Source organism: Misgurnus anguillicaudatus, chromosome 21 (genome assembly GCF_027580225.2).
Source record: "Misgurnus anguillicaudatus chromosome 21, ASM2758022v2, whole genome shotgun sequence".
In the NCBI taxonomy this organism is placed as follows: Eukaryota; Metazoa; Chordata; class Actinopteri; order Cypriniformes; family Cobitidae; genus Misgurnus; species Misgurnus anguillicaudatus.
Genome location: NC_073357.2, coordinates 61,410,943 through 61,555,121, shown reverse-complemented (window position 1 = coordinate 61,555,121; position 144,179 = coordinate 61,410,943). Strand labels below are relative to the sequence as shown.

The window sequence follows — 144,179 nt, the reverse complement described above, 5'->3', positions numbered from 1 at the left end:
GTCCCTTAACATACTCGAAAACTCTTGAAACTTGGCACACATGTCAGAGTCCCGTACCACTAGGCTCATGCAAAGGCTGAAACACGGGCGTGGCACAGGGGCTCTGTAGCGCCCCCTGTAATGCAAAATAAAACATTGGTGCACAGATCGGGCAAACATGTACGCACATGTACGAAAGTTGGTACGCATATAGATCTCATCGACCCGAACAACTTTCGCCCTCAAACCTATTAGCTCCGCCCAACAGGAAGTCGACCATTATGGATTGTTTCAAAAACGCATGCGGTGAACTTTTAAATACTCCTCCTAGGGGATTCATGTGAATGACACCAAACGTGGTGATCATGATGTCGAGACATTGTACTTGCTAAATTGCTTAGGGATTTTTGATATCTCGAACGGTCCTGCCATGGCGAGGCGACAAAGTTGTGGCGAAATCAGAGAAACAGGAAGTGTCTAATATCTAAGACAAAAAATTTCTTATTGTAATGCCAAGCGAGGCATTTGTTCGTCTGAAGATTCCGATCGCATCGATGTGCCTATTGTGAGTCTCAGGTATAGCGCCACCACCAGGCGCCAGGAAGTGTGTTAGTCATGATTTTTTAAATACTTCTTTTCGGGAATTCATACGATTGACACCAAACGTGGTGAACATGATGCTGAGACATTGGACTTGCTAAATTGCGAAGGGATTTTTGATATCTCAAACGGTGTTGCCATGGCGAGGCGACAAATTTATGGCGAATTCAGAGAAACAGGAAGTGTCTAATATCTAAAGCAAAAAATGTCTTATTGGAATGAAACGCAGTGTGTATGTTCGGCCAAGGATTCCGATCGCATCGATGTGCCTATTGTGAGTCTCGGGTATAGCGCCTCCAACAGGCACCAGGAAGTGTGGCAGTCACAAAAGGTGGATTTTTTGACAGTTGCATGTGGTGAACTTTTAAATACTCCTCCTAGGATTTTCATGCGATTGACCCCAAAAGTGGTCAACATGATTCCGAGACATTGTAGATGATAAATTGCGAAGGGATTTTTGATATCTCGAACGCTGTTCCCATGGCAACGCGTCAAACTTTACTTTCATTTTCAGGCATATTTAAGCCCTTGGCATGCACTTTGGGTGCCTTAACATGCTCAAAAACACCGGAAATTTGGCACAGACCTCAAAGTCGTCGGCCATTAGGAACGGGCAAACGCTGGAACACGGGTGTGGCAGTAGGGCTCTGTAGCGCCCCCTGTAATGCAAAAAAATATTGGTGCACAAATCGGGCAAACATGTACGGACATGTACGAAAGTTGGTACGTATGTAGATCTCATCGACCCGAACAACTTTCACAATCAAACCTATTAGCTCCGCCCCACAGGAAGTCAGCCATTTTGGATGGTTTCAAAAATGCATAAGGTGAACTTTTGAATACTCCTTCTAGGGGATTCATGGGATTGACACCAAACGTGGTGATCATGATGTCGAGACATTGTACTTGCTAAATTGCGAAGGGATTTTTGATATCTCGAATGGTTCTGCCATGGCGAGGCGACAAATTCATGGCGAAATCAGAGAAACAGGAATTATCTAATATCTAAGGTAAAAAATGTCTTATTATGATGACACACGGGGTGTTTGTTCGTCTGAAGATTCTGATCGCATCGATGTGCCTATTGTGAGTCTCGGGTATAGCGCCACCACCAGGCGCCAGGAAGTGTTGCAGTCACAAAGGTTGATTTTTTTGACAGTTCCATGTGATGTTCTTTTAAATACTCCTCCTAGAATGTTTATGTGATTGACACCAAAAGTGGTCAACATGATGCTGAGACATTGTAGATGCTAAATTGCGAAGGAATTTTTGACATCTCGAACGCTGTTGCCCTAGCAACGCTTCAAACTTTACTTTAATTTCAGACATGTTTAAGGCTCTTTGCGTGCTTAGATTAACTTTAAATTTGGCACACACATGAGAGTTGTCGGCTGTTAAGTGTTGACAAAAGGTCAGATAAAGGCGTGTCTATTTAGTGGCTCACTAGCGCCCCGTTTGTCTAAAATGTGGGGTTTCTTTTACCTACAGTACCCAAATTGGTCAGTAGCAACATGAAATAGTCCACTGATATTTACCCACTTGATGCACGTGCCCACTTTGCGTCGTTTTCTCGGAGGCACCGTGTAGCGGTAAAAAAACGTGCGAGGGCCCGCCATTGCTGCTTGCAGCTATATTTATTATTATTTTTATTTTTATTATTATTTTTTTTTAACACTTTTGGGCACTTTGGGTGCCTAAACATACTCGAAAAGTCTTGAAATTTGGCACAGACGTCAGAGTCGTCGTCCATCAGGTCCGGGCAAAGGCTGGACCACGGGCGTGGCAAGGGAGCTCTGTAGCGCCCCCTGTAATGCAAAAACAAACATTGGGGCACAGATCGGGCAAAAATGTACGCACATGTACGAGAGTTGGTACGCATATAGATCTCATCGACCCGAACAACTTTCGCCCTCTAACATTGAAGCTCCTCCCAACAGGAAGTCAGCTATTTTGGATTGTTTAAAAAATGCATGCGTTGAACTTTTAAACACTCCTCCTAGAGGATGCATGCGATTGACACCAAAAGTTGTGAACATGATGTCGAGACATTGGACTTGCTAAATTGCGAAGGGATTTTTGATATCTCGAACGGTTCTGCCATGGCGAGCCGACAAATTTATGGCAAAATCAGAGAAACAGGAAGTGTCTAATATCTAAGGCAAAAAATGTCTTATTGTGATGCCATGCGGGGTGTTTGTTCGTCTGAAGATTCCGATCGCATCGATGTGCCTATTGTGACTCCCGGGTATAGCGCCACCACCAGGCGCCAGGAAGTGTGTCAGTCACAAAGGTGGATTTTTTTTAGAGTTCCATCCAATGTTCTTTTAAATACTCCTTCTAGAATATTCAGGCAAGTGACACTAAAAGTGGTCAACATGATGCTGAGACATTGTAGATGATAAGTTGCGAAGGGATTTTTGATATCTCGAACGGTGCTCCCATGGCAACACGTCAAACTTTACTTTCATTTTAAAGGCATATTTAAGCCTTTCGGTTGCATGCAGTGAACTTTTAAATACTCCTTCTAGGGAAATAATGTGATTGACACCAGAAGTGGTCAACATAATGGCGAGACATTGTAGATGCTAAATTGCGAAGGGATTTTTGATATCTCAAACTGTGTTGCCATGGCAACGTGTCAAACTTTTCTTTCATTTTTACACATATTTAAGACTGACAGTTACATGCTGTGAACCTTTAAATACTCCTCGTATAGGATCCATGCGATTGACACCAGAAGTGGTCAACATGATGCTGAGACATTGTGGACGCTAAATTGCGAAGGAATTTTTTGACATCTCGAACGCTATTCCCATGGCAACGCGTCAAACTTTACTTTTATTTCTGGCATAAGGCTCTTGGCATGGGTAGATTAACTTTAAATTTGGCACACACATCAGAGTTGTCGGCTGTTAAGTGTTGACAAAAACGTCAGATAAAGGCGCGTCTATTTAGTGTCTCACTAGCGCCCGCGTTTGTCTAAAATGTGGGGTTTCTTTTACGTACAGTACCTAAATGGGTCAGTAACAACATGAAATAGTCCACTGATATTCACCCACTTGATGCACATGCCCACCGTGGATCGTTTTCTCGGAGGCACCGTGTAGCGGTAAAAAAACGTGCGAGGGCCCGCCATCGCTGCTTGCAGCTATATTTAGGGCCCGAGCACACCAGGGTGTGAGGACCCTATTGTTTTTGCTCCGTTTATTATTATTCTTATTCTTATTATTCTTTTTCTTCTCCGAAATGGATCGCATTTTTGAGGGGCGAAACATGCTCGAAAACTCATGAAATTTTGCACACATGTCAAAAGTGGTGAAAATTTACATGTGGCATAGGCCCCAGAAGTGGGCGTGTAGAAATGGCTCGATAGCGCCACCTGCAAAATTTCAAGAGAACAGCCCCCCGCTACGAAAAACGTACAGATACGAAATTTGGTAGGATCATCTATCACCCCAAGACCTACAAAAAAGTCTCTTGGAGCGAAGCTCTAAACCCCACAGGAAGTCGGCCATTTTTAATTTTTGCCTTGATTTTTGTGCAAATTTGGTCATTTCCAGGCTTCATACTTTAATTAACTCCTCCTACAGATTTAATCAGATCATCGTCATATTTGGTCAATCTCATCTTAAGGCCTTTGCGATGTTAAATTGCTGAGATCTTGACTTTTCGTCGGAGTGTGTGTCCATGACGTCCTGACAAATTTCAGCATTTTCGCCATGAAACAGGAAGTGGCTCTAACTCAGGCATACAATGTCCAATCTGCCCCACGCTTCACATGTTTGATAAGGGTCTTGACCTGAACACATTTCAATGCCAATATTCAACTTTACTCATAGCGCCACCTAGAGGTAGGAGGAAATACCATGTTTTACGCTCTGATTTACTGCTCTTAGAGATTTAATCAAATCATCATCATATTTGGTCTGACTGATTTTAAGCCTGTTGCGGTGATAAATTGCAAAGATCTTGACTTTTCGTTGAAGGGCGTGTCCGTGGCAGCCTGGCAAAGTGTGATGTTTCACCATGAAACAGGAAGCTGTTGTAATTCAGACATACATAGTCCGATCTGCCCCCAACTTCACACGTTTCATAAGGGTCCCGGCCTGAACACATCAACATGGCATAATTCAGTATCAGTCACAGCGCCACCTAGAGGCAGCAGTAAAAACCACCTTTTATGCTGTGACGTACTGCTCTTAGAGATTTAACCATATCAACATCATATTTCATCAGTCTAATCTCAAGACCTTGTGTGATGATAAAAAGCAACGACCTTGACTTTTCGCTAAAGGGCGTGTCCGTTGCGGCCTCGCAAAGTATCGCTAAATGAATCCCATTTTTGACAGCCTAAACGAGCTCAAAAAGTCATGAAACGTTGCACACATGTCAAAAGTGGCGAATATTTTCATGTGATATAGGCTTCAGAACTTGGGGTGTTAAAATGGCTCTATAGCGCCACCTACAAAAATTCAATAGAGCAGCCCCCCGCTACGTTAATCGCACAGATACGAAATGCGGTAGGATCATGTATCACCCCAAGACCTACAAAAAAGTCTCTTGGAGCCAAGCTCTAAACCCCACAAGAAGTTGACCATTTTTAATTTGTAATTTGAGTGCAAATTTTGTCATTTCTGGCCTTCATACTTTAACAAACTCCTCCTAGAAATTTAATCAGATAATCATCATATTTGGTGAGTGTCATCTAAAGGGCTTTGCAATGCTAAATTGCAGAGATCTTGACATTTTAATGGAGGGTGTGTATGTGGCGGCTTGCCAAATTTCTGTGTTTCTCAATGAAACAGGAAGTTGTTCTAACTCAGGTTTAAAATGTCCAATCTGACCCACGCTTCACAAGTTTGATAATTGTCCTGTCCTGAACACATCAACATGGCAAACTTCAGTAAGTTATAGTGCCACCTGCTGGAAGCAGGAAATGACATGTTTTACACTGTGATTTACTGCTCATTGAAATGTATTCAGATCATCATCATATTTGGTCAGTCTGAACTTAGGGACTTCACAATGATAAATTGTGAAGATCTTGACATTTCGTTAAAGGGGCGTGTCCATTGTGGACTGTCAAAGTTTGATTTTTCGCCATGAGAAAGCTGTTGTAACTCAGACATGCAATGTCCGACCTGTCACAGACATCATACGTTTGACAAGGGTCCTGGCCTCAACACATCAATGTTACAACAATCAATTACAATCATAGCGCCACCTGCTCCTTAGTGGCACTTCAAAGTTCCTTTGAATATCCACCTATATTTATCCACGGAAATTTCAATCCCCCTGGTTCATTGCTTTACTAAGGCCATAGAGTGGCGGTGCACATGAGTGCGAGGGCCCTTCCATCACTGCTTGCAGTTTTAATTAGGGCCCGAGCACCGAGGAGCAGGCCAGAATGGCCTGCACCGAAAGGTGCGAAGCCCTATTGTTTTTGCTCGGATTATTATTTTTATTATTATTTTTTTTATTTTTTTCAACACTTTTGGGCATTTTGGGGGCCTTAACATACTTGAAAACTCTTGAAATTTGGCACAGACGTCAGAGTCGTCCGTCATCGCCGAAAGCCAAAGGCTGGAACACGGACGTGGCACGGGGGCTCTGTAGCGCCCCCTGTAATTCAAAAACAAACAGTAGTGCACAGATTGGGCAAAAATGTACGCACATGTATGAAAGTTGGTAAACATATAGATCTCATCAACCCGAACAACTTTCACACTCTAACCTATTAGCTCCGCCCAACAGGAAGTCGGCCATTTTGGATTGTTTAAAAAATGCATGCAGTGAACTTTTGAATACTCCTCCGAGGGGATACATGGGATTGACACCAATCGTGGTGATCATGATGTCAAGATATTGTACTTGCTAAATTGCGAAGGGATTTTTGATATCTCGAAGGGTTCTGTCATGGCAAGGCGACAAATTCATGGCGAAATCAGAGAAACAGGAAGTGTTTAATATCTAAGGTAAAAAGGGTCTTATTGTGATGACACGCATTGTGTTTGTTCGTCTGAAGATTCTGATCGCATCGATGTGCCTATTGTGACTCCCGGGTATAGCGCCACCACCAGGCGCCAGGAAGTGTGTCAGTCACAAAGGTGGATTTTTTTGACAGTTCCATCCGATGTTCTTTTAAATACTCCTTCCAGGATTTTCATGCGATTGACAGGAGAAGCAGTCAGCATGATGCCGAGACATTGTAGATGATAAATTGCGAAGGGATTTTTGATATCTCAAACGCTGTTCCCATGGCAACCTGTCAAACTTTACTTTCATTTTTAAGGCATATTTAAACCTTACAGCTGTATGCGGTAAACTTTTAAATACTCCTCCTGAGGAAATAATGTTATTGACACCAGAAGTGGTCAACATGATGCCGAGACATTGTAGATGATAAATTGCGAAGGAATTTTTGACATTTCAAAAGCTGTTCCCATGGCAACACGTCAAACTTTACTTTAATTTCAGGCATGTTTAAGGCTCTTGGCGTGCTTAGTTGAACTTTAAATTTGGCACACACATCAGAGTTTTCGGCTGTTAAGTGTTGACAAAAAAGTCAGACAAAGGCATGTCTCTTAAGTGGCTCACTAGTGCCCCTGTTTGTCTAAAATGTGGGGTTTCTTTTACCTACAGTCCCCAAATGGCTCAGAAACAACATTAAATAGCCCGCTGATATTTTACCCACTTGATGCCCTTGCCCGCCGTGCATCGTTTTCTCGGACGCACCGTGTAGCGGTAAAAAACCGTGCGAGGGCCCGCCATTGCTGCTTGCAGCTATATTTTTTATTATTTTTTTTTTTTTCAACACTTGACCTAATTTGGGTCCCTTAACATACTCGAAAACTCTTGAAACTTGGCACACATGTCAGAGTCCCGTACCACTAGGCTCATGCAAAGGCTGAAACACGGGCGTGGCACAGGGGCTCTGTAGCGCCCCCTGTAATGCAAAATAAAACATTGGTGCACAGATCGGGCAAACATGTACGCACATGTACGAAAGTTGGTACGCATATAGATCTCATCGACCCGAACAACTTTCGCCCTCAAACCTATTAGCTCCGCCCAACAGGAAGTCGACCATTATGGATTGTTTCAAAAACGCATGCGGTGAACTTTTAAATACTCCTCCTAGGGGATTCATGCGAATGACACCAAACGTGGTGATCATGATGTCGAGACATTGTACTTGCTAAATTGCTTAGGGATTTTTGATATCTCGAACGGTCCTGCCATGGCGAGGCGACAAAGTTGTGGCGAAATCAGAGAAACAGGAAGTGTCTAATATCTAAGACAAAAAATTTCTTATTGTAATGCCAAGCGAGGCATTTGTTCGTCTGAAGATTCCGATCGCATCGATGTGCCTATTGTGAGTCTCAGGTATAGCGCCACCACCAGGCGCCAGGAAGTGTGTTAGTCATGATTTTTTAAATACTTCTTTTCGGGAATTCATACGATTGACACCAAACGTGGTGAACATGATGCTGAGACATTGGACTTGCTAAATTGCGAAGGGATTTTTGATATCTCAAACGGTGTTGCCATGGCGAGGCGACAAATTTATGGCGAATTCAGAGAAACAGGAAGTGTCTAATATCTAAAGCAAAAAATGTCTTATTGGAATGAAACGCAGTGTGTATGTTCGGCCAAGGATTCCGATCGCATCGATGTGCCTATTGTGAGTCTCGGGTATAGCGCCTCCAACAGGCACCAGGAAGTGTGGCAGTCACAAAAGGTGGATTTTTTGACAGTTGCATGTGGTGAACTTTTAAATACTCCTCCTAGGATTTTCATGCGATTGACCCCAAAAGTGGTCAACATGATTCCGAGACATTGTAGATGATAAATTGCGAAGGGATTTTTGATATCTCGAACGCTGTTCCCATGGCAACGCGTCAAACTTTACTTTCATTTTCAGGCATATTTAAGCCCTTGGCATGCACTTTGGGTGCCTTAACATGCTCAAAAACACCGGAAATTTGGCACAGACCTCAAAGTCGTCGGCCATTAGGAACGGGCAAACGCTGGAACACGGGTGTGGCAGTAGGGCTCTGTAGCGCCCCCTGTAATGCAAAAAAATATTGGTGCACAAATCGGGCAAACATGTACGGACATGTACGAAAGTTGGTACGTATGTAGATCTCATCGACCCGAACAACTTTCACAATCAAACCTATTAGCTCCGCCCCACAGGAAGTCAGCCATTTTGGATGGTTTCAAAAATGCATAAGGTGAACTTTTGAAAACTCCTTCTAGGGGATTCATGGGATTGACACCAAACGTGGTGATCATGATGTCGAGACATTGTACTTGCTAAATTGCGAAGGGATTTTTGATATCTCGAATGGTTCTGCCATGGCGAGGCGACAAATTCATGGCGAAATCAGAGAAACAGGAATTATCTAATATCTAAGGTAAAAAATGTCTTATTATGATGACACACGGGGTGTTTGTTCGTCTGAAGATTCTGATCGCATCGATGTGCCTATTGTGAGTCTCGGGTATAGCGCCACCACCAGGCGCCAGGAAGTGTTGCAGTCACAAAGGTTGATTTTTTTGACAGTTCCATGTGATGTTCTTTTAAATACTCCTCCTAGAATGTTTATGTGATTGACACCAAAAGTGGTCAACATGATGCTGAGACATTGTAGATGCTAAATTGCGAAGGAATTTTTGACATCTCGAACGCTGTTGCCCTGGCAACGCTTCAAACTTTACTTTAATTTCAGACATGTTTAAGGCTCTTTGCGTGCTTAGATTAACTTTAAATTTGGCACACACATGAGAGTTGTCGGCTGTTAAGTGTTGACAAAAGGTCAGATAAAGGCGTGTCTATTTAGTGGCTCACTAGCGCCCCGTTTGTCTAAAATGTGGGGTTTCTTTTACCTACAGTACCCAAATTGGTCAGTAGCAACATGAAATAGTCCACTGATATTTACCCACTTGATGCACGTGCCCACTTTGCGTCGTTTTCTCGGAGGCACCGTGTAGCGGTAAAAAAACGTGCGAGGGCCCGCCATTGCTGCTTGCAGCTATATTTATTATTTATTTTTTTATTAGGGCCCGAGCACCGAGGAGCAGGCCAGAATGGCCTGCACCGAAAGGTGCGAAGCCCTATTGTTTTTGCTCGGATTATTATTTTTATTATTATTATTATTATTATTATTTTTTTTTTACGTTTCGGGGCAATTTGGGGGCCTTAACATACTCAAAAACTCTTGAAATTTTGCACAGACATCAGAGTCGTCGGCCATCAGGCCGGACCACGGGCGTGGCAAGGGAGCTCTGTAGCGCCCCCTGTAATTCAAAAACAAACATTGGGGCACAGATCAGGCAAAAATGTACGCACATGTACGAGAGTTGGTACACATATAGAAATCATCGACCCGAACAACTTTCGCCCTTAAACCTATTAGCTCCGCCCAACAGGAAGTCGGCCATTTTTGTTTTTTTCAAAAACGCATGTGATGAACTTTTAAATACTCCTCCTAGGGGATTTATGCGATTGACACCAAACGCGGTGAACATGATGTCGAGACATTGTACTTGCTAAATTGCGAAGGGATTTTTGATATCTCGAACGGTTCTGCCATGGCGAAGCGACAAAGTCATGGCGAAATCAGAGAAACAGGAAGTGTCTAATATCTAAGGCAAAAAATGTCTTATTGTAATGATACGCAGGACGTTTGTTCGTCTGAAGAATCCGAACGCATTGATGTGCCTATTGTGAGTCTCGGGTATAGCGCCACCACCAGGCGCCAGGAAGTGTGTCAGTCACAAAGGTGGATTTTTTTTGACAGTTCCATGCGATGTTCTTTTAAATACTCCTCCTAGGATTTTCATGCGATTGACACCAAAAGTGGTCAACATGATGCCGAGGCATAGTAGATGATAAATTGCGAAGGGATTTTTGATATCTCAAACGCTGTTCCCATGGCAACGCGTCAAATTTTACTTTTATTCCAGGCATATTTAGGGCTCTTGCCATGTTTAGATTAACCTAAAGCTTGGCACACACATTAGAGTTGTCGGCTGTTAAGTGTGCACAAAAAGGTCAGATAAAGGCGTGTCTCTTTAGTGGCTCACTAGCGCCCCCGTTTGTCTAAAATGTGGGGTTCTTTTACCTACAGTCCCCAAATGGGTCAGTAACAACATTATATAGCCCACTGATATTTACCCACTTGATGCACTTGCCCACCGTGCATCGTTTCCTCCGAGGCATCGTATAGCGGGAAAATAACGTGCGAGGGCCCGCCATCGCTGCTTGCAGCTATATTTTTTAGGGCCCGAGCACCGAGGAGCAGGCCAGAATGGCCTGCACCGAAAGGTGCGAAGCCCTATTGGTTTTGCTCGAATTTATTATTTTTAGGGCCCGAGCACCGAGGAGCAGGCCAGAATGGCCTGCACCGAAAGGTGCGAAGCCCTATTGGTTTTGCTCGAATTTATTATTATTTTTTTTTTTATTATTTTTATTTTTTTTAACACTTTTGGGCATTTTGGGTGCCTTAACATACTCGAAAACTCTTGAAATTTGGCACAGACGTCAGAGTCGTCCGTCATTGCAAACGGGCAAAGGCTGGAACACGGGCGTGGCACGGGGGCTCTGTAGCGCCCCCTGTAATGCAAAATAAAACATTGATGCACAGATCGTGCAAACATGTACGCACATGTACGAGAGTTGGTACGCATATAGATCTCATCGACCCGAACAACTTTCGCCCTCTAACATTTAAGCTCCGCCCAACAGGAAGTCAGCTATTTTGGATTGTTTAAAAAATGCATGCGTTGAACTTTTGAATACTCCTCCTAGAGGATGCATGCGATTGACACCAAAAGTGGTGAACATGATGTCGAGACATTGGACTTGCTAAATTGCGAAGGGATTTTTGATATCTCGAACGGTTCTGCCATGGCGAGCCGACAAAGTTGTGGCGAAATCAGAGAAACAGGAAGTGTCTAATATCTAAAGCAAAAAATGTCTTATTGTAATGACACGCGGGGTGTTTGTTCGTCTGAAGATTCCGATCGCATCGATGTGCCTATTGTGAGTCTCGGGTATAGCGCCACCACCAGGCGCCAGGAAGTGTGTCAGTCACAAAGCTGGATTTTTTTGAAAGTTCCATGCAATGTTCTTTTAAATACTCCTTCTAGGATTTTCATGCGATTGACACCAAAAGTGGTCACCATGATGCCGAGACATTGTAGATGATAAATTGCGAAGGGATTTTTGATATCTCAAACGCTGTTCCCATGGCAACGCGTCAAACTTTACTTTCATTTTAAAGGCATATTTAAGCCTTTCAGTTCCATACAGTTAACTTTTAAATACTCCTTCTAGGATTTTCATGCGATTGACACCAAAAGTGGTCACCATGATGCCGAGACATTGTAGATGATAAATTGCGAAGGGATTTTTGATATCTCAAACGCTGTTCCCATGGCAACGCGTCAAACTTTACTTTCATTTTAAAGACATATTTAAGCCTTTCAGTTCCATACAGTTAACTTTTAAATACTCCTTCTAGGATTTTCATGCGATTTACACGAGAAGTGGTCAACATGATGCCGAGACATTGTAGATGATAAATTGCGAAGGGATTTTTGATATCTCAAACGCTGTTCCCATGGCAACCTGTCAAACTTTACTTTCATTTTAAAGGCATATTTAAGCCTTTCATACAGTTAACTTTTAAATACTCCTTCTAGGATTTTCATGCGATTGACACGAGAAGTGGTCAACATGATGCCGAGACATTGTAGATGATAAATTGCGAAGGGATTATGATATCTCAAACGCTGTTGCCATGGCAATGCATCAAACTTTACTTTCATTTTTACACATATTTAAGGCTGACAGTTACATGCTGTGAACCTTTAAATACTCCTCGTATGGGATTCATGCGATTGACACCAGAAGTGGTCAACATGATGCCGAGACATTGTAGATGATAAATTGCGAAGGAATTTTAGACATCTCGAACGCTGTTCCCTTTGCAACGCGTCAAACTTTACTTTAATTTCAGGCATGTTTAAGGCTCTTGGCGTGCTTAGTTGAACTTTAAATTTGGCACACACATCCAGAGATGTATAAAGTACTAGGGACCCAGACTTGAGTAAAAGTACAAGTGCTCTATCAAAAAAGTGAGCACACCACTTAAGTGGAAGTACTGAAGTATTAAACATGTTTTGTACTTAAGTATTGCAAGTAGTTTATTTTAAAATATACTACTCAAGTACTGAAAGTAAAAGTACAAGTATTGTGTAATGTAGTTATTAAAGAAAACAGTCAAAAGTTTGAATATAATATTGTTTATATTATTTCAAATGTTTAAGCTAAAGGACACTCACAATTGCTTTGGCTGTAGCAGGAGTACAAGGACAGGAATGTTCAGATTAATTTAACTAATATGGCAATAGAGAATTCAGAATTAATAAAATATTAGTCGATGTAATGGTAATAGGTAAAGGTACAAGATGTTTCAATGTATTTAGGTTTCCTTCTTTCGCGCACACTCGCCCTTTCTCGCGAATTCTCTCTCTCTATCGGTCTCTCTCGTGCACTTTGGTTCTCTCTTCACTTCACATTTGTCCACAACCGCGGCTCATATTTGTGAGTGAGAGGGAGGGAGGGGTCCGCTCTTCACTATCTCCTATTGGTTTAGACCACAATCTGTGTGTGTTTCTAATGTGTATCACCGCTCCGGCAGTGATAATGTAGGTTTGGAATGATTCGTAACATTTGAGTGTAACGAGTAACTATGCAGCACATAAAAAATGTATTGGAGTAAAAGTATTAAACTCATCGAAAATATGTACTGAAGTAAAAGTGGAAGTAGGAGAAAAAAATAATACTTCAGTAGAGTACAGATACTGCCTTTTAGTACTTAAGTACAGTAGTGAAGTAGTTCTACTTCGTTACTATACATCTCTGCACACATCAGAGTTTTCGGCTGTTAAGTGTTGACAAAAAGGTCAGACATAGGCGTGTCTCTTAAGTGGCTCACTAGTGCACCTGTTTGTCTAAAATGTGGGGTTTCTTTTACCTACAGTCCCCAAATGGCTCAGAAACAACATTAAATAGCCCACTGATATTTTACCCACTTGATGCCCTTGCCCACCGTGCATCGTTTTCTCGGACGCACCGTGTAGCGGTAAAAAAACGTGCGAGGGCCCGCCATTGCTGCTTGCAGCTATATTTTTTTTTTTATTTTTATTTTTTTTTTTTAACACTTTTGGGCATTTTGGGTGCCTTAACATACTCGAAAACTCTTGAAATTTGGCACAGCCGTCAGAGTCGTCCGTCATTGCGAACGGGCAAAGGCTGGAACACGGGCGTGGCACAGGGGCTCTGTAGCGCCCCCTGTAATGCAAGAAAAAACATTGGTGCACAGATCGTGCAAACATGTACGCACATGTACGAGAGTTGGTACGCATATAGATCTCATCGACCCGAACAACTTTCGCCCTCTAACATTTTAGCTCCGCCCAACAGGAAGTCAGCCATTTTGGATTGTTTAAAAAATGCATGCGGTGAACTTTTAAATACTCCTTCTAGGGGATTCATGGGATTGACACCAAACGTGGTGATCATGATGTCAAGACATTGGACTTGCTAAATTGCGAAGGGATTTTTGATATCTCGAACGGTTCTGCCATGGCGAGGCGACAAAGTCATGGCGAATTCAGAAAAACAGGAAGTGTCTAATATCTAAGGCAAAAAATGTCTTATTGTGATGCCATGCGGTGTGTTTGTTCGTCTGAAGATTCCGATCGCATCGATGTGCCTATTGTGAGTCTCAGGTATAGCGCCACCACCAGGCGCCAGGAAGTGTGTCAGTCATGAACTTTTAAATACTTCTCCTAGGGAATTCATACGATTGACACCAAACGTGGTGAAGATGATGCTGAGACATTGGACTTGCTAAATTGCGAAGGGATTTTTGATATCTCGAACGGTGTTGCCATGGCGAGGCGACAAATTTATGGCGAATTCAGAGAAACAGGAAGTGTCAAATATCTAAAGCAAAAAATGTCTTATTGGGATGAAACACATTATGTATGTTTGGCCAAGGATTCCGATCGCATCGATGTGCCTATTGTGAGTTTCGGGTATAGCGCCACCAACAGGCACCAGGAAGTGTGGCAGTCACAAAAGGTGGATTTTTGACAGTTCCATGCGATGTTCTTTTAAATACTCCTCCTAGGATTTTCATGCGATTGACACCAAAAGTGGTCAACATGATGCTGAGGCATTGTAGATGATAAATTGCGAAGGGATTTTTGATATCTCGAATGCTGCTCCCATGGCAACACGTAAAATTTTACTTTCATTTTCAGGCATATTTAAGCACTTGGCATGCACTTTGGGTGCCTTAACATGCTCGAAAACACCGGGAATTTGGCACAGACCTCAAAGTCATTGGCCATTAGGACCGGGCAAACGCTGGAACACGGGCGTGGCAGTAGTGCTCTGTAGCGCCCCCTATAATGCAAAAAAATTATTGGTGCACAAATCGTGCAAACATGTACGCACATGTACGAGAGTTGGTACGTATATAGATCCCATCGACCCGAACAGCTTTCACAATCAAACCTATTAACTCCGCCCAACAGGAAGTCGGCCATTTTGGATGGTTTCAAAAATGCATACGATGAACTTTTGAATACTCCTTCTAGGGGATTCATGGGATTGACACCAAATGTGGTGATCATGATGCCAAGACATTGTACTTGCTAAATTGCGAAGGGATTTTTGATATCCCGAACAGTTCTGCCATGGCGAGGCAACAAATTCATGGCGAAATCAGAGAAACAGGAAGTGTCTAATATCTAAGGTAAAAAATGTCTTATTATGATGACACACGGGTTGTTTGTTCGTCTAAAGATTCTGATTGCATCGATGTGCCTATTGTGAGTCTCGGGTATAGCGCCACCACCAGGCGCCAGGAAGTGTTGCAGTCACAAAGGTTGATTTTTTGACAGTTCCATGTGATGTTCTTTTAAATACTCCTCCAAGGATTTTCATGCGATTGACACCAAAAGTGGTCAACATGATGCTGAGACATTGTAGATGATAAAATGCGAAGGGATTTTTGATATCTCGAACGCTGTTCCCATGGCAACACCCCAAACTTTACTTTTATTTCAGGCATATTTAGGGCTCTTGGCGTGCTTAGATTAACCTAAAAGTTAACACACATCAGAGTTGTCGGCTGTTAAGTGTTGACAAAAAGGTCAGACATAGGCGTGTCTCTTAAGTGGCTCACTAGTGCCCCTGTTTGTCTAAAATGTGGGGTTTCTTTTACCTACAGTCCCCAAATGGGTCAGTAACAACATAAAATAGTCCACTGATATTTACCCACTTGATGCACTTGCCCACCGTGCATCGTTTTCTCTGAGGCACCGTGTAGCGGTAAATAAACGTGCGAGGGCCCGCCATCGCTGCTTGCAGCTATATTTTTTTTTTTTTTTTTTTTTTTTTTTTTTTTTTTAACACTTTTGGGCATTTTGGGGGCCTTAACATACTCGAAAACTCTTGAAATTTGGCACAGATGTTAGAGTCGTCCGTCATTGCGAACTGACAAAGGCTGGAACACGGGCGTGGCACAGGGGCTCTGTAGCGCCCCCTGTAATGAAAAAAAAACATTGATGCACAGATCGTGCAAACATGTACGCACATGTACGAGAGTTGGTACACATATAGATCTCATCGACCCGAACAACTTTCGCCCTCTAACATTTTGGCTCCGCCCAACAGGAAGTCAGCTATTTTGGATTGTTTAAAAAATGCATGCGTTGAACTTTTGAATACTCCTCCTAGAGGAATCATGCGATTGACACCAAACGTGGTGATCATGATGTCGAGACATTGGACTTGCTAAATTGCGAAGGGATTTTTGATATCTCGAACGGTTCTGCCATGGCGAGCCGACAAAGTTGTGGCGAAATCAGAGAAACAGGAAGTGTCTAATATCTAAGGCAAAAAATGTCTTATTGTAATGACACGCGGGGTGTTTGTTCGTCTGAAGATTCCGATCGCATCGATGTGCCTATTGTGACTCCCGGGTATAGCGCCACCAGCAGGCGCCAGGAAGTGTGTCAGTCACAAAGCTGGATTTTTTTGACAGTTCCATGCAATGTTCTTTTAAATACTCCTTCTAGGATTTTCATATGATTGACACCAAAAGTGGTCACCGTGATGCCGAGACATTGTAGATGATAAATTGCGAAGGGATTTTTGATATCTCAAACGCTGTTCCCATGGCAACCTGTCAAACTTTACTTTCATTTTAAAGGCATATTTAAGCCTTTCAGTTGCATACAGTTAACTTTTAAATACTCCTTCTAGGATTTTCATGCGATTGACACGAGAAGTGGTCAACATGATGCAGAGACATTGTAGATGATAAATTGCGAAGGAATTTTTGATATCTCGAACGCTGTTCCCATGGCAATGCATCAAACTTTACTTTCATTTTGACACATATTTAAGGCTGACAGTTACATGCTTTGAACCTTTAAATACTCCTCGTATGGGATTCATGCGATTGACACCAAAAGTGGTCAACATGATGCCGAGACATTGTAGATGATAAATTGCGAAGGAATTTTTGACATCTCGAACGCTGTTTCCATGGAAACGCGTCAAACTTTACTTTAATTTCAGGCATGTTTAAGGCTCTTGGCGTGCTTAGTTGAACTTTAAATTTGGCACACACATCAGAGTTCTCGGCTGTTAAGTGTTGACAAAAAGGTCAGACATAGGCGTGTCTCTTAAGTGGCTCACTAGTGCCCCTGTTTGTCTAAAATGTGGGGTTTCTTTTACCTACAGTCCCCAAATGGCTCAGAAACAACATTAAATAGCCCACTGATATTTTACCCACTTGATGCCCTTGCCCACCGTGCATCGTTTTCTCGGACGCACCGTGTAGCGGTAAAAAAACGTGCGAGGGCCCGCCATCGCTGCTTGCAGCTATATTTAGGGCCCGAGCACCGAGGAGCAGGCCAGAATGGCCTGCACCGAAAGGTGCGAAACCCTATTGGTTTTGCTCGAATTTATTATTTTTTTTTTTTTTTTTTTTTTTTTTTTAACACTTTTGGGCATTTTGGGTGCCTTAACATACTCGAAAACTCTTGAAATTTGGCACAGACGTCAGAGTCGTCCGTCATTGCGAACGGACAAAGGCTGGAACACGGGCGTGGCACGGGGGCTCTGTAGCGCCCCCTGTAATGCAAAAAAAAACATTGATGCACAGATCGTGCAAACATGTACGCACATGTACGAGAGTTGGTACGCATATAGATCTCATCGACCCGAACAACTTTCGCCCTCTAACATTTAAGCTCCGCCCAACAGGAAGTCAGCTATTTTGGATCGTTTAAAAAATGCATGCGTTGAACTTTTGAATACTCCTCCTAGAGGAATCATGCGATTGACACCAAAAGTGGTGAACATGATGTCCAGACATAGGACTTGCTAAATTGCGAAGGGATTTTTGATATCTCGAACGGTTCTGCCATGGCGAGCCGACAAAGTTGTGGCGAAATCAGAGAAACAGGAAGTGTCTAATATCTAAGGCAAAAAATGTCTTATTGTAATGACACGCGGGGTGTTTGTTCATCTGAAGATTCCGATCGCATCGATGTGCCTATTGTGACTCCCGGGTATAGCGCCACCAGCAGGCGCCAGGAAGTGTGTCAGTCACAAAGCTGGATTTTTTTGAAAGTTCCATGCAATGTTCTTTTAAATACTCCTTCTAGGATTTTCATACGATTGACACCAAAAGTGGTCACCATGATGCCGAGACATTGTAGATGATAAATTGCGAAGGGATTTTTGATATCTCAAACGGTATTCCCATGGCAACGCGTCAAACTTTACTTTCATTTTAAAGGCATATTTAAGCCTTTCAGTTTTATACAGTTAACTTTTAAATACTCCTTCTAGGATTTTCATGCGATTGACACGAGAAGTGGTCAACATGATGCCGAGACACTGTAGATGATAAATTGCGAAGGGATTTTTGATATCTCAAACGCTGTTCCCATGGCAACCTGTCAAACTTTACTTTCATTTTAAAGGCATATTTAAGCCTTTCAGTTGCATACAGTTAACTTTTAAATACTCCTTCTAGGATTTTCATGCGATTGACACGAGAAGTGGGCAACATGATGCCGAGACATTGTAGATGATAAATTGCGAAGGGATTTTTGATATCTCAAACGCTGTTCCCATGGCAACGCGTCAAACTTTACTTTCATTTTAAAGGCATATTTAAGCCTTTCAGTTGCATACAGTTAACTTTTAAATACTCCTTCTAGGATTTTCATGCGATTGATACGAGAAGTGGGCAACATGATGCCGAGACATTGTAGATGAAAAATTGCGAAGGGATTTTTGATATCTCAAACGCTGTTCCCAGGGCAATGCATCAAACTTTACTTTCATTTTTACACATATTTAAGGCTGACAGTTACATGCTGTGAACCTTTAAATACTCCTCGTATGGGATTCATGCGATTGACACCAGAAGTGGTCAACATGATGCCGAGACATTGTAGATGATAAATTGCGAAGGAATTTTAGACATCTCGAACGCTGTTCCCATGGCAACGTGTCAAACTTTACTTTAATTTCAGGCATGTTTAAGGCTCTTGGCGTGCTTAGTTGAACTTTAAATTTGGCACACACATCCAGAGATGTATAAAGTACTAGGGACCCAGACTTGAGTAAAAGTACAAGTGCTCTATCAAAAAAGTGAGCACACCACTTAAGTGGAAGTACTGAAGTATTAAACATGTTTTGTACTTAAGTATTGCAAGTAGTTTATTTTAAAATATACTACTCAAGTACTGAAAGTAAAAGTACAAGTATTGTGTAATGTAGTTATTAAAGAAAACAGTCAAAAGTTTGAATATAATATTGTTTATATTATTTCAAATGTTTAAGCTAAAGGACACTCACAATTGCTTTGGCTGTAGCAGGAGTACAAGGACAGGAATGTTCAGATTAATTTAACTAATATGGCAATAGAGAATTCAGAATTAATAAAATATTAGTCGATGTAATGGTAATAGGTAAAGGTACAAGATGTTTCAATGTATTTAGGTTTCCTTCTTTCGCGCACACTCGCCCTTTCTCGCGAATTCTCTCTCTCTATCGGTCTGTCTCGTGCACTTTGGTTCTCTCTTCACTTCACATTTGTCCACAACCGCGGCTCATATTTGTGAGTGAGAGGGAGGGAGGGGTCCGCTCTTCACTATCTCCTATTGGTTTAGACCACAATCTGTGTGTGTTTCTAATGTGTATCACCGCTCCGGCAGTGATAATGTAGGTTTGGAATGATTCGTAACATTTGAGTGTAACGAGTAACTATGCAGCACATAAAAAATGTATTGGAGTAAAAGTATTAAACTCATCGAAAATATGTACCGAAGTAAAAGTGGAAGTAGGAGAAAAAAATAATACTTCAGTAGAGTACAGATACTGCCTATTAGTACTTAAGTACAGTAGTGAAGTAGTTCTACTTCGTTACTATACATCTCTGCACACATCAGAGTTTTCGGCTGTTAAGTGTTGAGAAAAAGGTCAGACATAGGCGTGTCTCTTAAGTGGCTCACTAGTGCACCTGTTTGTCTAAAATGTGGGGTTTCTTTTACCTACAGTCCCCAAATGGCTCAGAAACAACATTAAATAGCCCACTGATATTTTACCCACTTGATGCCCTTGCCCACCGTGCATCGTTTTCTCGGACGCACCGTGTAGCGGTAAAAAAACGTGCGAGGGCCCGCCATTGCTGCTTGCAGCTATATTTTATTATTATTATTTTTATTTTTTTTAACACTTTTGGGCATTTTGGGTGCCTTAACATACTCGAAAACTCTTGAAATTTGGCACAGACGTCAGAGTCGTCCGTCATTGCAAACGGGCAAAGGCTGGAACACGGGCGTGGCACGGGGGCTCTGTAGCGCCCCCTGTAATGCAAAATAAAACATTGATGCACAGATCGTGCAAACATGTACGCACATGTACGAGAGTTGGTACGCATATAGATCTCATCGACCCGAACAACTTTCGCCCTCTAACATTTAAGCTCCGCCCAACAGGAAGTCGGCTATTTTGGATTGTTTAAAAAATGCATGCGTTGAACTTTTGAATACTCCTCCTAGAGGATGCATGCGATTGACACCAAAAGTGGTGAACATGATGTCGAGACATTGGACTTGCTAAATTGCGAAGGGATTTTTGATATCTCGAACGGTTCTGCCATGGCGAGCCGACAAAGTTGTGGCGAAATCAGAGAAACAGGAAGTGTCTAATATCTAAAGCAAAAAATGTCTTATTGTAATGACACGCGGGGTGTTTGTTCGTCTGAAGATTCCGATCGCATCGATGTGCCTATTGTGAGTCTCGGGTATAGCGCCACCAGCAGGCGCCAGGAAGTGTGTCAGTCACAAAGCTGGATTTTTTTGAAAGTTCCATGCAATGTTCTTTTAAATACTCCTTCTAGGATTTTCATGCGATTGACACCAAAAGTGGTCACCATGATGCCGAGACATTGTAGATGATAAATTGCGAAGGGATTTTTGATATCTCAAACGCTGTTTCCATGGCAATGCGTCAAACTTTACTTTCATTTTAAAGGCATATTTAAGCCTTTCAGTTCCATACAGTTAACTTTTAAATACTCCTTCTAGGATTTTCATGCGATATACACCAAAAGTGGTCAACATGATGCCGAGACATTGTAGATGATAAATTGCGAAGGGATTTTTGATATCTCAAACGCTGTTCCCATGGCAATGCGTCAAACTTTACTTTCATTTTAAAGGCATATTTAAGCCTTTCAGTTCCATACAGTTAACTTTTAAATACTCCTTCTAGGATTTTCATGCGATTTACACGAGAAGTGGTCAACATGATGCCGAGACATTGTAGATGATAAATTGCGAAGGGATTTTTGATATCTCAAACGCTGTTCCCATGGCAACCTGTCAAACTTTACTTTCATTTTAAAGGCATATTTGAGCCTTTCATACAGTTAACTTTTAAATACTCCTTCTAGGATTTTCATGCGATTTACACGAGAAGTGGTAAACATGATGCCGAGGCATTGTAGATGATAAATTGCGAAGGGATTATGATATCTCAAACGCTGTTCCCATGGCAATGCATCAAACTTTACTTTCATTTTGACACATATTTAAGGCTGACAGTTACATGCTTTGAACCTTTAAATACTCCTCGTATGGGATTCATGCGATTGACACCAGAAGTGGTCAACATGATGCCGAGACATTGTAGATGATAAATTGCGAAGGAATTTTAGACATCTCGAACGCTGTTCTCATGGCAACGCGTCAAACTTTACTTTAATTTCAGGCATGTTTAAGGCTCTTGGCGTGCTTAGTTGAACTTTAAATTTGGCACACACATCCAGAGATGTATAAAGTACTAGGGACCCAGACCTGAGTAAAAGTACAAGTGCTTTATCAAAAAAGTGAGCACACCACTTAAGTGGAAGTACTGAAGTATTAAACATGTTTTGTACTTAAGTATTGCAAGTAGTTTATTTTAAAATATACTACTCAAGTACTGAAAGTAAAAGTACAAGTATTGTGTAATGTAGTTATTAAAGAAAACAGTCAAAAGTTTGAATATAATATTGTTTATATTATTTCAAATGTTTAAGCTAAAGGACACTCACAATTGCTTTGGCTGTAGCAGGAGTACAAGGACAGTAATGTTCAGATTAATTTAACTAATATGGCAATAGAGAATTCAGAATTAATAAAATATTAGTCGATGTAATGGTAATAGGTAAAGGTACAAGATGTTTCAATGTATTTAGGTTTCCTTCTTTCGCGCACACTCGCCCTTTCTCGCGAATTCTCTCTCTCTATCGGTCTCTCTCATGCACTTTGGTTCTCTCTTCACTTCACATTTGTCCACAACCGCGGCTCATATTTGTGAGTGAGAGGGAGGGAGGGGTCCGCTCTTCACTATCTCCTATTAATTTAGACCACAATCTGTGTGTGTTTCTAATGTGTATCACCGCTCCGGCAGTGATAATGTAGGTTTGGAATGATTCATAACATTTGAGTGTAACGAGTAACTATGCAGCACATAAAAAATGTATTGGAGTAAAAGTATTAAACTCATCGAAAATATGTACTGAAGTAAAAGTGGAAGTAGGAGAAAAAAATAATACTTCAGTAGAGTACAGATACTGCCTATTAGTACTTAAGTACAGTAGTGAAGTAGTTCTACTTCGTTACTATACATCTCTGCACACATCAGAGTTTTCGGCTGTTAAGTGTTGACAAAAAGGTCAGACATAGGCGTGTCTCTTAAGTGGCTCACTAGTGCACCTGTTTGTCTAAAATGTGGGGTTTCTTTTACCTACAGTCCCCAAATGGCTCAGAAACAACATTAAATAGCCCACTGATATTTTACACACTTGATGCCCTTGCCCACCGTGCATCGTTTTCTCGGACGCACCGTGTAGCGGTAAAAAAACGTGCGAGGGCCCGCCATTGCTGCTTGCAGCTATATTTTTTTTTTTTTTTAACACTTTTGGACTTTTTGGGTGCCTTATCATACTCGAAAACTCTTGAAATTTGGCACAGACGTCAGAGTCGTCCGTCATCGCAGAAATCCAAAGGCTGGAACACGGGCGTGGCACGGGGGCTCTGTAGCGCCCCCTGTAATGCAAAAAAAACCATTGATGCACAGATCGTGCAAACATGTACGCACATGTACGAGAGTTGGTACGCATATAGATCTCATCGACCCGAACAACTTTCGCCCTCTAACATTTAAGCTCCGCCCAACAGGAAGTCAGCTATTTTGGATCGTTTAAAAAATGCATGCGTTGAACTTTTGAATACTCCTCCTAGAGGAATCATGCGATTGACACCAAAAGTGGTGAACATGATGTCGAGACATTGGACTTGCTAAATTGCGAAGGGATTTTTATTATCTCGAACGGTTCTGCCATGGCGAGCCGACAAAGTTGTGGCGAAATCAGAGAAACAGGAAGTGTCTAATATCTAAGGCAAAAAATGTCTTATTATAATGACACGCGGGGTGTTTGTTCGTCTGAAGATTCCGATCGCATCGATGTGCCTATTGTGACTCCCGGGTATAGCGCCACCAGCAGGCACCAGGAAGTGTGTCAGTCACAAAGCTGGATTTTTTTGAAAGTTCCATGCAATGTTCTTTTAAATACTCCTTCTAGGATTTTCATATGATTGACACCAAAAGTGGTCACCATGATGCCGAGACATTGTAGATGATAAATTGCGAAGGGATTTTTGATATCTCAAACGGTATTCCCATGGCAACGCGTCAAACTTTACTTTCATTTTAAAGGCATATTTAAGCCTTTCAGTTTTATACAGTTAACTTTTAAATACTCCTTCTAGGATTTTCATGCGATTTACACCAGAAGTGGTCAACATGATGCCGAGACATTGTAGATGATAAATTGCGAAGGAATTTTTGATATCTCGAACGCTGTTCCCATGGCAATGCATCAAACTTTACTTTCATTTTTACACATATTTAAGGCTGACAGTTACATGCTGTGAACCTTTAAATACTCCTCGTATGGGATTCATGCGATTGACACCAAAAGTGGTCAACATGATGCCGAGACATTGTAGATGATAAATTGCGAAGAAATTTTTGACATCTCGAACGCTGTTTCCATGGCAACGCGTCAAAGTTTACTTTAATTTCAGGCATGTTTAAGGCTCTTGGCGTGCTTAGTTGAACTTTATATTTGGCACACACATCAGAGTTTTCGGCTGTTAAGTGTTGACAAAAAGGTCAGACATAGGCGTGTCTCTTAAGTGGCTCACTAGTGCCCCTGTTTGTCTAAAATGTGGGGTTTCCTTTACCTACAGTACCCAAATGGCTCAGAAACAACATTAAATAGCCCACTAATATTTTACCCACTTGATGCCCTTGCCCACCGTGCATCGTTTTCTCGGACGCACCGTGTAGCGGTAAAAAAACGTGCGAGGGCCCGCCATCGCTGCTTGCAGCTATATTTATTATTATTTTTTTTCTTTTTCTTCTCCGACTTCAGCGGGACTTTAGAGGGCCTAAACATACTCGAAAACTCATGAAATTTTGCACAGATGTCAAGAGTGATGAAAATTGACATGTGGTGTAGGCTTTAGAATTAGGCGTGGGAAAATGGCTCTATAGCGCCACCTACAAATTTTCAACGAAGCAGCCCTCGGACTGTGTTTGACGTACAATTACGAAATTCGGTACGCTTCTGTAGCATGACAAGACCTACAAAAAAGTCTCTTGGAGTGAAGCGGTAGACCAAACAGGAAGTCAGCTATTCGGAGTTATTTTTGTGATTTGGGCGCAGTTTTTGTCATTTCCAGGCGTCATACTTTAACTAACTCCTCCTACAGTTTTCGTCGGATCATCTTCATATTTGGTGAGTGTCATCTTAAGGGCTTTGTGATGCTAAATTGTGAAGGATTTGACTCTACGTAAAAATTTGTGTCGGTTCTGGCCCGACAAATTTTGATGTTTTCCCATGAAACAGGAAGTTGCTGGAACTCATGCATACAATGTCCGATCTGTCCCAAATTTCACATGATTGCTAAGAGTCCTGACCTGAACACATCTACATAACAATTTTCATTTATAGCCATAGCGCCACCAGCTGGCAACCTGAAGGAACATGTTTTAGCGCCACTTTCAAATATTGAATGAAGCAGCCCTTGGACTGTGTTTAACTTACATGTACGAATTTCGGTATGCTCATGTATTATTACAAGCCCTACAAAAAAGTCTCTTGGAGCAACGCCCTTAACCAAACAGGAAGTCAGCTATTTTGAATTATTTCTCAGATTTTGGCTCAGTTTGTCTCATTTCCAGCAGCCATACTTTAACTAACTCCTCCTACAGTTTTCGTTGGATCATCATCATATTTGGCAAGTCTCATCTTAAGGCCTTTGTGATGCTAAATTGCGAAGGATTTGATTCCATGTTAAAATTTGTGTCTGTTTCGGCCAGCCAAAGTTTGATGTTTCGCTATGAAACAGGTTGCTGGAACTCAGGCATACAGTGTCCGATCTGTCCCAAACTTCACATGATTGCTAAGAGTGCTTACCTGAACACATCTACATGTCAATAGTCACTTATGGTTATAGCGCCACCAGCTGGCAACAGGAAGTGACATGTTTACAATGATTATGCAATGTCCCATCTGTCCCAAACTTCACATGATTAAAAAGAGTCCTGGACTGAACACATCTACATGTCAATAGTCACTTATAGTCATAGCGCCACCAGCTGGCAACAGGAAGTGACATGTTTACAATGATCATGCAATGTCCAATCTGTCCCAAACTTCACATGATTAAAAAGAGTCCTGGACTGAACACATCTACATGTCAATAGTCACTTATAGTCATAGCGCCACCAGCTGGCAACAGGAAGTGACATGTTTACAATGATCATGCAATGTCCAATCTGTCCCAAACTTCACATGATTAAAAAGAGTCCTGGACTGAACACATCTACATGTCAATAGTCACTTATAGTCATAGCGCCACCAGCTGGCAACAGGAAGAGACATGTTTACAGTGATAATGCAATATCCAAACTGACACAAACATCACAAGATTGAAAAGAGTCCTGGAGTGAACACATCTACGTGCCAATATTTACATTTAGTCACTCATACTCACACACACTCGCTCTCTCACTCTCTCTCTCTCTCTCTCTCTCTCTCTCTCTCATGGTATCTTACACGATGCTACCTCGCTGTCATTTGTAATTAGCAACAGGAAATGTGGCACATTATACTACACTTTTAAATGGTTCACCTATGTTTACATGCTTAAATGCCTATTTACTAGTGTTCCCTTTAATTCTTATGCCACGGCGTGGCGGTGTCATGTGTGCGAGGGCCCTTCCATCACTGCTTGCAGTTTTAATCAAAAATTGCTATTGGAGGATTAGGCCTTAAGGAATACAGCTCATTTCAGTACAATATAAGGATTACATGTAGGCTAACATATAATTGCTTAATAAAACACAGACAAACAGAGGAACACTGCTTTTTGCCAAACAATGAATATAGGCTACCATACAAAGGCTGGTAAAAACTTTTAACAGTCATGTTTAAATGTACTAAATTATATTTAGATAACTATGTTTAAGTCTACATTAATGTTATGTTGTAGTTTAGGTAGCTGTTTGTAATAAAACTGTAGATAGCATAGGAATAGCCTAGCAATCTATTATGTATATGGACTGTAAGCATAGCAACGTTAGCTTGCCTTGTCATTGCTGGTGTTGATATGGAAGCTTTCTAAAAGTCGCTTTACTTCTGGGGTTCAAGCAACATGTGATACCGATAGAAACTTTTGGTTGCTTTTACTAAGTGCTCTCATTCGCAGAATAATTTTAGAGTGTGCGGCAGTACCTGACCTGATTGCGGCCTTTTTAGCCAATGCTTATACAGCCGCGGACTTCCCAGAAGCGGCTCTTTAAGATCACGTGTATATTTGACGCACAGTGCGTCCAAAACGCAGTTTAAATACAAAATTAGAGAAAAAATGAACATGCTGCATACAGCACCGGAAACAGACATACCATTTTACCCACAGCTTTTTCCTGTGTGGATGTGCTGGTCGCGCGGCATTGGTCAAAAATAAAAACTTTAAATAACAAAGTCTAATTTTGAAATGCATTGTTGTAACGTGCATTACTAAGACTGTAGCGAGTACAATATTACCAAAATTTTATTAGTAATGCGTTATATTACTGCGTTACAGCAAAAACGAATATATTACTGTAATTTTGTAATGCGTTACTCCCAACACTGGTAACCATATTTTGTATGTAGTGAGAGCAGTAGGGTGTCAAAATACAAAAATACAAAAAAATACAAAAAAGAGGAGGAAAATAAAGAATAAACTAATCAAGTTAGTTTCTTTCTCTGATTGCATAAAACATTTTGCTGCTCAAATAATAAACAAAAACACTTCAAACCAAATAAAGAACACAATTATGTAAATCCACTCAACACAAACCAAATAAAGCAAAATAAGACAAATTCAATAAAAAAAACCATCACCCACAATAACTACACTGAATTCTTGAGCAGTTGTAATGTAAAGCAGATAAAAGAACTAATACTCGAAAAACAAAATCAAAATACTAAATCAATTAAAAAAACAAATCCTTGTAAAACTACTATACTAATACTAATAATAATAAAAAAATAAAGCAAAAAAAGACACAATTTCAATTCATCTAACTTACACACACATACAACCAACGAATAAACACAAACCAAAGAGATTATACCACAATTAATCTGCTCCGTAAATGAGCAGCATTAATACAAAAAAATAATAATTATATATATATATATATATATATATATATATATATATATATATATATATATATATATATATATATATATATATATAACAAAAACAAAAAATGAAATAAAGAACCAAACAAACACACGATTTCAGTTAAACTCTCTCACACACATACTAAAATACAATCGGCAAATAAACAAAAATCTAAAGGATTGCGTCACCAATTAATCTGCTCCGTAAGTGAGCAGCATCAATGTACAGGAAGCAACCAAAATACAATAATCCCAGATTACTAAATAACTAAATGAGTTAATAAACCATCCATAAAATTGCGCCAGCGAAGTGGCGAACACCATGCCACCCCGAAATCAAGTTACGGGTTTATAGTGGCTCCAACATGGGCATCGTACAGGCATTAACAATGTTCAATGCACTTGCGAGCGCTCGATACAACCACGAGCGTTCACTGCAAATCCGCGTCTCATACGGGGAACGCCGGTTTAACTGCAGCAGTGATTTATAATCACACCAGAAGGGTAGGGAAAAATAAAATTAGGCTACCTTTTGCGTGTATAACACTCACATACTCACAAACGATGCCTGGATATACCCGCCTAATCTAAAATAACACCAAACAAGCACATTAATCACACCTGTGAATTAAATAAACTTCCCCACGAACACCCGTATTCTAAATGTATTATTCCCTCCCGTCTATACCCTCCAATTTAACCAAACCGGAGATACATGCCCTACAGCAACAGGTCACATCGGTAATGTCATGAAGAAAGCGAACTAACCTGTGCCTATATAGCTACGTGATTACCTGATGTACGTAACCACGCACCTGGTGCAATTGGTCCGCTCTTTTAAAGGGCTACACCAACTATTATTAAAGGGGCAATCCCACTACATGTGAAATGCAATATTCTGCAGTATTGTACAGTAAAAAAAGCTTCCCTGAAAAGGCATAACATAAATATAACAAAAATGTATCTTAATAATCACTGTCCAAACGTTCTCATGAACAGCAACAGCATTTAAGTGCTACATGCAAATCTGCAAAAACTCATATTACAGAACAAGCATTGATGCTTAATAACAAATAAGTAAAAGCTTAACAATTTTAATTTCATTTAGGGACGATTCATCGCGATTAATTTATAGCAGAACAAAAGTTTTTGTTTACATCATATAATGTGTGTGAACTGTGTATAATTATAATAATTATGTTTATATAAATATGCACACATGCATGTATAATTTTAAGAAAAAAAATGTATATTTTAAGAATTTATATATTAATTATACATAAATATACAAATGTATATACACATGTAAAAATTTCTTAAATATATTGTGTGTGCATTTATCTATACAGTTATAGTTCACACACATATGATATAAACAAAAACTTTTATTCTGCTATAGATTAATCGCAATTAACTACTTTCATTACAGAATTACAACAGGACAGCACACTTCTCTAGACATCATTACTGTCCAAACGTTTTCATGAACAGCAACATGCAAATCTGCAAAATCTCATGTGTCAATACATTACAAAACAGGGATTGATGCTTATTAATAAAGAAGTAAGTGTGACATTTCTTACATCAATTACAACAACAAACATTGATTGGCAACAGCTATCTCATGTTTTAACTTCTTTTTAAGATTCACTTTTAAGATTAACATTTATGTGTGAATGAGAAACTATTGATTGCTATTAGCAGAAAAGTGAAAAGTAACTTCATCTACATCCATTGTGAAACAATCACCAGACAACACACAGTCAAATTCTGTTCGAAATTCAGGGTATGTGCTGTAGGTGCATGGTAATTCCCAGAGGTGGGGGACTCGAGTCACATGACTTGATTCGAGTCTGACTTGAGTCACAATTTTCAGGACATGCGACCTGCTTGATTAAAATATGAAAATTGTCAGGAAACACAAAGTCGGAGTCTCTTGCGAATTCAGTAATTTATTAGGAGAGAAGATAGAGAGGTCGAAAAATCACTGCACAGTTCACGGCACCTCAACTAGTCCACAAACACACACAAGGAAAATCCAACGACGTAATCCTCTCGCAGATGGAATGAGAGTCTCAGCCGGGAAACCGGAATACAGGTGTACTGCTTAAAGGCGAAGCGAACCTGAAGAGCCGGAGAACCGAAGCAAATCCCACGACGTAATCCACTCGCGGATGAACAGGAGTCTTAAGCAGGAACCCGGAAATACAGGTGTACCGCTTGAAGGCGAAGCGAACCTGTAGAACCGGGGAACAGGATCAACGTGCATACAAACTAGTCCAGAGCCGAAACACAGGCTGTCAAACTCCAGCGCAGAGCAGACCCTCAGACGCCGGTGACTGAACCTGAAGCGAGAGTAGATAAAGGTGAAGCAGAAATAATAGAGCCGTTGGAACCATGGACAGCGAGCGTGGCAGAGATCAACTAACAATGAGCGCGTGACAAAGACAGGACAAAAGGGCTATAAATAGAAAGGCAGAAACGAGACACAGCTGGAGGATAATTACTGAAACAAGAGGGAGGAGTGAGTGCACACGAGAGGATCCATCACCAACAGGTAAATAAACACACACACCCACTACTGATCATCCCGGATTCGTGACAGTACCCTCCCCCCAAGACCGGCACCGGACGGACTCGGAGGAGACCCACCTTGTCGCCGACGGAAATCTCGATCAGACCAGGGTCCAGTATATCCCGAGCCGGAACCCAACACCTCTCCTCAGGACCGTATCCCTCCCAGTCCACTAAATACTGATAACCTCTGCCTCTGCGACGAGCATCTAGTAACCTCTTAACCGTATAAGCAGGAGCACCGTCCACTAGACGCGGGGCGGGGGGCTTAGGGACAGAGGCAGAACAATTATTATGGGCAAAAATCACAGGCTTAACCCTGGATACATGAAAAACAGGGTGAACCCGACCAAGACTGGGTGGTAACTTAAGCTTCACCGCTACCGGACTAACGACCTTAACAATAGTGTATGGGCCAATGAAACGCGGAGCCAGCTTACGAGAAGACTCACGGAGAGACAAATCCTTGGTGGAAAGCCATACTTTCTGTCCACACACGTAATGAGGTGGAGGTCGCCGATGGCGGTCAGCCGCAGCCTTGGTCCGTCTGGAAGTCTGTAATAAAAGTGTTTTAGCTCTCTTCCAGGTGCGTTTACATCTACGAACGAAAGCTAAAGCAGACGGAACCGCTGCATCGGGTTCTTGTGATGGGAAAAGTGGGGGTTGATAGCCGATCGATAACTCAAACGGGGATAATCTAGTAGAAGCGACGGGAAGAGAATTATGCGAGTACTCGACCCACGGGAGCTGTTGACACCAGGAATTCGGATATTGAGACGACAGACAGCGGAGCGTTCGACCGAGATCCTGATTAGCCCGTTCACATTGCCCATTGGTCTGCGGATGATAACCAGAAGACAAGCTGGCTGTAGCGCCGATCTGTCTACAAAACTCCTGCCAAAAACGAGAGATGAACTGAGGACCCCTATCTGATACTACGTCAGTCGGAAGACCATGCAAATGAAAAACGTTAGTAATCAGAATCTGAGCCATCTCCTTGGCAGAAGGAAGTTTAGGTAATGGAATGAAATGAACCGCTTTAGAGAAACGATCCACCACAGTCAGAACGACAGTGTTACCGTCAGACGCCGGTAAGCCGGTGACGAAATCAAGGGCTATATGAGACCAGGGGCGGGAGGGGACGGGCAAAGATTTAAGCAGACCAGCGGGAGGTTGATTAGAGGCTTTATTACGAGCACAGACTGAACAGGCTAATACAAACTGTCTGATGTCCGTAGCCATCGAAGGCCACCAAAAACGTTGACGAACGGCAGCCAGCGTTCTCCGAATTCCTGGATGACCGACAAACCTAGATTCGTGACCCCACTGGATGACATCGGAACGTAAACACTCAGGAACCCATAGACGACCCGCTGGACACCCCTCTGGCACTTCGCCCTCTCGGCCGGCCTCTCTCACCCGCTGCTCAACACCCCAAACGAGGGCACCGATTACCCTCCCCTTGGGGAGAATGGTTTCGGTCCGCCCAGACTCAGAGGAATCGAACAGACGTGAGAGCGCGTCCGGTTTAATATTCTTTGAACCAGGCCGGTACGAGAGGGTAAAGTTAAAACGGTCAAAGAAAAGTGCCCAGCGAGCCTGTCTAGATGTTAACCTTCTGGCTGAACGGATATATTCTAAGTTCTTATGATCCATCCAGACCAGAAAGGGCTCCGAGGTTCCCTCCAACCAGTGACGCCACTCACCCAGCGCAAGTCTGATCGCCAGCAGCTCCCTATTACCAATGTCATAATTTCGTTCCGCTGGGTTTAACCGGTGAGAGAAAAAAGCGCACGGATGCACTTTCCCGTCAGCAGACGACCGCTGAGATAAAACGGCGCCTACCCCGACATCAGATGCATCTACCTCCACTATAAATTGATTTGCTGGATCAGGAATAGAGAGAACAGGAGCAGAAACGAAACGGGACTTTAATTCATCAAAGGCTTCCTGTGCCTCTCCATCCCAGCGAAATCGGATTTTAGAGGAAGTGAGAGCGGTAAGAGGTTTAGCGATCTGACCAAAATTTCTGATGAATCGCCGGTAAAAATTGGCGAAACCCAGAAATCGCTGAAGCTCCTTACGAGTGTCGGGCACTGGCCATTCGGCAACTGCTTTAACTTTAGCAGGATCGGGTCGAATCTCTCCCTCGGCAATGATGAAACCCAGAAACGAAACTGACTCTCTGTGGAATTCGCACTTCTCCGCCTTAACAAAAAGCTGATTCTCTAAAAGCCGTTGTAAAACTAGGCGAACATGCTGGGTGTGTAACTGCATAGAGGGAGAAATGATGAGAATGTCATCGAGATACACATAGACAAAATTATTAATCATGTCTCCCAGCACCTCATTAACCATAGTTTGAAAGACAGCCGGAGCGTTACAAAGACCGAACGGCAGAACGCAATATTCCCAGTGTCCAGAAGGTGTATTAAATGCTGTCTTCCACTCATCGCCCTCCTTGATACGGACCAAATGATAAGCGTTACGCAGATCCAATTTGGTAAAAACCCGTGCTCCCTGTAATAACTCGAAAGCCGAAGACATTAACGGTAAGGTGTATTTATTTTTAACAGTAATGTCATTAACCCTCTGGGGTCTAAGGGGTTTTTAGGGCCCTGGGGAAGTTTTGACATGCACTGACATTTGTGCTTTTTTCAGTTGCTTAAAAACATATTAATGGCAAAAGTCTCATAACACTGCGTTCAGTACAAACTGGGCTACAATATCATATAATCAACATGTATGTACATGTTTGTATTTTTGAGAGAAAAATGTTTATGCGTGGTTTTTGAAAAAGCAAAAATTTTAAGTCACTGATATAAGTCCACAAAACTAATTCTAAACATGTTTTCCCAAGACTTTCCAAAACAGGATCTAGTAGTCTAGAGTTTTTTCTTCAAAATGATGTGAAAATCATTCGGCCTACTCAATAACATAAAGCAAGATATTGATTTACAATTTCTAAGACACTTTTGCTTGGGAAAGGCTGTATGCGTGGAGGCGGGAAAGCTCCTGAATAATCAGTGATTGACAGCTGAGAGACAAAAGGGTTGCAAATGAGCCACATAATGAGCTTTGTGGGGATGTTCAACAGGAATGTAACTTTCTCTGTAGTAAAACCATGATATGGTTTACTTTTATGGTTTACGTTTACTGATATGGTTTACTTTTCAATTTAAATGTAAATACACACTCATTTTATATATATATATATATATATATATATATATATATATATATATATATATATATATATATATATATATATATATATATATATATATATATATATATATATATATATATATATTAGATAGATAGATAGATAGATAGATAGATAGATAGATAGATAGATAGATAGAAAGATAGATAGATAGATAAATATAGATATATAGAGATATTATATTAATTTCACAAGTATAAGTTACCTTTTAAAAACCATAGTAGCCTAATCATGGTAAAGGTTTGTGTGCAGCAAAAAGCTCAAAAGAACAACTGCCTATCGTTGTTTTGGTTTACGTTTACTGATATGGTTTACCAATGATATGGTTTACTTTTCAATTTAAATGTAAATACACACTCATTTTATATATATATATATATATATATATATATATATATATATATATATATATATATATATATATATATATATATATATAGATATAGATAGATAGATAGATAGATAGATAGATAGATAGATAGATAGATAGATAGATAGATAGATAGATAAATATATAGATAGGTAGATAAATATAGATATATAGAGATATATTAATTTCACAAGTATAAGTTACCTTTTAAAAACCATAGTAGCCTAATCATGGTAAAGGTTTGTGTGCAGCAAAAAGCTCAAAAGAACAACTGCCTATCGTTGTTTGGACTCTTAGTTGTGTTTTTGTAATCATTATATCATTATAGTAGAAACACAACAAGGGACAAGCATGATAAACTTGCACGATAAACTTGCTCAATGTTTGTTTACAGCCGCCGCCATTACCTCACGTGTTGCTCATGAAAGCAGTAACATGTGTGCACATGCGAGTGATCTTGTGTTTAATAAATGTGCTGTGCGGAGATATATGCTTAGACGCAACTAAATAAGGATTGTACTGTTTGCAGTCGCGTATTTTATAAGAATACCAAAAACCGCGTCGATTTCCTGACTCTAATCATGGTAAAGTGAACACAGGGTTTGTGTGCAGCAAAAAGCTCAAAAGAACAACTGCCTATCGTTGTTTGGACTCTTAGTTGTGTTTTTGTAATCATTATATCATTATAGTAGAAACACAACAAGGGACAAGCATGATAAACTTGCACGATAAACTTGCTCAATGTTTGTTTACAGCCGCCGCCATTACCTCACGTGTTGCTCATGAAAGCAGTAACTTATGTGTGCACATGCGAGTGATCCTGTGTTTAATAAACGTGCTGTGCGGAGATATATGCTTAGACGCAACTAAATAAGGATTGTACTGTTTGCAGTCGCGTATTTTATAAGATTACCAAAAACCGCGTCGATTTCCTGACTCGCGTGTTTGTGTATGCGTTGCCCATCGCGTGAACTGTTTGACGGAAGACAAAGAAAACACTCGCGTCTGGAGATAGTGACACACATACGCAAGTAAATAACTGTTTTCAATCGCGTATTTTATAAGAATACCAAAAACCGCGTCGAGTTTCCAGACTGGTGTGTTTGTTTATGTCTGTTCCCCTCGCGTGAAATGTTTGACGGAAGAACAAAGAAAACACTCGCGTCTGGAGATACTGACACACATACGCAAGTAAATAAGGATTTAGATGTCATGTTTTGGTGCAATCTGATGAAACAACAAGGAATGGAGAGACTTGGTTGTGGATTGCGTATCCATTGACTGCAGGAGGCACAAGTTATGCATATGCATGTCTCTGCTCATTCACTTCAATGGCGCGGGGGCGTGGCGATCTCTTCTCATTACAGATAATCAGGTAACATTAGAAAGACGGTCCCTCTCCTACTTTTCATACAGTTTACACCGAATGACAATATATGTTTTCGATTTCACTAACATCATTTAAAAGCTGACATTCCAAGCATTATGTAGACATTTATCCTTTGTTTATATGACATGAATTCGTGAAGTTACAGTTAATTTTCTGACGCGTTTCTGAAATGACTTCACTGAGGGAGAGAGAACAAAACGCGCATCATGTTTATTTTCTTAATTTTGCGAAAAGCACAACATTCTGTTTTTATTGGGAGTGGACAGAAAAAAAACTAGACACTTTAACGTTTTAAATGATGTATAAATCATATCCTTATGTCCAAAATCAGCAGAGTTATCTAAGTCTCTTTACGGAGTGATTGAAAAATAAAGAGTTGGCGGCGCCCGCGCCGCAGCCGACCCCAGAGTGTTAAGCCCTCTATAGTCAATGCACGGACGAAGCGAACCGTCTTTTTTCTTCACAAAGAAAAAACCAGCACCAGCTGGAGACGAGGAGCGGCGAATGAGACCGGCATTAAGCGCTTCACTAATGTACTTATCCATAGCCTCTCTCTCTGGTTTAGAAAGGGAAAAAACTCGACCCTTTGGCGGAAAAGTACCTGGAAGGAGATCGATTACACAATCATACGACCGATGAGGAGGTAGGGAAGTAGCCCGAGCCTTACTGAACACCCGGTGCAGATCGGAATACTCCGTCGGAACCCCTGAAAGATCAGCAGCAGGAGTCTGAAAAGTAGAACACACAGACATAGAAGAAGCAGGACCGGAATCTTTCCAGGACAAGACAATGTTGTTCTGCCAATCAACGTGAGGATTATGTTTAATTAACCAGTCATGTCCTAAAATGACGGGTGTCTGAGATGATTCTAATAAATAAAATTCAATATCCTCACGATGATTGCCAGAAACAAACAAACTCACAGGGGGTGTGCGATGGGTGATCTCTGCCATGTGTTGTCCCTTTAATGTCCAGGCCGAGAGAGAGGAAATTAAAGGATGAGCAGGGATACCCCAAGATTCAGCCAACCTAGCATCCAAGAAGCTCGCCTCCGCGCCGGAATCCAACAATGCCCGTGAATGGAAGTTAGAGGCGTTAAAACTTACAATAACAGGCAGTAAGGTGCGGTTAACGGAGGTACAGTTAACGGGAGACTTGAAAGATGAAATGCCCACCGACACTCCCAGGTCTATCGGTGGGCAACCCCTTTTAACGGACACGAAGCGGCAAGATGCCCTGCCTTACCGCAGTAGAGACACAATCCATTTACCAGGCGACGTTGCCTCTCTCTGCCGGTAAGGCGGAGTTTACCGAGCTGCATGGGTTCCTCTGGTTCCGACGACTGAAGAGATGAAGTTGGAGGCGAAACCTCAGGCAGTAGTAGTGAAGCTCTGCGAAACGACCGCCGAAGGTCTCGTTGATGTTGACGATTCTCAATCCTTAATGCTAAATCAATAGCGGCCTCCAAAGATGTTGGAGGGTCCCGTGCAGCGACCTCGTCCTGGATGTCTGGGTTGAGACCTTCAAGGAACTGAGAGCGTAGCGCAGCGTCATTCCATCCGCTGGTGACGGCCAGGGTCTTGAATGAAATGGCATAATCCGTGACAGAGGATCCACGCTGGAGCAATCTCACCAGCTCCGCGGCTGCCATGTCTCCTTGAATAGATCTATCAAAAAGTCTTAACATTTCCTCCTTGAGGGTCTCAAAGGAAACCGTGCACGGAGCTTTGGCCTCCCAAACAGCCATTCCCCAGTCCCTCGCTCTCCCGGTAAGCAGCGTCAGCACAAACGCTACCTTGGAAACAGCTGATGAAAACTTGCGAGGCTGGAGAGCGAAGACCAGGGAACATTGCTGAAGGAAAGCCCGGCAGGTGTTAGGATCGCCGTCAAATGTAGGTGGAGTAGCAGCGTGAGGTTCAGATTCTGCTCTGGAGGATGTTCCGCTGGAACCGGCGAGATGAGGTTCTCCTAGCGGTAGAGTGATCTGATCCAGGCGATTAGTAAGTTCAGTAAGCCGGTCAGAGAGAAGACGAAAGTCTCTTGAAGCTGCACTCAGAAGGGATGAATGTTGGTCAATCATTGCCCCCTGCTGGCTTAGTGCAGTCTGCACCGGATCTAGACTCTCAGAGCTCGCAGACTCCATTTCTGATGCGCTCATTTGTCAGGAAACACAAAGTCGGAGTCTCTTGCGAATTCAGTAATTTATTAGGAGAGAAGATAGAGAGGTAGAAAAATCACTGCACAGTTCACGGCACCTCAACTAGTCCACAAACACACAAGGGAAAATCCAACGACGTAATCCTCTCGCAGATGGAATGAGAGTCTCAGCCGGGAAACCGGAATACAGGTGTACTGCTTAAAGGCGAAGCGAACCTGAAGAGCCGGAGAACCGAAGCAAATCCCACGACGTAATCCACTCGCGGATGAACAGGAGTCTTAAGCAGGAACCCGGAAATACAGGTGTACCGCTTGAAGGCGAAGCGAACCTGTAGAACCGGGGAACAGGATCAACGTGCATACAAACTAGTCCAGAGCCGAAACACAGGCTGTCAAACTCCAGCGCAGAGCAGACCCTCAGACGCCGGTGACTGAACCTGAAGCGAGAGTAGATAAAGGTGAAGCAGAAATAATAGAGCCGTTGGAACCATGGACAGCGAGCGTGGCAGAGATCAACTAACAATGAGCGCGTGACAAAGACAGGACAAAAGAGCTATAAATAGAAAGGCAGAAACGAGACACAGCTGGAGGATAATTAGTGAAACAAGAGGGAGGAGTGAGTGCACACGAGAGGATCCATCACCAACAGGTAAATAAACACACACACCCACTACTGATCATCCCGGATTCGTGACAAAAATGACTTGACTTTGACTTGAGAACAAGTTACTTGAAAATGACTTGACTGGGAAGACTTGACAATGACTTGAACTTATAAATAATACACAAACAGCAATAAAATTATTTTTTTAAATAAAAAATATAATTGTGACGTCAGCACATCAGCACTAATCAGCGTCCGTTCCTTTGACGGTACTCAAACCGCACCAAAAATGGCAGACAGTAGTTAGTCCACAAATAGTCTCGTTTGGCTATAAAGACCTTGATCTGGACGGTGCCAGTAAAAAAAATTTGCCAGATGCAAAATATGTAACGCGACAGGACAACCAGAACGTCAAGAACCATAAGGTAAGAAAGTCATCTCTTTATAGTCAGTTTTACCCTGTAACGATTACTAATGCAATAAATTAACGTTAATCTTTCCTGTTTGTCATAATTTGGCCTTGGTTGCATATTAATATGGGTTTTCTTATTAGAAATGTAACCATTATCATTTGCTGCGATGTTTGCAATTCGTCCTTCGTTTGTGAGAGAGAAACATTTCAAAATACAAAGCGAACATAAAATCTTTCGGTTCTTGACAGTGCACAAAAAAAATTATATCTACAGTATTCTTTTTCTAATATTTTTTTTATTATTCCTTAAATGTATGTGTAACAGATTAAATTGTCTGTCAAATATAAATCCAAGTATAGATTCCCAGCCTCACCAACACAGCGAGAAAGACACAAAAAATATGTAGAAATAGAATTTTATTAATTTATCTGTTATTAATTTAATTTATAATAACAGTATTAAAATAGCATTTCTAAGGACCCGGGGAACAATAAAACCATGAATTATTCAATGTCCTGTCCCAGGGTACAACAATACCCAAGTCCAATCCAGCACGGATTTAGTGCCGGGTTTTCCCTGTTGCCAACACAGAATGTCTTGCTTCAGCGGGCTCCGGATCGATCACGTGATGACGCGGTGCTGCTGTCAATGGAGAAATTGGAAAAATCAATGAACAGTCAGTTCACGGACCGGCAACGTCAGAAAGAACAGTTGCAATTGGCTAGAGTGACAACTTTCCTTTTAGATGCTTCATATGGACTTGTCAATGATACTGCCGTATCCGCTGCGCCACCGCGACCCTCGAATCTGGCACCTTCACAAAGTAAACAGCAACAACTAAGCGGCTGCTTTAGCTCAATGCTACAAACATACACACGCAGTGTGGGAGAAAAAAAAACACTTCCCTTTAGTCGAGATTTTTGTGAGCGTTGACACTGCGGAACTACGAGGCGTCTCCACCAACACCAACGATCCGGTCAGCGAAATCACAGAAGGAAAATCGGATCTCCAAGCCAATCTGCTGCAGCACTCGGCGCGTTCATTCGTCCAGAACAACCCCATGGTAAGGAATCTAGCATCCTTTTATTGGGAATAGTCTAATCAGCTGGCAAATTAAATCGCTGATATGATAAGGGTTCACAGGTGTGTCAATTAGTATTTGTTGTTGCAGTTCGTGAAAGAGGGAAAACAGTCATATTAAATGTCCAACAATATCACAGCAAACAATACAACAAACCAATCCACTGCAAATCATAAAAAAACTCACAGCAAACAAATATGAAATTTAAGAGGAAATCACTACAATCAATAACAATTTCCAGAATAAAAATAAAGTTAAAGTTAATCCATTAATCACACTGCTCTACTGGTTTGATACCACATGACGTATAGATTAGAGGCAGAAACCAGCTTGTGCTAAAGAGACAGTAACCTCATTTAACCTACTCAAGTCAGAGTCAGTAATGTTAATCAAACAAAATCAAATAAATTCTGTAGCTCTAAAACAACATAATTATATTTAATTCATGCAATAAAGACAGTGTTATTATTCATTTAATTCGATTTCTTTACCTAATGCTAATTATAGACCCATAAAATGTACCCCTATTTATTTTAGTACTGTGACTTGACTTGAAACTTTTCAGGACTCGAATTGACTTGCTTAGAGTGAACCCTTTACTTGATTTGCGTGATTTATCTGAACTGTGACTTGAGACTTGACTCGGACTTGATGGTTTAAGACTTGAGACTTGCTTGGACTTGACCATGTGTGACTTGTCCCCACCTCTGGTAATTCCACAAGTGTGTGCAACAGGCCTGGGACTTAAACCACACAAATTATTGAGGGATTAGGACATCTGCGACATGCACACATATGCACAATTTTAATAAAATAGAGCAATACTAAACACAAACAATGTAGAACAGCTTGAATACAACATGTGTCTCCATCAGACATTAAACAAAGCTCGGGCACACCAGATAACACGTCAGCAGGTTTACGTCATCAGCGTCACTGCAGTCTTGGGAACACGAGATTCAAAACAGACCGGAAGAGAAGACAATGCTGAATAAAGTTTAAAACATTATTATTAAAACTGCCATTTGTAGAGAAAGCCAGGGAGCCGCTAAAGAGCCGTAATACGGCTATAATCAGGTAAATATTAACTCATAATTGATGAGATAACTCGTCAATGGCGGCAAGATATTTAAGTAAGGGATAATGGCTGCCGAGGTGTCCTGTTAAACAGTATTAATGAATGAGGGGGAGGCAAAGCTTGACACGCAGCACTTATATTATATTATATATATTATACGGCTACTTTTGGTAAGTAGCATTTGTTGAAGACTGCACAACATATCTCAGATTGGGTCAGTAAAAATGTAGGCTTATATCTACTGGAGCTTACGCTTTCATGAGTTGCCTGGACTGAGTCAGTAAGTGCTGCATCTGAATCAAAAGATTTCTTTAGGGATCCTCTTTTGTAGTTTCAGTCCTTTTGGTTTTCTTCTGCAAAAATCAGCAGATCAGCAAATAATGGGATTGTACAACCATGGCACACTCTTTCTAACCTCATTGTGGGTTGGCATTTTCAGTAGTGGATAAATCGATGGGTGTCATCCCTTTAGATATTTTGTTTTTTAAAAGAAAATTCTGATATTTAGCACTTTGAGTCTCGAGACAGAACCTATTGTCAAAATGTCGTGTCCACTACTCTAGTTCATCCAAAACAAACCAGAAAAGAGACGGAATTTTCCTTTAAGCAAAATACAGACACTTTTTGTTGAGGAAATGTGGTAAATTTTCATGAAGATGTCATGTGTGGCGAGGTAGCAGTTACGCTTTTATGAGTTGCCTGGACTGAGTCAGCAGGTGCTGCATCTGAATCAGAAGATTTCTCCAAGGGATCCTCTTTTGTAGTTTCAGTCCTCTTGTGATAACGTCGCCTGGCCTTCTTCTGCAGAAATCAGCAGATCAGCAAATAATGGGATTGTACAACCATGGCACACTCTTTCTAACCTCACTGTGGGTTGGCATTTACAGTAGTAGATAAATGGATGAGTGGATGTCCAGACAGCTTTGCATACACTGCCTACATGTACAGTGTGGGATTTGGTTTTATTTTATTAGTCGTGCTGTTTATAATCTTAATTCATGTGTATTTTTAAAACAATGATTTCTGTGCTGAGTACAAGAGAGCTGTCTGTGTGTGGAGGGTTATTGGGGGGAGGTAGCTTGGGTGAAGGAATTTCCAGCTGATGATGGCCGAGATAAGAACAAAGCTTTAAGGAGAAAACACACAGACAAAGAAGTGCATGCTTTTGATATTAGTTCACTGGCAATCATTCATTTCCAGATTGTTACATGTAGAGGTGTTTGGATTTATAAAATTACATGTTGCTATGAATATTAATGTGTTAAAATATATAAATGATTATGCCTTTGTGCCCATGACTAATGTAGAAGATTGCCCTGTAATAAGACATTGACATGTAGGGATGAAATGCTCGAGGGCACAAAATGGCTCATGTGTGTGTGTGTGTGTGTGTGTGTGTGGGGGGGGGGGGGGGGCCGGGGGGCTGTAAAAAGCCCTGGAGGGAAAACACCCAGAACAGATGGTTTCAATAAACAAGTTGCTTGCTTTATAACTGTGTTACATTTAGAGAAAGTGAAAATTAGTGTGTTTAACTAATGAATGCATTTAACCAATTTATGAACAATGGAGTATTGTTGTGTTGTTGAATAATTATGTTTTACAAAGTTACAAAGATGTCCAAATAAGGACATAATGCCCCAGGGAACAGAAAGGTCTGTGTATGTCTTTCTGTCTGTTTGCTATGCAACCCCCCACAGGTATGTGGTGATGGAATCTGATAAGGAAAACAGCCATCTGGGGGAGGAGAATGTTGAAGAAAGAACGACGATAAATACCCATGTTTTTGTCCTGAGCTGGTTGTTGGTCGAATCTTGCTGTTAAGACTTGAGACAACCCGGCGCTGTAAACTTTTTCATATCTGATCAATAAATATTCAATTTAGATATTTGTGTCTTTCCTCCAATTATGAACATGCAGATGGACGCCTTAAAGTCCAACAATTGGTGATCCCCGACGTTGTTGGAGGGAAAAGAAGATTAAGAGAAGTTTTGAATTGCTTCAGATCGAGTAAGGGAGGGCTCCATTTCAACACAAAAGACCGGTCTTCTAAAACAAAGGTAAGCAGAAGCCTGTTTTATCAAATTCTGCTATTGGACATATACCAAATTAATTGTGTTGATAAGGAGATCCAAACTGAAAGTAATAAATAATTGAATAAAAGATCAGATTGAAAAACTTTAAAAAAATAATAATAAGGTTAATAGAAAGAGAGAATAGGGTTGAATGGTCCCTTGGGTGAAAATCCCATAAAGGTAAAATTGTGGTTGGAGTCCATTAATGTATTAGACATTATAAATTTATTAGTTTGGGTTAGAGGCCCTTAATGTATTAGACATTATAAATTTATTAGTTTGGGTTAGAGGCCCTTAATGTATTAGACATTATAAAGTAATAAGTTTGGTTAAAGGCCATCGAGTTAGAGTCTCGTAAATGTATTATTTTTTTGGGTTAAAGTCCCTCGGATGAAAGTTCCGTAAATAGTGGATTGGTGTGTCCGGATATTTTTTAATTGTTTTAAGTTTTGCTAATACTCGGGTCAGTAGTCGCGTGGGTGAAACTCCTGAAAACTACTGGTGTATATATCCTTTTGTTAGATAAGAGTGACGTTTTGTGCTTTTTTGAAATTTTGAATGCTTGTAAATTGTGTGAAAATGGCTAAATAAATTTAAAAAATGTGATGAGTATGGTTGCCTAACAGTGTATGTGCAATGGAAAAAAGGCAAGTAGTTTGGAAAGGGACCAACTGTTAAAGACTTAGAAACAGATTTGAGAATTTGGACGAGATTAGCTCTGGTTGCTGCTGCCATGCAGGCTATTATATCAAAGAAAAAGGGGAAGTTGACAGTTGTGCTGTGAGCAAGCAAAATGAAGTAGAACAAGGAAACACTGAGCCAGTACCCTCAGCCCCACCCATGGCTCCTCCTCAAGTGAAGTCACTATACCCCTCAATGCACACACCTCCTCCTTATGAGGAAAAGTCTGTTTCGATCTTAAAGCAACAGCCGGTGTTAACAGTAAACAGCGGTGAACTAGATGTTGAATTTGATGAAATAAAGGCCCTGAAAAGAAAAATGGAAAGATTAGAACAAACAATAATGACACAGGGAGAGATAATCACAACTATATTAAGATTACAGAGAAATATAAATGATAACAACATGGGAAAGAGATCTTGTGTATTACACAGACAGGGCCATAAACAAATCATACAAACAGAACTTGTAGAGGTAGATAAGATTAAGAATGAGCTTTTGAAACTGCAGCTGGAACAGGCCAACACAAAAAAGAAACAAATGCCCCAGCAGGCCCAACCAACACCAGTAGCTATGACAACTAGTGTCCCGGACAACGTACAATATCCCAATCAGCCCATAGATCCATATAAAGGCCCACCCTATAAAGGAGGGCCAAGAAGGAGTAGTAGACCAAAACAGGGAGGTTTTGGAGGTTTTGGCAGGAATACATGTTATGTGTGTGGACAGGAAGGACATTGGGGACGGCATTGTCCCAACACTTGGTCACAGCCCCAAAATTCAGGTGCGAGCCCACTTAACGGACCACCTGCGGGGGGATGGGGTCCCCGAGGAGGTGGTGCCGGGCGTGGAGCAGGTGGCTATGGCAGGGGGCCACCGAGATTGCACAACCCATCACAACCAGATTTAATGGCGCCTATGCACCCAACATGGGGCCAAAGGGAGTGGTGCGGATGAATGACAGGGCACACAGGAACCCACCATGAAAGGAATGGCTGGGCCTCTCATGGAACACTAAGAGCCCTAGTGGATAATGGGCCTAAATAGTCCACCGTAAAAAAAAAAAAAAAAAAAGTTTCAACAACGGTGGGGATAATGGGTTTCTGGTAAAATTGAAAAGTGACTATCAACAAATCACTACCCTATAAGGTAGCAAACCAGTCTAGTTTGCACACATTTCTGTATTCCTCCAACACACCAGTTATTGATAGATAGGGACCTAGAAATTACAATGACCTGTCTATGTTGTAATGTGCCCCCGGACGGACGGGGAACAAATGAATGGCTAATTAAATTATGAAGAGATAGAGCCTTATGTCTGACCCAGGACTAGAGACTTATGTTATTTTTTTATTTTTTATTTTTTTGGGCCTTATAAACAACAAACAATAGATAATAAGGTATGTACCAGTATATAAAACGGTGTTCTAGATAAAGTTTACCAAAAAATCATGGCCAGCCAAACCTGAAATTATGTCCATGAGGGTGTAAACATGACTGATCTAATCACTGAGGGTGAGCCACATGATTGCATACCATTGACTGAAAAAGCAAACAAATTGAGAGATGGTTTGTTCGCGGTACCACTGACAACTCCCCCACCGGTAATCACGTTATTTATGGATGGCTTTGTTTTAGAGCATCAGATGGTATGCTAAAGGCAGGGTTTGCTGTGGTTGACCAGGTTGAGGGTGATTTTGTGACTAGAGTAAGTGGTAAATTGGAGGGTAAGCAGTCAGCACAGATAGCTGAAATGATAGCTGTTATCAAAGCCTTGCACTACACTGGTGAAGAGAGGGTTATTATTTATAGTGACTACGCATATGTGATTGGTGCAGTATATATGGAACTGCCATATGGCAGATAGGTGGGTTTTAAACCAGGAAAGGCCGGCCTATAATAAATGCTAGCGAAGCCTGACACATAATAAAGGCTGTGAAGGTACCTAATGAAGTGGTTGTTGTCAACTGCCTAATAAGCCACTTATATCCCCAACCATGGTTTCCCAAGACAAAGTTAGATCTGACAAAATTGACAAACATGCACTGGAATTGACATATGAAGAGTTTGGTTCCAAAACGCAATAAATCCATTTTGACAAATTTTGGTAAAAACGTGTTTTCTATACCAAGAAAGTGACAAGATGAAAACAACTATTTTCTGTTACAAACTTTCACACAGCATCTTTAGGTTATAAAAACATAAAAAATTCAAATCCATAAGTTGATTTTCAAAGATTTATTATAAAAACGGATTATTTTTTCCACAAAATGCAATAAATCCATGACAAGTTTTTATTCAAAATGCTATAAATCTATTGAATCAATAGCCTATATAAATGTGCATTCATCTTTGCCATGTTATATTCATTTAGTTGACTAGTTGTACACACTAATTAAAAATATAAACATTAATGTTATTAATCAAAACACTTACTTTGTCATATGAAGAACCCTGTCATTGCGGTTACTTGACGTCTTCGTTTAACGTCTTTCACAGCGATCGACTGTAAAATGTTTTTGGTCCTGCTCGATTTTCGTTGACTTTGAGTAAAATTATGTAAAGTTGTTCATAAGATCCTCTGGGGTCAATGTGTTAGCATGAGAAGCTTGATGCTGTCAGGAGAACAAGCACCCGTCTCCCGAGTGCCTCTCAGGGAAAATGTTAGATGCTGATGGCTTACGTTTCTTTCCCATCACAGAAAACCATCACAGGTTTAGAGATGCAATTAAAGTATTATTTTGTTTTGTTTGTTGATCACGTAGTACAAAGTAGATGAGGAAAACTAGGACTCCGTGTACTACGCGCGTCCGCCATTGTTTGTTTACATTGCGTGAACGGTGGGCTGTAATATCAGAAATGGAGTTATTGCGTTCTGTAAAAAAGTGGGAGTGGCGTTTGTCGCATTTTGGGAAAAAAGGGAGAAAAGATGACAGAATAACACGGCGGATATTGGATTTTGCGTAAAATTAAGAATTTACTTTTAACTACTGACCTGATATAATACTGATTTTGGCAGTAACTCATTTTTTTCAAAAATGGCGTTTATTGCGTTTTGGAACCAAACTCTTCATATAGTTTCGGGGCTGCTTATCACCCCAATGCCAAAGCAAAGCTGAAATAATGAACCTGACTTTGACATTAAAACTTGACTTGACAAAATCTGTGCACAGACAAAAATAACATGGCTTGACGCATTGCCAATTGCATTAATGTCTATTCGCTCTTCTGTTAACAGGATTTCTGGTTTCACATCCTTTGAATTGCTTACAGGTCGACAGTTTCCAGGCCCACGGAACGCCTTGGTGTAGGATCCAATCCTGCCACTAACTAATGATGTTTATTTCTACAAACTAACTGCTATGATTAAACATTTTTCCTGTCAGGCTACACGACACCGGGACAAAGACTAAGCTGTTACACATGATGATTGAATAAAAGTGAAGGTGTTCAGACGGTGCTGGGCCGAACCGAGACGGTCCAGGCTAACCAGAGTAAAAGCAAAAACCTAACATTGTGTCCAGCTACAGGTCAAAGGCGACACCTGGTTCCATCTCTTCTTGTGTTCCATGTGATTCTCCCAGCAGGTCTCTTACAGAAATCGGTGTGGACCTGAGGACTCAGGTCCAAGAGAGGGAGAGTGTTGAAAGTGAAAGTGAAAGTGAATCAGCTGGAATACAGAGAGAACAAACAGGAAGTGAAAAATCAGTGGTAACATATCAGTGGTAACACTCACACAACACCAACAACAAAGTCAACAAACACTCTGTAAAATTGTGCATAAAAAAGGTGACATTTTTTCCAGCCCAGCAACAGAACCCCTCGCACACTGTGTGAGTACAGATTGTGCCTACGGAGCAGGTATAGCCGTACAATTCAAAGCGAAGTACGGTACACAAAAGGTTGTAAGACAGAACAAACACACAGGTGAATGTGCAGTTACTCATGAGGACGACGGCAGACTGATTTTTCATTTAATAACCAAACAAAAGTGTACTGATCTACCAACATATGAGAATTTTACCAACAGCCTCAGATGTATGAGAGATTGGTGTGAGGAAAAAGGAATAACAAGTGTATCCACTCCCCGGATGGGGTGTGGGTTAGATAAATTGGATTTCCATAAGGTAGTGGAGATCCTGACAGAAGTGATTGTAAACGTCATATAAGTGTATGTTTTTCCATCGTTTACTTCTTTTGCTATACTCTTACCTGTTATTAAGTTTCAATTTAACAGTGTTTTTTGAATTAAGCCAATAGGCATAAGTGTATTTTTTCCATAGAGATGAAGCTATATGGCAATTGAAAGGTTCTGTGGGCCCTAGGGGTTATAACTGCAATTATAATCACCATAATATTTAGCATAAACAATGGAGGTAATCTGAAAATTGACAAAAGGTCCAAAACTACATCACAAGATTAGTGTGTACAGGGATATGGGGGAATTGAATTGAATTACACAAAAAATTCAAGTACGTCAAACACCTTTGATTTATGCAGTATGATAGACTGTGGAGGGCAATAGTAACCTCCATAGTAGTGTCTATTGGTCTATTAGTGGCTATCCTGGTGACCTGTGGATGTTGTTGCATTCCCTGTCTTAGATCCCTGTGCAACAGATTAATAGTATCTGCAATAGAGAAAAAAGAGAACAATCCACCCCCATGTAGCATGCCCCTAATAGGCTTACAGAACCTGGATGAGGAGGAATAAGAAAATGTGTGACCTCTTTCAGAGGTCAAGAGAGGGAATTGTGGGATTTGATTTTATTTTATTAGTCGTGCTGTTTATAATCTTAATTCATGTGTATTTTTAAAACAATGATTTCTGTGCTGAGTACAAGAGAGCTGTCTGTGTGTGGAGGGTTATTGGGGGGAGGTAGCTTGGGTGAAGGAATTTCCAGCTGGTGATGGCCGAGATAAGAACAAAGCTTTAAGGAGAAAACACACAGACAAAGAAGTGCATGCTTTTGATATTAGTTCACTGGCAATCATTCATTTCCAGATTGTTACATGTAGAGGTGTTTGGATTTATAAAATTACATGTTGCTATGAATATTAATGTGTTAAAATATATAAATGATTATGCCTTTGTGCCCATGACTAATATAGAAGATTGCCCTGTAATAAGACATTGACATGTAGGGATGAAATGCTCGAGGGCACAAAGTGGCTGATGTGTGTGTGTGTGTGTGTGTGTGTGTGTGTGTGTGTGTGGGAGCCGGGGGGCTGTAAAAAGCCCTGGAGGGAAAACACCCAGAACAGATGGTTTCAATAAACAAGTTGCTTGCTTTATAACTGTGTTACATTTAGAGAAAGTGAAAATTAGTGTGTTTAACTAATGAATGCATTTAACCAATTTATGAACAATGGAGTATTGTTGTGTTGTTGAATAATTATGTTTTACAAAGTTACAAAGATGTCCAAATAAGGACATAATGCCCCAGGGAACAGAAAGGTCTGTGTATGTCTTTCTGTCTGTTTGCTATGCAACCCCCCACAGGTATGTGGTGATGGAATCTGATAAGGAAAACAGCCATCTGGGGGAGGAGAATGTTGAAGAAAGAACGACGATAAATACCCATGTTTTTGTCCTGAGCTGGTTGTTGGTCGAATCTTGCTGTTAAGACTTGAGACAACCCGGCGCTGTAAACTTTTTCATATCTGATCAATAAATATTCAATTTAGATATTTGTGTCTTTCCTCCAATTATGAACATGCAGATGGACGCCTTATAGTCCAACAACAGTCACTGATAAAAGTCTTGTCATCCCTTTAGATATTTTGCTTCTTAGAAGAAAATTCTGATATTTAGCACTTTGATACTCGAGACAGGACATATTATCAAAATCTTGGTGTCCACCGCTCTAGTTCATCCAAAACAAACCAGAAGAGACTCAAAGTGCTAAACACCAGAATATTCCTTTAAGCAAAATACACACACTTTTGGAGTTTTATTGAGCAAATGTGGTAAATTTTCAAGAAGATATCGTGTGTGGCCAGATAGCAGCTTACGCTTTCATGAGTTGCCTGGACTGAGTCAGCAGGTGCTGCATCTGAATCAGAAGATTTCTCTAGAGGATCCTCTTTTGTCGTTTCAGTCCTCCTGGTTTTCTTCTGCAAACATCAGCAGATCAGCAACTCTTTCTAACCTCATTGTGGGTTGGCATTTACAGTAGTGGGTGGATGTCCAGACAGCTTTGCATACGCTGCCAACATTTACAGTTACTGACAAAAGTTTTTACATTTACCTGACGCTTTTATCCAAAGCGACTTACAATTGCTATATATGTCAGAGGTCACACGCCTCTGGAGCAATAGGGGTTAAGTGTCTTGCTCAGGGACACAATGGTGTGTCACAGTGGATTCGAACCCATGTCTTATCCACTGTGCCATCACCACCCCATCAAGTCTTGTCATTCCTTTAGATATTTTGGATTTTAAAAGAAAATTCCAATATTTAGCACTTTGTGTCTCTTTTCTGGTTTGTTTTGGACAAACTATACTGGTGGACACCAAATTTTGACAATAAGTCTCTTCTTGTCTTTTTGCTCCTTTATAATCGTCTTTGACTGTTTCATAATGGCTGGCTGCGGCATGCACAAACATGTCATTAAAGGGACAGTAAGTAGGGTTTTAAGTGTTTTATTAATCAAAATCAATGGCTTTATTCATAAATATGTCCTCGTTGGTGTCAAATGACCTCCAGTGATCTGACTTTTCTTAGTAAGCTTAGAATTTCTTCTCTTTACTTACATTGAACGGGTAAGTCCAAGGAGGCTTCAGGAGGCTTGCCGTATTGATAAACTACAATAGCAGAGAGGGACAAAAAGCACTAGCCTAACAAAGCGTTTCCACAACGCGTTTTCATTCAGAACACGTGAACTAGCTGAAATGACACAGGTGAAGCACAGGCTTATAGGTGACACCTGAATCACAGACATGGCATAGGGGTCAGAGATCTCCTATTATCAGTTACAATCATTTACACAATGAAAAAAAATATAACTACATATAATAAAAAAATACATTAAATAAATTAACACAATTACAATATCAATTTTTATTTGTATTTGACAGTATTTGAAGGCCAATGACGTCACCGGGCCACGACGAGGCTGTCTCAATTTGAAGGCTCCTTCACCTGTAGCCTCCAAATGCGGCCTTCGTTTCCCCTGACACAAGTATAATATAGATGGATCCTTCACAGCCTCGGCTATCCCAAAATTCAGTGCGCGCCTCTAGGTATTTTGAAATAACCAATAGCAATACTGTCTTGTAGTCCCAGTATGGGTTTTACATCCCTGTTGACCACATGAAACTTGAACTGTCCCTGTGTACAATGTAGTGTTACAGTGCCATCTGTTTTGATTGTCTCACCTCCATAACCCTGCTGAAAAAAAACAGCTTCACACCAGCATAGACCAACATGGGAATGCAGCACCAAAACACAACATATGCTGGTCTTGCTGGTATGACCAGCATGGGATGCTGGTGCTAATGCTGGTTTGGTGCTGGTTTAGCTGGTGTTAATGCGGGTGCTAATGCTGGTTAAGCTGGTGCTGATGCTGGTTTAGCTGGTGTTCACTAGCAAACCAGCACTAAAACACAACATATGCTGGTCTTGATGGTATCCTGTTTTTTTCAGCAGGGAAGCCGCTAGATCAGGGGTGTCAAACTTAGTGATGCACCGAAATGAAAATTCTTGGCCGAAACCGAAAACCGAAAAAAGCAAACCAAGGCCGAAAAACCGAAACCGAAACACCGAAAGAAATTATTATGCCAATTATTAGTACAATTGCATTTATGGCTTTCACTGTGTACTAACTGGGGTGTGTGACGGATCAAAAAACTCACAGTTCGGATCACATTACAGTTTTTGAGGCACAGATCAGATTATTTTTCCGATCAGCAAAAAGCGGGTGGAAAAAATCTAATAAACAATTAAGAAATTGCAAACATTTATAAAAAAGAACAAAGTTGTACATTAATAAGGTCTGAAATTAGCATTACAGAAATCAAATTAAATGAATCAACACAATACATTTATATTATTATTTTTAGAGCTATTTGTCTCTTTGTCATGGGTTGTTTGATTAACATTAATGACACAGACTTAAGTAGGTTAATCTGACTGTAATCTATACATACATTAAATGTCCAAATATATCACAGCAAACAATACAACAAACCAATCCACTGCAAATCATACATGTAATGTGTCGTAATAATTACACATGCAGCTCGTATGGGTGTCAACACTAGACTGGTTTATTTACATAACCCCTTTCACCAACAGGGGTCGCCACCCAGTGACATAAACATCAACATTTAAATATTTAAAGATGCAATTTGTATTATCTGCACCGCTAGATGGCGCCAGATCAAATCAATAACAATGGCGTTGTTTAATGACGCTCTGAAGCAGCGTGGAATTATGGGATTTGTAGTATTTAACTCAACCGCTGATGGCCATCAATCAGACACGAATGAAAAATCACGTTGACGGATAAGTTAATCAAGTCTTATAAATGTTGCGTTTGATGACATCCTTTATTTCATTATGTAAGTTTATATGTGATGTTCAAAACGAAATTGTTAGTCATAGATGTTACATTAGTCCAAATTCGATGGTTAATACAGCACAGAATTTAGTTTTAAACTTACAATCTACAATGATTTTTCACATAATGTATTGACGTACAAATCTTATTGTGAAGTGTCTTAAAATGACCATTTATATTGCTGTACAATACCTCTTGATGTGCATATCGTCCGCGAGAAGACGCGCTGATTACAATCTGGTGTTAACCCCGCATTGTGGTGCCAAATGCATGCAGTGTGAAACGAAGCAGGGTTAGAATGTTATGACCCTAATTAAACACAGCTGAAGTAGCTAATCAAGGTGTTCAGGGTTGCTTGATAATTAAAGACAGGTGTGTTTGAGCTGGGTTGGAGACTCATGACCCAGGGTTTAGGAATGCACAGTGTGAAACGTCAAATTATGAATACCCAGGGTTATCTCTTAACCCCTGGTTAAGTTTGAACAGTGTGAAACATGCAAAAAATAACCAAGGATTCCGTTAACCCAGGTTTTAGAATAACCCAGGGTTAACAATTTCAGGTGTGAAAAGCCCTATTCTTTCTCTCGTTTTGTTCCAAACTCTTCTTGGGTCGTTTGGTTGGCCCGTACGCTTACATGAGCTGTCTTTGCTGACACAACCAGCGGCAGACGGTAAAGAGTAACCTTAGTCCATAAACAAACACTTAGCCCGACAGGTGCTATCGCATAGTTCCGCATTTGTCCACGACACTGGCTGCATCGGAAAACTCAAGGCTTGTTACCTCGCTGCCTCATGAGGAAATGACTTCGGAGGCATGAAGGCAGCTCAGAGAAAGGCTTTCGAATGCACTTCAAAGGCAGCGTGTTTGAAATATAAACAGAGAGGGCCTTTGTGATAACAAACCACATATTTGAAAACTACGATACTAATTTCTCGCTAGAAATGCAATTAAAGACACACTATGCAGTTATTTTACCTTAATATAACAGCTTCAAAGTTATTTCGGTGGTAAACAAAGTCATAGTAAGGCGAATCATCCTCCTGTTGAAGCTCGGTGAGGACGCCGCTACCAAAACCAGAAATGCAAGCTTGAGAGAACCGCCCCTGACAAATCTCGCGAGAATCACGACTTGGTTTACGGCAACGACGTCACACACGTTAGGCTTGTTCGACTTCGTGTGGCGCTGCAAGAACCGACCGCCAGATGATGTCAAAGTACCGCGAGAATGATCCGAGAAGGCACTTTGACGTCATCTGGCTGTCGGTTCTTGCAGCGCTGCATGAAGTCAATCAAGCCTATAACAACAACTGCATGCGCGAATTTGAGACGTGAGGCTAAACGATTTAAAAGTTAAGAAAGCGCGTTCGGAAGAGAGTAGGAAAAGGAAAAGAGAATCTAACCGCGTTAGGAACCGGACAAGAGTCCCACTCGGTCAGGTTTTTACTCGTTGGCGTGAGCTAAAAGACAGCACTGGAGGGATGCTGATCTGGCGATCTTGTTGATGGACTAGTAAGTAAATCTCTCATTTGCAAACTTGTTTGCGGTCTATGTTGTATGTTGTTGCGCTTGCTTGTAGTATGTCATGCGATTATCATGACAACAGTTGTCAATATCTCACATAATTATCAGGACATAAATAAGCCTAGAGGTTGTAAATAGTGTAAACATGCACAATTTGCAAACTATTATGATAAATAGCAATAATCATGTATAGTGACATTATAACAAACAATGTTATGAGATAATGCAACGTACACAATTAACTTTGTCATGGCATTTTGTAATGTTTACTTGTGTGTTAGCTGCAATCATGTAAAAACATTATAAGCTAGCAAACGCGGTACTTTATTATTATATGCACTCTACACTTGGAATAAACCTCTTCTTATCCTATTACCATCATCTGTAGTTTAGTAGACTATGCAGTAGCCTAATATTTGTATGAAATTGTGAAACATTACCTGGTCATTATCTTTGGAGTACTAGAGTGGGAAATTACGACAGTTGCAAGTATTTTCCAGCGACTGTAGGGGTCGCTGTTTGACAAAAACGCCAAATTGCATAGAGCGGCTTTAAAATGTGTAAAAAGTGAAAATATACCTTTATTTACACAAAATTTGTGCTCCAGTCGCTTCCTTGGCCGCCATTTTATTTTTCCGAACTCGATCACTGTTGTCATGTGGTTGTTACGTCAGTAAAGGCCGTGACAAAGGGTCACATGGATATTAACGTCATTGACAGGAGACTGCACTGACCCGTGTCAATGTTTTGAATGGAAATTTTCTCACAATTTACAAGTAGTTGAAAAGATTACAGATATTGATAGTAATCAGTTGGACAAAATATTGGCCTAGTGGTTTTTGGACATTTTACTGCAAATATCTTACAAATTGCACCTAAAAAGTGACAGTGCATAACTCTACAATTATAAACAGAACAACAGAGTAAAAGAGAAGACAAACACTGCTGCATACACACAAACATAAATTGCACATCCATGTTTTCATTGATTTTATTCTGTAATTACAGATATTAGATATATATCGGGACACTATTTGACTTTATTTCAATACAACTGTGGTGCTCAAAAGCTTTGCTATTGGTTAAACAAAAGCTTTGCTAATTGGTTAAACAAAACGCTATTGGTTAATCTAAAAGGGGGAGGGGCTTCTCAATAGTTCCACAATGACATGAAAATGATGTCACCACATCAAATAATTCTGCACGTTCCAAGGCACTTCAGTGGGCCTTTAAAATGTTTTGGTAAATGTTGAAATAAACATAGATAAAAATGCTGTAGAAGTATTGTTTATTGTTAGTTTATGTTAACTGAGTTAGTAACCAATGTAACAACTCGGGACCATATTGTAAAGTGTATTTTATGGTACGAAAATAAAGAACCTTTGCCTATTCTTTCTAGGGTAGGCAAGGATAATCGAATCAGCAATCTTGTTAAGTAACATTTAAATTACTCTAATTAAAGTAGCACTCTAAGATTACACCGCAAAAAAGGTGATTTTCAAGAGAAAAGTTCCTAGAATGTTTGTCTTGTTTTCAGAAGATAAAGAAGAAGATAACCCAAGAAAATAAGTCTAGTTTCCAGACCAAAAACATCAAACCCAAGTGATCTTGTGCATAAAACAAGCAAAAATATCTGCCAATAGGGTAAGCAAAAAATCTTGAACATTTTTCTTAAACACTAAATTCAAGAAAAATTCAAGAAAAATTAGCTTACCCCATTGCACAAAATCACTTACATTTGACATCCCTGGTCCAAAAACTAGACCCACCCTCTTGGGTCGGTTTTCAAGATTTTTTTATATATTTTTACTAAAAACAAAACAAAAATACCAAGAAACTTTTTCTTGAAAATCATTTTTTGCATTGTAGATCATACACAAAACTGGCAGAAGTCTTCCCTCGTGGTTATTTTCTCTGAGCTAAGATCAAGCATGCAGACTTCTTGTCTTTAATAAAATGTATTAAAATAATTTGGTTGTTTGTGATTACAAGTTTTTCTGAATTAGATAAAAAAGAACAGAAACAAAAATACAGAGTCTAAAAATGCTAAGTCTAGAGCACACAAGATTTCAGGCTGTCAGACAACGGAGATGCTGGCTGCGGCGTCCAGATCTGAATAAGCTCTTCAGCGGCATCAACTTATAGACAAGGTTTCAAGTCTAAGTTCTTTATACATGGAGCCCCATGAGATGCCTTTGATCTGACATTTATCATGTTATATATATATATTCTCTTCTGCACTTTCACAGGTCTGCAAATCATGCATCAAAGCGTAATGTATCTCTTATCTAATACATGCATCAATCTCTCTACTCTTAATAAATCAATTTAAAAATCATATATGTCTTCTTTTTGTTTGTGCAATTTAAGAGCTGTCATGCATATATTCCCAACTCACTGATTATAATATTTTGCATTAAAGCAACACTTGGAGTAAAAACAACACTTGGAGTATAAAATAACAAACCACAGGTTTCTATTGTTCCCAAGGATTGCATATAAAATTGGTCATAATACTTGGTTTATAAAGGTTGTATAGTTTGCATCTTACACAACAAGTGTTACAAAAAAGATCACATTAATTCAAAAGAAGAATATAAATGTTTCATTACAAAAAGTAAAAACCTCAAATCTTGGTAGTTATGTGCATGCAATTTTTGCATTCTTGAAAAAAAAGTTGTACCTAGTTGTGTTGATTGTATAAAAGAGTTTAGATCATTCTAATCACAAGAATCTCAGCTTTCCAAACATATGTGACATGTTTAGCTTTTTGGTTTAAGTTGTTGTATGTCATGAAGTTTTCTGTCAAAAATTCAGTGTTTCTCATTGGAACTTTAAGGCATTTAATGTGTAAAATAGCAATAAAATGATTCATAAATGTTCTCTTTTTGTCGGTGTACTCTATAAGAATATGACGAGGATTTCATGTTTAATTGACGTTAATATTGATTACAGTATGAAGGGTAGGTGTTAAAGAACAGAAACCCAGCAAGACCTGCGACAGCAATTATGACCAACACGACCACCACAGCGATGCCAGCCATCCATGACACCTCTGATCTACCTGTCAATCATCTGCAATACAACATTAAACACATAACATGAACCATATATAACTATATATATTTCCCACTTTATAAATGACATATATTTAGCTGTCATGACAAACTCAAGGAAAATAGATACCCAATTCAGTTCATTTGCACCCTATTACAATAGTACGAAACATTGCTCCATGCAAAATTCACTTTTTTTGAAAAAAATCAAGGTGGCGAGAAGCCTCAGCAGCACTGTTAAATTTTTTTTTCAGATGCTAACAAGCACTGTTCAATACCCGAACCACACCCTCCCAAACTCTTCACACAGTCTGTGGAAAAAGAATTCACTGCAGACCAAACTGTAAACCATATTTCATTTCTTTCAGACAAAATGCATTCAGTGACCACACAAAAAAATATTTAATGAAAGGCAGGTGCGTTACCAAATCACTATTTTAGCTGAGAAAGCCAAGCATCAGTGCCCGTCCCATATCAGCAGTGGAACAGCAAACTGTGGCGACGGAACGCAATGTCTCCGTTCCCTTCGTTCAGGGTATGAGGGTTACATACGTAGCCGAGATGCTACCTTTCAGACAAATTGGGAATCCCTACCAAAGCGCCACTAAAGCTGACCCTTCCAGTGCCTGCGTAAATCCCTCCGACTTCTATCTTAAAGAGGCGGAACCTGGGCTTACAGCAGACAAAGAGCTGCTCTAAGGGTCCTAAAGCTTTGAGGTTGGTACACATATCTATGCAATGAGCACACAGGAAATAACAAAGCCATGGTTGGGTCTGACTCCTCTGGTGGCAGTGCTTGCAGGTTCACCACCTGATCTCTAAAAGGAGTGGTGTGAACCTTGGGCAGGTAGCCGGGCCTGGGTCTCAGTGTCATACTGGAATCAGCGGGCCCAAATAAATCATTGACTGAAAATGCATATAGGTCCCATATCCTCTTCACAGAGGCCAATGCGAGGAGCGTTAAAGTTTTCATTGCAAGAAACTTGATACTCACAGTATGCAGTGGCTCGAGGGGGGGGGGGGGTCCTGGAGAGCTTTCAGCACAACAGACAGGTCCCAAGGAGGAATAGAGAGAGTGCGCGGAGGATTCAGCCTTCGTTTACCTCTTAAAAACCTAATTACCAGGTTGTGATTGCCCACTGATCTACCGTTTACCGGCACATGGATATCGCCTCCGCGTCCTGTTCAAAGACCACACATGGAGGTTCTACAGGTCAGGAGAGGGTGCCATAATGTGCGAGGAGCGAGAGTTCTGGAAACCAGTTCTTGGTTGCCCAATACAGCGCAACAAGTAGATTGCGCCTCCTCCCTGACTTTGCACAATGTTTGTGCAATAAGACTTACTGGGGGAAACACAATATTTGCGCAGACCCTGCAGCTAACTGTGAGCCAGTGCATCCACAATGAGTGTTCCTCCGGTGAGTGCGTAAAACAGGCAATAATGTGTTATCTCTGGAGAAGCAAACAGATCTATCTGTGCTCTGCCGAAATGTTTCTGAGGAGTGGCGACAGGTGACAAGAACGTAAACTGCCTTGGGGATTGATATACGCAACAGTCACAATATTGTCAGTGTTGTTGTTGAAATGGAGGAGAGCAAGACATACAGCTCGAGGCAGTTTATATGCCAGCACATCTGAGATGTCGTTCAGAAACCCGCAACTGCAAGCCGTCGTACATGGCTCCCCACCACGTGATGGAGGCGTCTGTGCACACAATGGCATGTCTGGAGACCTGTATCAGTGATACCCCTGCTCTGAGGAATGAGGGCTCTGACCACAGAGTAAAAGCGAGACGACACATTGGTGTGATTGTTACCCAATGCAAGACGGTGAGCCACGCTTTCCTCTGGATTCTGTCATGAAGCCAACGCTGAAGCAGTCTTATATGGAGCAGACTGAGCGGTGTCACAGCCGCTGCTGCAGCCATATGACCCAAGAGCTTCTGAAATTGTTTCAGCAAGACAGCGCTCTTGTCTTTGAATTTATTCAGACAAGTCAGGATCGACTGTTCCATACAGTCCAGTTCCATACCGTGAAAATAAATCCTCTGTGTAGGGCAAAGTTTGGGATTGGGACATTACGTAGTAATGAAAGAAACTGTGTTTTTTGAATGAGAATTGTTGCCAGTGTTACGTTGGTCTGAGTGAGTTTTGGAGGTGAGATTTACTCTTTGGCCAACATTCATGCTGGTAGTGCAGACTGTGTAAAGAGTTTCGAAAATGCGGTTTCAGTACTGAACAATGCTTGTTATCAACTGAAAAAAAAATGTGACTCATGAACACTTTTCACAGGTTATAATTAAACGCTGCAGATGTAGTTCATCATACCTGAGACTGATGGCTTCTCTGTTGGTGGTATAACTGTTAATAAAGACACATGTAGATATTTACATACAGTACGATGATGTGATATTAATGCAGATTATTTGTTAGTTTATATGTCAGACCTTTAGCAGTCTTGCAGATATAACTGATCTGATCATCACAGTTGTTGGTGTTCCACATCCCAGTCTCTGATTGAACTTCAATACAAATTCTAACATTATCCGGCATCTGCGGTTTCCAGTTTGTGTAATTCACAACCGTATTATCAATCCACATCCAATTACCTGTCATACACAAACATCAGTTCAATGTTTCTGTGATTTTTAAATGTGTTGTATTGATTTTGATGAAGGCTCATTCTAACCCTTATAACTGCGGTGAAGTCCAATCCAGAATGACTTGATTTTATCCTGCAGGATCTCCAGGTATTGTCGGATAAACTGTGATTCTATTGGATCCTCAATACTCAATAAAGATGCACCTGAAATGACAGATAACTCACTTTATCTGCTTTAAAAAAAAAACAATCATTCAAACGTTAAACTAAAGTTCTGAATGTTACAGCTGCTAAAGATGAGAAACAACAACACAGTAACATTAAAACATTTGTCCATTTACTGCACTATACATTCAGATGTGAGGAGTAAATCTTGATCTCAAAATGAGTGAATTCAATCTGTGTGTGTCCAATTTAAATGTATGTAAATATTTGGAAAACATTTGATCTTTTTTTTAAAAAAGCCAATAAATGCATTGCAATAATCTGTTCAATTGTTCTCTGATATAGAAGGCATGTAACTTTATTAAGTGCAAAAATGATCCAGAGACAGTTCTACACGTCCATTTACAATCCTAGGATTTGCCCTTGGAATGAAATGGTCTATTATTACCTTATTTGGAAGGGTCATGAATAATTATGTTGAGATCTCCTCTGATTCGCTGTTTCACAGCAAGGCTCATGAGGCTCATGTCAGTAACTCACATTAAGTAAACAGCCCTTATATATTTGAGGATGTATCATATGGAGTGAAAACAGAATCAAAACCTCTCACAAATGCACATGAAAGTACACACATGTGCACCATAGTTCACAAACGCACACAATAAATCCAGATGCACGCACAGTAATTCACAAATGTGTGCAGGAGATCCACACGCACTCATGAGAATTCAAAAAGGCACACAGAATTCACACACTGAAATCCACAAATGCACACTGAAATCCAGTGATGGGAGTAACGCGTTACAAAGTAACGCGTTACTGTAATTCCACTCCTTTTAGCAGTAACGAGCATGTAACGAAGTATTTTTTAAAATCAAGTAACGCAATTACAATTACTGAAATTTAAATGAGTTCGTTACTCGCGTTACTTTATTTGTGCGCAAGTCATAATCCATCTGGACTCATGTTTGTAAATTATCTTCGCCAAGCAATCCCGGCATGACATTAACTTGCATTTGAAGTCCACAAAAGTAATAAATCTGAGAAATGTTCATATATTCTTAGATGTTTACATCGGCCTTCATGGAAGAGAACGATCCGCGATTGTTGTTTCCACTAAAATATTCACACTGCGCTGTACGCCCGTGTTAAAACTCCATAGTATGTGTGAGCTCGCTTTTAGTTTTAGTTTCAGTCTCTCCATATCCGAAAAAACAATCCACTTGCTCTGTGTCTGTCCGACAAAAAAATCCACGTAGCCTACTCCGTTTTCTGATTAAATATCTTCCTTTAATCCTGTGTATCATTTAAATCCAACAGAAAATATATACAAACAGTATATGACCAAAGAGCGAAGTCCCTGCCGCGAGCTTCAAGCTGTGTTCCAATTCAAGGGCTGCACCCTACTAAGCATGCGATAAAAGGTGAGCACTCGGCCTTCAAGACGCTCAGAAGTTCTCGAAGAGAACTGAAATGAGACAGTCTAACCTTCGGAGGACCCATAATTTGCGTCACCTGCTGCACGCGCACCACGCCTGTCAGCAGGACACAGCGGAGACGTTTCTAACTTATTAAAATAAATATAAAATCAGAAAAATTATAATTTATTTTAGAAAATATGACCAAATTTTTAAGAGACACTACACAATTTTAACACATTATATATTTTTGTAAACATGCAGAATATTTGTCTAAATGATCTAAATGATATACATAAATAAAGTAAGTTTACATATTAAGATAATTTCAAACAAAAATATTCAAAGGTTGAATCTAAAGCAAAATAGCCTCCTACAGTATGTGATATATTAGAGTCTTACGTGTAAAATAGCCCATCCATATTATTTTATTGTTTGACTGTTCAGTACTGTTCATATTTACATTTAAAAAGCAGACATAAAAGTAAATATGAACAGTACTTTTCTAAGTAACTAATTACTTTTGATATACAGTAACTGGTAGAGTAATTCAGTTACTTTTAAAAGAAGTAACTAGTAACTGTAACTAATTACTAATTTTCAGTAACTTGCCCAACACTCCTGAAATCCACAAATGCACACAAAAAATGCACACACTAAAATCTACAAATGCACACAAAAAATTCACACACTGAAATCCACGTGGAAGATTCACACTAACGTTAACATGTAAAATTTAAAATCAATCCTCCTTGAGTATTTAACCGAGTGTGTGATTTTTGTATGTGTGTATTTTTGGATTTCAGTGTGTGAATTTTTTTGTGTGTACTTTTGGATTTCACTGTGTGAATTATTTTGTGTGCATTTGTGAATTACTGTGCGTGCATCTGGATTTATTGTGTGCATTTGTGAACTACAGTGCACATGTGTGTACTTTTGTGTGCATTTGTGGAAGGTTTTGATACTGTTTTCACTCCATAGTATCAGACGAAGATCGAGATTTTGAGGAACAACACATTTTTTGAATATTGTTAATGGACGTTTCTGAGTGGTAAGTTTGTGTTTTTTTTTTCAGATAGGAGCTGCAAAACGTAACCGTAAATAGTAGCCTAAACGCTAGCATATAGCATGAACTAGCATATGGCGTTTACTCAGCAGTCACAACTTTGTGTTTAGCATTGTTACAACTTAGCTTTTAATTTAATTTGTTTTTTTAATGTTGGGGCTTCCAATCTCAATTGTAACGTCACACTCTGTGTTATGTTGAGATTGGTCTGTTTTCCAGCAGGTTTTTTCATGCACAAGATTTACATAAGAAGGAGGAAACAATCGTGTTTGAGGGTCACTATACATCATAACCATGTACAGACCTTTTATTAATTATCTATGTCTATATAAATAAAGTTTTACATCATACGGCAATTTAATGATCTCATTGAGAGGAGGATGAAGCGTCTTACCCATTCTCATACATTCTACTGCAGCATGAGCCCAGTTGTCTCTCTTGGAGGTCATGAATGTATAGCAGTGTCCTCTAAACGGGATCCAACTGTTTCTCTGATCTGATTCGGGGCAGTTACCCGGCAGCTGAGGAGGATCTGTAGGGGCAAAAACTGTTGATCGTGTGAGGGGTTAGTATATCAGATCTCTCTTAAACTGAAACTGTCAATTAAAACCAGGGGCGGTTCTAAGATTTCATTCTTAGGGGGTCTGAGCCTTCAGTGATGATGTGAAGAGAGCATTGTGATTCCTTTTTCGCAAATTGGGACCAGTATTATTATATTAAATGAATGAAGGCTACAAACATTACTCTTCTATATAGTTCCAAGCCCTTATGATTTTTGATTTAACCTAATAAAACAACTGTACAGATATAAAATTATAAAAGTTATTTGTCACTATTATTTATTATTTTGTATCTTGAATTAAAGTTTATGTATATACTATATGTATATTTAAAGCTCCACTGTGTAGGATCTACTCCCATCAAGCGGTGAAAGTCTATATGACAACCAACTGAATTTTACTTTCTAGCCCCCCCCCATTCGGAACGCGTTTTAACTCGTACGGTGGCCCGGCCGTGTCATGCCAAGGTTAACATGGCTTCCAGTAGTTACAAAGCAAAAGAAATTAAAAAAATATGAACAATTTGCAATGTCATTTGCGTGTGATCCATCAAATCACACAGATTTATGTTTAACATTGATAAAGTCTGATTGTCATGATATGTCCGCTTAAAATCACATACAAAAAGCAACCATAAACGTAGCTTAGACACTTCTTTTTTCATCGACGCGAGGAAAATTATCACAGGGGCTGTTAAACTTGGTATTAAGATGTGTTTTCATTGATCAGATCACAAGTGGACGAGAGAGACACATTACGTTTACACTTGGTGTTTAAATCCGTCTCTTTTTGTCCATTTTCGACAGCTTCTCTTCAGATTACTGAGGAGATGGTTTGTGGACGAGTCCCTCTCCTGTCATTTACTCATGAGCTGGAGCTGGAGTACTCATGAGCACAGTGTTTCCGGTTTCACTGTGTTTCCGGTTTCACGCTGAACAGATCGTGCATCGGAGCTCCGTCGAGTTCTTCATCTAAAAGCCTTTTTTTTACTATCTTATTCCTATTTATATATTAAGTTTTACCTAGGAATACTTTACCGTGAGGATTATTGAGCAGTACTACCACGTGAAACTATTTATCACTAATAAACACCCACAGTGTTTATTATTCACCAGAATATCAACACATTTCAACTGTATCTGTTCCCCGAACAAGCAAATACAGAGCACCGCTTGCCACATCACGTACAAATTTGACCAACATAAAATTAGAAAACAATACATTACAAGATGAACCTCGAATGTTAAAATTCGGCCTTCTTAACATTAGATCGCTTACCAATAAAGAACCTATTGTTAATGAAATAATTAATGACCAAAACTTAGATGCACTCTGTTTAACAGAAACCTGGCTTAAAGCAGACGACTACATTAGTTTAAACGAATCCACCCCACAAGACTATTATTATAAACACGAACCTAGGTTAAAGGGGAGAGGGGGTGGTGTAGCTACAATATACAACAAAATTTTTAAAGTAAACCAAAAATCTGAACTAAAATTTAAATCATTTGAACTAATGTTGTTAAATATGGAAATAACTGATCGTAACCACAAACAGCTCTCTTTTGCCTTAGCTACAATCTATAGACCTCCGGGCCACCATGCAGATTTCCTTAAAGAAATAGCAGATTTTCTGTCTGAGCTTGTAGTCACTGTAGATAAAGCTCTTATCGTTGGTGATTTTAATATTCATGTGGATAACCATAAAGATGCTTTAGGACGTGCGTTTATGGATGTTCTAAATTCTCTCAATATTAGACAAAACGTGACAGGGCCAACGCATACTCGTAAGCACACATTAGACTTAATTCTGTCACTCGGGCTTAATATTAATGACATCAAAATATCACCTCAGAGTGATGCAGTTTCTGACCATTACCTTGTGTCATACACTGTACTTCTAGATAGGATCACTCAATCCACAACATGCTACAGATTAGCCAGAACAATAATTTCCACCACTAAAGATAGCTTTATTAGCACTCTTCCAGACCTGTCCCAAATTAAACATGCAGATAACTGTGATGATCTAGATATTGTAATAGAAAACCTAAACAATGTCTGTTCTAACACATTGGATGCCGTTGCTCCCATTCGAAAAAAGAGAATCAAAGAAAAGCCGCCAGCTCCATGGTATGATCATCACACCGCAGCTCTTAAAAAGGCAACTAGGAAAATGGAAAGAAATTATAGAAGCACAAAATTAGAAGTATGGCGTGCAGCATGGAAAGATAGTGTTAAACACTACAGACAGGCTATTAAAACCGCCAGATCTACCTATCTTAGCAAGCTTATAAATGAGAATCATAATAACCCTCGTTTCCTCTTTGGCACCGTTGCAAAACTGACTAGAAACAAAGAACAAACAGAAACCAATAGTAAACTCCAACACAATAGTAACGACTTCATGAACTTCTTTTCTAACAAAATTACAGCTATAAGGGAAAACATCGTAGCTACACAGGCAGCCACCACTCTACCCGTTAGTTCACTTAACACTAGACTACCACACGAACATCTTGATTCATTTAAACCTACTACAATAGAAGAGCTCTCTAAACTAGTAACGTCATCCAAATCATCGTCCTGTATATTAGACCCCGTTCCCACAAAACTACTTAAAGAGGTATTTCCTGTAGTGTCAACCCCGGTTCTAAATATCTTTAACTCATCGCTAGAAATAGGATACGTTCCAACATCTTTCAAACTAGCAGTTATTAAACCGCTGATTAAAAAACCACAGCTTGATCATGGAGAGCTTAATAACTTTAGACCAATCTCAAATCTCCCTTTTCTTTCGAAAATATTAGAAAAGGTAGTGGCAAGCCAGTTACGCACATTTTTGACAAATAATAGTACATATGAAAAGTTCCAATCAGGATTCAGGCCCCACCATAGCACAGAGACAGCGTTGCTTAGAGTTACAAATGACCTCCTATTAACATCCGATCGTGGTGAAATCTCAATTCTTATATTATTAGACCTTAGTGCAGCCTTTGACACAATAGATCATACAATCTTACTCAATAGACTAGAAAACTATGTTGGTATCAGTGGTCAGGCGCTAGCATGGTTTAGGTCGTATCTAACCAATCGCTATCACTTTGTTTATGTAAACGAGGAAGAGTCATATCACTCCCTGGTTAAATACGGTGTACCGCAGGGATCGGTTTTAGGTCCTATCCTGTTCTCGTTATACATGTTACCTCTAGGAGACATTATCAGGAAACATAACATAAGTTTTCACTGCTATGCGGATGATACCCAGCTTTACATCTCCTCACATCCCAGCGAAACACACACGTTTTCTAAGCTAACAGACTGCCTTAGCGATGTTAGTGACTGGATGGCACATAACTTTCTTAAGCTGAACTCCAATAAGACAGAGATACTTATTATTGAACCGAATCGCTACAAACATAATATGTCAGATTACACGTTGCACATAGATGGCTGCACTGTGGTGCCATCTTCCACGGTAAGGAACTTAGGTGTGATGTTCGACAGCAACTTATCCTTCGATAGTCATATCGCCAACGTCTGCCGTACAGCTTTCTTCCACCTTAGAAATATCTCGAAAATACGCCATATACTGTCTACATCTGACGCAGAGAAGCTTATCCATGCTTTTATGACCTCTAGAATAGACTATTGTAACTCGCTACTCGGGGGATGCCATGCAAATCAAGTAAACAAGCTTCAGCTAGTTCAAAACGCTTCCGCAAGGGTACTTACTCGATCTAAAAAGTACGACCACATAAGCCCAATTCTGGCATCTTTACACTGGCTACCAGTTAAATATCGCATACAATTTAAAATATCACTACTCACCTACAAAGCTTTAAATGGCCTAGCACCCTCATACCTTAGAGAATTACTATCAGAATACAATCCATCACGCACACTACGGTCACAAAATTCTGGTCTCTTGATTATCCCTAGACTATCAAAAGTGTCTAAAAGTGGAAGGTCATTTTCCTACTTAGCCCCTAAGCTCTGGAATGATTTACCAACCGATGTCCGAGAATCAGACACAGTCGATAATTTTAAATCTAGACTTAAAACTTTTCTCTTCAACAAAGCATTCGCATAATTTGTCTAGTAAAAGTACTTAACTCGAAATAGTTATTTGTACCGAACAAAGCACTCGCGGTCATAAAACAGACCAACCAAATAAATAAATAAAAACCTTATCTTAACGTATAGTCGGATTGCGATTTTGGAACTTTCGTGTTCTTGTGAATAGTATGCCATACAAACCCGTTTGCCACTGATCGTGCATTAACGGCGTCAGTGGGGCATCCAGCCTTAGTCAAACGGGTTGGCACGTATGGTTGGGTTGGGCTTTTGGCGCTTTCTTTATATTGCGAATACTATGCCATACAGACCCGTTTGCCACTGAACCTGCATTAACGACGACAGTGGGGCTTCCAGCCTTAGTCAAACGGGTTGGCACGTATGGTCGGGTTGCGATTTTGGCGCTTTTTTGTGTCTTGTGAATAGTATGCCATACAGACCCGTTTGCCACTGAACCTGCATTAACGACGACAGTGGGGCCTCCAGCCTTAGTCAAACGGGTTGGCACGTATGGTCAGGTTGCGATGTTGGCGTTTTCTCATGATCTTGTAAATAGCATGCAATATAGACCCGTTTGCCACTGAACCTGCATTAACGACGACAGTGGGGTTACAGGCCTTAGTCAAACGGGTCGACAGGTTTCATTTTCTCTTTCTCTTAAAAATCAGAAGGTGACCCTTAGTTACCATATATACCGTCGCAGTGGGCCCCCAATTTGCAAAATCCTCAACTGTGGATAATATAATTATGCCGCAATAGTTAGTCTGTCTGAAACTAAGCTGATTAAACCACATCACTGTGTGACACTTGCATTACATGTGAACGGCCCCTACGCTAATATGATTTTGTTTTTCTCTCCCTGTCCTGTCCTCGACCCTGAGGACAATGGGACAAACAGACCCAGTTCCGGTAGATGTGAAAGTCGACTCACCTCTGATCTACTGGTCGTCCATCACTGTGATGCCCAGCTGATGCCTGACCAACGACCACCGGCAGAACCCGCTTAAACCCCGCTTAATCCCCGCTTAATCTCCTTATCCGTTTATATGTGTTTATATACATATATATCTCCCAAGGGTTTTTCCCTCCTAGGACTTTTTATTTTTTTTTCCTCGGCTCAACAACCCGGGGTTTTTGTTTTTTTCTCCTAGGGGGTTTTTTACCCCGGGGAGGTAGCCTGCTTGGGCTTAATTTAGCATCTTCTCCTAGACGTTACATTAGTAATACGCTCGTTCATAATGTCGAGTCATAGCCTCAGCAAATTTGACAGCTTATGCTATTGTGTATTATGTTGTGCTATCTGTCATTTTTCTGTGCTTTTACTGCTTCTATTAATGTAAAGCTGCTTTGAAACAATTGAGTATTGTGAAAAGCGCTATATAAATAAAATTGAATTGAATTGAATTGAAATTGAATAATGACAGGTTTAAATGGACACGAACTAATATGTCAGAGTCCAATGCTTATGTTTAAGTAAACATTACATGTCTGTGTATATGTAAGAGCTTTCTCTGATATTGGTGAAATAAGATCGCTCAACTTTCACACGCTTGTAAAATGAAACGAAAGACGCGCAGATCAGACGCTTTTATCAATGAAAGGCTAAAAATAGCGCTGTACACCGTGTGTTTGTGTTAGAGGTCAGAAAAGATGAAAAACATTTATCTCAGTACCTCAGATTACATAAATGTGCGGAGAGACGGCGTGTGGCTGTTCCAAGACATTAAACCACATGCATGTTTACACTAACAAGTGTTACGCATACCCATGCTATAGTTAGCCAAGGAACTATAAAACTTCAAGTTTACAACATAAACTGTATAGATGTAAACGAATATGCTGAATTACCTGTGGTGAAGAAAGTAACTTAGCAACTTCATTGTCCAATGAGCCCCATCTTGGAAAACTAACTCCAATATTGACTTTGGTGTTGATGTTTTTCCTGTCGCGTTGTCGTTTAAAATCCCTGTTTCGCTTCCTTGGCGACTTGTTTTAATGTCCTCGAGAATAGTTCTTCAACAGGCTTTCAAATCAAAGCATTAGATCGCAGGTTTATCACGGCGTGCGGCCGAAGGATTCAGTCTAACGCAGGTCGCATATCCGGGCTGCATACGTCATCAAGCCTGGTTTATTTAAATTAACTGAGCATTACATTCGCAAGTCATAAGCATATTACATCAATTTACAATTAACTAAGAATAAATGTCAGCTTTATAATTGTTAATATTCTGAAATAAGACTGTCTTGATGACGTATACCGCCTACACATGCAACCTCCGTAGGCTTCAGCTCGCGGCCAGCTTGAGTGTACTCTGAAAGCGCGAAAGGTGGAGCTGGAATTTCAGGAATGTCCCTCATCGGCGAATGTATTTCAAAGATGGAGGCACAACATGGATTCAGCCAGAGAGCGACTCGATCGTATGTATTTTAACCCTCGTGTGGTGTTCATATTTCTGTTACTTAGACAATGTTTGTGGGTCTAGTGGACCCACTGTATTATTTGTATCTTAAACCAATGCAGTCATACAAATTTATGTATAACTGTTTACAGATGATTACTTTAGCCTTATTGCAAGTAATATAGACATAATTTATGGTTAATATTTGTCATTTACCACTGGTAGAGGACTATTTATAGATTAAAGTGCCATTCGTTTTTGTGATAATATGAAATAAGAGAAGAAAATTCTATTCTCCCCCAGATGTTTGTTTATATAAAATAAGTATTTTCATCACTTTTTCATCTCAAATAAGTTTTCATCTCTTTGATATTTAATTATTTGAACTTAGTTTGAAATTGTACACATTTGTGTCCGTCTACACAGCACAAGCCTCATCTGAAAAGATGCAGTATTATAACACATTATCTACACTGAACACATAACCTGTTCATGCCAGCCAACACAACACATAAGAAGCAGATTTTTTACTGTGTAGCTGTGTTGCATATGCATTTCTTGCATTTTATAGATGTATACTGTGTCTTCCTGTCCATCTTATGTCCACACACACTGCAGTACAATGTGTTGCTTTTGGCTACAACCCTAAATGATGAAAATGCTTGGATATGAAATTTTACTTTCTCTATTTTTCACTCTTTCTCACACACTCATACACACACACACACACACACACACACACACACACACACACCATAGGTTTTGTGGTAAACTCATGTGTTCAGGCCAGGAAAGGTAATCAATACACCAATTTACCATGATTACTACACTTTTACTATAATACAACCATGGTTATTTTTTGTAAGGAATATAATGGTAAAATGTAGAATGGTTCATGTTAGACAAAAGGTAAAGTTTTTGGGACAGTGGGGGCAGATAAGTGTTCATGCTTGATATATAACATGTTGTATCCTTGCGCTGTTACAGCAAGTGCAGAAGGACAAAACTCTGACATGCATCCATCACATATGTACAGACATATATACAAACACACTCATGCACTCACAGGAGTCCCAGATAGGAGAAAAACAGAGTAAAGTTACATAGTACATTCAATTTTCACTATCTTATTACCCCCGGGTCCAGTGGACCCGAACACCACATATGTAATATAAATGTGTAGGGGGGTGTACAGTGTACAGTCATTATAAAGTTGTTTATTTTTATGTTCTTTATAGAAAATGAGCCAAGGCCAATGAATCTGAGGTTGAAACAACAACTAATTGCATAATTTTTCTTTAAGTTAACATTAAAAACGGGTCCCACAGACCCGAACACCACACAAGGGTTAAATAGCAGATTCTACACTTACGAGAATACTTTGATTAGTGGGGTGGAAGGAATTACACATGAATGAGCACATACTTTTGGAAGAAAACATGGGTTTTTGCTAAGAATTAACTAAAAAAAGTACACACTGGAGCTTTAAAGTCTAATGAATACTAACTATTTATATGAGGATTTATATTTATATGAGTCAGACTATACTTTTCATTATACATTATAGATCAGTTTTACTTTCCAGATGTATCATGCATGCGTGTAGCAATCATAACCCGATTAACAACAACCTGCACTGATTCTAAATATGACTGTAATAAATCATACATGACCACTTTAGTTCCTGATTGGAAATTAAAAGCTGTTATGTTTCAAAACAACATAAGGGTGAGTAAATAATGGAATGATGTTTATTTTAGGGGCTAATAACCTTTATCATTACTATGACTATGAAACTGCTACTCTTACCTGTCTCTGACCCCTTCAGTCTCTCTAACTTTTTCTCCTACTGTTTGCTCTCCTTTCCAGCATTTAAAAAATGTATATATCCATCTATAAAAGCAATCAAGTCACTGAATGTGTACCTGGTATTATCCCGTTGTGGGGACCAATTGTCCCCATGAGGAAACAAGCTTATAAATCAAACAAAATGATGTTTCTTGAAAATGTGAAGTAGTAGAAAGGTTTCTGTGATGGTTGGGGTTAGGGAATGGGGTAGGTTAGGGAAATAGAATATACAGTTTACAGTATAAAATGCATTACGTCTATGGAATGTCCCCACAAAACATGGAAACCAGAATGTGTGTGTGTGTGTCCGTGCGTAGCTTTCGTGGAAATTTCGTGGGTTAAACTCAAAATAATACATTTTCTTAATTGCACCAGTGGTTTAAGTGGCCCAAAAGAGGTGCCGGTACTTTTTGCTGACTCGACTCCTCCCATATTGAAGGGGTTTTATATTCAACAGTCAACAGACGACCTTGTAAAAAATTATAAATCCTTTTATAAGTTTGTGGATTTGATTGAGCTAAAAATAGCTACTGAACATAAATAAAATGTGCAAAAGGATTTTGAAAAAAAATACCTTAAGAAAGAGCTAATGTAGAAAGAGCTATTGAACATAAATAAAATGTGCAAAAAGTATGCAAGTAAAATTTTCAACATGGTTAAATGCTGAAACTAGTTGTTAAGATAGAAAGAGCTTGAAAAAAAAAAACATTTAAAATGACACCAAGACCATGTCTATGGGTTCAAGAATAACAAAATACTGGCCATTTGAAACTCATTTGAGTCATCACTTTATTTTGTCCCATTGTTTTCCATTTTGCGGGTGGTAAAACTACTGTGCGCGTCGTTCAAATTCATTTAAATTTCGTCCACTTGTAGTTTAGCAATAAAACTAAATGTATATTACAGTTTCTATAATGTTTTTACTCTGCACATCGCCTGAGGAAATCCAAAGTTGTTTTGAGGGGAAACAAATTGACAGCCGCGACAGCGGAGATTGTCATGTACCTACAAAAGGGTATTGGAAAAAGCTTGCGTCAGACCTGCAGCAATATCATTCTGGCTTGGTTGGATGTCAGCCAGCGAGTCCTCTGATTCTGACCTTGTTCTTTTACTACTCAGAGTCTAAAACAATGAGGGCATATTAAGTGTTCATTGTATTTTCATTTTAACCGAGCAGCTATGGTTGCGCATTTCACACACAAACACACACCTCTTCAGACCACGTTGACCCTGACAGCAGCAAAAGCAACACATGCACTTTTAACTTGTAAAACTCGAGGGTGTATGGGTAATGTAGTCTCTGCTCTCGGTGGCACAAATAAATAAGCATGCATTGTGAAGAGAGCTCTGAAAAGCGTCAGCATAGCCAAAGGATTAAATGAAACGATGTGCAAATGAGCGTTCAGGTACGCTAAAAGCACCTTCTGGGTGCACGGAGAGGTGGTGGTACGCTCAAGAGCTATATTTGGAAGTGGCGGTACTGAGTACCGGCGCGTACCGGCCCACTTAAAGGCAGAGTCCACGATGTTTGAAAAACGCTTTGGAAAAGAAGACGGGCCGACTACCAAAACACACTTATAGCCAATCAAATGAAATCAAATGCCGGGTTGCGTATTTGTGGGGCGGGTCTATCAACAGAAGGTCCAGATTCTATTGGGGTAGGGGCATGTTTGTTTAGGTGATTTGAAATATCAACATTGGCTTTGAAACATCATGGACTCCGCCTTTAAAGCACTCAATTGCACATTCGAAACTTAGACCTTGTATTGCAAAATGTGTCATGACTCATGACAGTAAATCTGAAACGTCACGGCTTCAGTTTGCAAAACAATTCTTTTTCATCTAAATGTCCTGCATTTTGCATTATTTTAATTATTATCTTCGAATAAATTGTTTTTACAAATAAATAAAACTTAAAAAAAATATATTTGATAGTTTGGTAGAAATATTAAGACTAATTATAGGGGGGCTAAGATGACAGATAGGGTGGCTGGAGCCCTCCTAAAAAGGGTCTAGAACTGCCCCTGATTAAAACCATATGATAAACTTTAAATATATTAGTAAACAACAGACATATGCTGCTTTAAATATAAATATTCCTAATTTAAATATAAATTGAGGCTCAAAATTCGAGCCTAAAGCCTCTACAGAATTTTAAATATTTTAACTCTTTCCCCGCCATTGAAACGTTAACTCATCAAATGAGAGAAAACACTTCCCTGCCAATGACAAGTTTTTTTTTGCAATTCATAGTACCGCTATTAACCACCAGGTGGCGGTCCCCAACTTATAAAACCTGGAAGTATTCACTTAAGCCGGGTACACACCAAAATATAATCGGGCTGATTTTGGGCCGATTTTCCCCCTTCCGACAATCCTAGCTATGTCCCGAGTATCGCGAAGGTTTCACAGATTATCTTATCAGATTGTCCCTTCATGTGAGGTGTGTTAAGAGTGTCCGAACCTGCTCGGAAGAACGTCGGAGCCTCGCCGATCGCGAATCGTAAATATTCAACATGTTGAATATTTACGATCAGAAATCCTGATGTGTGTGGTGAATCCCGAGGACAAACGCGAGCACGCTATTGAGATTATCATGTGAAACGAAACCATATCCAATCAGAAAGCGAGATGAGGGAAGACAGAAGCAGTCATTGTGCAGCACAAAGGCCGCTTCTCAATCCGTAGGTCGCATTTCCAGGCTGTATATACGTCATCAAGACTGTCTTATTTCAGAATATATAAAATTGGCTATTATTCGTTGTTCATCGTATATTGTTTTAATAAATTACGACTTGTGAATGTTATGCTCAGTTAACTTGATTAAACCAGGTTTTGTGACGTATGCAGCCTGCATATGCGACCTCCGCAGGCTACAGCCTTCCGATTGAGAAACGGCCAAAGTGAAGTTGATGTGGACAGCAGAGATGGAGGATCAGCTTGTTGATTTGTGGCAACAGCACGAATGTTTATACAACGTGTCTTGTAATAATTATTCCAAGCACTATCATTAAAATGTCTTCCTGCATATCGTCCGCCATGCTTGTTTTGAAGTCTTGTGAGATTTTGTGGGATTTCCTGTGTTCACAGTCGAGACTCTGATTAAAAATCTGTTTGTGTGTGGTGTGCTGTCTTTAACACATAATGGCACACCACACACTATAGGAGCAAAACGGATAAATCTAGGATTTTTTATCCTATAGTTTGTGTTCCATCACATTTTTAAAATCTGATAAGATGTAAAAAATCTTTTGGTGTGTACCCAGCCTTAGGGCAAACAGTTCAAACTAAAGTCTTTTACAAAAAATACAATTATCTGAGCTTTTTGCTCAAAATTGTGTGTTTTTGAAGAAACTTTCCCATATTTGACATGTGAACAAATGAGGGTAGGATGAAACTTTTTTTAAAGCAGAGAATCTGTCCTTTTATTTGATATATTATATGCTTATATATTTAAAGAGGAACATTTTCTGTAAGGTATTACATTTTTGTGATGAATCATAAAAAATGCTGACGCTGACTGGCAACTTTTTTTTAAAAGTTGGAGGGGAAAGAGTTAATCTTAAGGTTTATGTTTTAATTTGTGAAAGTACTTTTATAGACAAAAATATAGTTTATGTCATTAAAGTATCTTTGATTTTAAAATCTTTCAAATGATCAAAAAAGACAAAGTTTGTGCTACTGGAGTTTATCTTTTAAGGACTGTATTGAGACTGTAAAGGAATTTCTTAAAATGGTAAAAATAAATGGGGAAATATTTCTGGAAGCAAAGCAACTAAACATTATCTAAATATGAATGATTATATGTTAAATGAAATACCTGTTGATCGTTTACAGAGGGAATAATATTTGTTGTTACACGCTGCAGTTTTCCAGTCTCCATCCGTGTCAATATAAACACAAGCTAAATTGTTTTTGGGTTCTCCTGTAGCCCATTTACTGTAGCTTTGAAACCAGTTATCCACCCAGCGATAGCGTCCACCTGGCTGAAGAAAACACATTACCACACTCATATGTTAGTAAAATCATTTCTGCAGTGTGTATACAGTATATGATATAGGGCTTATTCGATCTACGTCATCAATGTTCGCGGCGGCCATATTGTTGACATAAAACTGTCAGTCTGTCAATTGACAAGCGAGGCAGCGTGGGTATTATGCATGGTATTATCGGTGTATTTTTTTTTTTAAACCGCGCGATGGTGTGTGGTGTAATACACGGATGTTCTAACAACAGCAAAAATAACCCCGGAATTAGTTTTTATGCGATACCGACTGTCAGAAAACATGAAAGGAAGGAGACAGAGGAGTTGAACCAGCGAAGGAGAGACTCCCAACCGCAAAGTCAGTCCCCATCATTACCCCAGGTAACGTTAGGGATATATACCTCACAGCAAAGTCTGTCCCCATAATTTGATCACATATGGTTAGCTGTAGCAGTGACCCGCTTAACCTCCGCCTAATCTCCTTAATCTCCTTAATCGTTTCAATGTATATATATAAATATATCTCCCAAGGGTTTTTCCCTCCTATGACTTTTTTTTACTTCCCCGGCTGAGCCTGGGTTTTTTTTTCTCCTAGGGGGTTTTTCAACCCGGGGAGGCAGCCCTCTTGGGCATAACTTAGCACCCTCTTCTTTACGTTACATTAGCAATACGCACGCTTATAATGTTGATTCATTGCCGCATCAAATTTAGCTGCTTGTGCTATCGTGTATTATGTTGTGCTATCTGTCGTTTTTCTGTGCTTTCCACTGCTTCTATTAATGTAAAGCTGCTTTGAAACAATCACCAATTGTGAAAAGCGCTATATAAATAAAATTGAATTGAATTGAATTGAACTGAAACTGCTCTTTCAAATAAGCTGCCATAAATTGAGACAGTTATTACATTAGTATTAATAACTATATGAACATAATAATAGGTCTGGCATTGATACTAGGTAGGGAATGAAGGGCCGTTCACATAGTTTTGAAAATTGTTTTATATTAAACAGAATAGCGGAGCTCACACCAAAACTATAACGATACAGATACAATGAACGACATCATTGGGATCACTTTCTGAGCGATTTTTCTCACCTGATGAAGGATAAACCATTGATAGCATTAAAATCTATTTGAACTTCAAGTGCACGGCCACTTAAAATGACAGTGAAGCTCATTGCTGAGGTCTATAACATTAGATTACCTCCAGTTGCTGTGAAAATTGACTACGTAATGCTTTTTAATCTATTACATTAACTAACTGTTATGCCAAAAGGTAAGAGATTACACAAACTATTAGATTCACTGTTTAGAGTTACGCGAAACGCAGCGTGGAGGACATCTGCAAAAGTTTTTATTACAAGCAATATTAAAAGCAAGTGATTTGCGCGAGTGCCGTGAGCGAATTAGCATAAACGTATTGTTTGGTGATGTGGACGATGATATAGTTATCGTTATAGTTATCGTTATAATGTGAACGGCGCTTCAGTGCTTGTATGATAAATGCGGATACTGTATGAACGATATAGTTATAAATATCCGGATAAGTTACGGCTGGCAATAAGGACGGATCTTTACTTAAGGCTATTGGGTCTATTTGATATTGTTCCACAATAATCAAGCTCATCTTCTCTTAATACAGACGAGATGAAGCCATTAGGCTACTGCTCCCCTCGACTCAAATCTACCTGCGGCTAGGGGCAGGACAGATGTCATGTCAACAAGATGGCCACGGCTAGCGACTTCCGGTGTTTGCGAATAAGCCCTATTACATGAATGTGTTTATTGTGAAGAGAGATGAATTTATTACCAGGTTACTGTTGAGTCCGATCCACAAAGGTTCTTTGAGATTGTCGACTTGTAGGCTGGTGTACGCCTGACTGATGGAGTTCAGTACACTCGCAAGATCAGCATCATCAGCTTTACACTGTCTTCTCGCTTCATCCCAGCTCATCTTCTCCAGCTGGACCTTATATGAATCATTGCCCAGACTGAAGTATTTCTGTGGTACTGCTGTGGTCATGGTAGCAAAGAACTGAGATTCTAAAATACAAACAAAATACTTACAGTAAGAGATCAACAAGTCACCCATAAACTTGTGTGTTTACTTCAGTCAATGTGATTGGATTGAGTTACAGGTATAACATTTACGCAGTGAGGTCTTGTCTTCATCTAACCTGTGTTCCTCTTGCAGATGAAAGCTTTCTCATTTTCACACTTTGCATTTTTCCACACACCAGTGAACTTCTCTGGGTGTTTAACCATCACAACACATCTATAGCCCTACATGGAAAAGAGTTCAGATTATTTGTAAACTGTTACCACAAAAACAATCATAAGGGTCAATTTTAACATCATCTGAAAACTGAATAAATAACCTTGTTTGGAATTAACCAGCTTGAATAAATAAACTTTGTTAGGATAGGACAATAGGTGAAAGGAGATACAACGATTTGAAAATCTGGTCCTTAGCAACACATAATACTAATGATAAACATATTTAAAACATATTCGCTGTAAGAAAATTTACAAAATATCTTCATGGAACATGATCTTAACTTTATGATTTTTGACATAAAATAATCAATCAGTAATTTTGATCCATACAATGTATTATTGGCTATTGCTACAAATATTAGGGCTGGTTTTGTGGCTTATTTGTGAAATAATCAATATAAACACAGCGTATATTAGTACTATACATTATACACAGAAATATAACAGTTTTTGGCAACGAGCCAAGAAAACAGTCGGTTCAGTAATGTTTCAATGTGTGATGTCAATGAGATTTTTATCCCCACCTTAAAATTCAAATTGCAAGGACTGCTTTTGTAGCCCCACCCACAGCTTCGCGTGACACATGTGGGGGTCAGGGGCAAAGCAAACGTATGCAGTGTCTCAACAATCAGTAAACATGTTTTTAAAGATTGCCAAATGTAATGACGTTTAAATACATTTTTCCCAAAATACTTTTATTTTGACGCGGTGATCTTTATGAGTACCAGTTATACTTGCTGTATAACCTTACCTTGGAACCTAACATTAGGAATGCGTGGTTGAAGTTTGTTTATAAAGAAGTTCCAGCTCATGTGGGGAGTGTTTGTTTAATTTGTGTACCGTGAATTCGTTTGTAAAGAAGCGACAAGTCGATGCTGGATTTGCAGAGAGACTGTGATTAAAAGAACCATTAATGTTGGCTCTGACAGGAATGGCACAGTAGCATTATGTGAGTAAAACAGTTACTACGTTTGAGTGCAAACGCCGGAAGTCGGCAAGCTTCCATTGAAATGGATGAGATCACGTCGCTCTGCTACTGCTGGTTGCGCTGGCTGGCTGACTGGGGTGTTACTAAGCACTAAACACTTCTAGGCAGTATGATGAGGCAAGTTGGAGCTAAACTCTGCTAGGATAACAGCCCTCCAGGACCGAGTTTGTGCACCCCTCCTACAGAGTGCATTTCATCCCTATGTTGCCTCAGATGTTGGCATATTTGTCCTTTGGTGGCTACTGTATGAGTTAATGAAATGGTCAAACCTTTACAACTAAAATCAAAACCTTATAACATAAGTTAAACTGAAACACACTGCCTGTGAGAAGAACATATATTGAGATGCTTATATTAACTGCTGTGATCAAACACAAAGCTTTTAGTGTAAGATGACACAGAAAACTAACTGATGAAACAAATACACAACAAACAAAAGATTAGCTTGATGATTGTGCTGCTACATTAATTTTTGCAATAAACTCATGCACTCCCCAGAAAAGTATATTGACCGTACCCATGATGAAGGTTGACCTTTGAGCCAGTTTTTGTATCTGACAGCTCGATTTTCAGTCCACACAAATTTTTTATCTGTGGCAATGTCATTTGCACCGATCCACACATCATTAACAGCACTTAGCATTAAAGTTGTGAGAAAAACTGAAAATGCAAACAAAGGGATTTTTGTAATGCAATGCATATATATATATATATATATATATATATATATATATATATATATATATATATATATATATATATATATATATATATATATATATATATATATATATATATATATATATATATATATATATATATATTATATATATTATACACAAATTTAAATAAAGTCAATGTAATACTTTTAATTGCAAACATGTAAACTAGCTTTAATAGTTGAGAATACATTTTGGATTCTTTAAACATCACAATGATATCAGCAGGTTTCATTTCTTATAAAAATAAATAAATTCAGGTGTAAAGGTTGAACAGATAACAGTATTTGTGTCATACTTACATTGCTCTGTGCGACTCCAAATAGACACCAGTTTGCCTTCATTAGAAATGCAGTGATCTTGTGCTTTATGCCATGACATCTTATTTTTGAAAAACTTGTAACACTATTTGGAAACACAAACGCTCAGAATTAAGGTGTGCAGCTTTGATTATTAAAATATCTTGGTCAGGGAAATAACATAAAAAATGTCTCAGTTATGTATCTAACCCTCTTTCCCTGAAGGAAGCAATCAAAGATATCACGTCGTGACCGACGAATTGGAAACACACTTCGCGGGACCAATTTACTAAGAGAAATTTTTAAAATGCCAATGTATTGTGGCTCATAAAGGTGCAATGAACAGCGGAATAAAGCATCACGGTTGCGAAATTACCCTTCTCCATATCATATCAATTACCTTCTGCTATTATTAACAAGTCTGGCTCACTCCACAACGTCTGTTAGCTTAGCATAATTATGGCGGCTGATCGTTTTTTATCGTCTGTGTTCGTATATTTTCGTAAGTCCCACCCACTGATCTGTAATAGGTCTTTAGCGTAAGTGGGTCCCATCCATTGTCCCCACCTTGGAAAAATGAGGAATGAGTGTCTGTTGTCTTTCACACTAGACAAAGATATAGCACTTCCTTATTTCAATGATGCAAAATGACGATTTTTACATAATTGAAAGAAGGAAGTGCAACACTGAAATCTGTATTTCTCCCGTCTCTGGGGAAACTGAAGGAATGATGCACGACCATTCAAAAACATGATTCGGGTTCTAACAATACAAAGCTTAATGCAAATGGATGAAGTGCCCCTTTAAAGATCAAAGGGTTTTTTTGTTCATTAGTTATTGGAATTTGGGCTTTGAATTGTCTTTGGGATGCTTTTGGGCTGGTTTTGAATGCCCTTTGGGATGAGTTTGATACGCAAATCTGGCAACCCTGGATGTGCACTTGCACAGCTGTTTGGTTTGGATTATATAGATTGTACATGTAAACAAATATTTTAATCAGATTGCAATGTTTAGAGTGCATGTAAACTGTAATGTCGTAATCTGCAATCGGATTAAATTCAGTTGTAATGACAACATTTTGTGCAAGTAAACATAGCTAATGTGTTCCTTTCAATAATTTGACAAAAATAGTCCTAGTTTTAATGGAAAACCAAGGAATCCCCAGGTTTTTTGGGAACTCATGGCATCTCTTAATAGTTATGTGGGTCCGCAAATGTATTTGGACAGTAATGGTTCTTACTTTTCCTCTAAACAGAGTCCAGTCAGGAGCGCAGCCGCCCGGTGCTACAGTGGTTGGAGACATGGTGGTGTTGACAAAATCAGCACTTCTTTTACAGATTGAGGGTAACGATGAACCACAATTAACATCATTCCAGAATCCTACAGAAACACATACATATTATCCATCAGATCATGTGCACCATTAAAAAGGCGATTAGATAAGACATACAGTATACTATATATGTGTCATACAATATTGTTGTACAATAACAAGCTTCTGAAATTTTAAACCTAATGGTAAAAGTTATTTATTAATCCAAATGAGGTCAGCTTCAACTAATAAACAACACTAATACAATCTGAATCAACATCTTATAATCTAGATGTGATGTCTCTGGACTGAATAGCTGCCTCAGCATTAGTGGATGTTGTTCTTCATCTATTTGCTATATCATATACAGCTGTGATGAGAAGTTCTTACCTGAGCTTTTCAAAACGGCCACACAGTTCTCATTATTGTTGGCGAAATTTGGTTCATTTTTTTCCCATGCAGTGTATACAACAGGTGAACCGTCCATCCAACTACAAACAGACAAAAAATGTCACATGTTTTATTTGCCCTGCAAATTTCACAGACAGTTGGATGAATGCACCCCTCCCGTGACACATCAACCCAAATGCTGGGTCAAATTACCAGGAAATCACCTGTAGGAACACCTGATAACAAGCATTTCAGACATCTCCCCAACTGATACATTTGGACTGGATTTGGGTGGGTTAACACAAACAGGTGTCCAGTTCGATCAAATAAGAGGCTGCTCTGACATCTTTTATGGAGAACAAGGGGACATTTTGATTGGTCCACAGCATTTCTCCTTATCATCCATTAAAACCCCCTTCAACCTCATCCAAAACCAGGATGATCGTAAATTCCTTAAGGAAACTGCATGCTATGCACAAGTACTGACTAAACCAAAGGACAAATCTTATTGTTCAAATAATCACAGTTTTTAACAGAGTATCCCAAAAGTATCAGGCCCTGTGCTAAGAAACTGAAACAGGACAACACCCATTGCTCTGATTCTCCAGGGTGCTAGAGATTGCAGGACCTCTAGTGTCCTGTGTAAAGCATTATACCCAATTGTTGCCCATGTGAGACTCACTAAATTAATTTGTGCCTGTGTTAAAATCCCCAGTAGAGGGGACTGTGAGCTACATTAATAACTTGGTTGCACACCACTGCTTTAACAATGAAGAATTTACTAAGAGACGTGAGGAAGCATCATCAAGTTATCATAAGATATGCAAATAGTCATGGTTATCGGGTTCAATGTACCAACCACTCATGTTAAATTTTACAATGCTTTGAAATCAGCTGAAGTCATACATGTCAACATTGGGATTTGAAAATACAGGAAATTTTCAGATCCCTAACCTACCCACTAACCCCCTACCCCCAGTCTTACTACTACTGATTTCCAAAGGAAATGCAAAATTTACTTTCACCAGAGAAGGACCACTCAGCGGCATTCCAGAAGCGAAATGCTTCTTATGCTGTCTGTTATTCAACAGCGGCTTGACACAAGGATGGTGACAGCTGAAGCCCATGTCTTGCATACGTTTGTGCACAGTGGTTCTTGAAGCACTGAGTCCAGCTGCATTCCACTCTTTGTGAATCTCCTCTCACAATCCTCTCCAGGGTGCGGTTATCCCTATTGCTTGTACACTTTTTTCTATCACATCTTTTCCTTCCCTTCGCTTCTCTATTAATGTGCTTAGACACAGAGCTTTGTGAACAACCAGCCTCTTTTGCAATGACCTTTTGTGTCTTGGGCGTCAACAACATGAAAGCATGGATCCATCCTGCCATGTATTAATGGTTCAGGCTGCTGGTGGTGGTGTAATGGTGTGGGGGATATTTTCTTGGCAGAGTTTGGGCCCATTAGTACCAATTGAGCATCGTGTCAACGCCACAGCCTACCTGAGTATTGTTGCGCATTCTTAGTGAATAATAGTACATATGGAAAGTTCCAATCAGGATTCAGACCCCACCATAGCACAGAGACAGCACTGCTTAGAGTTACAAATGACCTCCTTTTAACATCCGATCAAATCTCAATTCCTATATTACTAGACCTTAGTGCAGCCTGCAGACACAATAGATCACACAATCTTACTCAATAGACTAGAAAACTATGTTGTATCAGTGGTCAGGCATTAGCCTGGTTTAGATCGTATCTAACCAATTGCTACCACTTTGTTTATGTAAATGAGGAAGAGTCATATCACTCCCTGGTTAATAATGGTGTACCACAGGGTTCAGTTTTAGGTCCTATCCTATTCTCGTTATATATGTTACCTCTAGGAGACATCATCAGGAAACACAACATAAGTTGTCACTGCTATGCGGATGATACCCAGCTTTACATCTAGTCACATCCTAGCGAAACCCACCAGTTTTCTAAGCTAACAGACTGCATTAGTGATATTAGGGACTGGATGGCACATAATTTTCTTATGCTAAACTCCAATAAGACAGAGATACTTATTATTGAACCAAATCGCTCCAAACATAATATGCCAGATTACAAGTTGCCCATAGATGGCTGCACTGTGGTGAGAATAGACCTTTTGCGTGTTTGCAAACAGAGATGACGTTTTTTGTGGGCAGAGCCCAACTGGTGGCAGAAAGTGACAGCACTGCAATAGCGGTGTGCAGTGTTTTTGAAGTGATTTTTAAGGATCCGGTGTTCTGTAGAAGTCTGTTCCCCTATATTTCTCTTAAGTGTAATGTTTCTTATAACATTTTCACCAAGTTACGTTTATTTTATAAATAAATTAAAAGTTTAAATGGCTTGGCTACTAATTGTGTGCATGTATGTAATGTATATGTATTCTTCTTTATTGGTAAATCAATTATTTTTACAGTATGAATCACTGAAGTACTTATAAGAGCAATACTATCATGTATTCTGTATAATATCATTTATTAAATATTTCATAATTTTCCTGTTTTCAATTTCTTGCTTATATTTATAGCCTACTTGTTTGTTCTAAAACTATTATGTTTACATACAAATTCATTTTATAGGCCTGTTCATATATTATTAACACTTTACATCATGTGTGTGTGTGTGTGTGTGTGTGTGTGTGTGTGTGTGTGCTATGTATATATATTTATTAGTAAACATTATAATTTAGAACAAACAGGAAGAAGACATAGGCTAAGATATAAGGTAAAAAGAAGTAATAGAAAACGAAAAAATATGAAAACTTTAATAAATGGTAATATTATTTATATTATGAACTCATTCAAATCTTTAATCTTTCTAAATAAATTATAAACGTAACGTGATGAAAATGCTATAAGAGACACATAGAGGGAACAGACTTCGACAGAACACCGGATATCTTCTCTAATTATTTTCTATTCTAATTATTAAAAGATTTCCAAATGATATCATCACTCCAGTCTGTCCGGTTCAGGGCTTATTGCAAACATAAACACCTACGTTTATCTTCAAATGGTGTCTTCGACGACGGTATATAATAAAAATGAAGGCATTCCTATTCTGACACTCAACAGCACAACAAAACATTTTCTAGTGAGTTATATTGTTCGTTTCACACTCTAAAAAAATTACCACATAAGTCCAATTTTGGCATGTTCACACTGGCTATCAGTTAAATATTGCATACAATTAAAAACATAGCTAATCACCTACAAAGCCTTACATGGCCCAGCACCCTCGTATCTTAAAGAATTACTATCAGAATACAATCCATCACGTACACTGCGATCACAAAATTCTGGCCAATAAATTAACCCTAGAATATCAAAAGTGTCTAAAGGTGGTAGATCTTTTTCATATCTAGCCCCTAAGCTCTGGAATGATTTACCAAATAATGTTTGAGAATCAGACACAGTCGATCAGTTTAAGTCTAAACTTAAGACATTCTTTTTTAACAACGCATTCACATAAAATGTCCAGTAAATGTACCTATCACGCAATAGCTAGGTTGTCCAGAACAAAGCATTCACATAACTCATCTGGGTAATATGCCGCAATAGATAGCCTGTCTGGAACCGAGCAGATGAACTTGATAAATTGTGGAGATCTGGAATTTTCGCTAAAGGGTGTGTCCGTGACGGCCTGGCAAAGTTTGATGTTTCACCATGAGAGAGCCAAAGATGTGTTTTTTAGAAGCCACACAATATATGCTTTCTAATATTAAGTCTTCATTTGTTAAGAAAATAAAGAGCCAGCCAAAGACCAGTCAAGGAAGTCACACAAAACCAATGCAGAGCTGATTTTCCATCACATGGGAACGGTTACATAAGAAAAAAACACAAAAACCCACGCCACTGGTATTCATTGTTGTGCCAATGGGTGGCTCTTTACACTACCATAACAATTAGATTGACCGAAATCAAACCCACAACAATAAAAAGACGAAAACATTCAAAAAAGGTAATGATGCTTTGACCATTGAACTAGGAAATGTCCCCGGTTTTTATTTAAAAAATCTGGTTACCTTATTTTACACTGACATATTTATGTGGATAAACAAGGTTGGTATCAATATATGTATCCATAAAACTAAATGCGTGTGACAACAGTCCAGTTTACATGACATGATAAGTTGTGCCCACAGGATCGTAAATACGTTGGTTACTGTTTTTTTTTTTTGGATGTTTAAATCAAAAAAAATTGGATGTTGAAATCCTTTAATCAAAATCTGACATTTTCATCATAAATATATGACTTCAATGAGGTTTAAAGTTCAAGTTGCTTATCCTGCACCTTAAATGTGTAATCTGCTCTCCAATTTGGGCTGTTTTAACATGTTTTTCAGAGTGAACCCAAACTTCTATTCTCTGGGATGCTGGATTCTTATTGGTCATTGGAGTGTTATTTCCAGATATCAATAATAACAAAATCTCATCTGGTTACTGAGAGTTATACGTTTGTATTTTTTCTTACAAATGATCAATATTTAATTTCCATATATTTACTCATGTACCGCCAATTAGCTGTACGTACACCCAGATGATTATCATCACAAATAAATCCCTTAAATGTGATCCTGTTCACCCTGTTGTGTTTATTCTGCGAAAACCACTGGTTTGGCTGTACATCATCTTTTACAGTTTAAATGGTTTGCTTATTTGGTCTTAGTTTAGCATCCAGCCCATGTTGTAGTCTTTCATACTCACCTAAATGATTTGTCCAACTCTACAGTCATCCCGATGTAGAAGTGAGTTTGTGATTCTCCAAGTCTCGATATCTATGAAACAGCATCAGTTTAGTCCTCCTCAAATGCTTGTAAATAAAACACTTAAGTGTTTATCCCTCCTCTGAACTATAGACTGTGTCTTCAGTCTACTGAGGAGTGAGCTTAAATATTGTGAAGCCCAAACAAAAGAACCACAGACTTTTCTTTAACACAAGGAGCAAATTTTGTTTTTGTAAAAAAAAACAAAAAACAATAATAAGTCTAATCATCTAACTTCCAAAACATATACTGGCCGCAGGAATAAACACCCTGATGGACATCCTACATACTCATGTCTCAAAGAGAGGCCTAGTGGCTGTCTTTTCAAAGAACATCAATGGTGAGAATCATCTCGATATCTTTATAGATGCAACATGTGGCTACAAATAAAGTTCCTGGCAGTCATATATCAATTACCAAACAAAGCAAATGGAACTGTAAATGGATCTTCACCAGACCATATTTAAGTTTCAAAATCATAACATATCCATCAGTCAGACAGGAGAAATATTTGGTAAAAATGCACTGGTAAGCTCAGCAACAACAAACAATCCTGGACTTCCATATAAGATTACAATGGTGGATGATGGCATTATCCTCTCCATGATAAAGAAAAACCTCTTTACACGGTCCAGACAAATGAAGAAGGCTCTACAAGAGGTAAAGATGGCATTGTCAATAAAAACAATAAAGAGAAGATATAAAACCTTTTTTGGAGAAATAAAACTAATATGTATGAGAATAAAAGTGATGGAGAAGGCTATGAACATCTCATGATATGGGCAGAAAACATCTTCAGTAAAATAGTGTTCAGGCAGTGTGATTGCATTTCCATGTATGCTTTCCTAAGGCACTGGGTCGCTGGTGTTTTTTGGTGATGTAACAGAAGACAGAAGCATTCAGATTCACTTCTCCAGACATTGTAAAGGGGTTCCCCTTCTGTCACTCACTCAACGAAGGCTGTTTCTCAATTCTAAGAACGCAAAGAACGGACTCGCGTTCTCGTGGTTGACTGGTCTTGCCAGGCGACCTTGGAAGAACGAACTCAGAAGGTTGCGAGAACACAGAACGCACCTGTGAGAATTGAAATATTTGCGATCTTCCTGCTGGTTACGTGACCTCCCCAGATTTCAACGCGCAAGTCTACACTCGATGCATCCTCGATATCAAGAACGCATCTGGGTATTTTCCTGCGTCCTCTGTACTTGCGTTCATGAGAATTGGAATTGAACTTCAACTGTTAATGATGAAGTAGAGCGAGGACACAAGGACGCAAGATCGCTGAAGAACGCATATTGAGAAACCGCCATTGTGTCAATGAATTGACACTACGGGTTTGACCTTGGGAGACCACTCTATGAAATAGACCAATGAAAATTGAATGGAATTTACATATCATGACTCCACCCAGGAATCCGGGTATAAAACGGAGGCTGGTAGGCGTTTTCATTTAGTTTCTGTTCTTCGGAACCGATGTTGACGTGTGTATCTCTCATATCGCCTGAGGATTCTTCTACCATGATATGCGGCTGTTGGTTTTGTGACGATGCTGTTAGCGGTCTCTGCTTCCAGGTTCCAGAGCATGTTTAAGTGTACTGAAGAGTCCCCTTGGTTACAGTATTGTTCAAAATAATAGCAGTACAATGTGACTAACCAGAATAATCAAGGTTTTTAGTATATTTTTTATTGCTACGTGGCAAACAAGTTACCAGTAGGTTCAGTAGAAACTCAGAAAACAAACAAGACCCAGCATTCATGATATGCACGCTCATAAGGCTGTGCAATTGGGCAATTAGTTGAAAGGGGTGTGTTCAAAAAAATAGCAGTGTCTACCTTTGACAGTACAAACTCAAAACTATTTTGTACAAACATTTTTTTCTGGGATTTAGCAATCCTGTGAATCACTAAACTAATATTTAGTTGTATGACCACAGTTTTTTAAAACTGCTTGACATCTGTGTGGCATGGAGTCAACCAACTTGTGGCACCTCTCAGCTGTTATTCCACTCCATGATTCTTTAACAACATTCCACAATTCATTCACATTTCTTGGTTTTGCTTCAGAAACAGCATTTTTGATATCACCCCACAAGTTCTCAATTGGATTAAGGTCTGGAGATTGGGCTGGCCACTCCATAACATTAATTTTGTTGGTTTGGAACCAAGACTTTGCCCGTTTACTAGTGTGTTTTGGGTCATTGTCTTGTTGAAACAACCATTTCAAGGGCATGTCCTCTTCAGCATAGGGCAACATGACCTCTTCAAGTATTTTAACATATGCAAACTGATCCATGATCCCTGGTATGAGATAAATAGGCCCAACACCATAGTAGGAGAAACATGCCCATATCATGATGCTTGCACCCCCATGCTTCACTGTCTTCACTGTGTACTGTGGCTTGAATTCAGAGTTTTGGGGTCGTCTCACAAACTGCCTGTGGCCTTTGGACCCAAAAACAACAATTTACCCCTCAACCGTCCACAAAATGTTCCTCCATTTCTCTTTAGGCCAGTTGATGTGTTCTTTGGCAAATTGTAACCTCTTCTGCACATGCCTTTTTTTAACAGAGGGACTTTGCGGGGGATTCTTGAAAATAGATTAGCTTCACACAGACGTCTTCTAACTGTCACAGTACTTACAGGTAACTCCAGACTGTCTTTGATCATCCTGGAGGTGATCATTGGCTGAGCCTTTGCCATTCTGGTTATTCTTCTATCTATTTTGATGGTTGTCTTCCGTTTTCTTCCACGTCTCTCTGGTTTTGCTCTCCATTTTAAGGCATTGGAGATCATTTTAGCTGAACAGCCTATCATTTTTTGCACCTCTTTATAGGTTTTCCCCTCTCCAATCAACTTTTTAATCAAAGTACGCTGTTCTTCTGAACAATGTCTTGAACGACCCATTTTCCTCAGCTTTCAAATGCATGTTCAACAAGTGTTGGCTTCATCCTTAAATAGGGGCCACCTGATTCACACCTGTTTCTTCACAAAATTGATGACCTCAGTGATTGAATGCCACACTGCTATTTTTTTGAACACACCCCTTTCAACTAATTCAACTAATTGCCCAATTGCACAGCCCCAAGAGCGTGCATATCATGAATGCTGGGTCTCATTTGTTTTCTGAGAATCTACTGAACCTACTGGTAACTTGTTTGCCACGTAGCAATAAAAAAATATACTAAAAACCTTGATTATTCTGGTTAGTCACATTGTACTGCTATTATTTTGAACAATACTGTACATTATTTGGTATCTTATTTAAATGAAATTCTTCATATTTTGTTTACTAATAAATCATTGGAATATTGGATGTAATTACCTTCACCTGTGTATAATTAGCACTCATATTTACAGTATATTGTTCTCCATTTGGTAAAAAAATATTACCTTGATAAAGGCAATTAACCTCACTGAAACGTTGGTAAATAAACTGTGCTTTAGTGAGTGTCAGGCGCCACCATGTGGGCAGTGCTGAACACTCATCCACACTCTTGCCGCTGAGGGTGAGCATGCACCTGTTCCTGGACTGTGCAATTGACTTTTATTCTCCCCCTCATCCCCGCTGGTCAAGTCCAGTCCTCCTGCCTCTCCGCTGGTAACGGCCAGCCTCACTCCTACTCTTCAGTCACCAGCCAGTCCATCAGCCACAGAACAACTGGCAAACAGCCACCCCCCAGCTCACCCTCAGCACATTAGCATCACTGCGTTGGTTACGCCACGGTGTGCCTCTTTGCCAGCTTTCTCGGAGATCTTTTGTTCTCCTCCACTGTCCCCCGAGATCATGAGGTCAGCTCTGTCCTCCGATCCAGTGGCTTTACCTAGGATCTCTCCTCCACCCTCTCCTTCGGGTCCCGTCTCTCTCCACCAGCTCCATCAGGCTCCCTCTGGCTCCGCCCTGGTCTCTCTTTGTCCCGCCCTCCCCTCTGGACTCTTGTCATACTGATGCCATCCCTCCCTTTGTCCCACCGGCTTGCTTGGGCTCCTTCAACCATTAGACGTCACCTGGGGGTTCTTTCACTCTGGCTCCGCCGCGGATGTCTGGAGCCCCTCCTCCACCTCAGTCAGCTGACCGACCGGCTCCTCCCATGCCCTCAAGATCCTCAGCTCCACCTAGCATCACTCCCCGTCGTCCATCCCAAGGTGGGGAAAGACGTTCCGCCATCCTGGCTCCTTCCCCCAGCGACTCCACACTGGGGCTTCCCTCTGGCTGGTCTCTGGACCCCCAAGATCCCTGGCTCCTCCCATCGTCGTCACCTTCTGTGTATTGACTTTTTGGTTGTCGTCATCCTCCCCCACCACTTCGGTGTTGTTTTGGTTACGGTGGGGGGATGTACGGTTAGGGTTTTGTTATCATTGTCACCCGTGTCAAGTAATCAATATCACAGTCCTCACCTGTTCCCTCATTGTTAGTCTGTGAAAATATTTCCCTTGTGTGCTCCAGATCTCGTCCTGTGTTTGCTGTGTATCATCGTCATCATTAAATATTTCTATGTTTTTGTATCCTGTTGTCCTTTGTCGTCTTTGTGTGCAGTAAACCATAGCATGGACATTCAGGATTTTTTTGTTGCTGAGCTCACCAATATTTATTGAGCTGACTGTACATACTGCTGCAGATATAAGCTCTGCCTCGTACCTCCGTGACACTATGATGTCATCCACCAGCATGCATTTTAATTTAATGCATTTAGCAGCAGAGTACAAGTCAAACTAGAAAACTTTATCAGTATTTTATTTTACCTGCTTCCATATGAATCTCCTCTCAGTCTGACCAGTGACGACAACAAGATCAGCATGATTCTTCTTACAGAATTCACGAGCTTCTTCCATAGGGTAAATTTCAAGATTTATGAAATACTGACTGCCATTGTACTGAATCCAGCCATCAGACGTCTTGTTATATTCTATAGTGAGAAGAAAATGGGACAAAATCTTCATTTATTGGATCTATAGCTGGAAAACATTTCTGAAATGTTTCTGTTCAACATACGTGACTTCAATAATACAACATTATAAGATAATAGCTTTTATAATTTATGGAGAAGTTTAGTAGACTAAGGGTTCTTCACAGCAATGCTATAGAGACGTTTTCAACATATGGGCCACAACAGTATTGCAGGGGGTGTGGGGAATATTAATAAAAATAATAATATTGCTCTTCCATGTCTTTATTGAGAACAACCGAAAAACCTCATAGTGATTGTGGAAAAAGTATGTTATGACCTCAAAAAAGCTAACTGTAGTCAGGTTTTAGCACACCTGGAGTCTGGTTAAGATAATACATTTGGAGGTGTGGACTACAGCTACTTTGATTGATAAAACCCCTCAGACATTTGGAGTTTGATCTGCACAAGAACACACTTTGCAAGAATTGTTGCTTTACATAAAGCTGAAAAGAGTTACAAAGTTATTTCAAAGACTTTAGAAATTCACCAGTCTACAATCTACAAATAGAGACATACTTTTTCTTGTCGCTCTACATCATTACGCACATATATCAAACTTTGAAAGTTAACCAAATAAATAGCATAGGTCTATATTTAATATATATAGAAGCATTGTTCTCGACTTGCTTTCCCTGTAACTTTATGTCATACGATGATCGCTCTGTGCAGCGCTGCACACACCGCCTATGGAGTCCGTGTAGCAGGGTACATGCTCCTCGTCCCAAACAGGTTAACTGACAGCATGGTAACATGAAACGAGCGGTAAAACTCCCTTCTGCATATTTCATTTTTTTATTGCAAGCACCTCGTGCCGCCCCTAGCTAAATGCCACCCTGGGTGGCTGCCATCCATGCCTTAATCCGCAAGTGATATTGTTGATATATGAAGAGTTCAGATGTTAAAGCCGCTAAACCAGCCACAACCATTAACTCTTTCACCGCCAGCATTTTTCATGATTTTCACAAAAGTTTATTTGCCTTCTAGCAAATGCTCTTTTTTAAACATATAAATATACAATATATGAATTTTTAAAAAAAGACCCTCTGCTTTCAAACAAAAAATCAGTTTCATCCTACCTTCATGTTTTCTGTTTTTATCACCTCTGAAATATGTGTAGGTTTCATCAAAAACACCAAATTTTGAGCAAAAAGCTGAGATAATTTCATTTTTGTGAAGGACTTTTGATAGAGATCAGATGCAGAGCGATCTTTAAAACATACACGGACAAACAGCTGTTTTCCCTAGGGCAATACTTCCGGGTTTTATAAGTTGCAGAATACTGGTGGATAATAACGGTTTTGCAGATTGACGAGATAACTTGCATCAAATCCGCTTAATTCCGCCCTCAGGCCATTCAGAAATACAGTTTTTAGGCAGAATCCACTAAGAGTCTGATCATGGCCGTAGCTACCACTGAGGACACACCGAGGTCATGTCCTCGGTAGTTTTTTCTTGAAGTTTCGTTTCATTTTGATGTGAAAATAGCCGACGAGACAATCCTTGCATCTACGGACCATCACGTGCAGTGATGGAAATAACGGCGTTATATATAAACGTCGTTTCCTTACAGCGTTACTGACATTAAAAAGCTGTGCATTAGTATAATTAATCTCACTGAAGCGAGTAAACTTTCATCATTAGACAGGCAATGTTTTTCTCTTGCGTGTGTTGAGGGGTGGAAAACACATAACTGATTGGCCTGTGTATGTTAGAGGGGGTGGGACAACCACATAATCAATGATGATTGGCTGAATTTCCATCGTTAGCCAACCAGAAGCAGGATTAGCTCATACACTATATACATGCACAGTCCGAGCAGTGTCGCGTTGCCAACTTGATGACTTTGTCGCTAGATTTAGCAACTTAAAAAAGCAAAAAAAGGACAAATCTAGCGATCTTTTCTGTCGTGGTTGGAGACTGACGCGAGAGCATGTATCATTCTCTACAATCAACGAGCAGCAGGTGCTGCTAGACAATCACAAGCAGCCCGGTCCTCACGTGCAGTCCGCCCGAGTCCCTCACATCCGCAACGACAGAGCGATGGAAGTACAACAAGCTCAAAGGTAGCGGTCGCAAACACAGTCCCTCCACGTCTGTAATTCTAATCTAATAAAGCAAATGAAAATGAAAAAGCTGTAACAAACTTAACTAATATTTGGAAAGCCAGCAAAAGATGAGCAGAGAAGAAGGGAAGATGAGAAAGTTTAAGTTTATGCAGCAAATAGCCTACAATATGGGATGCAATACGGCTATCAATGAGATTAAAACCTACACTACTGCTCAAAAGTTTAAGGTCACTTAACTAAAATGTTAACTGTGGTCTTAAAATCATTAAATCTGAAGGCTTATGGTTAAATGCTTGAAATTACTTTTGTAGACAAAATATAGCTGTGCCAAACAGATTAATTTTTGTTATTAGAAACCAAAAAATATATTTTTTGAAATAGATGACTTACACTGAATATTGAAGAAAAAGCAGCCAATAAGAGCCCTTATTATATATATATACTCCTTCTATACTCTTAAAAATTCATCCTAAATTTAAAATTTAGGAAACTTCTTGAAAAAAATGACACAGTTTTGCAGTTTCTAGGCAAAGGGTGACTTGCACTTCAGATGATGAAATGTAACCATTGATTTATTTTGGATGCTTTTAGTCACCAACAAAATTCTCCAGACACAGTTACATTTGTGCTATGCCGTAGTTTGGACATGTTTATTTTTATTCTGTAATATGGAAAAAATGTAAATAATAAAAAAATGTCCTCGGTATTTGAAAAATCCTGGCTACGGCCTTGAGTCTGATATAAAAGCTAATTAACAAAAAATCATGCCAGATGCACTTAGGCGGGTTTTGCATCTGAACTATTCATATGCAAAAATGTCTAGAATAGAACAATAGTTTTCCATCAGTGAGGCGTGCTACATAGGGGGTTGAGTAAAGAAAGGGGTGAATAAAAGAGCATCAATTGGGTGCTCTCAAGATAAATATACATAAATGGAAAAAACTCTCTTATATTGTCTTTCTAAATCTTCCCCTAGTGGCAGTTGTAATAAAGTTTCAGTTTGATGGAAATCTTGATTTCTCACGTCATGACCCCTTTAACAACTCGACGGTACAGCCAGATATGATTCTTCTGTGTTTATTTTTAAGATTGCTGCTTAAAGTTTGTGCACTGATGATTTAAAAATCATAATCTTTAAAAGATTCATAAGTTTTAACATATTTGATCATGAAATTGCAAGCTTGAAATGCATCAATGTTTTTTTAGTTCTTTAGTAAACTGTTAGATTAGGTTATAGGGACAATGTTTAGATTAAAGATGTATCACTCCATATCACAGAAACTCACATTAAAACATGAATCTACTAGAGAGCTACGTATAGATCTAAAGTTGAGCAACATGAGAAACAGATGAATGCTGTTGTATAACACATACTGTACACAAGTGAATCTTTACCTTTAATGACTGATGTCGGTGGGGATTTTGGAGTTATGCCTGTAAAAAAAAATTTAATAAAATTTTATACAAAGTTAATATTTTTTTCTATGTTGGTGTTTCAAAGTCCTTCCCTGCATCTAAAAGAGGTTTGTAATGTAAAGGATAATGTACATGCAGATGCTTTTATCCAAAGTGACTGAAAAGATTATCACAAAACTAACACAGGGAAATCAAAACTTACAATCTGAATGTGTTTGTCCTGAAATAACAACACATTATCCCACTTATTATACAGCTACTAGCCAAATTAATACATAACTGGACATAAATATTTTATAATCACATTGTTATGTCAATAATAAGGTACTCGACGATGTGCACCTTATAACCTTTGTAAACGTTTACCACATCATACAAATATTAAAGCAAAAAATACGAAGTCTTCCTTCTGTTGGAACAATTATTCCCTGACCGACTGTGACCGGTAATGCCCCATTTAGACGGCCAGTGACTAGCAGTAGCAGAGCGATCTCATTCATTTCAGTGGTAGCTTGGCGACTTCTGGCGATACGTGTTAAAGTGACCGTTGGCAACCGAATGGGTGTGTCCAGCGACAGGGGAAAGTTAAGAAAATTTTAACTTTATGCAAATTAAGAGTTTGGTTCCAAAAAGCGATAAACGCCATTTAAAAAAAAATTGTTACTGTCAAAATCAGTATTGTATCAGGTCAGTAATTAAAAGTAAATTCTTAATTTCATGCAAAATACAATATCCGCTGTGTTATTCTGTCATATTTTCTCCTTTTTTTCCCAAAATGCAATAAACGCCACTCCTCCTTTTCTGCAGAATGCAATAAATCTGCTCAACAAATCACAGCACACCATTCCACGCAATGTAAACAACAATGGCGGCACGGAATACACACAGAATCCTAGTTTTCCTCATTACTTTGTACTCCGTGATCAACAAACAAAATAATACTTATAAATACTAATGATGGCACTGATAAACCTGTGGTGATTTTCTGTGACTGGAAAGAAACGTAAGCCATCAACATCTAATCATTTACGCGAGAGGCACTCGAACTGGGTGTTGCTTGTTCTCCCGACAGCATCAAGCTTCTGTAATGCTAACACATTGACCCCAGAGGATCTTATAAAAACTTTATAATAACTAAATAAATAACTTTCCATTATTTTACGAGAAGCCAACGAAAATCGAGCAGAACCGAAACATTTTACAGCTGATATCTGTTAAGAAGTTCAGCAACGACGTCCCAAAGATAACAGCATCAATGACAGAGTTATGAATATGACAAAGTAAGTGTTTTGATGCCATTAATGTTTATTTTTTTAATCAGTGTATACCACTAGTCAACTAAATGAATATAACATGGCAAAGATTAATGCACATTTATATATTGATCCAATAGATTTATAGCATTTTGAAAAAAAAACGTCATGGATTTATTGCATTTTGTAATCAGTATTTATAATAAATCTTTAAAAATCAAATTATGTATGTTTTTATAACCTAAAGGTGCTATGTGAAAGATTGTAATTGAAAATAGGGGTTTTCATCTTGTCACTTTCTTTGTATAGAAAGCCAAAATGAGTCAAAATGGATTTATTGTGTCTTGGTACCAAACTCATTAAATGATGAGCAATTTTCGGGAGCGATTTTCAGCAGTGACTACCAAAGGGAGCGAAGCAACGGAGTTCTCGTCATCCTTCTACCGTCAGTTACTGGAGTAGACACTACTCATTTGTTTATAGTCCTATTCGGACGGGATTCGTTTTACAGGGGTAGATGGCGTAATGTAATTTTACCACAGGACATCTGTAATATTGATGGTCAATTCGGACGGGATTAGAAATCTCAGTAAAACATTCAGAAGTGGGAGGGGTAACTCAATTACGCAGCGTGTCACCTCTCTTGTCGTCACCATGCACATTTATTATTTAAGTCATTTAAACTTACTGTACTGTAAATTACTGTAAATTTAAGGCAGCAAATAATTTTTTACAATGTACTGACTTCAAAATGTTGCGGCTGACCAATCAGAATCACAAATTCCAGAGAGCCGTGTAATAAATCTAAATATTCATCAAGGCAATTCATTCACTAACACATTTTTATTTACTCTGTACTGTATATACTTGCTTATATCTGCCTGTGTACCTATTGGAATCTGACAGATCCAGTCCATATAAGTATCACAATCACGATCATTCCACATGCGTGCATAATTACTGCCATATTCAGCACAGTTCTCATTATTGTTGTAGTTGCTTGGTTCACCAGAGGCCCAGTTCTGATAATCGGACTAAAACAGAAATAAACACACAATCACGGACAGAAGAACATGATAGAAATGTAAAATAATGTTAGAAGGAAAAGCCTCAACGAATCAACACAAATAGAGAGAGAGTAATGAGAAATCACTTACAGGAGTTTGATCTGACCACACATAACTAGAATTATTGTCCAATGAAGTGAAGCCGATCCACGCTGGGTCTGATTTGTAATACCTGAAAAAAATGTCATGTGACAAAACTGAAATTCTTCTCTCTTTGCTAATGGTCTGCAGTATGTGTTTCCCTTCTTGCGAGTTGTGCAGGGTTATTTTTTCACTCAGAGGGCATATACTTCATATTTGTCACATAAGACTAAAGTTCTGTCTACTTGAGTGTGGAGAGACGGGAAAGACAGAAAGCTCTAAAATCTTCTGTGACTACTTGACTGTATTGAGCACAGGGACATTTCAAGATTTTGGGGGCCCTAGGCAAAAAGTGAAGTGAGGTCCCAAGTCCTCCCTCAGACATTTTTTTTTATTCAGATGGGACTTTTTAGCCTGGGTGCCAGCCGATCTTAGCCCTGCTGTTGTGGACATTTTGAAAATGGGAAGATCAGTCTGGGGTTTCACCGTTGAGGAGCTACTATGCTAGACCCAAAGCTGGTCGAACCAATCAAATTGTCAGGGCGGGCTTTATACGATGATGGACAGATGATCAACAGTAACCCTCAATTTCCACCGACTGCGGAAAGGCTGCGGAACCGCTGCGGAACGGTCAATCGCTTTCCATTCAAGTCAATGTGTGTATTTCCACTGACTGCGCTCCGAATCCGTCACAGCTCCGGCCATCCGAAGCCCTCCGACACAAATACGCAGAGCTTCTATTTTTGACGGATGCCGGACAGCTCCGCAGGGCGGAGCCATGAATTTATCGCGTGATATTACCTGAATTCACGAAATCTCGTGTTGGGATCTGGGCTGGTTTGTAATAACGTCATAATTCAATGTCATAATGGGCGTAGACAGAACTAGATATCGCGCGATCTTCATGTGAATTTGCGAGAACTCACGGGTACTCGTCACTTCAGCACGCAGCCGCTCTGCAACAAATACGGATCCGGTGGGTATTGACGGATGGCCGAGTGCGGAGCCGTAACGCAGCGGAGCCGATCTGCAGCCGCTCCGCAGTCGGTGGAAATCCGGGGTAACGTCACCAAAGAGCGCGTGTGTTGAATCTATTTACAACGAAATGGCTGCCGCTGTAGAATTCAGATGTGTGGATTCTGACATTGAGTCTGTTCTAAAAGATATCGACAGAGCATTGATTTAAAAAGAGGAACAGAGAAACGCAAGCAAGGCATTTGTTGATGTTTTTGCCGTCCTTCCTATGGGATTCAGCAAAAGTTGGTCGCACTTATGGAGGACAAAGTTAAAGAAGTAACTGAAATGGGCATCACGGCAATGCAACTCGGCGTGCATGTCTCTGATGCAGAAAAAAGGGTCTTGCAAGAACTGTTGATAAGGTATTCCCATTGGTTGCTAAAGAGTAAATTGACATACACCAGTGATTATTCTCCAAGCCATGAAAGGAATAATTCATGATTACTCATGGTTTTAGATGTACTGTTGCAGTAGTTTTAGGCAAAAATAGCAATTTTTCGATCTCAAAACCACTAGGTGGCGCTATGTAAAAAATCTTGCATGGAACTTCAGGGCATGACTGTGTTACATCTAGCTAGTTTCACACTTATACACTTTAGTTTAGCAAAGATCAGTTGTAAGACCATAAGGCTTGCTTGATATGAAAGGTTTTGTTCAATTATAAGGCCAACTAGTTGTGCAGACATTAGAGCTGAAGATCTTTGGCATTAATTTATCTTGGCCTTTATCTTAATTTCATTATTGCCAAATACCCATCTTAATTCACAATGTATTATCTTTATTTATTCGTTAAGAAATAATTATTTTTATTGGCATGTTGGCCTATTTATAGTGTATTGCATAGGCCTATTTAGAGTGAGATCTTACGATGTTACAGATTACTTCTTTTATTTCTTTGTTTTGACTTCCAAGTTGCGTAGCCTAGTTAGTCATAAATAAATAATGTTAAAACCTGTGTAAATTACTCATTCTTGACAAAAGCTGTGTACGTGTAGCCTGGTCCAACCAGACTCTTGTACATTAATTTCATTTGCACATAGAGTCTGGCCACACTCCATTGCAAAGCATTACTTCCGTTAAGGAGGGTCCTCTGTTGAAGTTTAAAACTATTGGATCTGCCCTGATCACTCTGAATCTGCCATAACCAATCGCTAACGTTTGGTCGTGACGTGTGTCACTCAGTCTGGCGCACGACCTCAACGTCCGTGTTCTTAGCCACTCCCCGCTGTTCGCTAATTGGACCTGCAGATTTTTGCCGGAGAAAACGAGACTCTACACATCAATCCCAGACATTGTTCTGAAGCGAAATGAAAATTAAGCGGAAGAACGTAGGAGGCGGAGCCAGGCTAGTGTACGTGCACACATTTAAATAATGTCGGGCTGTAAACGGGTTCGGGCTTTTAAAAAGCTGTAAATCAAAATTTTCCTTTGGGTTCGGGACGAATTCTGTCTGGCTTCGGTCATTTCGGGCCTAACTTTTAAAGGAATAGTCTACTCATTTTCAATATTAAAATATGTTATTACCTTAACTAAGAACTGTTGATACATCCCTCTGTCGTCTGTGTGCGTGCGCGTGGGCGCTGGGGCGCGCTGCGACACTTCGATGGCATTTAGCTTGGCCCCATTCATTCAATGGTGCCATTTAGAGATAAAGTTAGAAGTGACCAAACACATCAACGTTTTTCCTATTTAAGACGAGTGGTTATACGAGCAAGTTTGGTGGTACGGGGTGAGACGTGGCGCTTTTCTGGGCGGATTTGGGGGAGGAACTGTGTTTTGTGGCGTGGTGGCACTTTTGGGAGTGCTTCGACTCGCCTGAAAAGTCCGCTCCCCTTCTCCCTCTCATAATGGGAGGGGGAGGGGGTTACTGCGCCGAGTCGAAGTGCTCCCAAAAGTGCTATTACGCCATAAAATGTAGCTCCTCTTTTAAATCCGCTTAGAAAAGCGATACGTTTTATTTTGTACCACCAAACTTGCTTGTATAACTACTCGTCTTAAATAGGAAAAACGTTGATGTGTTTGGTCACTTCGAACTTTATCTCCAAATGGTACCATTGAACGAATGGGGCTAAGCTAAATACTATCGAAGCGTCGCAGCGCGCTCCAGCGCTTACGTGCATGCACACAGATGATAGAGGGATGTATCAACAATTCTTAGTTAAGGTGATAACATATTTTAATATTGAAAATGAGTAGACTATTCCTTTAAGGCCTGATTACAGCTCATACTCTGCTCATACATCAGCGTATCAAATCTGGTGAAAAAATTCAATTTCGTTGCAAAGTTATAACTATTTATGTGTAAAAAACACAAAATTTAAAGGTCATTTTTAGTTTTTCACAAATTTCAGCCATTTCTGATGGAAATTTTAATATAACGGCAATAGAGTTTTTTATTCAGAAGGTAATGCCTTGTTCTTCCTATGTTGTTTTCGAGTCGATCAGAATAACCCTCGAGGAGATATTCGCACATGTTTTTAAGCGCTATTTTACTGTGCAGAGCTAACCGTAAGACGAATCCTGGCATGCCTGCCATAGACCACAATTGCGGAAGAAGAGGAAGAATCGGAAGAATAATAATAAGAAAACTAACAGATACAATAGGGGTCTTCGACCATTCTAGGCTTGACCCCCTAAATAAAGAATATATTCTGTGTGTTAGAACATGTAAGTACTTACCATAACACACTCATTTCATCTTCTGAATGAAAGCTTGCTAAATCACCACCAATAGCTCGACAGAAGTCACGCGCTTCAAACCAAGTCTTCTTCTTCTCCTTCTTATTTCTGTATATCTAAGAAATACATATAAAAACTGTGATTGTCCACAACACAAATAATATGATGTGTTTTATTGGTTAATAATTATATTAATATTAATGTTGCATCCTTATAATGTTACATTTCTAGAATTTGTGTTCTTTCTGTGCCTTCTGTGACATTTTTAAAAGTGTGTTAATGCTGTTACAGACACTCAGTGTTTCAGGAGAATCGTGTGTCTTCACATTTACCTGAATACAACTTCCTGGATCTTTTTTAGTCCATTTAGCCGGGCAGCTGAGAGGTCGTGTGGTCTGTGGCTCTCGGGTTGTAGTGAGTCCTTCTGCCATTTTCTTACAGATGTATTTCTGTTTAGTGTTGCAGGCCAATACATCCCATAATCCTGCTGAAGTTCCTGTTAACATTGCTACACAACCTCGGTGCTTATCTGAGTTTGAAAATACAAAGACGTTAAACTCTTGTAGATTTGACTTTGATTGATGTCACACAGACCGAACACAATGAAACTCATCAACATACCTGGCATGCCTACATTAAAGTGTGTAAACTTGACTTCATCACCATTGATCCACTGGAATTGCTCATTCTGATGAGTATTAGACAAACCAATCCAGAAATATTTCTCAGGTCGAACACCAACCAGACTGATGAGAAACGCATTCTCATATCTAATAGCAAAGATATGACATTGTATTATTCTTATCACTGTAATTCAGTAAAGTATTACTACTTATTAAACATTTCTAAATTGTAAATTAGTCTGTGAATTCCATTCGGAAGTGATTATCCCTAAACCCGTTGAAGATCAGTGCACTTGGATGTAACATTTCGAGGATGTAACGTTACCACAATAATGTCACATTGTGCGGACGAATAAAAAACACTTGGAATTAAGCAATGACAACAATCATTTTCTCTGGACCGATCTGTTTCTCCCCCAAAAGGATGAAAAAACACAGTTTAGAACTGCAGTTAAGGATGCTTACAGTTGGACACTTGATAATTTATTTTCGCGTGACATGACTATTAAAACACGTTGTGAGATTTCACCACTGATAAACTAAATATGAATAAAAAACAAGTTATGGTTTTATGACACCAAATACTGCTGGTTTTTGACCATGAAACACAGACAGGGCAAACATGAGAGCCAAGGAATCCCAGATAGGGCGGTGGTCAGCAGGGCGAGTGAACATTAACGTCAGTTGGTGTTTTTGGTCTTCTCCAAATCTTTCTTAGCAAACGTTCAAACAGGCGCTATCTTTACTAATCGACTGCAGATTTGAATATTATACATATTCTCGACTGAACTAATCTTAAATCTACACGTTGTGACCAAGAAACGGTAATATTAACGGCTATTCTGTCCATTGAGTTATTATGAAATTCAAAACAGCCAAAAGTGTTACCTGTTATTATGGCCTTCAAATCAGTGGTGGAAGAAAGTAGTTCCCAAACAAAGAGGCTTTAAAAATAACTCTGCTTGTTTTCTAGTTGTTGTTTTATAGGCCTACGGCCTCGTGCCCCTGGCCTAATCACAGCCGTGATTATATAAACCCACATAGCAATGTTGTTCCGGCCCAGCTCCGGCCCACACAATCAGTTTTCCTCGGCCCACATACAGGGAAGAATGACGGCCCTACAATGGCCCAGTTCTGGATTACAGACAATAGCACATAACTGGCCCAGACCTGGGCCAGAACAGGCCCTACAAACAAGCCTACGATGGCCCTTGCATAGGCAGCCCTCACTTAGCCCCCAGGAAGCCCTAATGCAGCAAAATCCCCAGAGTTAAATAAACACTACTGGATGTATATATTGTCCCAGTCTTACAGAGTGTTAAAAAGTAACACTGAAGCAGAATTAAAAGCTTTGTTATCCTCTCTCTCACCATCTCTGTCTGAAACCTTAAATTGCATATTACATCTTACTTGTAGAGTCATTTTCTTACTTCAGGTTTAGATTTTGTTCCATTTAAAGTCACCCTTATTGTGATTAGTGTTTGTTTTAGTTGAACTTGACTCTTGACTCTTCCCTTACTTAGTTTTTTGACTGCTTTAACTCTGTGTTTTAAGGCATGTTGTTTACAGCAGGGAAAAGACAATAGAGCAATTATTTGATGGTGGTTAACACTGTTAATAAAGTCTAAACATAATCAACTAGAAAACGTATATATTAATTTAATGCTTGAACACCTATCAGAAGCATCCTTCTCTGACAACAATGTGATGCTACAGTATGAAATCCAGCTCTCTCATAGCAGTTTGTTATTCTAAAGAATTTTAAAAACACTGACACTTAAAATAAACCGGTTTGTTATGTAGACACACAAACATCAAAGGCCCTATTTTAACAATCTGAAATGCAAGTGCGAAGCGCAAAGCGCAAGTGACTTTGTGGGCGGATCTTGGGCACTGTTGCTATTTTCCCGGCGCAAGAAATAACTCTTGCGCCATGCGCAAATCAATAAGGGGTTGGTCTGAAGTAGGTACATTAGTCATAGGTGTGGTTTGGGCGTAACGTTGAATAAACCAATCAGAACGCTATCCAACATTCCCTTTAAACGCAAGGGCGCAAGTTCCATGGCGGGTTGCTATTATTATGACGCCAAGAGCGGTTCACAGCCGAGGAGACTGACGTTCTTGTAAGAGCAGTCAAAGACAGAGAAGTTGTTTTGTATGGAGATGGGAGAAATCCGCCCAAATCACCGTCGGTTAAACAGGCGTGAGAGGAAATGGCCACAATTGTCTCATCAGCTGGCAATGGCATCCCCATCGTTGCGCCAAGCGCTACAATGATGTCAGGAGACGGGGAATCCCAAGCTTGCCACCGTAAATCGGGCACACCGTGTCGGGAGGTGGATCTGCCTCTACACATGACCTGACGCCAGCAGAGGACATCGCTGCGTAAACCCTCACCGCTGAAAGGGTTTGGGGGCTTTGAAATCGAACCCAAGAAACGCAAGCAAGGTCCAACCCCAAAGTACACTTACAAATCAAGTTCATATACATTAAGGTTTCTTATGAAAACATTTTAATTATTATTTACATAAAATGAACTTAATACAGCCACACAACAAACTTATGAAAATATCTTAATCGTTATTTGCATGATAATTTTTTAACGCAGCCACACAATAAATAAAAACTATCACCACAATGCTCACCACAATGATTTCCCTTATGTCATGTATCAATATTTTTTATTGTAACAATTTATGATTTAATGATTTCCCTTATCTCATGTGTTAATATTTTTATTGTAACAATTTATGATTTGCAAAAATAACTGTTGCATCTGTGTAGATTAGATAAGCAAAGTGTGTGCGCGTTGTGCACGCTATACATTGTGGTCAAGCATGCGCCCTAAAATAGCATAATGAACAATGCGCAACGCGCCACTGACTTTAGAGTAGTTTTTTCTGGTCAGTGGCGCAATTGTTTTTTTGAAACTGCAAAATAGCATCAGGGGTGGTTTGCCCCGGAACACGTCTCCTTATTTGTGCTGAACCACCCAGAGAGCGCAAGTTCATTCCCTAGTTTGCCGACGTGTGTCTGTGGAGGGAAAAACCCGCTGTACGCCGGTGCAAAATACGAATGATACATGCGTCACTGACAAAGTCAATTGCGCTGGGTGCAAGATAGGGGCCCAAGAATCAGAGTATGAATCACAATGATGGTGACAATAAAATGAAAAACTTCATGCTGCAATGCATGCTGGGTATCAACAAATTACAAATCTCATCCAGGACTCCCATCATGCACTGCAGCATGGTTAATAATGAACTTTTTACTATTTTCTTTGTCACCATGGTTGCGATTCATACTCTGATTCTTGATGTTTGTGTGTCTACATAACAAATAATTTTAAGTGTCAGTGTTTCAAAATTCTTCAGAATAACAAACTGCTATGAGAGAGCTGGATCTCATACTGTAGTATCACTTTATTGTCAGAGAAAGATGCTTCTGATAAGTGTTCAAACATTAAATTAATACATACGTTTTCTATGATGTTTAGACTTTATTAACAGTGCTAACCACCATCAACGAATTGCTCTATTGTCTTCTCCCTGCTGTAAACAACATGTCTTAACAACACAAAATTAAAGCAGTCAAAAAACTAAATAAGGGAAGAGTCAAGAGTCAAGTCCAACTAAAACAAACATTGATCACAATAATGGTGACTTTAAATGGAACAAAATCTAAACCTAAAGTATGAAAATGACTCTACAAGTAAGATGTAAAATGCAATTTTAGGTTTCAGTCAGAGATGGTGAGAGAGAGGATAACAGAGCTTTTAATTCTGCTTCAGTGTTACTTTTTAACACTCTGTAAGATTGGGACAATATATACATCCAGTAGTGTTTATTTAACTCTGGGGATTTTGCTGCATAAGGACTTCCTGGGGGCTAAGTGAGGGCTGCCTATGCAAGGGCCATCGTAGGCTTGTTTGTAGGGCCTGTTCTGGCCCAGGTCTGGGCCAGTTATGTGCTATTGTCTGTTATCCAGAACTGGGCCATTGTAGGGCCGTCATTCTTCGTTGTATATGGGCCGAGGAAAACTGGTTGTGTGCCCGGAGCTGGGCCGGAACAACGTTGCTATGTGGGAAGCTATGTCACACTCCTACTCGAGCGATATTACTAAATATCATCTACTCACCTGCTGTCAACATCAACCAGGTTAGCTGCGTTCTGCTCACACGTCAGTTTGGCATCATCAAAAGTTTTGGTTTCTATGGCAACATTATAACAGTAATGGCCAAACCTAAACCAACCCTGGGAAAAGAAATTCTCACTATCACCAAATGTCCATTAAATATAATTTACATCTGTATATTTACACAACACTTAATACACAACAACACAACATCAATAATGTCTCATGACCACATAACAGACAGAAAACACACAGAAACTGTAAAAATTATATACATTTATAATGATTTTACAAAAACAACTTGATGTTAATGTTACATTTCACTTTGATTTGTAATTTGTCAGTGTGTTTATTGTGTGACTTTATTGTGGCTATTTGTTGACTTTCTTCATTATTTAATGTTTGTTTATTGAAGTAAAATAAAGAGTATGAGGTGATGCAGACTCACAGCTGGACATCCAGGACTGATGACCTCTGGAGATCCTTCAGGTTTAATGGAAGCTTTCTTCTTACAGATGAAACCATGAGCTGACTCACACAGATGATCTGACCACTTTCCCTCCTATTACACAAATGTTAAGCAACACTAATGAAGAATTATGACCATTAAACAATCAGAAAGAAACTATATTGAGAACGAGATGCAAAAAGAAAATTAAAACTACCCTCCTGTCCTGTGATGAGAACACAATCCTCCTTTCGATTTGTGATGTGTGAAGGTTCTCCAACAAACCGTTTAGTGAAGGTGACGTGTGATCTATCTGACCACTCAAACAGATTCTGAATCCTTTGATCATTAAGACCAATCCAGAGCTCATCAGTTGACACTACACAACAACAACAACAACAACAACATTCAATTTTATACCACCAACTGATATTAAATTATTAGAGGTGCAACACTAACAAAGATTTTGATAATCTAACAATCAATGATTGCTTTATTTGTATGTTGCCAAAACAAAATCTCCCTTAAACAGGTGCCATATGATGTAGTTTATCGTCAAGGTCACCACCATATTGGACCTGGCAAGAGCGATCTACAAGCAAACCGACGTAACAGAAGAGCTGTGGCATTTCTAAAAAAACACTAATATTTATATTTCCTGTTACATCAAGCACTGGTTTGGAAATATATTAACGTTATTGTGCTTTCTATCTAGAAATGCGTCAGTTCCACCGTTTGTGTTATAGGACAGTCCGGTCCTGTCCAATATGGTGCCAAAAGTGACTTGAGGGACAGGACATTGCGTCAGATTTACTTCTATGCTCAGCCATTCGCATTTATATATTTTTATTTATTTTGTCAGACAACAATGTGTAGTTTTTTTGTGTGTTACTAAAACTATTTAGTTGTGCAGACGTACTGTATCCAGTCTGAGATATGATGAAACTGTGTTCTTCTATATTGTGAATGCTCGCCAGATCTGATCCTTCTCTGTGACACTCGGCCAAAGCATCACTCCACGTCTTATTTGTGCGCTGCAGATAATAACAGTGACCGGCATATGGTACCCACGCCACTGGACAGAAGTTAGGCTGATCTTTACCTGAGAGAGAGAGAGAGAGAGAGAAACAATAACATTAATCAAATATGGGCTCTGTGTGTGTTTCCACAAAACTAATGGAAGATGTATGAAAGAGGTACTGTACTGTATAATATGTACCTTTTAAACGATGTATAGTAATGTGAATATTATTAATGTTTGTAGACAGTAGGCTATATAGATATTTTTTGCAGGCTAGATAGTTTGCAGCGTTGTTACGAAAGTTAAAAAATGTAACAGCTTTATTTTACAATTCTACATGAATTAAGTAATAGTGCTTTGCCAAACTAAAAGTGTTTTGCCAAACTAACCGAGACCTGGCCGTACCGACCCGGCTTTTCTGATGAGGCTAACGTACCCCTGAGTCTCTTATCACTTTCCCAAAGTACGGTCCGGACCTCCCGCTAGCATCTAGCAATTAGTATGTGGTCCACAAGCAGTATACAACCCCCGCCGGGTCTAAATTTCTGTAATTTGTGAAAATATTGCGTTTGAAAATGTTTTATAACGGGAATATGTTAGCATTGTCCAGGGAAAACGAATGTATTGTTGAGACTGCTACATCACAATTTACTCTGGAATCATTGTGTGTAATGAGTTTCTTCTCCTGAAATGTACATATTAGTGATACTTTTTTGCTTGATTTGTCTGTTGGCAACATAAACTGTTAATAATAATATATAAAAATAATAACACAGTATGGTTTGTACTGCTCACAATATCACTATGCACGCGCACATGACGTTAGTAGTGGGGCGTGATCAAAGGAGCAGCAGCTCATGAATATGTAATGACCAGCTCATAACAGCACAATCTGAAATGCCCTGAAACAGAGGCTACTAGAGATGGGTAACAATCTTTTCCTACAAGCTACTTCGAGCAAACAACTTTTGAAACATGCTTTATGGAACTCATACACCTATTTAACTTGTGGAAAAGCAGTCATAAGATGGGCACTTTAATATATTTCTATATGGCCCCAAACACGTTTCATTTAGAAAACCTGAAATTGCGTGTGCCCGTTGTTTCTTTCTTGTTAAAGACGCCCCACATTTTGCAGATGATGTGCTAATTTTATCAACAGTTAAAATTAATCAACATGTGCAAGTGCACTTCGTAATGTACAATGTAATATTAGGGAAAAATATTAAGACATACAATCAGTTAATCATATCTATATAAAATATAATACCACTCAGAAAAAGGTTCAAAAGCTGTTACTGGGACGGTGTCTTTTTTATAGGTCTTTACACAAATGATGTATTCATTTTGAACCATTATGTAACTGTGAGGTACTTATATGCACCCTTTAAGTAAAGTTGTACATTTACAAAGGTGTTGGGTTTTTTTGGAACCATGAAGCCACAAAAGGTCAATCTATGTACCTGTTGAAGGTGTGATATCTGTTGAATTTCCCTTGCGGCAAATGTAACCTAACTTCTTACTGCAGGCCAAACTTTCCCACTTGGATGCTTTACCAGCGTTTAATGCAGCACAGTTAAGACCCGGCTCCAGAGAGGGATTACCTACAGGAATATGAAGATAAGTTCAATCAATAAAAACATTTACATCCAAGCCATTCAGCTGTTTTTCAACTGGATCATGGGTAAAGTTCACTGTGTTTCCTTACAGCAAAATCTCAGTGTTTATATGGGTCCACACTACAGAGTGTTAAAATGTAAGACTGAAGCAGTCTGCAATCTGTGACTTTATACTCATTATCCCCTTTTCTTTTTGAAATCTAAAATTGCATTTTACATCTTACTTGTAGAGTTATTTATGTACTTAGGTTTAGATGTTGGCTTTGTTTTATTTACAACCGCCATTATGATGATCAGTGTTTGTGTTAGTTGGACTCTTGATTTTTAGCTTATTCATTTTTTTCTGACTGCTATAACTTTGTGTGTTTAAAGCATATTTGTTATGGTGAAGAAGAGACCATGTTTCAATCCTAAAATGGTGGTTGGTGCATAATGTCAAAGATCATCATTTACATTTTCTGCAAAGCCACTTACAAATGAGGTAACAATAGAAGCAAGTAGAGCAACACTAAAACAGCAATACATAAATGATCATCATCTAGAAAGTGTTTGCTCATTCATCATAAGTATCTTTCTCTCTCAGTGATGTGATACTAGCATGATCTTCAGCACACATTCTAAAGATTTAAATTAACCATAGTATAATTTAAACTCACAAACAACAAGACAAAGAGTATGAATAACAACAATTGTGACAAAGAAAATATACAAATGTATAAGATTTTTTTCATGTCGCAGTGCATTCTGGGAGTTCTGGATGAGATTTGTAATTATTTGATACAGAGCATGCATTGGAGCATGAAGCTTTTCATTTTATTGTCACTATTGTTGAGATCCATACTTTGTGTGTGTGTGTGTGTGTGTGTGTGTGTGTGTGTGTGTGTGTGTGTGTGTGTGTGTGTGTGTGTGTGTGTGTGTGTGTGCGTGCCTGCGTGCGTGTGCGCGTGTGCGCGTGTGCGCGTGTTAGACAACAGTTCATTTTTAATTGTCATTGTTTCAAAATCTTTCAGAATGACAGACTGTAATGAGAGTGCCAGATCTCATACTTTAGTATCACATTATTGAGAGAAAAATTACTGCTGGTGGGTAAGCAAACACTAAAATAATAAATCAGTTTTTTAGATGATAATGTTTATATCCTAACCACCACCATAGAATTGCAATACTATCTCTTTTTTGCCACAACAAACATGTTTTAAAAACGCAAAGTTATAGCAGCTAGAACAAAATGAACAAGCTAAAAACAAGATTACGCTTAAAACAAACACTGATCACCATAATGGTGACTTGAAATAAAACCAAGCCAAAGAATCCTAAGTTAACAAATAACTCAAGTAAGGTGTAAAATGCAATTTTTGGTTTCAAACAGAGATGGTGATAGAGATGATAAAGTCACAGATTGCTTTATAACACTCTGTAGTGTGCACTGAGCATTGTTAATTTAACACTGGGGATTTTGCTGTGTCATCATGAATGTTAGTTACCAGGAGCCCAGTTGAGATATCTGAAGGGGTTTCCATTACTCCATTGCCATCCACTCTCAAAGTCAAGACTGTTGAGTCCGATCCATAAAGCTGAACCCAAGAGATCTGTCAAGCCTGATATATAAAGTTCATGAAATGTTACTTTGTTTAGTGGATGAAATCATTTAAGTTTAGGTTAATAGTGGGATCTGTGTACCTGATATATAAGACTGTTCATGTAGTTCTGATATACTGAGAAGATCTGCATCTTGTTGTTGGCAGCTGGCTCGAGCTTGATGCCAGGTCAGTGCTGATTGTGTGTTTCTCTGATATAATACACCAGTTACTGGATCACTGTCCCATCCTGAGACGCCTATTGAGTCAAACAATAATTTAAATTATAATCAGCTTTCACTCTTTCCCCACCAATGACGAGTATTTCCGGCATTCCGCAATACCGCTATTATCCCAACTATAATACTCTTACCCAGAGGCGGACACTACTTAAGTATTTTTACTTTCTACATAAAAGTAAATTTTTATGTATTCATATTTTATCAGTGTTTTTCTTTGGAAAACATACATTCTAAAGCATATTATCATAATTTTTACTCCACTACATTTCATAATTTCAGGTTTTGGGTTTATATTTAATATTTAAGTACATTAAACATCTAGTATTTTTTATTTTACTTAATTAAAAAGTACTTTTTTATTATACCTTTATTTAACCAGAGAATAAAATCACATTGAGATAAATATCTCATTTACAAGTGAGCCCTAGCCAAGGTAGTACTTTTCTACTTTTACTCAAGAAAGTAAAAGTACACAATTTTTATGTAATTGGGTATTAAATCAATTTTAATATGCAATATAAAAGGAATAAACAGTATAATTATATGCTTTAGAATGTAGTGAACATTTTTTAGTAAAGTAAAGTAAATGTTTTCCCAAGACAAACACTCTGATAAAGCACAGATGCTTGAAAAAATTTGTATAACACTGGCATTAATGACATTCACACATCTGTTGTGATCCTCATTGTAGATGAGAAAAGAGCTGCCGTCTAAAGAAAAATAGATATCAGACAATGTCAATGATATTTTATATTACACCAACTACCAAGTTTTTTTTAACTCATTCACTTAAACCTGTGGCTGGGTTGCATAAACATAGCCGGTAAGTGAAAACTGTGTCTTAAGATCTAGTCTGACCAACAACCAATTAGTTGGTCCTAATCAGTCTTACTTTTTGGATTGAAATGAGATCAGTCCACATTTTAGTGTAACAGAATTTAAACCATTATTATCATTAATAATTTTGATGACTAAGTTGTAAGACTTGTCTAAACAGTTTATGCAACCGGCCACTGGAGTGACACTGACATGCAGAACTCGCATCTATATTATTTATATCTACTGTATTTAGTTGAGAATGATGCTCAACCTTTAACACCACATCTAGATACATAGACAGATATTTGTCATTTTCTAATGTTAGTGTCATGAAAAGTGAAAAAAGATATTAAATATTTAAGTGTCCATTGCATAAAACTAATATCTTACATTAAATAAATGTTGAAAATAAACCAATGTACCTGTTTGACTGGACGGCTGTACTGCAGCATACAAACAAATCAAAACAAACAGTTGAAGACCAAACATCTTCATATCTGAACTTGTGATCCACACATGAAGAAATCCAGCGTGTGTTTGAGGAGTGAGACACTTATATACACTCAAAGTTTCTATACAGTCATGTGTTTGAAGGGTTCTAGCTTACAAGTGTCCAAAGTTTCTTCCTTATCTTAGGGACTTATTCCTTTTTCCTTACATGCATCTAAAGGCCTTAAGTATTTTATCCAAACATGAGATTTAAGTCAATGATTCAGTGGCACAGCCTCTTTTACGCAGTTATTTCAGTAAATTACCAAAATTACTTTGCAAGTAAATAAAAAAATGTGCTGTTCACACACACAACAACATTATTTTTTACCACTAAGATATCATTCACACACACTGTAAAGAATATGCAGCATTTTTGTCAAATCAACATTTATTTTTTATGTTACCTTAACTTAACAAATTAACAATTCAATATTTCAATTTCAAATTGTTTTTTTTTTTTAAGTTGTGTCAAATTTTTACAAGTCAAAACTTAGCAAATTGAATTGACTTGCAAAACCAAGTTTTAACTTCATGCTGCATTTTTTACATTGCATCAATACCTTGATCAATACCAATACCCTTTGGCCCGTCGTAAGGAGGGGTTTTAGGGGGCACCCCCCCCCAATTGTATGGTGATTGGGTGATATTGACAAAATATCTGCTATGTGAATCTGGTCATTTACTTATGCAAGTACAAGCTCTCTTCAGCAGTATTTTGCTCACAGGAACAACACTACTAAACCCTACAATGGTAACTTTAAATAGCACATCTTTAGAATATAAATCAGAAAATGTACAGCATTATTACACTAAAATATAATAATAAAATAAACGAATAATACTTTAATAAATGATTAATAAAAATATCCTCAAAAAAGGCAAAAAATCCTTTAACTCATTCTCAGCCAGAATTGTTTTAAAAATATTTTTTTGTGATTTTCACAAGTTTCACAAAATGCCTTCCAGGAAAATTCTCTTCTATAAATATATAAAAATACAACATATCAAATGAAAGAACAGGTCCCCTGCTTTCAAACAAACAAAGTGGAAAAAATTGCATTTTTGTTAAAGGACTTTTGTTAGAGATCAGATTCAGATTAATGATCAAACATACGCAGAGTTTACAATGTTGTTGAGTTCAGCTCAGAATTAGCTTCAGATTTTATAAATTTGGTAATAGTGCCAATTTATTAAAATAATCTGCCAATGGAATTAGAAAAAAGTTTCTTTAAATAAGGTTACCTTATCATAAACACTTAATTCAAGAAATTTTTTCTTATTCCATTGGGAGATTTTCTTTGCTTGTTTTAAGCACAAATTCGCTTCAATGTTATACACTGTTAAACCTTACCAGGCTTTTTAGGAGTAAATTACTGGCAACACTGTTGCCAGCTAGTTACTGTACAGCAACTGTAACGGTGACTTACTGGCAACAGTGTTGCCAGTATAGTACTGTGTCTATGACAATACAGTGAATAACTGGCAACAGTGTTGCCAGTAATTGACTGTCTCCGTACCAGTATGGTGTCTTACTGGTGTAGCAGAGCCAGGAGAGGGCATTGGTTTAGGTCACGTGATGTGATGAGAATAATATAAAAGGCAAGCTTTGGGGCTACCTGGGGATACGTCACCTTTGGCTCCGCCCTCTCGTTGGACACGATCCATTGTTTCTGCCAAGGAACATTTGGCTAACTGGTTGTTGGCGTGGGCTGTCGGCTACCTCAGTGTGGTTTGGCATTCGTTTGAACTGAACGAGCCACTGCGAGGACGTTCTTGTTAGGGGTCATTCCCGCAAGCTTTCGGTTGATCTGGCCTTTCTGATTACCATCCAGGAACAGAGAGGGTGTTTGGCCTGAGTGTGTGACGGCGCTGCTGTTTTGCATGTGGGGGAAATTTTACGAGTATTTTGCTCCCCACCACTTGCCAGTTCGGTCGTCGACGGCAAGCTGTCTATAGTGTTGCCAAGGGCGATCTAATTGCCGCTTTGCCTAAGGCAGGTTAGCTGCTGTGTACAACTCCTGTCAGTGTGTGCTTTTCTTAAGGAAGACTTTACGCGTCGCTCCTTTCCGGACAAAGTTACCGTTACCCGCCTTAGGAGAAAGCCCTTTGGGCCACCGTGACTTCGGCTCAAGGTATTGGGCGTCATGCTATTTGCCGGTGTTTGTATCGGCCAGGGTAATGCTGTGTACTTGAAGTCTTCTTGATTTTGTGTTTTACACTGAGTCTCGTAATAATAGGTTTTATGTGTGTTATGTAATTTTGTGTTTGTTTTATGTCTATGGTTTTGATTTATTTTCTTTATCTTTTATTTATTCCATTACTACTGGTGATTGTTACTGTTATGCGACCAGTATTAGGTCATCCTAACTACTGTTTGAACCGTACTTTTCGTATAGCCATCTTTACTCCAAATGTGGGCGTCATTCTGAGTTACTTACGATCTGAACCGTACCTCTCGTATAGCTCTTGTCTATTGTGAACCAGCATTGTATATCTGTATATGATGGTGGGCTAAACAACTATGTGAACAGACACTTCGGGGTAGTTATTTATTTTTTGCTTCAAACTAACACTACTATGAGTGTACTGAGGCAGGGTGTTGGTACTTCGACTCGCCTGAAAAGTGCGCTCCCCTTCTCACTCTCATAATGGGAGAGGGAGGGTGTTACTGCGCTGAGTCGAAGTACTCCCAAAAGTGTTATTACGCCATAAAATATAGTTACTCTTTTAAATCCGCTTAGAAAAGCACTATGTTTTATTTTGTACCACCAAACTTGCTCGTATAACTACTCGTCTTAAATAGGAAAAACGTTGATGTGTTTGGTCACTTCTGGCTTTTTCTCTAGATGGTGCCGTTGAGTGAAAGGGGCTAAGCTAAATGCTATCGAAGCGTCGCAGCGCGCTCCAGCGCTTACGTGCACACACACAGATGATAGAGGGATGTATCAACAATTCTTAGTTAAGGTAATAACATATTTTGGTGTTGAAAATGAGTAGACTATTCCTTTAATCCACTCATTATTTCAAATTTAAAAGTCTACTTGCTGTCCCGGTGACAGACTTTACATTGCTTTGCTCGTTCAGTGCAATTGGCTTGACATTAGCATTGCTTTTTGCTACAATCTCTGTCTAAACTTAATATGTATATGGTTTTAGAAAAGATATGGTTTATTAATAATAAGATAATTAAAAAAATGTGAGAAAGAAAAATGCTGCGCGTGGTCGTAACAAGAACCATCGCCATAAAAACCGGAGGCATGCTAAAACTGCACTCGAGCTTTAGCGCGGTAGCGCTCATGGCCGTTTTCCGATCGACTCGGGTTATAAACACAACATTTATCAGACTTGGGACCCAAAGTAATTAAACTAGGACCTAACCGGACCCGACAGACCATTTAAAATATAAACCCGGAACCATACGGGTCCCGCATCCTCAGTGAAGAAAGACCTCTGCTCAAGTTCAGAAACATGGAAGACACTGCGCTTGCGTCGCGTTGCACCTAATTATTCATTGAGAAACAGCTGAGCACGCAAACGCACACTGATGGGGAGAGACACGACGTGCTTTCACGCAAAATGAAGCCAACGTGTTGATGGCTCAGAGCACGTTATAAAACGTATTCTTAAAATCCACATTTCTGTTTTAATAAATGCTTATAGTAAATCATAGCATATTGTCTAAAACATTAGGTAGCACATTTGCGACCAATTAAAAATTAGGGTCGCAACGGCAGTTCAAAAGGTCGCATATGCGACCATTTTGGTCGCAGTGTAGCTCCCTGATATGTGTTGTGCCAAAGATTTTATAAATAAAAAAATATATATATTTTGCTATTATTCTGGTGCCTTCGTTCCTTGCTCCCCTCCTGGTAACGAACCTGTCTCCTTTGGATTGTTCCCCTGACAGTCAGGGGTGGCGTAGTCGCAATTTGGCCCTTCTGGGTCTGGTTATTTACACCTTTAACCTTTTGATAGACGTATTCGCTGCCCACTCGACCGCTCTATTACCCTTTTGGGTTTAGGTCGGCCGCAGTGGAGTGTTTACATTGTGTTGAGAAACGCACCGCTCCGCTACACTGGCAACAATGTTGCCAGTTTTATACTGTAGGTTAGGAATTACAGTTAATAACTGGCAGCAAAGATTTCAGTTAATTACTGTACGGTACCACGTGCTTCAGGTATAATACTGTATAGTATATAAAATGCCGTACTCATTGTGGTAATCTAAAACTTTTGAGAGATTCTTTTTTTATGTTACTTTATTAAAAAGGAAGAAAGAACCCCAAAATATTTAGACAAATACACTTTATTACTGTGGCAATAGATGACAGGATCAGAGGACGGATGAACCAAATCGCAGACGAAGTCCGGGAAAACAGAAAACACTTTATTTACTAACATATAACAAAACCCACGAGGGTGTACACGACATGAAACACTGTAAGCAGATAGATAATACTAAACTTGACAAGATAACTCGGCTAGATAACCACATGAACACGAGAACAAAACAAAACGAACCTGCACAGAACTAAGGACACAATGACATTATATAGAAAACAAACAAACAAGATAACAAGGGGAACAGGTGACGGGAGAAAACCAATGATTACTAATAAGCAGGAGAACAAGGGGGCGGGGACAAGAGACAAGACACCGAAAGGCAACATGACCCAATAAACAAGGCCATGAACCTCCACATAGAGCATGGGACTGCCAGAACTCCAAACTGCCATCATAACTAGATATAAATACAAAACAAGACTCCTTGGCAGGATCCTGACAATAGATAAATACATAGCACAAGGAATCACAAAATTAAACTAAAACGAACTAATTTTCTGTAGAATTGGCAAAATAAGATAAGATAACAAAAAGCAATAATATAAACAAAGAACACTGCCACTGCATGACAGTTAAACCAAAACTAACAAAATCATACTCCAAAACAATGCAATCAAATAACATTCAGGTTATTTATTGGTATTTATTCCAAATCTGCAGTTATTCAACATAATTTAAATGACCTTCTTATATTCTTACAATTCAAGCATTAACAAAAATGCTTCATATAACACGAAGTAGAAACCAGAAATTAAGCTCTGTTTTCTGCACAGGCCTACCAAAGGGCCAATGGTGCCACATGGTGATCAACAGTAAAAATGACAAACTTTACCTTTTTGCAAAAGGAAAAACCACCATCAATCAAAAATGCATGATAATAAGCTGTCATGGCTTTGCAATCAAAAATGTTGCTGTAATGGAAGTCAATGGGGCAAAAATGACCACAAACCATAAATGAGGAAGAAAAAATAAATAAATCTGATGCTGCACCAAAACTAAAAATTCACCAAAGCCAATGGTTTTTCTAATCGTTGAAATGCCCAAGACTGTGAAAAGGGTTTTTAAGAAATCCAGTCCAAAATCACTTTTTATATTGAGAATAAGTAATTTTGTGTTTTTTCCCAAATACTTATTTGGGAAGTTCACTTATAAACTTGGCAATTAAAGAGTTACAATCATGGAATTTTTGTAAATATTTTGTAATTTTTATCAGTATTGAGGTTGATTAACAGATTAATATATATATATATATATATATATATATATATATATATATATATATATATATATATATATATATATATATATATATATATATATATATATATATATATATATATATATATTTAAGCAATATCGCTCGAGTAGGAGTGTGATATAGCTCTATATCATCACGGCTGTGATTAGGCCAGAGGCACGAGGCCGCAGGCCGAGTGCCGGAGGCAATCACAGCCGTGATGATATAGAGCTATATCACACGACTCCGAGAGCGATATTGCTTTTATACAACAGTTCGACGGCACACGTTTGAAAAACGAAAACTAGAAAACAACAACGGAGTTATTTTAAAAGCCTCTTTGTTTGAGAACTACTTCTTCCGCCACGGATTTGAGGGCGGCCAGAATGACAGGTAAAACTTTCGGCTGATTTGAAGCTCATAACAACTCAATGGACGGAAAAGCCGTTTCTTTATATTACCGTTTCTTGGTCACAAAGTGTAGTTTTAAGATTAGTTCAGTCGAGAATGTATCTGTATTATATTTAAATCTGCAGTCGATTAGTAAAGATAGCGCCTGTTTGAACGTTTGCTTAGTGAGATTCGGTACAAATGAGAACCAAAGCATGAGCGGACATCAGTGTTCACTCGCCCCGCTGACCACCGCCCTCTCTGGGCTACATTTCTGAAAGGGATACCCTGGCTCTCCTGTTGGCCTTGTTTGTTTATGATCGTCAAAATGAGATCAAATCAGCAGTATTTGGTGTCATGATCAAACTTGTACTTGTTTTTTATTCATATTTAGTGTCTTTTGTGTTGTTATTGTTTTGGCGCGAGGTAAAAGTTGTGTAACGTTACTATTGCTTTCTCATTTATTCTTAACGCGATACGAGCACTCGATTATTATTATTAAACTTTGTTCTTGTCAGTACTATACAAAACGGTTTTTTATAAGTGTCAGAGAGATGTTTTTGCATGCTGCTTATAAATATACCAGTGGCCATATCTCATAACATGTTTTAATAGTCACGTCACGATAAAGTAAATGATCAATGTCCACATTTAAAAGCTGCGGTGCTTACCTGCAGTTCCACGGTGTTTTCGCGTTCTGATAAGAAATATAGCTCCAGAAAAAATGAGTGTTTATATTCCTCTTTCCAAGTGTTAAGCGTCCACACGATGTGACAAGACATTTCTCCCATTAACTTTAACGTAACATCCAAGAGCGCTGATCTTTGACGGAATAATACTTCTGATTGGGGATTCACAGACTGATTTATGAGCTAGTAAACTAATGAGACACACACACGGAGAGTGATTCACACAGCGCGTCTGTGTTTTTCCATTCAGAGATGAGCCTGCTTAGGACCTCCATTCACTAGGTGGCGGAATAATACGAAAGGTGAAGAGGTTACAGTGCCGTTATCAGTACAATATCGTATAGTTCTTAGCCAATCAGATTCGAGAACCAGAAAGAACTGTTGTATAAATATATATATATATATATATATATATATATATATATAATTTTAATAATAATAATATTAATCTGATACATTTTTACAACAGTTTCATTTAGTGGCATTTTTTGGCCACAAACAACAAGGGTTAACGTTGATAGGAGATGCTAAAAACTTGCTAAACAGGAAGCTATTTGGAACTTTGACTTTACTTTTTTTCAAGACACTCACAAATATTTTAACAGTTTACTTTCTCGTTTTCAGCTTTTAAACATACAAATCAACTATTATATTGTTCAACACAGCACGCTCCAGAGTAAACAAACAAACAAACAAACAAACAAGTTTATCAAGGCAAATTGGTGACACCTGCACCTGTGGATGTGTGTATGTGTGTGTGTCAGTAATTTACCAGATAATATTACAGTTATTTATCTTAATTGGTGCAAAAAGTAATTTACTGTAGTTTATTATTAGTGCAGCATAACAGCACCTCATATCACAGTAAAATACATTTCACCGATGTTAAAGCTAAATACTGTCAATTTTACATTTATTTACCCAGAAATCTACAGCAAGGGTTAACAGTGTATTTAATGTCTAAAAACTAGACTTATTTTCCTAGGTCATTTTGCACATCAAGAAAATACATCTTGATTTAAGAATTTTTAGATATTTTGCTCAAAACAAAACAAAAATACTAACCAAGAAAACATATTTCTTAGTACTGTTGTCCTTTTTCAGTGCAAATATCTAAAAATTCTTAAATTAAGATGTATTTTCTTGATTTGGAAAATGACCTAGGAAAATAAGTCTAGTTTTTATACCAAAAATATCAAATTTAAGTGCTTAAAACAAGCAAAAAATCTGCCAATGGGTAAACAAAAAAATCTTGAACATTTGTCTAAATTCATAAACACTAAATTCAAGAAAATTGTAAGCAAAATTGGCTTACCCCATTGGCAATTTTTTTTTGCTTGTTTTATGCAAGAAAAAGCATCTCAGACTAATAATTTTTAGATGTTTTTACTGAAAACAAGACAAAAATACTAAGAATGTTTTTTTCTTGAAAATTATTTTTTGCAGTGTATACTCGATGTTGTGATTTTGATAAGTCAGCAAATTTCTTAGAGGACCTTTTTTGTAATACCAACAGCATAATTCTGCACGTGAACAGTTTTGGTTCCTGATTTCTAAAACAAAAAGGAACAGAAATTGATATTTCAAAATTCATAAATTAAAAATAGCATAGCATACTTTTTTGTGTTACATTTTTTCTGTGAACATCTCAAAACTTTTCTGAACATATACATTTTTTTAATGTTAACATTTTTTTGTGAATATTTCATTTAATTTCAACACTTTTCTTAACATACAAAAAACACTTTTCTGAACACACAAAACAATCAATATTTATTAAAATGTTTCTGGTAAATTACAAATGCATAAAAATTAAATGATTTACATTTACAGCAGGATTTCAAACCTGAATATTGTTTTTCTTCAAGACCTTTTTTTTAGAACTATTATTCTTTTAAATCTGGACCTGAACTAGTTGACTTCCTGGGCTGGACTCGTCCCTGTAGTGAAAGAAATGGACTATTAATGTAAAAGCAAGACAGATGGGTTGATGGCATATACATAAAAGTTTACTTCGCAGTGTTTTACTTTTAAATAAACAATTTTTATTTTTTATATGCTCTGTTGGTGGTTTGTGGAGTAAAATCTAATATTTAATACATTAATACTATTATAAAATTATACATGAATATCCCACATTTCTGCCACAATACCATGTTTACAGTTAGTGATACAACAGTGAAATTTATGGTTAATATGTGTTGATTTGTGAATGGAAAAGTATTGTTTCACTCGACACGCCAAACACATATTTTGAAATCAATCAAGAGAAAAACAGCTTCTTCCTGTTGCATGGTTTCTGTGCACTTTAACGTGTTTGATATTTTAATATATATAAATCATAGAGAAACAACATTGCTTGCATTTGAAAATCATCATGCATGCCAGTTCATGTAACTTATGTACCTGGAATGATTGTCGATGGCTCTTGTCTGCAGTCTGAAAGGAAAAAAAAAGAGGTGAATAAAAGAACGAGTAAGATCTCGAAATATCTTAATACAGTGCGAGAATATTGTAATAGTATAATATATATACACAATTTCAAACTATTTTGAATTCAGCAATGCTAACGTTAGGTACTCTTTAATCAAATAAAAGACGTTATTAATGTAATGTCGCCAGATAAGACAAATATTTATACAATATGCCCCCAAAAGTCGTGTATAACACTGCAAATTAGGCTATTGACAATCTAATGTTATAGTTTCTGCAGTTTGACCTGCAATGAAGTTCAGAAATATCGTGAAATTATGAAAAATGTGTGTTACTATGTTTTCTTTCGAATCGGCCTGCTTAACTTTAAAGGGGGGGGGGGGGTCAATGGTATTTCAAGCATTCTGACTTATTAACACAGTTATAGAGTTGTTTCCTCATGCTAAACGTAGGCAAAGTGTCAAAACAGCAGTTGGACGTGTTACAGAGTATTTCTGTGCCAAATGCACTTCGCCAGGGTTCGTACAAGTTTCGGAAAGTTTTTTCGATTACAGTTCTAATTGACGTTTCAGGGGTTTTCAATACGTATCACTTCTTTATATGTGCACTTCCCCCGGAAAACCCCGCCCACCCGTCAATCAGCGGGAGACGCTAGAGCTTGCTAATAGCTTATCACGCACTTGCATATGCAGGGTCCATACGTCATCAACCCTGGTTTATTTAAGTTAACTGACCATTAGATTCCCAGGTCATAAGCATATTAAACAATTACTATTAACTAAGAATAACAGTCAACTTTATAATTGTTAATATTCTGAAATAAAACGAGAAATGCGACCTCCGGAGGCTGCAGCCTTCGCTTTGAGACACGGCCAATTACTATTATTATTAAATGATTATCCTTCTCTAAACTAATGACGTTATAAAATGTTGCCAGACTAGAAAATATATCGAAATCATGCAGAAATATATATATTTGTGGTAATAAAATTACAAAATGCACACACGAGACGGTGAAGTGTGCTGCTCATTCTCTCTCAATGCACTCTTAAAGTTGAACAAACAGACTTTACAAGAGTAAACTGTGGAATTAAATGAACAAATTTACCTTTCTGAAGTAAAAATTCAGATGAAAGTGTGGAATCTCATAGCTTTCCTTGGCTGAAGAAAAAAATCCTCTAGAAATTTGAAAAAAGACCATGATGCTTTGCAGATCTACAGCAACATGCTGTATACAAGTTCTACAGTAAGCATTTGCTCATTTTACAGTAATAATGCTGTGAAAACTACAGAAATTTGTTACAGTGCGGTTCTAAAGGTTTTTTTCTGACATCAGTTTTGTAATATCCAACTGAAAAAGTCATAGGCCCACAAAGAGCTTACTCAACATTTCCAAGACATTAAATATACTATGAAACACTGTTAAGACAATAATCAACAAGTGAAGAAAACATGGCACAACACTGACAGTACTAAGATCAGGACTGTAAGTTGATGAGAAGACCAGAGGAAAACTGGCAAGGGAGGCTGCCAAGAGGCCTACAGCAACATTAAAAGAATTGCAATAACATCTGGCAAGTACTGATTGCTTCCTATATGTTACAAACATCTCCAAGATTTTTCATGTTTGGGGTATGAGCCTGTTTTAACCAAAAACACATCCAAGCCCATACGTTTGTAAAACAATATTTCAGTTTATTTCTCTTTAACCACTAGGCTACGACTGCCTAATATTGGATAAATGCATTTTCAAGGTTCGACAGCCACCCTGCACCAGCGTCTCTGTTCATATTATATTATTTGGATCCGAACTGCTACATGATTGCATCATCAAAATGCTGCTGTGTACCCACACAGAAAACAGATAAGAGAAATAATGTATGTTTACTATTCTGTATGTATGTTCTGTACATTCTTGGTTAAAAAAAGAGAAGAAAGAAAGGCATCGAAATGTTCAGTGTTGTTTGCATTATCTTGGTATTATTATGTTATTCTAGGATAAATACCCTTATCTCCTGAGGGTTTTCAGAAAAAATACTAAGAATTGTCAACGTTTACCAAAAACTTAATATCTAAGCCTCTGTAGCACTTAGAAACATAAAATAAAATGCATTTAAAAGGCGTGCAGTATCAGGTGCAAATGAGTTAAACTTCTTGTTTAGTTTTCAAAGTCTGTCAACCAAATCAAACACACGCACACACACTTGCATGCACTTTGTAACCCTCATGCTTAACAAAAGCAAAGTGTCAAAAAAGCAGTTGAGCTGGTATTTCTGGGCCAAACTTCTGCCTCCTTTTTCCTACAAGTTTCGGAAAGTTTGTTTCAAACAGTATCCGTTACGATTGATTGATCATATATTCCTTTTATGTGTAAAGTGTAAACTGCAAAAAATGATTTTCAAGAAAAAAATTCCTAATATTTTTATCTTGTTTTGGGTAAAAATATCTAAAAATTCTTAATTTAAGATGAGCTTTCTTGATGAGCAAATCGACCCAAGAAAATAAGTCTAGTTTTTAGGCCAAAAATATCAAATTTAATTGATTTTGTGCATAAAAAAAATCTGCCAATGGGGTAAGCAAAAAAATTCTTGAACATTTTTCTTAAACACTAAATTAAAAAAATATTTGCTTACCCTATAAGCAGATTTTTTTGCTTGTTTTATGCACAGGAGCGCTTACATTTGATATTTTTGTCTAAAAACTAGACTTATTTTCTTGGGTCGTTTTACTAATCAAGAAAAGGCATCTTAATTTAAGAATTTTTAAGTAATTTTACTGAAAACAAGACAGAAATACTTATTATTTTTTTATTGAAAATAATTTTTTGCAGTTTACACTCACTGTTGATTACATTGTTACACACCTACATTGTTACTGTAAACAAAGGCTGTCACAAACGAACCAATTGTACAAGGTCTACACAGTAAAACACGGCAAATGTGTAAAATGAATGTGAAGTTGCCTATGATTGCTGAAACAAAATAAATGGAACTTCATGCTATTGACAAGAGCATATCATGTTTTCCTGTGTCTGGATGTTGTGTAACTCATGACCTTCTGACTGCAGTGACATACTGCATACTAATCAGTTTTGTGATAAACTAGTAGTTGGTGTGAAACTGTTAAGGCTTATATATGCAGTAATTATTTTAGTGTGATTTACGAGTTTTTGTTAAAGGAACAGTATGTAAGACATGTATATCAATGAATCATAAAATGGCCCTGATATGTCACTAGACATTAAGAAATCATTTCATTTCAAGTAGTTATATCACTGACAACAGTGGTCCGGCCAAGATATTGTCATTTAAAAAGTGGAGTTGCAGCCCTCAACTGATGTTTATGTTGTCATGTAGTGTATTGGCCACCAGTTGAGTGATTGCAGTACCAGTTTTGGCCACAATCCTACATACTGTTCCTTTAAATATTTTGTTAGACCCTAAATAAAAACCCATGACAATAACAAATTGCAAAAATCGCTTAATTGTTTCCCAATAAACCTTTTTCCAGTATGATTTAGATGAGACTACCCGTGTGTGGGATTCCTATATCATCAGACCATCAAAGAATGACAAAGTGTCCAGTGGTCGACCCAGAATCATGTACATGTTCCCTAAACTCTACAGAACTGATGACTGCAGCGGAAAGAGCTGATTAACAGCTTTTTTGAGACAGACATCTACAACATCTGCAACTTCCTGATAGTTGAATCCCAATTGCATTTTCTGGATGATTATCAAACATTGGATTTGTATCTGCACTTGAGAAATTAAATCAGATCCACCTTCTCTTCCATCTACACGTAAATGGATAAATGATGCCTTCTGATGCTGTTAATTCATCTGTTATGTGTATTATGAATCTTGGTAATGTAGAATGTTTTGCTTTGCCCTCAAATCAATCATAAACAGGGAAATATGGACACAAGCACAGCAAAGAAATAAATGACATGAATGAACAATTGTAATTTTTATTTAAAAGTATTGGACATTTTGAGTATGTTTCCCATGTGAGGCTTCAACAAAAACAGCCATTGATATTTGCCATTAAAACAAGTGAATGTGTGAAACAGGGCCGGCGCCACGAGGGGGCGTGAGGGGGCGTCGCCCCCTCACCGGCACTATCTCGCCCCCTCAGACCACCATTAATGTTGAATGGGATTTTATTTTAATGATAATATTTTATTTAAAAATCACATTTGCCTTGTGTATTGTCATCCTAAAGTGAATTTTAGAGTCTAATTATTTAACAAAACCAAAAAATCAAGTGTGCATGTATTCTACGGTGACATTAATAAACACACGCCCACTTCATGGCTTGTTACACTTCAGGCGGCGCCGCTGGAACTGTGAGGCGATGACGTCGGGGCGCCGCGAGAGCGAGACGAAATTACACTTTGCATGATTTCTCGAATCGTTCTCGTGGTACTTTGGCGTCATCCGGCTGTCGTTTCTTGCGGCGCCGCATGGAGTTGAACAAGCCTTTTGTGTTGACGGCTTGACGCACGTCAACAATGAGCCCGCGTCAGTCTCAGCGGGAAATCAAGATGTCGAAGTGCGAGAGTATATCAAAAGTTACAGAAAGGAGTGGGAGAGTGACCCGGGCCTGCCCTGTAGCAATGGATATATGTAAAATAGCACTGCAAATTCTGCAAACCGGACTCCGGATTCTCACACAATGCCGTGGCGTGGATTATTATCGGAGCATTTCAGGTGCACAGAACCAAATGTTCGGCTGTCATGTCAATTCTGGCACCATGAACAGCCAGACTGTTTTGAAAAGTTCAGATGTTTATGTTCTTCAGCATCCTTGCAAGTACAACCAACCTATTATTGATCTGAATTTAACGTTAAAGGTAAGCATACTATCTCTCTCTCACACACACCTGTTTATCAGAAGTAAAATACGTGTATTATTATTAATATTCATAGATAAAAAACAGACATTGAATTAACGAATAGGTATTTGAATTAGCCTATCCTAAAGCATAGCTAAATGTGTAAACGAGTTATTGTCATTTTGCTATTGTGGTTCTCTATCTGCTGGTGTTTAATCGCTAGCTTATGGTGCATTACTTGTGGCAGTTAAAATAACTACGTTAAATGATCAAATTGAACCAAAATTTTGATAAAATGTTGCGTTTGGACCGTTTTTGCGCTAGAAACCATTTGCAAACACTGTCCCCCACCATTACGTAAAAATTATTTGCACTACGGAAAGCAAACACGAAGTACGAACATTTCATAATTTCAGGGTATTATATTGCATTAACTAATTTCACAATGGACAGTCGAAATGGATTAAAAAGAAACTACCTCTGGGTCTGAACTTCAAATGAGCAGTGTTGTGCTGTTAAGTAACATTAGGTATGCTTTTTTGTTGTTGTATATAGTAAAAGTGTTCATATCATGTACATTGCTCACTATAGCTGTAGTTTTTGTGGTTGTATTACAAAGATGTTTGTTTATAACACGTTAAAGCTTAAGGGACGTACCAAAGCTATATGTATTTTCTAGCTTGGGGAATTAAATGCATTTTGTTTGATCGCCCCCTCTGGTATTTAAGATGCCCCTTCATCAGCGCTCGGCTGGCGCCGGCACTGGTGTGAAATGCAATATTCTGCAGTATTCTACATTAATAAAAGCTTCCCTGAAAAGGCATAACATAAATATAACAAAAATGTATCTTAAAAATCACTGTCCAAACGTTCTCATGAACATCAACAGCATTTAAGTGCTACATGGAAATCTGCAAAAACTCATATTACAGAACAAGGATTGATGCTTAATAACAAATAAGTAAAAGCTTAACATTTTTTACTTCCATTTAGGGATGCATAATGTCGCTGCAGGATGAAACTCACGTATGTCCAAAACGGATACTTTTCAGAAAGTGAAAAAACACTGCATATCAAAAGCAGTTAAATGTAGCGTTGTCATACTTGATACGGCACCTTTACATGTAACCATATTCTTGCCAGTGTAATGATATAATCCACATTTGACCAAAATTTAGTTTAAATGGACATACGTGCATATTTTACAGTAACGGTGGTCGATACGCGTTCTTCCGATCATTGATTAGAATGGCCAAGTCGCGTTTCATATTGACAGATTAATACGCTCAGTTTATTAAATAGCCTACGTCTTAGTTAAATACACTTAGTTTATGTAATATTAATTATACATTTATTAAATGTCTCTTGCAAACTACGAAGGGAAAATGAATCAATACACTGACATGGTAATGCTAGAAGCAGGGGCGTCAGTTTGTGTTGAAAAGGGGTGGGGACAAAAGATCAGATAAAAAACATTACTGCAGGACGGGAAAAATATTGAATAACGGCGCATCAAAAATGGGCATACCGTAATCCAGTCAACAACAAGAAAATACTCAGCATAAAACCCTCAACAATGCTGACTGAAAACATGCAACAGACTCCCTGCAACACCAGCTCAACCGAACAGTGCCAAAGCACAATACCCTACAAAACAGCAGGGCGTTTAGTCAATGATTACAATGAATTTCATTACATATGTAAAAGAAAACACACCATAAGCATACAACGCAACATATGTGACCCTGGACCACAAAACCAGTCTTAAGCATCGCTTGATTTTTCAGAACATTTTTCAAAAAGTGGTGGAATGTCCCCAGTGTAAATAACACTATGCTAGACAGATACTTTGTTTGCACAGTCCTACCGTAATTTAGTCACTCATACTACTCCTCGATGTACGTCTGGCGTCAGGGGGAACGTTAACCTTAATGAAGGAAAGTCATTGTCTCACCAGGTTATGTTTATTCGGCTATATCCAGTGCTGAGCTTCGATGTAACTTCATGAGACCGGCGAGATGCTTCACAGGCCGGAGATATGCAGCGTGATTGACAGCTTTGACACCAAATGGATATACGTGAAAATCAGATGACATGATTTCACAACTTTTTATTGGCCATATAGGTATGTGAAGCATACTGGCCCTCATTTATCAAAAGTGCGTACACCAAATTTCCAGCGTACACCTGGCGTACACCCAAAACCACGGTGACTTTGAGATTTATCAATATGGACGTTGGCGTACGGCACGCTCAAATCCTACGCTACGCCTGCTCAGGAGGTGGTGTACGCACATTTTGAGTTAGTGCAGAAATGCGCAAACACTTCCTAACACCACAAAACGCACTGACAAACTAAAATATATGATATATTATGACCCACTGTAAAAAAACTAAAACATAGTAATTATAAACTTTATAAAAGTGTTTATTTTTATGCAACATGAACTTCAATGTTTAATTTGTGTGTGACTTTACCAAAGCATTTGATTTGTATGCATATGTATTCCTTAAGTTGCGAGCCGTTTCAGGGCAGAGCACGTGAGCGGATCGGAGCGTTGAGCGGTGCGGTAATACCATCAGAGCGCCTTTTTCCGAAAATTCCGCTCGCTCACGCTCGTTGAACCCAGAACGCCTTTGATAATTTGCTAGTTCGAGAATCTGTAAAAACGTCTAGCAATACGTTATGGAATTCAAGCCTAATACATAAATGTAAAGTAAAAATCAAAGTTAAGATTGAGCAGGAAGAAAACATTGAAAGGGACTGCGGAGAGACTGTAAAAGTTTAGCAATCCTGGAATCTGAAGCGGCACATTGCAAGAAAGCACAAGGATCTGCTACGAAAACATGGTAATAATGAATCAAAAGGTAAGCTGGTTACATACCATTCGATGATAAATAAATAGCTATGAATAGGTAAGGTAAAATGCTTGTGTTGAATGGAGCCATAAATCCGATCATGATGACATGCGGACAAAATCATGTCCACGAATTATCTTTTATGCTACATTATGGACACTTCTTTTTCTTATTTAGTCTAAAGTATGGCCATAAATATAAAATTCGTTCCCAATATTCAACAGTTTGTTCCTTGGAATTAATTATTATAATATTTTGTAATTACTATTACAATTATTATTACTTCAAATTATGAATTAGCCTAGTAAAACATGTGGATGTCGTGGAAACAAATTGTTAATTTTAATTATATCCGGAGCTCCGTATCAAACTGGATCTTAGCTAACAAACAACTGTATATAAATACAGAAAAACACACTACAAAAGTTACTACATCATTTTAAAATATTATTAAAAAAAAACTTAACCGAACCATTAAGCAGACATATAATATAGATGTAGGCAACAGTAAATAATAATAATAATAATAAATAATAATACATTTTTATTCTTCTAAATATCAATTAAGCGTCATTAATAATAAAAATAATAATACAAATATAACAAAATGTCATGCAATTATGTGGTAAAATGAGGGTGTGGGGGAGATGGAGACTTGAATTTATATGGCCATGTTATTCTAATGACGATCGTTTTCAGCTGCGGCATGTATGAAGGGCAGATATTGCGTACACCTGAATATCAACGGTACGCACAGTTTCATAAATCAGGCGGTGAGAGGAGTGTAAGCATAATCTTACGCTAACATATAGGCCCGTTTCTACGCAAGAATGATAAATGAGGGCCACTGTATACGGAAATGAACCTGGACATTCAATCCGTCGAAAAATCTTAAAATCGGCAAAATGGACGTACGTGGTTTTCATCGGACAGCGACGATAACGATTAATCGCTATTAATTTATAGCAGAACAAAAGTTTTTGTTTACATCATATATGTGTGTGAACTGTGTATAATAATTATGTATATATAAATATGCACACATGCATGTATAATTTTAAGAAAATATATGTATATATTAAGAATTTATATATAAATTATACATAAATATAAAAATGTATATACACATGTAAACATTTCTTAAATATATACATGCATGTGTGTGCATTTATCTATCCAAAGTTATTATACATAGTTCACACACATATATGATGTAAACAAATTTTTTTATTCTGCTATAGATTAATCGTGATTAATCCCTAGGCATCCCTACTTCCATTACAAACACAACAGGACAGCAGACTTATCCAGACATCATTACGGTCCAAACGTTTTCATGAACAAAAATCAGCATGTACTGTATTTACATGCTACATGCAAATCTGCAAAAACTCATGTGTTACATTACATACACTGCACAAATTTTTCGTGTATTTTTCTTGAATTTAGATTTTAAGAAAATTTTTTCAAGATGTTTTTTGCTTACCCCATTGGCAAATTTTGTTGCCTGTTTTATGCATAAAATCACTTAATTTTGATTTTTTTTTGTGGTCTAAAAACTAGACTTATTTTCTTGGGTCAATTTGCTCATCAAGAAAAAGCATCTTAATTTAAGAATTTTTAGATATTTTTACTGAAAACAAGACAAAAATACTAAGAATTTTTTTCTTGAAAACCATTTTTTGCAGTGTAACAAGCATTGATGCTTAATAAAAAATAAGTAAAAGCTTTACATTTCTTACTTCCATTAGAACAGCAATTTAATTTAAAAACAGACTGAAAGAGAAGACAATGCTGAATAAAGATCAAAACATTATAACTGACCCACTGATGTCACATGGACTACTTTGATGTTTTTATTACCTTTCTGGACATGGACAGTATACCGTATATACATTTTCAATGGAGGGTCAGAAAGCTCTTAGACTAAATCTAAAACTTAAATCTTAAACTGTGTTTCTGAAGATGAATGGAGGTCTTATGAGTTTGAGGGTGAGTCATTAATTACATTATTTTAATTTTTGGGTGAACTATTGCTTTAACGACTATATGAAATTGTTAAAAATATTTTAAAACTTCCATTTGAAGAGAAAGTCAAGGAGCTGCTAAAGAGCCATACTACGGCTATAATCAGATAAATATTAACTCATAATTGACGAGATAACTCTTCAATGGCGGCGAGAGAGTTAAGTAAGTGATAATGGCTACCAGCACTTATTATATGGCTACTTTTGGTAAGCAGCATTTGTTGAAGACTGCACAACATATCTCAGATTGGGTCAGTAAAAATGTAGGCTTATATCTACAGGAGCTTACGCTTTCGTGAGTTGCCTGGACTGAGTCAGTAAGTGCTGCATCTGCATCAGAAGATTTCTTTAGAGGATCCTCTTTTGTAGTTTCAGTTCTCTTGGTTTTCTTCTGCAAAAATCAGCAGATCAGCAAATAATGGGATTGTACAACCATGGCACACTCTTTATAACCTCATTGTGGGTTGACATTTACAGTAGTGGATAAATGGATGAGTGGATGTCCAGACAGTTTTGCATCCACTGCCTACGTGTACAGTCACTGACAAAAGTCTTGTTATACCTTTAGATATTTTGCTTTTTAGAAGAAAATTCTGATATTTAGCACTTTGAGTCTAGGGACAGAAACTATTGTCAAAATTCTGGTGTCGGACGCTCTAGTTCATCCAAAACAAACCAGAAAAGAGATTCAAAGTGCTAAATATGAGAATTTTCCTTGAAGAAAAACACACACACTTTTGGAGTTTTGTTGAGCAAATGTGGGACATTTTTACGAAGATATCATGTGTGGCCAGGTAGCAGCTTACGCTTTCATGAGTTGCCTGGACTGAGTCAGCAGGTGCTGCATCTGCATCAGAAGATTTCTCTAGAGGATCCTCTTTTAAAGTTTCAGTCCTCCTGGTTTTCTTCTGCAAAACTCAGCAGATCAGCAAATAATGGGATTGTACAACCATGGCACACTCTTTCCAACCTCATTGTGGGTTGGCATTTACAGTAGTGAATAAATGGATGGGTGGATGTCCAAACAGCTTTGCATACACTGCCTAGCCTAGGCGTACAGTCACTGACAAAAGTCTTGTCATCCCTTTAAACATTTTGGTTTTTAAAAGAAAAAATCCGATATTTAGCACTTTGAATCTCGAGACAGGACCTGTTGTCAAAATTTCAGTGTCCACCACTCTAGTTCATCAAGTCTTGTCATTCCTTTAGATATTTGGGATTTTAAAAGAAAATTCTGATATTTTGCACTTTGTGTCTCTTGTCTGGTTTGTTTTGGATGAACTAGTGGTGAATACCAACATTTTGACATTTTTGTCAAGTCTCATCTTGAATTTTTCGCTCCTTTATAATCGTCTTTGACTGTTTCACAATGGCTGGCTACGGGCATGCACAAACATGTCATTAAATGGACAGGAAGTATGGTTTTAAGTGTTTTATTAATCAAAATCAATGTCTTTATTTATAAACGTGACCCGTCACGGAAACCAGTGACACAAGTCGGCAGCACAATTTTCGAGAAAATGAGAAACAAAGTTTTTTTGTCAAAATTTGTGAATCTGTTAGTTGAGATCACGAAGAAGCCTCCCCATGTTTGAGATAGCAGTTTTTGTATATTTAAAAGCGTACATTTTGCGATTGAAATCGGCTTGTTTTCTGGAGATTCTAGCGTGCAGCGGGGGGCGTCATTGTCTGTGTGTATATTTACATACTGTATAAGCGGCTTGTGTTTTCGCCCCCGCCCCCAAAGGGAACAGCGTGACTACTAAAAAAGGATATTTCACCCAAAAATGAAAATTATGTAATTATGTAATGTAATTAATGACTTACCCTTATGTCGTTCTAAACTCTGAAGACCTCTGTTCATCTTCGGAACACAGTTTAAGATGTTTTAACGTTAGATTTTGTCCGAGAGCTTTATGTCCCCTCCATTGAAAATCTATGTACGGTTTCCATGTCCAGAAAGGTAATAAAAACATCATCAAAGTTGTCCATGTGACATCAGTGGGTCAGTAAGAATGTGTTAAAGCATCGAAAATACATTTTGGTCCAAAAATAGCAAGAATTACGTCTTTATTCAGCATTGTCTTCTCTTCCGGCTCGAGCGTGAAGTCACGTGACTGTAGTGACGCGGCTGCCCTGTTCCTCAGACATGTTTGCTACGTTTTTTTATTTTTTCAAACTTATAGCAAGCGTCTTCCCAGACTGTAAATGAAGCTCTGGTGCACAAAACAAAAGATAAATCAAAGAAGCTGGGGCGGAACAAATAACAGTCAGCCGCATCGTACATCATCACTGACTTTATGGGGCGCCGCAGTAGGATGATGTCAAAGTACCGTGAGAGCTCTTCAAGAAATCTTACGGAGTAGTTTAATTTCGACTCGCTCTCGCGGTACGTTGACGTCATCTCTCTGTCAGTTCTTGCAGCGCAGCATGAGTCCAAACCTACATAAGTTACACATAGATCGTTGAATTCTTTATATAATTGGCTACAAGTTTTGTCTATCAATATTTTCCAAGAAGTCATTGGCTGATGGAGAAACCAGTGAGCGATTGGTTAGATCCCTAAAGGACTTCACATTTTCGACGGCACTGTTTGGATTATCTATTATACTACCTCCCTATTTTAAATACAAACTTTGAAGGTGAGTTCATGTTTTTAACGCAACGTAAATTACCGGAGTGTAATCTCATATACCCTTACATGTTACGATGTAAATAGTCCTCAGATTGTATATTATATTGTATTACCAGACGTTCATGCGAAATCTGATGTAAACAATAGACCGTATATCTATTTTGCACGTATTATACGCATTTGTGGACAAAAATGGTCATTGGATGATTCACACATCTGAAACAGACTGGATTCGACCTGAGATCAAGTCTTGTTTATTTTTGCATGTTGTCATTCAGACTTGTGTCATAAAATACTACATATGATTCTAGAACATCTGTATCTCAAACATAGATATCTTTACAGGGGGTATGGCTTAGCTAAATGAGATGTAAATGAGCCCTATTGTCTCCCCCAGCTGGAAAGAAGAGTCCCTTTCATCTCGATTTTCTCGGTTTGAGTTTTTCTGAGTTCCTATATTCAAATGGCCACAACTTTTCCAAATCTTATTAGATTTCCATGTGTTACACATCGTTGGAAAGCGTAGAAACTGCAATTTCACTTTCAGAATATGTGAATAACTCAAAATGGCTCAGATCCGACTTGTGTCCCTACTTTCCGTGACTGGTCATAACTATGTCCTCATTGGTGTCAAATGACCTCTGCCAGTGATCTGACTTTTCTTTGTAAGCTTAGAATTTCTTCTCTTCACTTACATTGAACGGGTAAGTCCAAGGAGGCTTCCATGTCATTCTGCCGTATTGATAAACTATAATAGCAGAGAGGGACAAAAAGCACTAGCCTACCAACACGTTTTCATTCAGAACACGTGAACTTGCTGAAACGGACAAGGAGATCAGTGAGTTCATAACGGCTTGCAACATGCATTTGTAAAAGCGAGGCGCTAGAGTGCAATATTCTTTTGAATGCAAAATACAATTTCACCACTAGATGGGGGTAAATCCTACTTACTCTTCCGAGTCTGACTACCGCAGAGAAGTGGATGGGCTGGTGAAATGGTGCGGAATTTTTAATTTACAACTTAACATCTCAAAAACCAAGGAACTGGTAGTGGATTTTAGAAGGACCCATAGTCCTCAGCCTACGCTCTCCATTAAGGGGGTGGAGGTAGAGAGGGTCTCTTCCTTCCAGTTCCTTGGGACCACAATTCATGAATCCTTATCATGGGAGAACAACACTAATATTAAGATCAGTAAGGCTCACCAGCGTCTCCACTTTCTGCGGCAGCTCAAAAAATTTAGAGTTAGCCGGGCTGCCATGATCCATTTCTATAGGTCAACTATTGAAAGTGTGCTCACTTTTTCTATGACTGTCTGGTTCGGTCACACAACTGCACAGGACAAAACTAGGATGGAAAGAGTAGTACACAGAGCATCAAAAATCATAGGCTGTAGCCTTCCTTCACTTTTTTCATCCAGAATAATCAGAAAAGCTAAAAAAAAGGCAGACTATTCTCACCCTCCCATCAGGAAGAAGATTTAGGAGCATCAAGGCCTCCACTTCACGCTTCAGAGACAGCACTTACCCTTTGGCCATTAGATATTTGAATTGCACTGATCGCTAGCAGCACTTTTCCACCTGTACACAAGTTGCACTTTTCTCTCATGGGGCATAGTACTTTTTAATGTTTGCAGGGCTGGTCTCATTGTCTACTGTCTGCTGGGTACTGTTGTTGTTGATGTATAGTGTTTGTCTGTTATTCAATGTTTACATTTGATGATATGATGTGATGATGCTATTTATGTCTGAGGGTGTGGTACCAAGACAAATTCCTATCAACTCTGTTGACATGGCAATACATTTATTGAATCTTGAATCTTAAAACAACCATTAACATTTGTTTTCAACTGTGCAACTCACAGAGTGTTTAAAAAAGTGCTAAATACCATGTGTTGCCAAGTAGCACGCGAGAGATATATGTAGTAAAGTTCATGAAGACTTCAAGTGCAAACATATGGCCAGGTAGAAGTTGAGGGAGGATGTCGTGCATGTGCGCAGATATGACACAGGCCTACTGAGGATTATTTCAAATATTGTGTGGCAGCTCAGTGAGCTCATCCATCTATATGATTTATTGAATACATTCATTGGTTGAAAAAGGGTCTGCCATTTACATACATGGCTGTAGTTGTCTAATAGTGTCTGTGCATAAACACAGACATACCCAAAGACATAAATCAAGTTTCCATTCAGTTCCATCTTAACCATTTTGTGTTTAATGCTTGCCACAATATGCTTTTAAACAGAATGAGGTTGAACAGAAATGTGCCTACCTTCACTGGCCTCGCATCGGTGGGCTCAAAGTCTAAGGATGCATCCGAGAGAATGATTGGTCTTCTCATACAGCTGGTTTATGGTGCAATCAAGAGGTAGTGCTTTCTGTCTGAAATCACGAATGTCAAAATCAAACTTCCCAATAGGTCTTTAGGAAGAGTGTCCATCTCGGAAGAATAAATCTTTGCCTACCTCTAGCAGCTCTGCCACGGTTATTGTTTTCTGCACAGACAGATGAGAACACAACATGAAAAGACGCGTCATACTGTTCTATGCGTTTTCCTTATGGCGCAAAAATCTAAATTTATGTTACATTTCCACTACCACTTTCTGTCACACAAAGTCTCTGAGTCAATAGCAAGTTCACAATGTTTATTTAGAAAATGGCATAGATAGTGCAGAGCAAAAGTCAATGTTCAAGAGACCCCACAAGACAACCACCCTCGACTCACTCTGGATGGAATCACTACTGCCGGTATGATGCACACACGACAGTAGGAGAGAGAGAGAGCCGGTACTGCGGATTAATAGTCCAGTTCTGATCTTGAATGGAGAGCCACCCACGCTCACAGCTGATGACAACCAGCGCAATCACCACACGCAACAGAGGGTATGAATCACACTCGACTGAAGGTGGGTGAAAGGCGGAGATGGAAGATGTATAATCCACCATGTACATAGACTGGAGATATATCCACTGCGGATGATGATGTAGCCGAAGAAACCCGGAAGCAGCTGGTGTACCGCCTAATAACGAAGCAAACCAGCTGTACCGGGAAACAATCAGAGTTCAATAGAGTTCTTAAATCCACAGGCGAATAAACTCCGGGTGAAGACGAGCGTCCGGATGCCGAAACCCAAACCTGGGGTAAACTAGAGAGAAAGCACAGAAACTTCCGACAGGACAAGGCAAGGCAGCAAAACTGTGACTGAAACGATGAGCGCGCAACGAGAAACAAGACAGCGTGCAATATAAAGGGAAAAGTAAACAAGACACCACCGGTGAACAATTATCAAAACAAGCGGGCAGGGCAAGTGAACACATGAGGAACCGTCACCACAGGTATATTGTGATAGGAGGCAAATGCAGGTGAAAGGTTAACAGTTTATTAATGAATGTGAAACAGATGATATAATGGGCAGTCCAGAGACAGACAAAGGCTACGGTGGCAGATCCTAGTGCTCGTGGGTGAATTCCTTGTGATGGAGATGAACCGGACACACAAATAGGCATAAATCCACACGAAGACGAGACAACTGGAACACACGAAGACGAGACAACTGGAACACACGAAGACGAGACAACTGGAACACACGAAGACGAGACAACTGGAACACACGAAGACGAGACAACTGGAACACACGAAGACGAGACAACTGGAACACACGAAGACGAGACAACTGGAACACACGAAGACAGAGCGGCATGAACTGACACGGAGTGCAATCATCTGGCAGTGAGAGGAGAGAATGGATGAGTATATATGCTGGCTGGGTAACTACCGCCAGCTGGAGCAAAGCAATCACACACACCTGCACTCACTCAGGTAATCAGCATTCAGACACGCACACACTCATGCTTCAGTCACACAGACAAACAAAACACAGAAAGTCACGATAGACTTATCCTACCGTGACATATATAAACAAACACATATCCCACACACAACCATCGATCACCCAGAAGTCATGACACTTTCAAAAAGATTAATGTTTCTATTGATAAAATGGCCCTTTTAGGAAAACTGGATAGAAGACGAGAAATGTATAAAGGATACAAGTATGTTTATTGTCATGCCGCTCATCTTATTACAATATGCTATCTGGATATAACTTATTGTATATGTGTGTGTATCTTATGCCTAAAATTAGTTAAAGGGTTTATGCTTCTTTGTTTCATTACTTCCTACTCTGAAAGTTTCATCAATTGTGCATGACGACATTTAGCATTTTTCAGTAATGCAGTTATTTTGGGAAAATGTAAAGAATTGCATTGCATGCTGATTTAAGGTGTGCCCTAAATTTTCTGCTGGTGCTCCTAAAATTTTTAGTCAGGGTCTACAGTGCTCTTAATAACAAAAAAGTTAGTATGAAGCCCTGAATGTGGATCAATGTTGCAGAAAACAAACATGGTACCTTTCATGGTTAGGAAAGACTGTAATTTTTGAAGATGTTACAAACACTGTTACAAATTCCCCAAGAAAAATTAGATGCTTTCCTGCTCTTTTGACTGCAATAAAATAAGAATTTTATTGAGTAGCAGTAACTATGTAAAATTCTGACATTTTACTGTGAGGCATAATTTACAAATTTGTCCGTGATAATTACTGGACTCTGACTATATAGTAAAAACCGTATAATAAATAGCACACTTGTCATTGTGGACACAGTCTGTGCTTGTCTGATATAGAAAAGATGAGATTGCGCCCTCTAGTGGCTGTTTAATTATTTCTAATGTTTATGTGCATATTAATTCAATTTCAATTCAATTCAATTTTATTTATATAGCGCTTTTCACAATTTGGTAATTGTATCAAAGCAGCTTTACATAATAGATGCAGTGAAAAGCACAGAAAATCGACAGATAGCACAATATAATAAACAATAGCACAAGCAGTTAAATTTGCTACGGCTATAAATCAACATTATAAACAAACGTATTACTAATGTAACGTATAGAAGTTAAGCCCAAAAAGGCTGCCTCCCCGGGTTGAAAAACCCCCTAGGAGAAAAAAACCCCGGAATTTTAGCCGGGGAAGTAAAAAAAGTCATAGGAGGAAAAAACCCTTGGGAGGTATATATATATATATATATACACATTGAAACGGAAGGAGATTGAGCGGAGATTAAGCGGAGATTAAGCGGGTTCTGCCGGTGGTCTTTGGTCAGGCATCAGCTGGACATCACGTTGAAGAACAGCTAGTAGATCAGTTGTGTGCCGACTTTCACATGTACCGGAACTGGATCTGTTTGTCTCGTCCTCGGGATCAAGGACGAGACAGGGAGAGAGACACAAAATCTTATTAGCGTAGGGGCCGTTCACATAGAAAACAAGTGTCACACAGTAATGTGGTTTTAGTCAGCTCGGTTCCGGACAGGCTAACTATTGCTGGTTAAGTGTATTACATATAGTTAATGATTTTAGAAACGGAAACAGAACTCGTTTGACTAAGGCCAGAGGCCCCACTGCCGTCGTTAATGCTAACGTACAGTGGCAAACGGTTCTGTATGACATACTATTTTAAGGTATTACATATAGTTAATGATTTTAGAAACGGAAACAGAACTCGTTTGACTAAGGCCAGAGGCCCCACTGCCGTCGTTAATGCTAACGTACAGTGGCAAACGGTTCTGTATGACATACTATTTTAAGGTATTACATATAGTTAATGATTTTAGAAACGGAAACAGAACTCGTTTGACTAAGGCCAGAGGCCCCACTGCCGTCGTTAATGCTAACGTACAGTGGCAAACGGTTCTGTATGACATACTATTTTAAGGTATTACATATAGTTAATGATTTTAGAAACGGAAACAGAACTCGTTTGACTAAGGCCAGAGGCCCCACTGCCGTCGTTAATGCTAACGTACAGTGGCAAACGGTTCTGTATGACATACTATTTTAAGGTCATGGGAAAAGGCCAAAATTGCAAGCCGGCCATATTTGGCAGTTAAGACTCAGTCGAAAACCAATTCAAAGTTTCAGCATATTACTAAAGAGTATTAATGAGATTTACCATGCTTTGAAGTGTTGACGAAAAAAAAAGGTTTTAATTTATTCATTAATTTATTTATTTATTTATTAGGTTGTACAAGCTAGCTATTAGGAGAAGAGTACCATTGTTAAAACAACTATTTGAAAGCCTTGTTAAAGAGAAAAGTTTTAAGTCTAGATTTAAAGTTATCTACTGTCTCTGATTTTCGGACGTCGGTTGGTAAATCATTCCATAGCTTAGGGGCTAAGTAGGAAAAGGATCTGCCACCTTTAGACACTTTTGATATTTTAGGGATAATTAAGAGGCCAGAATTTTGTGACCGCAATGTACGTGATGGATTGTATTCTGATAATAATTCTCTAAGATATGAGGGTGCTAGGCCATTTAAGGCTTTGTAGGTGATTAGTAATATTTTAAATTGTATACGATATTTAACTGGTAGCCAGTGTAAAGATGGCAGAATTGGGCTTATGCGGTCATACTTCTTAGTTCGAGTAAGAACTCTTGCAGAAGCGTTTTGAACTAGCTGAAGCTTGTTGACCTGTTTTGCATGGCATCCTCCTAGTAACGAGTTACAATAGTCTATTCTAGAGGTCATAAAAGCGTGGATAAGCTTCTCTGCATCTGATGCAGACAACATATGGCGTATTTTTGAGATATTTCTAAGGTGGAAGAATGCTGTGCGGCAGACATTGGAGATATGGCTGTCGAAGGATAAACTGCTGTCGAACATCACACCTAAATTCTTAACCGTGGAGGTTGGCACCACAGTGCAGCCATTTATGGGCAACTTGTAATCTGTCATATTATATTTGTAGCGATTCGGTTCGATAACAAGTATCTCTGTCTTATTGGAGTTTAGCATAAGAAAGTTATGTGACATCCAGTCACTTATATCGCTGATGCAGTCTGATAGTTTAGAAAAATTTTGTGTTTCACTAGGATGCGAGGAGATGTAAAGCTGTGTGTCATCTGCATAGCAGTGAAACTGTATGTTATGATTTCTGATAATATCTCCCAGAGGTAACATATATAACGAGAACAGGATAGGACCTAAAACTGATCCCTGCGGTACGCCGTATTTAACCAGGGAGTGATGTGACTCCTCCTCATTTACATAAACAAAGTGATAGCGATTGGTTAGATACGATCTGAACCAAGCTAGCGCCTGACCACTGATGCCAACATAGTTTTCTAGCCTATTAAGTAAGATTGTGTGATCTATTGTGTCAAAGGCTGCACTAAGGTCTAATAATATAAGGAGTGATATTTCACCACGGTCGGATGTTAGGAGAAGGTCATTTGTAACTCTAAGCAGCGCTGTCTCTGTGCTATGGTGGGGCCTGAATCCTGATTGGAACTTTTCATACGTACTATTATTTGCTAAGAATGTGCGTAGCTGGCTTGCCACTACCTTTTCTAATATTTTGGACAGAAAAGGGAGATTTGAGATTGGTCTAAAGTTATTTAGATCTCCCTGTTCAAGGTTTGGTTTTTTAATGAGCGGTCTAATAACTGCTAGTTTGAAAGCTGTAGGAACGTAGCCTAATTCTAATGATGAGTTAAAGACATTTAGTACTGGGTTAGACACTATAGGGAATACCTCTTTGAGTAATTTTGTGGGAACAGGGTCCAATATACAGGACGATGATTTGGATGATGCTACTAATTTAGATAGCTCATCTATTGTAGTAGGTTTAAATGACTCAAGATGTTCGTATGGTAGGCAAGCATTAAATGTATTACTGGGTAGAGTGGTGGCTGCTTGGGTACCTACAATGTTTTCCCTAATAATCATAATTTTCTTAGTAAAGAAGTTCATGAACTCGTTACTATTGTGTGGGAGTTTATTAGTGGGTTCTGTTTGTTCTTTATTTCTAGTCAGTTTCGCAACTGTGCTAAAGAGGAAGCGAGGGTTATTATGATTTTCTTTAATAAGATTGCTGAGATACGTAGATCTGGCGATTTTTATAGCCTGTCTGTAGTGTTTAACACTCTCTTTCCATGCTGCACGCCATACCTCTAACTTTGTGCTTCTATAATTTCTTTCCATTTTCCTAGTTGCCTTTTTGAGTGCTGCTGTGTGATGATCATACCATGGAGCTGGCGTTTTTTCTTTGATTCGCTTTTTTCGAATTGGAGCTACGGCATCCAATGTGTTAGAACAAATACTGTTCAGGTTTTCTATTACAATATCTAGATCTTCAGGGTTATCTGCTACATGTTTCATTTGGGACAGGTCTGGAAGAGTGCTAATAAAGTTATCTTTAGTGGTGGAAATTATTGTTCTGGCTAGTCGGTAGCGTATTGTGGATCGAGTGATCATATCTAGAAGTACCGTGTATGAGAAAAGGCAATGGTCTGAAACTGCATCGCTCTGGGGTAATATCTCGATTTCATTAATATTGAGCCCGAGTGACAGAATTAAGTCTAATGTGTGCCTATGAGTATGCGTGGGCCCTGTCACGTTTTGTCTAATATTGAGAGAATTTAGAATATCCATAAATGCTAATCCTAATGTATCTGTTGGGTTATCAACATGTATATTAAAGTCACCAACGATAAGAGCTTTATCTACAGTGACTACGAGGTCAGACAGGAAATTTGATATTTCTTTAAGAAAATCTACATGATGGCCCGGAGGTCTATAGATTGTAGCAAGGACAAAAGAGAGCTGTTTATGGTTACGATCAGTTATTTCCATATTTAATAGCATTATTTCAAATGAATTAAATTTTAGTTTGGATTTATGGTTTACTTTAAAAACATTTTTGTATATTGTAGCTACACCACCCCCTCTCCCCTTTAAACGCGGTTCATGTTTATAATAGTAGTCTTGTGGGGTGGATTCGTTTAAACTAATGTAATCGTCTGCTTTAAGCCAGGTTTCTGTTAAAGAGAGTGCATCTAAGTTTTGGTCAGTAATTATTTCATTGACAATAGGTTCTTTATTGGTAAGAGATCTAATGTTAAGAAGGCCGAATTTTAACATTCGAGGTTCATCTGTAAACGTATTGTTTTCTAATTTTATGTTAGTAAGATTTGTACGAGACGAGGTAAACGGTGCTCTGTATTCGTTTGTTCGAGGAACGCACACAGTTGAAATGTGTTGATACTCTGGTAAGATAGACTCTAAGTTCTGGGATATATGTGATCTTGACATGTCAGAGCTACTAACAGATGGACGGGTAGGCCGATCTATCTGTTTCCTGACCTGGGCCCTGGGTAGTCAAACTGTATTAGAATTTAGAGTATTGGTCAGATTTCTAGAGAGTATAGCATTTCCTTCCGATGACGGATGAAGGCCATCTCTCTTTAGCAGGTCAGGTCTCCCCCTGAAGTGTTTCCAATTATCTATAAACCCTACGTTATGCTGAGGGCACCATTTTGACATCCAGTGGTGAAGAGACACTAATCTGCTATAAGTTTCATCACCCCGGTAGGCGGGGAGGGGACCAGAGCAAATTACATTATCTGACATTGTTTTTGCAATTTCACACACCTCTTTAATAGTATCTTTGGTGATCTCTGACTGGCGGAGTCTGGTGTCATTTGCGCCGGCATGAATAACAATTTTAGAAAACTTACGCTTAGCATTAGCCAATACTTTAAGTTTGGATCTAATGTCAGACGATCTGGCTCCCGGTATACAGTCAACTATGGTGGCTGGTGCCTCAATGTTCACATTCTTAAGTATCGAGTCTCCAATAACAAGGGCACCTTTAACAGATGTCTCAGCCGGTGTATTGTTTAGAATGTCGAATCTGTTAGAAATTACTAGGGGGGACTTCAATGGCCATCGAATATGACTACGCCGCCTGACAGTCACCCAGTTAGTCGGCCGTGTTAAATCAGTTGCCGGAACCGAGCTATGTGTACTACGCGTTGCCGTAGGTGCACCCGAAACAGTGTTTGAAACATTAACATTAGCATTAGCGGTCTTACTGTCCTCAACGAGCGTTCGGATGTGCGCTTCTAGTTCTGCAACCTTCTCCGTCAGCCTTACTACTTCAATACACTTAACACATGTAAACCCCTCTGTGCTGACGGAAGAAGCTAAACTGTACATGTGGCAAACAGTGCAGGTTACAATGACAAGCGGAGTATTACCGTTTTCATTTTGGGCGATGGCGTCTCTGTTCGCCTGAACGCGGTCCGTGAAGCTGCATCGAGACCGGTGCTCGCTCGCTGGCTGCCTCGTACGTCTCCGGGTGTCAGGAGCCAGGGTGATGTGAGGCATGCTGTACCGCCTGGTGCTAATGCCGGGACACAACTCCTCCACCGCTTCCCGCTCCATACCAAGGAAGGGGGCACGGACAGTCTGTCCTGTCAGATCAGTGGTTGGTCCAGGGAGACCAGCAGTAGGTCCAGGCAGTCGAGTGATCGATCCAGGGGGTATAGCGGTAAGTCTTCCGGCGGGTACAGCGAACGGTCCTGCGGGTGCAGCGGTCGGTCCTGCGGGTGCAGCCTGCACACTTGTTTGGTGCCTCAGGAGATGGCTAAGCTCCATTATAAGAGCACTTGCCCTTCTCCTTAATGTTTAGTTGTAGTAAGATCAATTTCACTGAATACCAGCCACTGCTAAACTCAGCCACCGCTAACCACAATTACTATCTCTGAATGTCAAAACATATCAATACAGCTTCAATAATATTATTCAATAATATTCAATGAAATTTAGTTTACAGACGGTATTTTAGTTTATTATTATTATTTATTATTGAACTATTTCGTTTCATTAAAAAAAAATCACAAAAAGACTTTTAGGTGTAGTTTGCATTTATAAGCATTTTTTAAATAGAAATATGAATAAACACACACTTATTTTGTGTCATTAACTTCGTTTACATGCACAGTCGCTGATTATGCTTAATAAATGGCAACATGTGGGGTCATGTCAACTAGGTTTTCTTTTATCGGGGAAAGCTCATAAACGGCATAAAATCAAAAAGCAATTCGGCACAGGTAGTTTTTTGCTCATTACCCCAATTTCGCATGGCCAGTAAACACCTTAAGTTACATTATAGTTGTGTCTAAATAAACAACCAATTTTGTTGCAGTTTCAGCTAAATCACTCCTCAACTTGGCCCAGCTTTGTTGAAATGAAATGTTATTTAAAAAGCCTTGAACCTCCTACCGAAATACACTAAGGGAATGTCAGATTTTAGATCAAAGGGGATAATAAGTATAATTAACTGTTATTAACTATACAAATTTGTAAGGTTTTACCTGATTTAGCAGAATTAATAATAACAATTAATTAATGCAATCATCCAGCGGATATACCCATAATTGTAGGCTACTTAATTTCTAAGAACATTAAATTCCATGGCCTTTAGAAAATGTAACATAAAATGTTGATTTTGACAGAAAGTATTGGTTTATAATGTTCTTTCTGATTTAAAAACGATTAAGTTCTCTGCCGTTTCCATGGTGACTCGTGAAATCTGTGATCCATTGACAATGCCTTTATGTTGTTATCGTGAGCACACATTAACTCTGGGTTACTTTCAGCGGGTTGATTTAACTAGCTCTTAAACTGTGTTTTGGAACTGATATACCC

General features: G+C 39.0%; 1 protein-coding gene across 1 annotated transcript; it reads right to left on the bottom strand.

The window, feature by feature from the left end:
* Window positions 1-56,652: 56,652 nt before the first annotated feature.
* On the bottom strand, window positions 56,653-111,265 carry LOC141352832 (macrophage mannose receptor 1-like). Its single transcript, XM_073858845.1, has 28 exons — window positions 111,106-111,265; window positions 109,726-109,881; window positions 109,530-109,643; window positions 107,890-108,030; window positions 106,325-106,507; window positions 105,603-105,784; window positions 105,406-105,519; window positions 104,961-105,076; window positions 100,822-100,970; window positions 100,533-100,729; window positions 100,201-100,316; window positions 96,514-96,595; window positions 96,246-96,390; window positions 94,083-94,121; window positions 90,416-90,579; window positions 85,617-85,687; window positions 80,880-80,980; window positions 80,418-80,557; window positions 79,181-79,283; window positions 78,677-78,819; window positions 77,072-77,177; window positions 76,705-76,937; window positions 74,731-74,896; window positions 62,421-62,573; window positions 59,465-59,581; window positions 59,223-59,384; window positions 59,104-59,136; window positions 56,653-56,795 (listed from the first exon to the last, which is right to left on the bottom strand). Exons 1-28 carry the CDS (start codon window positions 111,176-111,178, stop codon window positions 56,788-56,790), a joined length of 3,507 nt encoding a protein of 1,168 aa, XP_073714946.1. The 5' UTR covers window positions 111,179-111,265; the 3' UTR covers window positions 56,653-56,787.
* Window positions 111,266-144,179: the final 32,914 nt, after the last annotated feature.

Excerpts from the sequence above, each read along its gene's own strand:
- LOC141352832 (XM_073858845.1), bottom strand. The coding sequence starts at position 111,178 with ATGAAGATGTTTGGTCTTCAACTGTTTGTTTTGATTTGTTTGTATGCT. Across the intron at positions 106,508-107,889 it reads AGATATCACACCTTCAACAG|GTAAAGATCAGCCTAACTTC; the intron begins GTACATAGATTG and ends TCTCTCTCTCAG. Across the intron at positions 76,938-77,071 it reads CATCTGCAAGAGGAACACAG|AATCTCAGTTCTTTGCTACC; the intron begins GTTAGATGAAGA and ends TTTGTATTTTAG.